The sequence below is a fragment of the Ranitomeya imitator genome, chromosome 2, assembly GCF_032444005.1.
Source record: "Ranitomeya imitator isolate aRanImi1 chromosome 2, aRanImi1.pri, whole genome shotgun sequence".
Taxonomy (NCBI): Eukaryota; Metazoa; Chordata; class Amphibia; order Anura; family Dendrobatidae; genus Ranitomeya; species Ranitomeya imitator.
In genome coordinates, this window is record NC_091283.1 from 324,825,638 (window position 1) to 324,969,816 (window position 144,179).

The window sequence follows — 144,179 nt, forward strand, 5'->3', positions numbered from 1 at the left end:
CCTGTCAAACCAATCTAATCAGTTTTTATGAAGAGGTAAGCTATAGACTGGACCACGGTGAGTCATTGGACGTGGTATATCTCGATTTTTCCAAAGCGTTTGATACCGTGCCGCACAAGAGGTTGGTACACAAAATGAGAATGCTTGGTCTGGGGGAAAATGTGTGTAAATGGGTTAGTAACTGGCTTAGTGATAGAAAGCAGAGGGTGGTTATAAATGGTATAGTCTCTAACTGGGTCGCTGTGACCAGTGGGGTACCGCAGGGGTCAGTATTGGGACCTGTTCTCTTCAACATATTCATTAATGATCTGGTAGAAGGTTTACACAGTAAAATATCGATATTTGCAGATGATACAAAACTATGTAAAGCAGTTAATACAAGAGAAGATAGTATTCTGCTACAGATGGATCTGGATAAGTTGGAAACTTGGGCTGAAAGGTGGCAAATGAGGTTTAACAATGATAAATGTAAGGTTATACACATGGGAAGAGGGAATCAATATCACCATTACACACTGAACGGGAAACCACTGGGTAAATCTGACAGGGAGAAGGACTTGGGGATCCTAGTTAATGATAAACTTACCTGGAGCAGCCAGTGCCAGGCAGCAGCTGCCAAGGCAAACAGGATCATGGGGTGCATTAAAAGAGGTCTGGATACACATGATGAGAGCATTATACTGCCTCTGTACAAATCCCTAGTTAGACCGCACATGGAGTACTGTGTCCAGTTTTGGGCACCGGTGCTCAGGAAGGATATAATGGAACTAGAGAGAGTACAAAGGAGGGCAACAAAATTAATAAAGGGGATGGGAGAACTACAATACCCAGATAGATTAGCGAAATTAGGATTATTTAGTCTAGAAAAAAGACGACTGAGGGGCGATCTAATAACCATGTATAAGTATATAAGGGGACAATACAAATATCTCGCTGAGGATCTGTTTATACCAAGGAAGGTGATGGGCACAAGGGGGCATTCTTTGCGTCTGGAGAAGAGAAGGTTTTTCCACCAACATAGAAGAGGATTCTTTACTGTTAGGGCAGTGAGAATCTGGAATTGCTTGCCTGAGGAGGTGGTGATGGCGAACTCAGTCGAGGGGTTCAAGAGAGGCCTGGATGTCTTCCTGGAGCAGAACAATATTGTATCATACAATTATTAGGTTCTGTAGAAGGACGTAGATCTGGGTATTTATTATGATGGAATATAGGCTGAACTGGATGGACAAATGTCTTTTTTCGGCCTTACTAACTATGTTACTATGTTACTATGTTACATGTTCTATCACCTGATATCTCAGTTGGGCCACTGTATGGTTATTCTGTATAAAATGAGCCGGAATTGGAAGTAGAGTTTTACAGCACCTAATAGTTGATTTGTGTTGTGAGATGCGGTCTCGGATATGTTGGGTAGTCTCACCAACATATCCGAGACAGCACGGACATTTAATTAAGTACACAACGAACGTAGTATTACATGTGAAATGACCTTTAATTGAAAATCTTTTCCCTGAGCGAGGATGTGTAAAGGAATCTCCTTTAATTATATTGGAACACTGGAGACAGCCCAAACAAGGAAAAGTTCCATTCCGGGGTGTGGAAAAAACTCTCTGTGTTAATTCTCTCTTGGAGGAACCCACATCTGCTCTAACCAATTTATCTCTTATACTAGGACACCTCTTGTTACTAATAATTGGTATGGAGTTAAACTCCTTAATATGTGGATAAGCCTTTTTGAGAATGTCCCAATGTCGAGTCACACATGTGTTGATGAGATTATTAAAGGGATGATAAGTATTCACAAAAGCTAACCGGGAAGTGTTCTGATCCCTCTGAGATCGTGTAGTGTTACGTTGTGTATACAGAATATGAGGTGGATAGCCCCTACTGAGAAACTTTAAATCCATTTCTTTATGTCTCATACGACTAATCTCTGGTTTGGATACTATTCTTTCGACACGATCATGTTGAGATTTAGGTAAAGATTTTTTAATATGTTGTGGTTGACAGCTGTCATACCTAAGCAAGCTATTACGGTCAGTGGGCTTGACATATAAATCTGTCTCTAAGAATCCCTCACTATTCACATTCCCCATGGTATCTAAGAAATTCATAGAAGATCTACTATGGGAGATAGAGAATGTAAGGCCTGGTAAACTGGAATTGAGATCCTGATGAAATGCGACAAGGGTTTCGATGTCACCCGTCCATATTAAAATGCCGTCATCTATGTATCTACGCCAATAACTCACTGATGACTGGAAGCTAGGGTGTGAATAAACATATGCCTTTTCAAAGCTGTCCATAAAAATGTTGGCATACGGGGGTGCCATATTGGACCCCATGGCAGTTCCCCTCTTTTGAATAAAAAACTGATCCTCAAAGATGAAAAAGTTTTTAGTTAGAATTAATGTAAGTATATCTCTACAAAAATCTCGTTGATGATGAGAAAAATTTGTATGTTCAGTAAGGAAGGACAAAACCGCTCTTATACCATCCTCGTGGTTGATACTCGTGTACAGGCTATTCACATCCATGGTCACCAATAGGCAACCTTCGGATATGGGTCCTAAGTCCCGGAGGGACTTCAGAAAGTCGGAAGTATCCTTCAAATATGATTTAATGAGGGGGACAAGGGGGGACAATATTTTCTCCAGTGTAATAGCAAGTGGAGACAATAGAGAATTAGTGGAGGCAACTATAGGTCGTCCTGGAGGACGCGAAGGATGTTTGTGAATCTTGGGGAGAGTATAAAAAACAGGTAGAACAGGATGTTGATTGAGTAAATAATTGCCCAATTTCTCATCAATTATTCCCAATGTCAAATAATGAGTTATGAATTCCTTTATCTCTCTCGCTATCTCAAAAGACGGATTACTGTTAACCAATTGGTAAGTATCTACATCACCAAGCTGTGTATATATCTCCTGTATGTAATAGTCCCGGTCTAATGCCACTATTGAGCCCCCCTTGTCCGCCGGTTTTATTATTAGTCGTTTATTATTTCTTAGGGAGATTAAGGCATTATGTTCATCCCCAGTTAAATTCAGTTTGATGTGAACTTGTCCCCGTTCTATGGATTCAAGAACCCGTTTGACATCTTTTTCCACAAAGTGAATATAAGTCTCTACTGGATGGTGTGTACGAGGAGGTTGGAAAGAACTCCGGACCCGTAGTCTCAAAGAGTCCAAGGAAAACCTAGATTCAGGAGAAGTAACTCTTGTTGAGGTATTGTCAGGGATATTGGAGAAATGGACCTTTAGTCTAACATTCCTAAAAAAAGATGCAGCTCCTGATCTAGTTGAAAAGTGTTAAATCTCGGAACAGGACAAATAGTAAGTCCTTTTTGTAGGACAGTCAATTCTGTGGGGGAAAGGCATTGCGAAGAGATGTTATACACTATATTGTTAGTGTCCTCAGTACCTGAGATCTGGTAGTCATGCGACGTTGTTCTGGTCCGTATCCGCTTCCCCCTCCGCGTTTTCCTCTGAATTGGCGGCTTTGACGTTGCTCTAAAAAAGATGTGCGTGTTGTTCCGAAATCACTGTCAGAACTTGTAGAAAAAGGACTATAATCCCGTCTTGTTGGTCTGCGATTTCTAGAATAATTTGAGAATTGCCACCGATAAACCTGATTACTCTTACAGTCCTCCGTATCACGTAGAAACTTATTCCTCTTTCTGTTTTGTAGATTATCCCGTAAATCGGAGATGGTCTTATCCATTTTTTCTTTCAATGATTTAAAGTCCTCTGGTGTGGAGGTACTTTTTAGTTGCTGCTCAGTCGAAGAAATCTTCACCTTTAGATCGGAAATTTCCTTCTGCAAAAAGTCAATTGTTAACACAATTAAGTCCATTGAACATTTATTGAGTATAGCCTCAAATTTACCACAAAATTCCGTGTTATCCTGAAAAAGGGTGGGTCTAAGTGGAACCCTAAGTCCCCTAGGAATACGTTGGACGCGATGATATTCCGCCAGAGTGATGCTGTGTAAATCCAATGCTGTGAAACGTTTTAAATCCTTCTCCAGATCTCTGGTCCGTAATTCCTCTGATGGAGTGTGTAAAAAAGTACCGGGTGTGGTAATTTGAGATACAATTGATGATGCTTCATCTTGGTTATAGGACAGGGTAGAAAAGGCCATCATGAGTATATTATGCCCTTAGTGACCAAACAGGTGCAACCCTCCAAAAAATAGCAATATTCGATATATGAATAAGAGGGTGCTCGACTGTACTGTAGAGGTGCCAGGAGAAAAAATCAAATATTATCTAAAAATAGAAACTCCGGCACACAATAAAAATGCGTATATTTAATTGTTCATCAATTTTATTCCAAAGGAAAAAAGGTTGGTGGGTTCCACATGCAAAAGAAACTTTAAACAGCTTATATGTAGTCTCAACGTTTCGGCATATAATTGTAAAGCCTTTTTCAAGAGATCGCTGTCTGTAACATACATAAACAAATATATAGTTGAAACACAACTTAAAATGGCATAACACCAACAACATAACAATGAAAAGATTTATGCATAAAATATGCATAGCTCCGTATATTTATGAGCGCAATCTGGAGCCACCAACATATACAAATTCATTTCGACTTAATAACATATTATTGTCTATAACATAGATTGGAAATGGTAAAACTAAAGGGAAAAGAAAAAAATAATAATAATAAGAACAATAAGTAGAATAAATTTCTCCCATGTAGCAAGTGAAAAACATCAAAAATTGCAAAGAAAAAAATGCAAAGAAAAAATTGCAAAGAAAAAATTGCGAAGAAAAAATTGCGAAGAAAAATTGAACCTGACGAAAATATCGAAGGAAAAATAGCCTCTAAGGAGCAGTATAAAAGGAAATAATCCCTTTATCTCTGGGAAAATAGTCAAAATAAAATAATGGAAAAAATAAGAAATAATTTAGAGTCATATGATGTGGAGTAATGTAAAGCGTCGGCACCCCATGGTAAACTGATATATGGACACGTATATACTCAAGGGGAAGTAATAAAAAGAAACTATATGTGTTACCAGCACCTCCTAATAAATCTATATGGACACCACTTGTGTGTTTTAGGTAAACGAAAAAGTTCTTACTTATAAGTATATAAAGCAAGGGTGGAACTCCCACTGTAAAGACATAAAAAGGAACTTAGAAAAAATAACATGATACATCCACTCCCACTGAGACAGTGAGGGAGCCTATACAGGGATATTACCTTAGCAGAAAGACGCCGCTTATGAGTCCGGTGTGGAGGTCCGGGAGGAGTCTGTGACCGCTCAATGTGGAGGTGAGAGTGTGAGGTATATTGCTGGTTTTTATAGACCCGGTAAAATAAAACAGGTGTGTGAGCTCAGTGCGTGACGCTAAGTGCGCCAAGGCTCTGAAAGAGCCGAAAGATACCGAAGGGAGCCGAGTGCCCGAAGAATCACGCATTCGCTGTGCGATAGCGTCCTGATCTTAGTTCCCGCCCGTGTGCTGAAAGAAAAAGAGAAAAAAATGTAAAATGCAGGTAATCTCGCTGCATAGATTAATGACACAACATGACATGAAAACACACGAACCATATGCCAAGAGAAAAAGAAAGAATACTATAAAATGGGGAAACAAAGAAAAAATGGAAAGACAATAGATCGTTATCACTATTATGGTGATGACATATGAAGAATTCTCATGTTTAAGGAAAAAATCCTATAAAAACTGGAAACATTCGCTAAAGCGTGAAAAAATGCACAATGCACTCGGCACAGACAATAATAATATTTGCGCTGTGGTTCATTCTGAAATCAGACCGAGCACCCATAGCATTATGGCCACCACCGCATATGCCACATCTGGGTTTAAAGGTTGCTATGGCAACTAAGCCGCAATGATATTCCCAGCGCAGTCGCCATGACTCTATGTGGGCGAGATGGCTGTTGACGCATGCGCAGTTCTTTGTGTGGCATCATTTTTGTGCACAGGGCCTTTTTTTATATATGCATTATTATGTTATGCAATAGAGTTCAGCATAGGTACCCCGACTTTATGTGGGCGTCACAACTGTCATTTGATTTGATTCCAGTAACCAGGGTGCACTTTTTTGTATTATGGACCCCAGCGCATGCGCAATGACCGAGTATATGCGTCAGCCACCATATGATAATCTTGCGGCAGATACTTTGCTGATGTATATCCGGCGATATGGTGGCAGACGCATGTGCAGTTTGTTGTGAGGCATAGCTCTATATATCCGGTGCATGAAATGGATTCTTCCGGCCTGATTGCTTCGCCGTTTCCCAGGTAAAGCAGCACAGCTGCAATTTATTTGATGACTTTATTATTTGGTATAGGAAGGATACTACACACAGGTAGCGATAACCCCTGACGAAGCCACCTGGAGTGGCGACACACGTAGGGTTCTTTCTGCCTACCAGATCACATGTGCGCTCTATCTGATTGCATCGCATCATAGCTGTCACTTGAATTTATCTATGGGCAGCTATCCTATTAATTATCATATACCCATATTATCTTCCCACACTTAAATTGATTGCCCTCCCAGCCCCCATCTCTTTACTCTGCTCCGAATTTGGGCTATAAGGACTATTTTGTATGGTGCTTATATTTGATAAGCCCCTTTTTGATGTATCTTTATTGAAATATGTTGGGTCTGTTGTAGGGAGGGCTCATTATGTGGATTATGTGGGGATGTTCTGGACGCCTATCTGGTGTGAGTGAATTTGAGTTTTTAACAATGCTGGTGCGCTGCCTATAGAGTTATTGTATATTATTGCACACATGTTATCTAACTTATGGTGGTTAGCTTTATTATGAGCTTCTTGTTATGTCTAGTTATGTCACATGTGTGACTATTTTTAATGTTTTTAATGTTGTTTGTGTGTTTTGTCTTACCGCTGTCTCTAACATCATGTCCTCCCTCTATTTGAAACTGAACCTGTCAAAAACTGAACTCCTCGTGTTCTCTCCCTCTACTAACCTACCTTTGCCTGACATTGCCATCTCCATGTGCGGTTCCACCATTACTCCAAAGCAACATGCCCGCTGCTTTGGGGTCATACTTGATTCCGAGCTTTCATTCACCCCCCACATCCGATCACTGGCTCGCTCTTCTTATCTGCATCTCAAAAATATTTCTAGAATTCGCCATTTTCTTACTTTCGACTCTGCAAAAACTCTCACGGTTTCACTTATTCATTCTCGTCTGGACTATTGTAACTCTCTACTAATCGGCCTCCCTCTCACCAAACTCTCCCCTCTCCAATTTGTCCTGAATGCTGCTGCCATGATCATATTCCTCACCAACCGTTACACCGATGCCTCTACCTTGTGCCAGTCATTACACTGGCTACCCATCCACTCCAGAATCCAGTACAAAACTATTACCCTCATCCACAAAGCGCTCCATGGCTCAGCACCACCCTACATCTCCTCTCTGGTCTCAGTTTACCACCCTACCCGTGCCCTCCGCTCCGCTAATGACCTCAGGTTAGCATCCTCAATAATCAGAACCTCCCACTCCCGTCTCCAAGATTTTACACGTGCTGCGCCGACTCTTTGGAATGCACTACCTAGGTTAATGCGATTAATCCCCAATCCCAACAGTTTTAAGCGCGCCCTAAAAACTCATTTGTTCAGATTGGCCTACTGCCTCAATGCATTAACCTAACTATCCCTGTGTGGCCCATTCAAAAAAAAAAAAAACATAATCAGGTTCCTTGGATCATGTTCTCATACACTTCATGCAGTTAATAGCATCTGTGTCTGTACTGCTACATACTTAGGCAGTTAACTGGTTCATTCAGCTTCACATGAAAACCCGAGCCTTACACTATGGCTGGTCCGAACAACGAAAGCAATTGTTACCATCCACCTCTCGTGTCTCCCCTTTTCCTCATAGTTTGTAAGCTTGCGAGCAGGGCCCTCATTCCTCTTGGTATCTATTTTGAACTGTGATTTCTGTTATGCTGTAATGTCTATTGTCTGTACAAGTCCCCTCTATAAATTGTAAAGCGCTGCGGAATGTGTTGGCGCTATATAAATAAAATTATTATTATTATTATTATTATTTTGTATCTTAATATAGGAATTTTTACATCCATGCATGTATGGTGATCCCCTCCTTATGGCCTATATCTTTTTTCTTGTGGTTTATGGCTGAACTGACATCTTAGCACAGAGTCATTCCAGGACACTTCCGTGGACCATCGACGGAACTCGAAGCAGTACCATTCGGCCGAGAGCTTACCCTGAAAAAGACTCGTGATTGTGTCCTCTGCTTTTCTGACCCGGTCAGACTGGTCAAAAGTCCTAAGGCCTCAAAGAACTTATCCACAGACACACGTTCAGGGGCAGAAGCAGGTAAAGAGAAAGCCCACGATTGAGGTCCCTCCTCAATCCAGCTCCAGAAGATCGAGGTCTAAGAGAAAACAATAGCTTACAACTCTCCTTGAACGGATGAAACCTATCCTTTTTCCTGGAGAAGGTATCCGGGAGCCTGAGTGTGTCAGGGTGCTTACAGATAGACTGGGAAGAATATCCCTGCAAAGATTTTACCATGTCAGAAAGCTCTCATTGCAGGTGTTTGAGACATGGGCAAGGCCCTATGTTCCACAGACAGATCCTGCATCATTTGTGTCAAACTAGCCATTTGATCCCCAAAGTACTGAGCAGATCCATAGAAAGCAGAGCAGAGAGCAAAAAAACTGTTTCTGGTCCGCTATAGTGCAATGCAGGTAGGTGCAGGCTCCATTAGATGGCAGTAGAGAGGAAGCAGGACGGCACCTAAACAGAGCTAACCTGCAGTGCAGCAGTGAGGCTAAAATGAGGGGCAGCAGAATAATAAAACACGCCGGGTCAGATCCTAGACTGTAGCGCAGTACCAAGGAATAAGCAAACTTTCAGTCAGAGACAAGCCAGGGGATCAGTAACTGTCAGTAGCAGATAAGCCAGAAGACAAAAGACAGAAGCAGGTCAGGATAAAAGCCAAGTCAAAACCAGGGAGTTTGCACACTAAAGGGAAACATTGAGTGAAGATGGGAATAGGGGAAAACAGAGACACGGGTTCAGATAGCAAACGCAGCAGGACAAATCAGAGCAATCGGAGTCAGCTGCAGCAGCCCTAGTAAAAACTATAACTGACAATGCCTGCAGGAAGCAGCTGCGATAAATAGCCAGCCTGTGCCCAGACTGAGGCTGGGAAAAGTTAAATCTTGACATGACCAGACCGGGAAAGAGGGAAAACTCAAATCCCGGTCTGGATTATGACAGTGTACAACAGTTCCATGTACCTTACTATCCACAGTCAGCTGGTATTGTGGAAAGGATGAATTGAACAATAAAATCCAAAATTGCCAAGATGTTATTGGACAAAGGCAATACTTGGGTTGATGCCGTACCTTTTGTACTGTTGAGTGTGAGAGGAACAAATGATTCCACAACTCAATTTACTCCTTTAGAACTTATAGGAAGAAAAATGCCATTGATTTTTCCACATGAGCCATTTTTGTCCACACCTCAAAAAGATGCTGTTGCAAGGTGCAAATGGTTACAATTGTTGCCGGAAAGCTTGAAAACAATTTTTCCACATGCTGCATCAAGAATGCAGAGAATGGAGCCACCATATGAATCCAAATTCAAGAAAGGGGCTCTAGTGATGATTAAAACTTTCAGGAAGAATTAACCTTGGAAAAGTAATTGGGAAGGTCCCTTTGAGATCATTGAAACCTGTTATGATTTTTGGACAAGGAACATCTAAAGTGGTTTAAAATACCCGCAGACAACAAAGAATGTGGGTACATGTTGATCAATGCAAATTGTATGTTGCAAAATAATGATATTGAAATCCATTTCTTCCTAAATGAAATGCAGTAACAGCTGGAATATGAAACACCGTGTCCTTGATGGAAGGAATACAACACTAATCCTTGATGTACAATAACAAATTGTATTGTGGTACCGTGTTAGCCAGAAAAATCTATGTGAATATTTTTCTGCCCAATGATGACAGAAGTATTCTAGGAGTGATACCTTTATTCGGTAACCAGAAAATAATGTTTCAAGCTTTCAGAGCACAGTGGCTCCTTCTTCAGGCAAGATTACAAATAGATTAATAAGAAACAAGCACATTTAAAGAATAGTACAGGAGGACATTTGTTAGGGGGTGGGAAGTGTGATGACTCCATAGATAAGCCAAGGTAATCAAATTAGGCATTTTCTTACAAATGGAGAGGCAGTGGGAATAATGTTCTTAAGGTACCTTCACACATAACGATATTGTTAACGATATCGTTGCTATTTGTGACGTAGCAACGATATCGTTAATTAAATCGTTATGTGTGACAGCGACCAACGATCAGGCCCCTGCTGGGAGATCGTTGGTCGCTGAATAAAGTCCAGAACTTTATTTCGTCGCTGGACTCCCTGCTGACATCGCTGGATCGGCGTGTGTGACACCGATCCAGCGATGTCTTCACTGGTAACCAGGGTAAACATCGGGTAACTAAGCGCAGGGCCGCGCTTAGTAACCCGATGTTTACCCTGGTTACCATGCTAAAAGTAAAAAAAAACAAACACTAGATACTTACCTACAGCTGTCTGTCCTCCAGCGCTGCGCTCTGCACTCCTCCTGTACTGGCTGTGAGCCGGAAAGCAGAGCGGTGACGTCACCGCTCTGCTTTCCGGCTCCCAGACAGTACAGGAGGAGAGCAGAGAAGCAGAGCGCAGCGCTGGAGGACAGACGGCTGTAGGTAAGTATGTAGTGTTTGTTCTTTTTTACTTTTAGCATGGTAACCAGGGTAAACATCGGGTTACTAAGCGCGGCCCTGCGCTTAGTTACCCGATGTTTACCCTGGTTACCGGCATCGTTGGTCGCTGGAGAGCGGTCTGTGTGACAGCTCTCCAGCGACCAAACAGCGACGCTGCAGCGATTCGGATCGTTGTCGGTATCGCTGCAGCGTCGCTAAATGTGAAGGGGCCTTTAGTTATCTGGAGTCCATCTGGTGGAGGTGTGAATTGTGTCCATGTAGTGACTCATAAATCCAGGTGTTAAATTGAGTCCTAGTGTCAACGAATTAAACATCTTCATTAGTTTGTATTCCCAAATTTTTCTTTCCCTGTGGTCCTTAAAATTACCTTTTAGTATTAAGACTTTTAAGTCTGTCATACTGTGTCCAGGTCCAGAGAAATGTTTTTCCACAGGTGTGTCCATTTCATTCCTGATTGTGTGTCTGTGTAGATTCATCCTAGTTAGTAGTTTTTGCATGGTTTCCCCAATATAGATACTTCCAGGGCACGTCGTACATTGTATCATGTACACCATGTTGGAGGATGTACAAGAAAAGGAACCCGTGACCTTATAGTCCTGATTTGTGTTTGGTACACGGACTATATCTGTTGGAAATATGTGGGTACACGTTTTGCATTTTTTATTGTTACAGGGGAATGTGCCAGTCACTGATAGTGATGAGAGGACAATTCTGACAAGGAGATTCCTTAAGTTAGGAGGCCATTTATAGTAGAGAAGTGGTAGTTCTGGGAATATGTCTTTCAATATGTGATTTCTATGGAATATGGGTTGGAGATCAGCACCAATTTTCCATAGGATGCTCATGTGGGGGTTGTATGTGACCACAAGAGGTACCCTGTTGTTATCATCTCGCAGTTTGTAATCCAAGAGGCTGTTTCTTGGGATCCATGTAGCCCTATGGATCTGCTCATCTATTACCAGTGGATGGTATCCTTGTTGTAGGAATGTATTCCTCAGTGATCGCAGCTGTAGTTCCCTGTCTTTGCTGTCTGAACAGATCCGAATATATCCCAGAGCTTGACTGTAGATGATGGATTTTTTTGTTTATCTTGGATGAAAGCTGTTCCATCTAAGATAAGCCGGACGTCCGGTGGGCTTGTGGTAAATGGATGTCTGTATGGCATTGTCCTTGATTTGTATGGTCATGTCCAGAAAGTGTATTTGGGTCTTTGAAACGTTGAGGGTGAGCTTGATGGTTGGGTGGAACTTGTTGAAGTTATCGTGGAAGGTGAGTAGATCATCTTTTGAGCCTGTCCAGATTATTAGCAGATCATCAATGTAGCGGAAGTATGCAAAAGGTTTAACAGAACAAGATGACAAAAATTCTTCCTCTAGTTTCGTCATAAATAAATTAGCATATTGTGGGGACATTTTGCTTCCCTTGGCGCTGCCCATACGCTGTTGGTATAAATTCTTCCCAAAAGAAAAATAGTTGTGATGGAGCACAAACCTGATAAATTGCAGTGTTGGTTCTGTGGCTAGATTGTTCTTTTGCAGGAAATATTTACATGCTGCGATTCCATCCTCATGAGGAATGTTGGAATAGAGAGACTCTACATCCATGGTGGCTAGTAGTGTGTTTTCTGGAAGTGGGCCCAGCACTGACAATTTGCAAAGAATATCCGTGGTGTCCTGGATATAGCTGGGTGTGCGCCTCACCAAGGGTTTCAGAATGTTCTCCACCCAACCTGAGATATTCTCAGTTAAAGTCCCAATACCAGAGGTGATAGGCCTCCCAGGATTACCTTCTTTATGTATTTTAGGCAACATGTAGAAGGTACCTGTTTGGGGATTGTCTGGTATTAGTTCCAGCAGTGAGGATGAAGTGGAATCAAATCCATTGTTGATATGTGTTAGTTCCTCTGTGTATTTTTTGGTCAGATGTCCCTGAAGTGGAGTGTAGTATTTTATATCCAAGAGTTATCTGTTTGCTTCCTGGATGTAATCTGTCGTGTTCATGATGACTACAGCTCCTCCTTTGTCAGCTGGTTTGATGAGGATATTGTTATTGTCTCTTAAGGCTTGTATGGCTTTTCTTTCCTCCAAAGACCCAAATACACTTTCTGGACATGACCATATATATCAAGGACAATGCCATACAGACATCCATTTACCACAAGCCCACCGGACGTCCGGCTTATCTTAGATGGAACAGCTTTCATCCAAGATACACAAAAAAAATCCATCATCTACAGTCAAGCTCTGAGATATATTCGGATCTGTTCAGACAGCAAAGACAGGGAACTACAGCTGCGATCACTGAGGAATACATTCCTACAACAAGGATACCATCCACTGGTAATAGATGAGCAGATCCATAGGGCTACAAGGATCCCAAGAAACAGCCTCCTGGATTACAAACTGCGAGAGGATAACAACAGGGTACCTCTTGTGGTCACATACAACCCCCACATGAGCATCCTAAGGAAAATTGGTGCTGATCTCCGACCCATATTCCACAGAGATTACAAATTGAAAGACATATTCCCAGAACTACCACTTCTCTCCTATAAACAGCCCCCTAACTTAAGGAATCTCCTTGTCAGAAGTGTGCTCTCATCACTATCAGTGACTGGCACACAGACTCACACAGACAGCTCTCCAGTGACCAGCGATCCCGAGGTCCCCGGGTAACCAGGGTAAACATCGGGTTACTAAGCGCAGGGCCGCGCTTAGTAACCCGATGTTTACCCTGGTTACCAGCGTAAAAGTAAAAAAAAAAACACTACATACTTACCTACAGCTGTCTGTCCCCGGCGCTCTGCTTCTCTGCACTCCTCCTGCACTGACTGAGCACAGCGGCCGGAAAGCAGAGCGGTGATGTCACCGCTCTGCTTTCCGGCTGACCGACGCTCACAGCCAGTGCAGGAGGAGTGCAGAGAAGCAGAGCGCCGGGGACAGACATCGATAGGTAAGTATGTAGTGTTTGTTTTTTTTTACTTTTACGCTGGTAACCAGGGTAAACATCGGGTTACTAAGCGCGGCCCTGCGCTTAGTAACCCGATGTTTACCCTGGTTACCAGTGAAGACATCGCTGGATCGGTGTCACACACGCCGATCCAGCGATGTCTGCAGGGAGTCCAGCGACGAAATAAAGTTCTGGACTTTCCTCAGCGACCAACGATCTCCCAGCAGGGGCCTGATCATTGGTCGCTGTCACACAGAACGATTTCCTTAACGATATCGTTGCTACGTCACAAAAAGCAATGATATCGTTAATGATATCGTTATGTGTGAAGGTACCTTAAGAACATGCCTAATTTGATTACCTTGGCTTATCTATGGAGTCATCACACTTCCCACCCCCTAACAAATGTCCTCCTGTACTATTCTTTAAATGTGCTTGTTTCTTATTAATCTATTTGTAATCTTGCCTGAAGAAGGAGCCACTGTGCTCTGAAAGCTTGCAAACATATTATTTTTTGGTTAGCCAATAAAGGTATCACTCCTAGGATACTTCTGTCATCATTGGGCAGAAAAATATTCACAACACTAATCCTACACATTTCTGCTACTGTGGTGAACTATGTGTGTGTGTATTTTTATATATATATATATATATATATATATATATATATATATACAATGCCTACAAGTAGTATTCAACCCCCTGCAGATTTAGCAGGTTTAATAAGATGCAAATAAGTTAGAGCCTTCAAACTTCAAACAAGAGCAGGATTTATTAACAGATGCATAAATCTTACAAACCAAAAAATTTTGTTGCTCAGTTAAATTTTTATAAATTTTAAACATAAAAGTGTGGGTCAATTATTATTCAACCCCTAGGTTTAATATTTTGTGGAATAACCGTTGTTTGCAATTACAGCTAATAATCGTCTTTTATAAGACCTGATCAGGCCGGCACAGGTCTCTGGAGTTATCTTGGCCCACTCCTCCATGCAGATCTTCTCCAAGTTATCTAGGTTCTTTGGGTGTCTCATGTGGACTTTAATCTTGAGCTCCTTCCACAAGTTTTCAATTGGGTTAAGGTCAGGAGACTGACTAGGCCACTGCAACACCTTGATTTTTTGCCTCTTGAACCAGGCCTTGGTTTTCTTGGCTGTGTGCTTTGGGTAGTTGTCTTGTTGGAAGATGAAATGACGACCCATGTTAAGATCCTTGATGGAGGAGCGGAGGTTCTTGGCCAAAAGTTCCAGGTAGGCCGTGCTATCCATCTTCCCATGGATGCGGACCAGATGGCCAGGCCCCTTGGCTGAGAAACAGCCCCACAGCATGATGCTGCCACCACCATGCTTGACTGTAGGGATGGTATTCTTGGGGTCGTATGCAGTGCCATCCAGTCTCCAAACGTCACGTGTGTGGTTGGCACCAAAGATCTCGATCTTGGTCTCATCAGACCAGAGAACCTTGAACCAGTCAGTATCAGAGTCCTCCAAGTGATCATGAGCAAACTGTAGACGAGCCTTGACATGACGCTTTGAAAGTAAAGGTACCTTACGGGCTCGTCTGGAACGGAGACCATTGCGGTGGAGTACATTACTTATGGTATTGACTGAAACCAATGTCCCCACTGCCATGAGATCTTCCCGGAGCTCCTTCCTTGTTGTCCTTGGGTTAGCCTTGACTCTTCGGACAAGCCTGGCCTCGGCACGGGAGGAAACTTTCAAAGGCTGTCCAGGCCGTGGAAGGCTAACAGTAGTTCCATAAGCCTTCCACTTCTGGATGATGCTCCCAACAGTGGAGACAGGTAGGCCCAACTCCTTGGAAAGGGTTTTGTACCCCTTGCCAGCCTTGTGACCCTCCACGATCTTGTCTCTGATGGCCTTGGAATGCTCCTTTGTCTTTCCCATGTTGACCATGTATGAGTGCTGTTCACAAGTTTGGGGAGGGTCTTAAATAGAAAAGGCTGGAAAAAGAGATAATTAATCCAAACATGTGAAGCTCATTGTTCTTTGTGCCTGAACTACTTCTTAATACTTTAGGGGAACCAAACAGAATTCTGGTGGGTTGAGGGGTTGAATAATAAATGACCCTCTGAAAAGACTTTTCACAATTTAAAAAAAAAAATAAACAAAGAAATAACATTCTTTTTTGCTGCAGTGCATTTCACACTTCCAGGCTGATCTACAGTCCAAATGTCACAATGCCAAGTTAATTCCAAATGTGTAAACCTGCTAAATCTGCAGGGGGTTGAATACTACTTGTAGGCACTGTAGATAGTGTGTAGGGACATATGTCTAGGGTTATATGTGTGACTAGTGATAATGAAACATTATTATTATTATTATTTATTTATATAGCACCATTGATTCCATGGTGCTGTACATGAGAGGCAAGTCGCACCTAGGTGTTAATAGGTACTTCCTTGGGAATAGTAGAAATTCTGTCTCCAGATCTCAGCAGGAGGTCTAGCTAGGGCCGAAAAGAAAAGCAGCATTTGGCACCTCTGAGGTCTTGGAGGGGAGATGCTAAATTGCTGCCTGAGGGAAGCTATCCCTGGGAACCATCTCACACGTGTCTCCAGAGGAAAATAATATATATTCATTAGTAGAGCGGCCGTGCCCAATCAAACAGACCGCAATTATGATATTAACCTGGGAGATCAGTCTAGAAACCTGACCTCAGACCAAAGTTATAAATTTAGGCTGCAGACAGAGAATTGTGTTCACATGATGGGGGCAGCCTGAGAAGCTGATGTGATCCAATCTACATTCTTCCTTCCCTCAGGGAGCAGAAAGCAACTATCAGTTAGATAATTTCTGTAAGTTTTCTCCTGTTTATTTTGACATTGTTTGCATAAGTTGTATGTCTTTTTATTATCATATTTTTATACCTTTTTCTTATTGTAAGCATTGAACTTTTTGCTATTAAAGTATAAAACTTTAACAAGTTGAACCTTGAATGTTCTAAAAGAATCCATAGCCAGAAGGTGTGTGAGCTTTATGAGTGATAGACATATTTTTATTAGTATTATTAGTTCCAGTACTCATCGTCTGTGTATTCGATGAGTGGTGGCAGCGCGTATGAGCGGGTGTGTGGCCTGGGTCGGTGTGTGATTTATGCTCTCATTACAGCATAGGACCAAGGTTGAATGCTGGGACTGAGAGTGGGGAGATAGATTAACCCTTGCAGGCACAACCCCAAGTCACGTGTGAGAGCAGGCACGTGACGAATAAGTGACACCACGGAGAAGGGATCCGAGACAGCTACTTTGAACTATTTAAACTGTGATCTACACAGAAGATATTTTACATCATGGAACAAATACTAGTGAAGTGAATGAACCTGTCAAAAGAACTCTACATTCACGGAAACCAAGAAGATCTAGTCTACAAAAGCTGATAGATGAAGACATACCGGACGATTCAGTAGATATTACCAGAAACATTTGCATGCGTTATGGTGTAAAATGCTGTACTGGACTACACTTCATACACAACACTGGCATATTACATTCTACTACTGGAAGTAAGACTGGGTTCACACAGTTACAAGGAGATTCTATACGTAATAATAAGACAGACACATGGGAATGTAATCCTACAGATGTGTGGAATATAGAGATACGAGGTGAAGAAAAAGCTGTGTGGTCAGGTGATATTACAAATGATATGATCACAAAAGGGAAAGTTGGAAAATCCAAAACAGATATTTGGTTAGCATGGAACTTCCAGATAACCAGTACAAGAAGAACCAGTACTGCACAGGTACAGTAACAAATACTATAGCTCCAGAAGTAAGGGTTACACCACAAGCAGTACATAATCAAGAAAATATATCTCCTTTATTATTAAAATGCAACACAAGGTTAGAGTTACATTCAGAATCTCCATTAACCCCTTAATCCCATATGACGTACTATCCTGTCGAGGTGGGGTGGGCCTTAATTCCAACCGACGGGATAGTACGTCATAGCGATCGGTCGCACTCCCCCCGTGAGCGCGGCCGATCGCTATGACGTACTATCCCGTCGGTTGGAATTAAGGCCCACCCCACCTCGACAGGATAGATCGCGGCCGGGTGTCAGCTGCCTATCGCAGCTGACATCCGGCACTATGTGCCAGGAGCGGTCACGGACCGCCCCGCCACATTAACCCCCGGCACAACCCCATTAACCCCCGGATCAAACATGATCGCGGTGTGCCGGCGGTATAGGGAAGCATCGCGCAGGGAGGGGGCTCCCTGCTGGATTCCCTGAGACCCCCGCAGCAACGCGATGTGATCGCGTTGCTGCGAGGGTCTCCCTACCTCCCTCCCTGCTCCAGTCCCGGATCCAACATGGCCGCGGCATCCGGGTCCTGCAGGGAGGGAGGTGGCTTCACAGCGCCTGCTTAGAGCAGGCACTGTGAAGCCTGCAGCGCTGTAAGTCAGATCGGTGATCTGACAGAGTGCTATGCAAACTGTCAGATCATCGATCTGTGATGTCCCCCCCGGTACAAAGTAAAAAAGTAAAAAAAAAATGTTCCAAATGTGTAAAAAAAAAAAAACAATTCCTAAATAATAAAAAAAACAAATATTATTCCCATAAATACATTTCTTTATCTAAATAAAAAAAAAACAATAAAAGTACACATATTTAGTATCGCCGCATCCGTAATGACCCCACCTATAAAACTGGCCCACTAGTTAACCCCTTCAGTAAACACCGTAAGAAAAAAAAAAAACGAGGCAAAAAACAACGCTTTATTATCATACCGCCGAACAAAAAGTTGAATAACACGCGATCAAAAAGACAGATATAAATAACCATGGTACCGCTGAAAACGTCATCTTGTCCCACAAAAAACGAGCCGCCATACAGCATCATCAGCAAAAAAATAAAAAAGTTATAGTCCTGAGAATAAAGCGATGCAAAAATAATTATTTTTTCTATAAAAGTTTTTATCGTATAAAAGCGCCAAAACATAAAAAAATATAAATGAGGTATCGCAGTAATCATGCTGACCTGAGGAATAAAACTGCTTTATCAATTTTACCAAAACGCAGAACGGTATAAACGCCTCCCCCAAAAGAAATTCATGAACAGCTGGTTTTTGGTCATTCTGCCTCACAAAAATCGGAATAAAAAGCGATCAAAAAATGTGACGTGCCCGATAATGTTACCAATAAAAACATCAACTCGTCCCGCAAAAAACAAGACCTCACATGACTCTGTGGACCAAAATATGGAAAAAATATAGCTCTCAAAATGTTGTAATGCAAAAAATATTTTTTGCAATAAAAAGCGTCTTTCAGTGTGTGACAGCTGCCAATCATAAAAATCCGCTAAAAAACCCGCTATAAAAGTAAATCAAACCTTCCTTCATCACCCTCTTAGGGAAAAATTAAAAAAATGTATTTATTTCCATTTTTCCATTAGGATTAGGGCTAGGGTTAGGGCTAGGGTTAGGGCTAGGGTTAGGGTTAGGGTTAGGGCTAGGGTTAGGGTTAGGGTTGTGGCTAGGGTTAAGGCTACAGTTAGGGTTGGGGCTAAAGTTAGGGTTAGGGTTTAGATTACATTTACGGTTGGGAATAGGGTTGGGATTAGGGTTAAGGGTGTGTCTGGGTTAGAGGTGTGGTTAGAGTTACTGTTGGGATTAGGGTTAGGGGTGTGTTTGGATTAGGGTTTCAGTTATAATTTGGGGGGTTTCCACTGTTTAGGCACATCAGGGGCTCTCCAAACGCGACGTGGCGTCCGATCTCAATTCCAGCCAATTCTGCGTTGAAAATGTAAAACAGTGCTCCTTCCCTTCAGAGCTCTCCCGTGTGCCCAAACAGGGGTTTACCCCAACATATGGGGTATCAGCGTACTCAGGACAAATAGGACAACAACTTTTGGGGTCCAATTTCTCCTGTTACCCTTGGGAAAATACAAAACTGGGGGCTAAAATATAATTTTTGTGGGAAAAAAAAGATTTTTTATTTTCACGGCTCTGCGTAATAAACTGAAGTGAAATACTTGGGGGTTCAAAGCTCTCACAACACATCTAGATGAGTTCCTTAGGGGGTCTAATTTCCAAAATGGTGTCACTTGTGGGGGGTTTCTACTGTTTAGGTACATTAGGGGCTCTGCAACCGCAATGTGACACCTGCAGACCATTCCATCTAAGTCTGCATTCCAAATGGCGCTCCTTCCCTTCTGAGCCCTCCCATGCGTCCAAACAGTGGTTCCCCCCACATATGGGGTATCAGCACACTTAGGACAAATTGGACCACAACTTTTGGGGTCCAATTTCTTCTGTTACCCTGGGGGGGGTAAAACTGGGGGCTAAAAAATAATTTATGTGGGAAAAAATTTTTGTTTTGTTTTTACGGCTCTGCATTATAAACTTCTGTGAAGCCCTTGGTGTGTCAAAGCGCTCACCACACATCTAGATAAGTTCCTTAGGGGGTCTACTTTCCAAAATGGTGTAACTTGTGGGGGGTTTCAATGTTTAGGCACATCAGTGGCTCTCTAAACGCAACATGGCGTCCCATCTCAATTCCTGTCAATTTTGCATTGAAAAGTCAAACGGCGCTCCTTCCCTTCCGAGCTCTCCCATGTGCCCAAACAGTGGTTTACCCCCACATATGGGGTATCAGCGTACTCAGGACAAATTGTAGAACAACTTTTGGGGTCCAATTTCTTCTCTTACTCTTGGGAAAATAAAAAATTGGGGGCGAAAAAATAATTTTTGTGAAAAAATATGATTTTTTATTTTTACGGTTCTGCATTATAAACTTCTGTAAAGCACTTGGTGGGTCAAAGTGCTCGCCACACATCTAGATAAGTTCCTTAGGGGGTCTACTTTCCAAAATGGTGTCACTTGTGGGGGGTTTCAATGTTTAGGCACATCAGGGGCTCTCCAAACGCAACATGGTGTCCCATCTCAATTCCAGTCAATTTTGCATTGAAAAGTCAAATGGCGCTCCTTCGCTTCCGAGCTCTGTCATGCGCTCAAACAGTGGTTTACCCCCACATATAGGGTATCGTTGTACTCAGAACAAATTGTACAATAACTTTTGGGGTCCATTTTCTCCTGTTACCCTTGGTCAAATAAAACAAATTGGAGCTGAATTAAAATTTTTGTGAAAAAAAGTTAAATGTCCATTTTTATTTAAACATTCCAAAAATTCCTTTGAAGCACAAGAAGGGTTAATAAACTTCTTGAATATGGTTTTGAGCACCTTGAGAGGTGCAGTTTTTAGAATGGTGTCACACTTGGGTATTTTCTATCATATAGACCCCTCAAAATGACTTCAAATGAAATGTGGTCCCTAAAAAAAAAATGGTGTTGTAAAAATGAGAAATTGCTGGTCAACTTTTAACCCTAATAACTCCCTAACAAAAAAAAATTTTGGTTCCAAAATTGTGCTGATGTAAAGTAGACATGTGGGAAATGTTATTAAGTATTTTGTGTGACATATCTCTGTGATTTAATTGCAAAAAAATTCAAAGTTGGAAAATTGCTAAATTTTCTAAATTTTAGCCAAATTTCCGTTTTTTTCACAAATAAATGCAGGTAATGTCAAAGAAATGTTACCACTATCATGAAGTACAATATGTGACGAGAAAACATTGTCAGAATCACTGGGATATGTTGAAGCGTTCCAGAGTTATATCCTCATAAAGGGACAGTGGTTAGAATTGTAAAAATTGGCCCGGTCATTAACGTGCAAACCACCCTTGGGGGTAAAGGGGTTAACATGGACCCTAAATAGATTATTTTGGGGAAGTTTTCAAATGACCCAACAAATGTTATACACAGAGGTCAATCCTGTAATGTGAGATGTTGAATAAGAATTTTATTTTTTCTGTAGATAATATCTCCTAAGGATTCTGGACTTTACCAATGTTGCGTTTAAACAAAAAATAATTACAAATAATGTAAAGATGTAAATGTATGGTCAGCAGTAGATAGTGTGTGCACTCAGACATGGTTTCAACCATCTACTCCTTTCTAAATCAACCAATTCCAATCTAAACCTCTATTACGAGATGAAGTGGACTTTTTTTGATATGGACTTTTAACCTGTCTACCTGTAATAATCTCTTCTTGATATCCCCAGTGTCAATCACATCTCATTAACATGGAAATGGGAATAGAACAATGGTTTGGGAAAAGAACTTCACCACAGGTGAGAAGAAAGAGGGCAGTGTTAGAAGGTATTTTGGAGGAATCAGGAACAGTGGGAAGTCTAATTACCACTATGGATATTCATATACTTAAATCAGATCTGGGAAATATTGGTTATATTGGAAGTAAAGGTGTAAAGATTCAAAAAAGTTTGGATCAAGTCCTTGAAAAGATGGTGTCGAACACTGCTGCTGTATTGGGCTCTTGTGTATCACATATGCAAGATGCTACTTTAGCTTTAATAGAATATTCCACCAATCTGAAAATGATTGCACAAGCATTACAAAGTGGAATTACACCTTTAGGATTAATGAGAAATTTGCCTACAGAATTTAATTTCCCATTAAATCCTACAGATTTGTGGGTAAATAAGTGGTTAGGATGTGAACAGAACATCTGTGTAGGAACCTACTGAACCTCCGCACGACCAGCTCTACCATCTCCTACTGTATCCTCACCCATCCCCTGTAGACTGTGAGCCCTCGCGGGCAGGGTCCTCTCTCCTTCTGTACCTGATAGTGCCTTGTTTTTGCTCATGTTTATTGTACTTGTCTATATTTGCCCCTTTTCACATGTAAACCGCCATGGCACTATAAAAATGTATAATAATAATAATGACATCACTGATGCCAGTGTCAGAAAGAGAAGAAATCCTTTTCCCTATAACTGTTCTGGGAATTCCTGTTAGTCATACACAATTGCTATATTATCAATTACAGGACACAGATTTTGCATTTGATGGTACAAACATTGAACAATTAGACATTCCTCATACTTAAATTTTGTTTCTAAGGTAATGTGTCTACCTGGACAGGATAAAGTCATTTATCATTCATGTTTCCATAATCTGTTGTGAATTCTGCTTATGGGCTCCCTCCGGTGGTTGTTAATGGTAATGCAGTTGTCCCTGGGCTGCAGTCTTGCACAGGTGTATCTGCTGATTGCAATTCTGACTGGGGTATTTAGGTTTGCTGGACTCTTTACTCCTGGCCAGTTATCAATGTTTCTTGGGAAGTGTTGGATCTCTCCTGGCCTCTCCTGCCTAGCTGCCAGTTCAGCAAAGATAAGTGTCTGTTTCTTTTCCTGTGGCACACTTGCTGTGTGCTTATTTTCAGTGGTGTTCGTTTGTTTTTCTATTGTCCAGCTTAGACTGTGTCAGTGTTTTCTCAGTCTGGTTGGATTCTCTGGAGTTGCAGATATACGCCACACACCTTTAGTTAGGTGGTGGAGTTTATTTTTGTATTTTCTGCTGTGGATATTTTGGAAGGATTTTAATGCTGACCGCTTAATGTCCTGTCCTATCCTTTCCTATTTAGCTAGAACTGGCCTCTTTTGCTAAATCCTGTTTTCTGCCTGAGTTTGTCTTTTCCTCTACTACTCACAGTCATTATTTGTGAGGGGCTGCCTATCCTTTGGGGTTCTGCTCTGAGGCAAGATAGTATTCCTATTTCCATCTTTAGGGATATTTAGTTCTCCGGCTGTGTCGAGGTGTCTAGGTTTCGTTAGGCACACCCCACGGCTACTTCTAGTTGCGGTGATAAGATCAGGGTTTGCGGTCAGTATAGTTACCACTTACTCCAGTGAAAGTTTTCATGCTGCTCCAAGGTCACCTGATCTTAACAATAATCATACCTCATGTCATGCCAGAGTGGAGAATGTACACACGATCTAGGACTTGGTGACACCAGTAAGCGCTAACAAGAATTGTTTCTAAGTTATGTCAGAAAAATAAGTTGTTTCTGCATTCTTTTCATCTTGTGTAAATGCTGAAAGTCTGACAATAGGTTTATATTGAGGGAAATGTGAAAACTCTCACAAAGAAGGAAGTATAAATATTACATCAACAGTCTCAAGAAATCTGAAAATCCTTCCGATACAGTTCAAATTGTCACAAATAAATAATTTTCCTTGGGATATGTGGACAAATCAGATAAAGAAAGACAAGGGTTGGTTAAATGTGTTAACAAAACAATTAAAAGAAACAAATTGTATTCAGACATGAGCAAGGGAATTTAAATGATGTTAAACATGAATGGATGAGTATGTCAGGCGCATCTTGGTGGAGAAATTTAGGAAAATCACTAACTAGTTGGTCACAATCTTCAATGGCAGCAGGAAATGTATTATCTAATCTGATTGTTAATATATTTATTATAGTTTTGCTGTGTATAATGTATCAAATAGTTATGTGTACAAGTAAGATAATTTATAAAAAGATAAAGACAAATGAAAAAGGAGGACGATATTTTAAGAGAGATGTTAAAACGGAAAAGTAGAACTCTCTGATATAATTTTTTTTTTACAATAGTTTTGAAAATTCAGATGATATTCAACACAGGTTTTGATACAAGGTTTTCCGAATAAAAAGTGAATATGATACGAATGGTGAGAGAATGAGTTTAGGGTTGATTATAATATTTCTCAAATCATAATCGGGGTGGACTGTAAAATATTAATATAACAATAACACAATATAGATTTCTTAACATGTAGAGTCTAACTAGCAAGCAGAGACTCTGGTTAGTGGGCGACTGAGTTATTCTGAGGACTTTGGTAGACACAGCTGTTCTCTGTCAGAACTATAGGGCTTTTGTCAGAACTGTCAATATGTGTCTATTTGGAGATAGTAAATGGTTCTCATAGGCTTAAGTATTTCAAAATGAGGTAATGTACAAATAACTAATAAGCATATTCCATAAGTTACTAGTGTTCTTCTAATATGGTAGAGACTATGAATATAGCGGCAGATCACCATATGTGGTTATGAGACAGGAAAAATAGAAACCAATGTAAGTCTATGGGTCAAAATAGTATATAAGCCGACCTAACTCCTGTTCAGACAGATCTCTCATACCTTGAGAATCTCCAACCCAGACCACAACAACCTCAAGACCATATGTAAGAACCAATGAATGCTTGTTTTCCCTTCTATAATCGAATACATATTTTTGTGTGCTATGAACTTACTTTTCTTCATTTTTGTAATCAATTTTTTGAATGAACATTAAACAAGATTTGTTTTATCCACACAATTCAATATTGCTTTCCTTTCTATCCTCACCGTGCTCTTACTTAAAAAAGTAAGAAAGTTATTTTTTTCTAACACTATAGATATATCTGTCTATCTATACATATATCTACCTATCTACACTATAGATAGATAGACAAAGACCGTGTTGTGAGGTCGAAACGTTGCACCACTTGGTGCTGGATTAAAGTCCACAATTTTTCTTGAACTGGAGTGCTACCTGATTTTTTTCTATATAGATATATCTATAGATAGATAATACCAAGCCTAATGTTTAGCAATAAACATAATAAAATGGTACATAAAGAGTTAGATAAGACACACATAAAATCTGCGTTAGGCCGGGGTCACACTTGCGAGAAACTCGCACGAGTCTTGCACCTCAATACTCGGCACAAGTTTCTCGCAAGTGTGACCCTAGTCTAAGATTTTGTGTGTGTGTCTTTATGAACCATTTTATTATGCTCATTACTAAACATCAGGCTTGGTATTATCTATCAATATATCTATCTACGATTATAGCTATAGATAGATAGCTATATCTATCTACAGTACATACCAAAAGTTTGGACAGACCTTCCCATTTAAATTTTTTTCTGTATTTTCATGAAGCTCTTCATGAGAATGCCAAGAGTGTGCAAAGCAGTTATCAAGGCAAAAGGTGGCTACTTTGAAGAACCTAGAATATAAGACATATTTTCAGACTGTTTAAGTATATACAGTAATTCCACATGTGTTAATTCATAGTTTTGATGCCTTCAGTGTGAATTTACAATTTTCATAGTCATGAAAATACCGAAAAATCTTTAAATGAAAAGGTGTGTCCAAACTTTTGGTCTGTACTGTATATATCTATCATATCAATAGATAGATACATCCATAGATAGATACATACATCGATAGATAGATACATCGATAGATAGGAAAATTTGGAACAGCAGCAGAAAAATACCTTAACAGTGTGCACGCATTCCCAACCAGCAATCAAGAAGGCTCCTTATGATAGTAACAAACAAAATCCAAAAAGTGACATCGTTTCGGATACACAATCCTTTCTCAAGCAATGAATACAATCAAAGTCCAGATATATATAGGTGCACATATCAACTCAGTGAATCAAGTAATCATAAAATATTTAAAATATCCAGTGTACATAGGAAAATTCATATGATACAAAAAGTGCTTAGTGCATAAGTAAATAACCATTCGCAAAATATCATTAATAAAACAGTACATATCAAATACTGTGCAAAATACAAGTGATATTTCATAAATAGATAAATGGCTTCAGGTGTTACAACCCAATAGGAACCGCACTCACATGTTCCAAATACCGCTGCACGCCATGTCTTCGGCATCCAAACATTCCCATTGCGCATGTCTTTGATGTCCCTGTAACCTTCCCATAGTGCCGTGCATCCATTTATGCGCACGGACCAACATGAGACCTACGATGCCATATTAGATGAGGCTAAACGCCGCAATGCATTTCCATATCTTCTAGATCGGCTGTTTGAAAAAAATGCACATATAAAATATACAGACGCATTAATCAATCAATAAAGGCTAGTGTGTCAAATGTCCATAACTACATAAAAAGTGCCTTTATATAATCAGTGTTTTATACTGACAAGGATATACAGAGGATAGAGTACAGGAAATATATGGACGGCATTAATAAAGGCTAATATATCAAATGTCCATAGCTGCATAAAAAATGCCTTTTATATAATTAATATCCATACAGACGAGGATATATAGTACATACAATACAACATAATATAGAACATATCATGCCAGGCAGGACATGAGTCTCGAAGTGTCACCTGGTATGAGAATATCCCAACAATTAAGTGGGGCATTACCCCTGTGTGGAAAGGAGGGGAGTGAGAATCCCCACCAGCCACCCCCACCTTAGTGACAGAATCAGGACCCAAACATCCTGTACAATATATTCATCCCCTCTACATATCAAACAACACACCTCAAGAAATAGGATCCGTGACATAAAGACACATGAGTTCAAAGATTATCATTAGATAAGGGAATATCCCCATATTTAAGTCGGACAAGATGGAATGGAAGGGAGTATCAATTCCCACCATCCACCCATCACAACAGCAACAGAAAAGGACCCAGATCTTTTAATGGCGTATCCTCTATATATAACAAGTAATGCAAATCTTATAGCCTAGAAAAATGCAAATGTCTTTATTACTATATGAATTCCCCCTCTTCCGTAGCATTTATCAGATATACTAATATAAAAAAATCACAGACAAGCACAATGAAAAAAATAAATTAAATAAAGAGAACACGTGAGTGTGTCAATCCCAAAGATGAAGAACCTAAGGTAAAAAATAAATACAAACAAAAATTATATTAATAACATATACATAACTGACAATTATAATGAGGCAATAAATCAGTATACATCACTAAGTGATCTGACCAAGTTTGAAATCAACATTAAGACCATATGGCTTCAAAGTATTCAGTCTCATTATCCATTCAAGTTCTTTTCTCTTTAACCTCTGAATACGGTCTACTCCTCTCCTCATGACCGCTACTGTGTCAATACAACGAAATCGCAACTGCTTCTCTGTATGGAATTTTTCAGTGAAATGCTTTGAAATTGGCAAATCCATCCTCTTCTTCCTTATGATATGGTCGGTGTTGATTAATTCTAGTTTTAAAATCACATAAGTCTCACCGACATACCACAAGGAACAAGGGCACTGTAATAAATACACGACGTAGTCAGAGTCACACCTCAAGAAATGTCTAATATTAAATTCCTCATTTGTAATAGGGTGTGAAAACTTGGAACCTTTAATCATCAGACAACAATTAACGCATGACAAACAGGGGAAACATCCCCTTCTGTCACTCCCAGTCAATGTAGTCTGATAAGGCCTCTTAAAAGATCCAATGTCAGATTTCACCAGACTTGAACCAATAGTACGGTTTCTTTTGTAAGAAAAGATAGGAGGTTTTATAAATTCTTCAATATGTGTCAAACATCTATTACGTAAATATCCCAATGTTTGTGGATCACTTTTGCAGTAATTTGACTCTTCTCACAATATGTTGTGACAAAGGGAATACGGCTAGGTTTTTTAATAGTTTTCTTTTTTTTAAATAAATCCTCTCTAGTCATTTCATCCACTCTATGCTATTGATGCTTTAAATTTTTTTTAGGGTAGCCCCTACCAGAAATTTTTAGAATCATATTTGTTATTGATCTCTCCTGTGAATTTTCATCACTCAATACGTTTAACTCTCATCAGCTGGCTAAAAGGACTTGCCTCTTTCATCTTTTCAGAATGTTGACTATTGAATCATAGTAAATTGCTCCAATCAGCAACCAGGGATTCAAGCTTGAGGAGGATAATTTGCATATTCCAGGTGCCTTCTGGGAAAAGCGAAGAGTCTCCCTCAGCAAAAAGATCGTTGGGTACAGCCGGGACCAGCTGCTTGGAAAGCATCACCAAACCAGGGATTCAAGCTTGAGGAGGATAATTTGCATATTCCAGGTGCCTTCTGGGAAAAGCGAAGAGTCTCCCTCAGCAAGAAGATCATTGGGTACAGCCGGGACCAGCTGCTTGGAAAGCATCACCAAACCAGGGATTCAAGATGAGGAGGATAATTTGCATATTCCAGGTGCCTTCTGGGAAAAGCAAAGAGTCTCCCTCAGCAAGAAGATCGTTGAGTACAGCCGGGACCAGCTGCTTGGAAAGCATCACTAAACCAGGGATTCAAGCTTGAGGAGGATAATTTGCATATTCCAGGTGCCTTCTGGGAAAAGCGAAGAGTCTCCCTCAGCAAGAAGATCGTTGGGTACAGCCGGGACCAGCTGCTTGGAAAGCATCACCAAACTAGTGATTCAAGCTTGAGGAGGATAATTTGCATATTCCAGGTGCCTTCTGGGAAAAGCGAAGAGTCTCCCTCAGCAAGAAGATCGTTGGGTACAGCCGGGACCAGCTGCTTGGAAAGCATCACCAAACCAGGGATTCAAGCTTGAGGAGGATAATTTGCATATTCCAGGTGCCTTCTGGGAAAAGCGAAGAGTCTCCCTCAGCAAGAAGATCGTTGGGTACAGCCGGGACCAGCTGCTTGGAAAGCATCACCAAACCGCGCGCCTTACGGCGCGCAAATTTTTGCCTGTAGGACATTATTGCAAGAAAGCTTGGCTGAGTAGATTACACAAGAAGGAAAACAAACAGCAAGTCAGCAGGATCCAGGAGCAACATGGCAGATGTGACAACCTACATGGTGAGCTGCAGCATGTGCTACATGTTCACAGATCGACCAGAAGAAGAATCCAATTTCACCTGTCAGAAGTGTAGACTAGTGGCCCTTTTAGAAGAAAAGGTGCAGTTTTTATGAAGAGGTAAGCTATAGGCTGGACCACGGTGAGTCATTGGACGTGGTATATCTCGATTTTTCCAAAGCGTTTGATACCGTGCCGCACAAGAGGTTGGTACACAAAATGAGAATGCTTGGTCTGGGGGAAAATGTGTGTAAATGGGTTAGTAACTGGCTTAGTGATAGAAAGCAGAGGGTGGTTATAAATGGTATAGTCTCTAACTGGGTCGCTGTGACCAGTGGGGTACCGCAGGGGTCGGTATTGGGACCTGTTCTCTTCAACATATTCATTAATGATCTGGTAGAAGGTTTACACAGTAAAATATCAATATTTGCAGATGATACAAAACTATGTAAAGCAGTTAATACAAGAGAAGATAGTATTCTGCTACAGATGGATCTGGATAAGTTGGAAACTTGGGCTGAAAGGTGGCAGATGAGGTTTAACAATGATAAATGTAAGGTTATACACATGGGAAGAAGGAATCAATATCACCATTAAACACTGAACGGGAAACCACTGGGTAAATCTGATAGGGAGAAGGACTTGGGGATCCTAGTTAATGATAAACTTACCTGGAGCAGCCAGTGCCAGGCAGCAGCTGCCAAGGCAAACAGGATCATGGGGTGCATTAAAAGAGGTCTGGATACACATGATGAGAGCATTATACTGCCTCTGTACAAATCCCTAGTTAGACCGCACATGGAGTACTGTGTCCAGTTTTGGGCACCGGTGCTCAGGAAGGATATAATGGAACTAGAGAGAGTACAAAGGAGGGCAACAAAATTAATAAAGGGGATGGGAGAACTACAATACCCAGATAGATTAGCGAAATTAGGATTATTTAGTCCAGAAAAAAGACGACTGAGGGGCGATCTAATAACCATGTATAAGTATATAAGGGGACAATACAAATATCTCTCTGAGGATCTGTTTATATACCAAGGAAGGTGACGGGCACAAGGGGGAATTCTTTGCGTCTGGAGGAGAGAAGGTTTTTCCACCAACATAGAAGAGGATTCTTTACTGTTAGGGCAGTGAGAATCTGAAATTGCTTGCCTGAGGAGGTGGTGATGGCGAACTCAGTCGAGGGGTTCAAGAGAGGCCTGGATGTCTTCCTGGAGCAGAACAATATTGTATCATACAATTATTAGGTTCTGTAGAAGGACATAGATCTGGGGATTTATTATGATGGAATATAGGCTGAACTGGATGGACAAATGTCTTTTTTCAGCCTTACTAACTATGTTACTATGTTAGTTGTTTTAGTATATAGCTGTGTGGCAAAACCATCACCCACAACTCTTACATCCACATGTAAACATTGTATATTGGTGTATGAGTGTACTAAGGTAAATTTAATTGTCTCATCAATGGTGTTCATGAATTCATGAAACTCCAGGAGCGTTGTTTCTGTTCCAGTCCAAATGAGGAAGATGTCGTCTATGTATCTCCACCACGCAGCAACATAACTGAAGTGGTGGGACACAGATGAAATCCTCCTCAAGAACACTCAAAACTAAATTAGCATACGTGGGCATCATGTTTGTGCCCATGGCAACTCCGTGTAGCTGAAGATACTAGTCATCTCCAAATAAAAAATAGTTTTTAGTCAAAACCAATTTTAGAAGCTGTAGAATAATTTTTTTTGCCTGTTCAGAAAATTCAGTAGTAATTAACTTTTTATCTACTGCATTTAGCCCTCGAGCATGGTTGATGGAAGTATATAATGACGTTACACCAAAAGGGGCTACAATTATCTCTCCTGATATACTAGTTTGATTAATTTTCTCCAAAAAAATCAATAGTGTCCCTGACGAAGAAATCAGTGCGACTGGCAACTGGATTAAGTCCTCTGTCCAAATAGATTCCAATATTAGACAAAATGGAACTACATCCTGAGACAATGGGTCTTGCTGGAGGATCTGCGAGAGACTTATGAATTTTTGGGAGAGTGTGTATAACAGGTGTAGTAGGATGTTCACTAGTCAAAAAATCAAATAGACATTTATCAATATGTTCATGTAAAGCTTCATCCAAAATGCTTTTAATCTCACTCCCCTCCTTTCCACACAGGGGTACGGGATGTCCCACTTAATTGTTGGGATATTCTTATACCAGGTGACACTTCGAGACTCATGTCCTGCCTGGAATGATATGCTCTATATTATGTTGCATTGTATGTATTATATATCCTGGTCTGTATGGATATTGATTATATAAAAGGCATTTTTTATGCAGCTATGGACATTTGATATATTAGCCTTTATTAATTAATGCCGTCTGTATATTTCCTGTATTCTATGCACTGTATATCCTTGTCTGCATAAAACACTGATTATATAAAGGCACTTTTTTGTAGTTATGGACATTTGACACATAAGCCTTTATTGATTAATTAATGCCATCTGTATATTTTATACTGCATGTGCTTTTTTCTCCAAAACCGCCGATCTAGAAGATATGGAAATGCTTTGCGGTGTTTAGCCTCATCCAATAGGTCTAATATTGGTCCGTGCGTATGCGCGGATGCACGGGACTATGGGAAGGTTATAGTGACATCAAAGACATGTGCAATGGGAATGTTTGGATGCCGAAGACATGGCGTGCAGCGGTACTTGAAACACGTTGTTAAGGACTGGCGGAACGCACCAAGTATAGATGATATGAAACTAGGTGCGTTCGCAGTCCGAGGTCCACCGTGCAGGTAAAAACCCTGCTGCTAGTAAGACGGACTATATGGCGGTACTAAAAGTATACACGCACGGGTTAACTTCACCCTGCGTGAAGGAAGCGATCCTGTTGAGTCACAGGACCGCGGTACCGCACATAGAGCGCGAGCAAGAAGTCAGCGAACACAAACCCAACACAGGATTGAAGTCCGATTAGACCACTTGCTGGCACAACACCGCAACTGGGTGTGTAAGGAAACTATTAAAATAGTATATAAAGGCACGAGAGTGCATGCAGTGCCACACTGACGAACGCCACTAACCACCCAGGCTTGGGTAAGGAAAGCGCAGAGGAAGCGCACGGCGCCGTACAGGCGGTCACAGCAACTAGACGCTGTTATGTGTGTAACATGCTGTTGGATAAGTCGGGCGCTAGATAGCAAACATACACCTTCCGCGAACAGTCATCCAATAGGGAGGGTATTTTAAAGAGCGACTTTCACACACAACACACACACATATTATCAAGACAATACTAGCGCATGGCCGTGCGGTCATGCGCAGTTTATATAGTTGCAGCACAGGAAGGAGCTCCAAAAGTTTTGCCCTTTCAGGACCTGCCGAGAGGACCAATGGGATGTGCTGCAGTACCTGAGCATGTGACCCTCGATCTCCAACGGGAGATCTTGCCCTGGGCATGCTCAGTGTGTACAAATAAGGACTTAGTCCCAGAGAAGCCCGCTCGCCGCAGATCAGTGCAGGGTACAACAGGAGAGCCAGAAAAGGCAGCAGTAACCCTTTGCACAGAATCAGTCCCAGTGAGACGCTGGGAGCGACGCCTCCGCTGAGCAGAGCCCACTGCGGCCGAAACAGAATGGGAGACCGCAGCAGACACGGATCGAGATTCCCCCTGTGCAGCAGAGGAAACTCGACTCCTAACACACGTGAGTGCGGTTCCCATTAGGATGTAACACCTGAAGCCATTTAACTATTTATAAAATATCACTTGTATTTTGCACAGTATTTGATATGTACTATTTTATTAATGATATTTTACGAATGGTTATTTACATATGAACTGAGCACTTTTTGTATCATATGAATTTTCCTATGTACACTGTATATTTTATGATTACTTGATTCACTGAGTTGATATGTGCACCTATATATACCTGCACTTTGATTGTATTCATTGCTTGAGAAAGGATTGTGCATCCGAAACGTCGTCACGCCGTTGGGCATTAAAGTTCATTTTTTGGATTTTTTTGTACTGTTTCCCCCTTTTTTTTATACGGAGACTTGATTGCACCCACATGGATTATATTTATCATCATTAGGCATTTAGGACAACATTGGATCATTCAGATATCCACAATGAACTTCTGGAGTTAGTTTGCTGCACTGAAAGTAAAGGGGATGAATAAGATTGCATGCCACACTTTACAGTTTTTGAATTTCATCGCTATCTTCTAGTACCTTCCCTTCTGCCTTCAAACATGCCACCATCACACCCATCCTCAAAAAAACTAACCTTGCCCCAACTGCTATGCCCGGCTATCACCCCATATCGCTGCTCCCGTTTGCTTCAAAACTCCTTGAGGAGCATGTCCATGCTCAACTTTCCTCCCACCTCTCATCTAACTCTCTACTTGACACCCACAAATCTGGCTTCTGCCCCCACCACTCCACCGAAACTGCCCTGACAAAAATTACCAATGACTTACAGGCAAAGCTAATAGACAGTTCTCCATCCTCCTTCTCAACCTGTCCTCTGCCTTCGACACAGTCGACCACTGCCTACTGCTACAGATTCTTTCTTTTCTTGGCATCAAAGACCTTGCACTGTCTTGGATTGCCTCATATCTTTCCGACCACACATTTAGCATTTCCCACTCCCACACTACCTCCTCATCCCACCCTCTCTCTGTTGGAGTTCCTCAAGGCTCTGTCCTAGGGCCCCTACTTTTTTCTATCTATACCCTTGGCCTAGGACAACTCAAAATCCCATGGCTTCCAGTACCACCTGTATGCGGACAACACTTAGATCTACCTCTCTGACCCAGATGTCACCTCTCTGCTGTCGAGAATCCCAGAGTGTCTATCAGCCATATCCTTCTTCTTCACCTCTCGCTTCCTAAAACTCAGTGTAGACAAACCCAAACTCATCTTTCCCCATCTCGCGTATCCCCCCTACCTGATCTGTCTTTTATGGTAAACGGCATCACGATCTCTCCAGCACCTGAAATCCGCTGCCTTGGGGTAACTCTTGACTCTGCCCTGTCCTTCAAACCGCACGTCCAAACTCTTGCCAATTCCTGTCGCCTCAAACTCAAAAATATTGCCAGAATCCATCCCTTCCTCACCCCACAATCTACTAAAACTCTTGTGCATGCCCTCATCATCTCCCACCTCGATTGCTGCAACACCTTCCTCTGTGGCCTCCTCTCTAACTCTCTTGCACCACTCCAGTCTGTCCTCAACTCGGCCCGGCTAATCCACCTCTCTCACTACTCCCCTGCTTCTCCCCTCTGCAAATCCCTCCACTGGCTCCCAATTCCCCAACGAATCCAGTTTAAACTACTAACACTGATCTACAAAGCCATCCACAACCTGTCCCCTCTCTATATCTCTGAACTAATCTCCCAATATCTTCCCTCACGTAATCTTCAATCCTCCCAAGACCTCCTACTTTCCTCCACACTTATTTGTGCCTCACACAACCGCCTCCAAGATTTCTCTCGAATATCCCCAATCCTCTGCAATTCCACGCCTCAACACGTCCGATTATCCACCACCCTCAGATCCTTCAGACGGAACCTGAAAACCCATCTCTTCAGGAAAGGTTACTTTCACACTAGCGTCGGACTCGGCCCGTCGCAGTGCATTGGGCCGAGGTTCCGATGCTAGCGGTGAATACGCCGCACAACGATGGCAGTGGATGCATTTTTCCTGCGCATCCGCTGCCCCATTGTAAGGTACGGGGAGGTGGGGCGGAGTTCCGGCCGCGCATGCGCGGTCGGAAAAAGCGGTCCATCGGCAGCAAAAAACGTTACATGTAATGTTTTTTGCTCCCGGCGGTCCGCCACAACACGGCGCAACCGTCGCACGATGGTTGCAACGTGTGTCAATGTGTCGCAATGCGTCGCTAATGTTAGTCTATGGGGCAAAAACGCATCCTGCAAACAACTTTGCAGGATGCGTTTTTTCCCCTAAACGACGCATTGCGACGTATTGAAAAAAACGCCAGTGTGAAAGTAGCCAAAGCCTACAGCCTGCCTTAACCATTTTGCCACCTCATCACCACCCGAGCTGCCGCCTCACCACCACCAGAGCGGCCACCTCACCACCACCAGAGCCGACGCACCCCTGACCTTCTGTCTCTTCCCCATTGTCCCATAGAATGTAAATCCGCAAGGGCAGAGTCCTCTCCCCTCTGTACCAGTCTGTCATCGTAAATTTGTTAACTGTAAACGATATCTATACCTCTGTATGCAACCCCTTTCTCATGTACAGCACCATGGAATTAATGGTGCTATCTAAATAATAATAATAATAAACCCAGTCTTAGGTCCTGTGGTAGCATGTAATATTATGCCAGTATCATGTATGAAGTGTAGCTCAATGCGGTATTTTACACCATAACCCATTCAAATGATTCCAGTAGTATCTACTGAATCGTTCAGTATGTCTTCATCTATTAGGCTTTGTAGACTAGATCCTCTTGGTTTCTGTTAACGTAGAGTTCTTTTGAAAGGTTCATTCACTTTACTTGTATTTGCTCCATGATGTAAAATATATTCTGCGTAGATCACAGTTGAAAATAGTACAAAGTAGCAGAAATGTAATTCCCATCAGATGGTAGCATTTCCTGGGAAATGTCTATTTCTCCTAAAGGATTGGTGTTGAATCCCTCGTATCAAGGACATGATGTTTCATATTCCATCTCTTATTGGAATCCATTTCTTCCTAAAAGAAATGCAGTATCATTAGTCAGCAACATACAATTTGCATTGATCGACATGTACCCACACTCTTTGTTGTCTGCGGGTATTTTTATATAATCGTATACAATCCCTAACAAAAAAACTATAAATCTTTATTAAGAACCCACATATTGGTTCACACCACAAAAATTGACCACAAAATAAACGAAAGACATACACTGTGCTCACACATAAACACTTAATAAAAATGGGTAAACTAGGTGTCCCTAATATATGCTATTCTCGCACCTTCCTACCTGTGGGGGTTGGCACCCTATAGGGGAAACGATATGGCGCCCCCACTCCACGGCGGCTATCCCTGGGGGCCCTGTAATACCCTATATCCCCTAAGGAAACCCACTACCCGCAGATTAGGGAAACCGCTTTAACTAGACAGAGGTGCTCCTATGCTAAAGGAACCCTAAATCCCCACAAATATAAAAACAAAATAAAGAACACAGTAGGCAAAAAATGTTGGCATTATTGGCGATAAAGGGGAGAGATATTTAGCAAGAATGCTTATGAGGCCATAATATCTATGATATGAGAATCAATTATAGTACCCCAATACAGCCACAGGTAGTCCAGATGTTATATATCTACTATATAAAGCTGAATGTGTGTGTGTGTGTGTGTGTGTGTGTGTGTGTGTGTATGTCCGGGATTGGCATCTGCACCGTCGCAGCTACAGCCACAAAATTTTGCACAGTCACACGTCTGGACCCCGAGAGCGTCATAGGCTATATTGTGAGGCGAAATTTTAACCCCGCGCGTTCCAATTCACCAAACAATTTTGCCCCTATCTACATAATGGGGAAAAAAGTGAAAGGAAAAGTGTTGGAAGCGTCGCAGCTACAGCAACAAAATTTTGCACAGTCACACGTCTGGACCCTGAGAGCGTCATAGGCTACATTGTGAGGTGAAATTTTAACCCCGCGCTTTCCAATTCACCAAACAATTTTGCCCCTATCTACATAATGGCAAAAAAGTGAAATGAAAAGTGTTGGAGGCGTCGCAGCTACAGCCACAAAATTTTGCACAGTCACACGTCTGGACCCTGAGAGCGTCATAGGCTATGTTGTGAGGTGAAATTTTAACTCCGCGCTTTCCAATTCACCAAACTATTTTTCCCCTATCTACATAATGGGGAAAAGTGAAAGGAAAAGTGTTGGAGGCAAATTGACAGCTGCCAGATGTGAACAAGGGGGACTTAAAGAATGAGAGCGATGGCGCCAAAGAGTATATACCGATCAGTTGCTAAGGTCGGACCCCGACATGGGATACTCACCACACACGGGGATATGAGCACACACACAAAATGCGCCACACACTACCACGTGCTTGAACACATATACCACCCTCAGCACACAATTCACCACACATACAACAACCTCGCCACATAAAAGTCGAAACACAAAAGTCGCCGCTCAAAACTCACCACGCGCAAAACTCGCCACATGCAAAAAATAGGCTCACGCAAAACTCGCCACAAGTGCAAAACTCACCTCATGGAAAACTCGCCACACGCAAAACTTGCACATGCGGAAAAATTGCCACATGCACAAAATTTGCAACACATCCAAAAGTTGCCTCACACAAAACTTGCACATACTCAAAAGGCACCAGACATAAAACTCACCACGCGCAAAAATCGCCATGCGCAAAACTTGCTGCACACAACTTGCTACACTAACCTGTCACATGCAACTCGACACACAAAAAGTTGCTACACGCATGTTGCCACACAAAACTCAACACACACAACTTGACAAACGAAACTCGCCCTAAAACACACACAAGTCTGGTATTAGCCTTCAAAAATAAAAATCTGATTAATAAGCAGACAAACTACAAGAGCAACAAATGTACCATATAGGAAATACGGCAGCTGTCAGTCACATGACCTGTCTATTATGTGTATGTGTGAGCTAATATATACTGCCAGGGGGAGGGCTTCCTGTTGGCTGGGGATTTATCAGGCTGCCAATTTATCTTACAAATACTGAGGTAAAAATACTGAGCAAATAACGTGTTAACGAGGTCTAATACAGGAGATCACACAGGTATATACTATATACAGGGGAGATGACACACAGATATATACTATATACAGGAGAGATGACACACAGGTATATACTATATAAAGGAGGAGATGACATACAGGTACATACTATATACAGGAGGAGATGACATACAGGTATGCAGATATACCCTCCATGTCTTTAGTCAGATGTGGTGTTTTGTATTTTCTGTGGTGGATATTTTCTAGTGTTTTGATACTGACCGCATAGTACTCTGTTCTATTCTTTCTTTTTAGCTAGTATGGCCTCCTATGCTAAATCCTGATTTCATTTCTGCGTATCTTATTTCCCTCTCCTCTCACAGTCAATATTTGTGGGGGGCTGTCTTTCCTTTGGGGATTTTCTCTGAGGCAACATAGGTTTCCTGTTTCTGTCTTTAGGGGTAGTTATTTCTTAGGCTGTATCGAGGGGTTTAGGGAGTGTTAGGAACCCCCCACAGCTTTTTCTAGTTGCGCTGTTAAGTTCAGGGTTTGCGGTCAGTACAGGTTCCACCTTCTCCAGAGTACGTCTCATGCTGCTCCAAGGCCACCAGATCATAACAGTACAACTGGCCTACAATGAGTTACATGCATCTCAGAAGAAGGGAGGAAAGGTTTTGAGCCATTTTTTTTTCCTTAGCCTGTTTTGTCTTTTCCTCCCTCTTAATCTCTGGGTGGCTATGGAACCTAGTAATAACATGAGTGTTCAGGAGTTAGTTTCTCGTGTGGATCAGCTTGCTGCTAGGGCACAGGGTATTTCAGATTATATTGTTCAGACTCCTGCCTTAGAACCTAGGATTCCCACTCCTGATTTATTCTTTGGTGACAGATCCAAATTTTTGAGTTTCAAAAATAACTGTAAACTGTTTTTTGCATTGAGACCCCGGTCTTCTGGTGATCCCATTCAGCAGGTTAAAATCATCATACCCCTGCTGCGTGGTGACCCACAGGATTGGGCATTTTCCTTGGAAACTGGCAATCCTGCTTTGCTTAATGTTGATTCTTTCTTTCAAGCTTTGGGGTTATTGTATGATGAGCCTAATTCTGTGGATCAAGCTGAGAAAATCTTGCTGGACCTGTGTCATGGTCAAGAAGCGGCAGAATCGTATTGCCAGAAATTTAGAAAATGGTCTGTACTGAATAAATGGAATGAGGATGCCTTGGTGGCAATTTTCAGAAAGGGTCTTTCTGAAACCGTTAAAGATGTTATGGTGGGGTTCCCCACGCCTGCTGGTCTGAGTGATTCTATGTCTCTGGCCATTCAGATTGATCGGCGCTTGCGCGAGCGCAGAGTTGTGCACACTGTGGTGTTGTCCTCTGAGCGGAGCCCTGAGCCTATGCAGTGTGATAGGATTTTGTCTAAAGCTGAACGTCAAAGATTCAGGCGTCAGAATAGGTTGTGTTTTTACTGCGGTGATTCTGCTCATATTATTTCTGATTGCCCTAAGCGTACAAAGAGAATCACTAGTTCTGTTACCATCAGTACTGTACAACCTAAATTTCTGTTATCTGTGACCTTGATCTGCTCATTATCATAATTTTCTGTTTTGGCATTTGTGGATTCAGGCGCCGCTCTGAACTTAATGGACTTAGAATTTGCCAGACGTTGTGGTTTCCCCATGCAGCCTTTGCAGAACCCTATTCCTTTAAGGGGCATTGATGCTACACCGTTAACTAAAAATAAACCTCAGTTTTGGACACAGCTGACCATGCGCATGGCGCCAGCCCATCAGGAAGATTGTCGTTTTCTGGTGTTGCATAATTTACATGATGATATTGTGCTGGGTTTTCCATGGTTACAGCTACATAATCCGGTGTTAGATTGGAGATCTATGTCTGTGACTAGTTGGGGTTGTCAGGGGGTTCATGGTCACGTTCCTTTGATGTCAATTTCCTCTTCCCCCTCTTCTGAAATTCCTGAGTTTTTGTCAGATTTCCAGGATGTATTTGATGAGCCCAAATCCAGTTCCCTTCTACCACATAGGGACTGTGATTGTGCTATTGACTTGATTCCAGGTTGTAAGTTCCCTAAGGGCTGACTTTTCAACCTGTCTATGCCAGAACATGCCGCCATGCGGAGCTATATTAAGGAGTCTTTGGAGAAGGGGCATATTCGGCCATCTTCTTCACCATTGGGAGCAGGTTTTTTTTTTGTTGCCAAGAAGGATGGCTCCTTGAGACCCTGTATTGATTATCGCCTCTTGAATAAGAGCACGGTCAAATTTCAATACCCGTTGCCTTTGCTTACTGATTTGTTTGCTAGGATTAAGGGGGCTAGCTGGTTTACTAAGATTGACCTTCGAGGGGCATATAATCTTATTCGTATTAAGCCGGGTGATGAATGGAAAAAGGCCATTTTGAATACCTTGTGATGCCATTTGGACTCTCTAATGCTCCATCTGTGTTCCAATCCTTCATGCATGATATCTTTCGGAGTTATCTTGATAAGTTCATGGTTTTATATTTGGATGATATTTTGATTTTTTCCGATGATTAGGAGTCTCATGAGAAACAGGTCAGGATGGTATTTCAGATCCTCCGTAATAATGCTTTATTTGTGAAGGGGTCAAAGTGCCTCTTTGGCGTGCAGAAGGTTTCTTTTTTGGGCTTCATTTTTTCTCCCGCATCTATAGAAATGGATCCGGTTAAGGTTCAGGCCATTCATGATTGGATTCAGCCCACATCTGTGAAGAGCCTTCAGAAATTCTTGGGCTTTGCTAATTTTTATCGTCGTTTCATTGCCAACTTCTCCAGTGTGGTTAAACCTCTGACCGATTTGACGAAGAAAGGCGCTGATGTGACGAATTGGTCCTCTGCGGCTGTTTCTGCCTTTCAGGAGCTTAAACGCTGATGTACTTCTGCCCCTGTGTTCCGTCAGCCAGATGTTTCTCTTCCACTTCAGGTTGAGGTTGACGCGTCTGAGATTGGGGCAGGGGCCGTTTTGTCTCAGAGGAATTCTGATGGTTTCTTGATGAAACCGTGTGCCTTCTTTTCTCGGAAGTTTTAGCCTGCAGAATGCAATTATGATGTCGGCAATCGGGAGTTGTTGGCTATGAAGTGGGCATTTGAGGAGTGGCGACATTGGCTTGAGGGGGCCAAGCACCGTATTGTGGTCCTGACCGATCATAAGAATCTGATTTACCTCGAGTCTGCCAAAGGGCTGAATCCTAGACAGGCTCGAAGGCGGATGCCCTCTCTAGGAGTTTTTTTCCTGATTCCCCTGGGGTTCTTGAGCCGGTCAGCATTCTGAAGGAAGGGGTGATTCTCTCTGCCATCTCCCCTGATTTATGACGGGTTCTTCAAGAGTTTCAGGCTGATAAACCTGACTGCTGTCCAGTGGGGAAACTGTTTGTTCCTGATAGATGGACTAGTAAAGTGATTTCTGAGGTTCATTGTTCTGTGTTGGCTGGCCATCCTGGGATTTTTGGTACCAGAGATTTGGTTGGTAGGTCCTTTTGGTGGCCTTCTTGTCGCGGGATGTGCGTTCTTTTGTGCAGTCCTGTGGGATTTGTGCGCGGGCAAAGCCTTGCTGTTCTCGCGCTAGGGGGTTGCTTTTGCCTTTGCCGGTCCCTGAGAGACCTTGGACGCATATTTCTATGGATTTTATTTCAGATCTTCCGTTTTCCCAGAGGATGTCGGTTATCTGGGTGGTTTGTGACCGGTTTTCTAAGATGGTTCATTTGGTACCTTTGCCTAAATTGCCTTCCTCTTCTGATTTGGTTCCGTTGTTTTTTCAGCATGTGGTTCGTTTGCATGGCATTCCGGAGAATATTGTGTCCGATAGAGGTTCCCAGTTTGTTTCTAGGTTTTGGCGGGCCTTTTGTGCTAGGCTGGGCATTGATTTGTCTTTTTCTTCCGCATTTCATCCTCAGACAAATGGCCAGACCGAGCGAACTAATCAGACTTTGGAAACTTATTTGAGATGCTTTGTGTCTGCTGATCAGGATGGTTGGGTGGCTTTCTTGCCATTGGCCGAGTTTGCCCTTAATAATCGGGCTAGTTTTGCTACCTTGGTTTCGCCTTTTTTGGTAATTTTGGTTTTCATCCTCGTTTTTCTTCAGGGCAGGTTGAGCCTTCTGATTGTCCTGGTGTGGATTCTGTGGTTGACAGGCTGCAGCAGATTTGGGCTCATGTGGTGGACAATTTGGTGTTGTCTCAGGAGGAGGCTCAACGTTTTGCTAACCGTCGTCGTTGTGTTGGTTCCCGGCTTCGGGTGGGGGATTTGGTCTGGTTGTCTTCCCGTCATGTTCCTATGAAGGTTTCTTCCCCTAAGTTCAAGCCTCGGTTTATTGGCCCTTATAGGATTTCTGAGATTATCAATCCAGTGTCTTTTCGTTTGGCCCTTCCAGCCTATTTTTTCCATCCATAATGTGTTCCATAGATCTTTGTTGCGGAAGTATGTAGTGCCCATTGTTCCCTCTGTTGATCCTCCGGCCCCGGTGTTGATTGATGGGGAGTTGGAGTATGTGGTTGAGAAGATTTTGGATTCTCGTTTTTCGAGGCGGAGGCTTCAGTATCTGGTCAAATGGAAGGGTTATGGCCAGGAGGATAATTCTTGGGTTGTTGCCTCCGATGTTCATGCTGATGATTTGGTTCATGCCTTTCATTTGGCTCATCCTGATCGGCCTGGGGGCTCTGGTGAGGGTTCGGTGACCCCTCCTCAAGGGGGGGTACTGTTGTGAATTCTGCTCTTGGGCTCCCTCCGGTGGTTATGAATGGTAGTGCTGCGGTAGTTGGATCGCAGCATTTATCAGGTGTATCTATTTTTTGAAATTTGGGCTGGGCTATATAGCCTTGCTTGATCCTTTAGTCAGTGCCAGTTGTCCATTGTTTTTGGAGGATTCACATCCCTTCTGGTCTCTCCTGTTTGCTGTGCTTTTCTTCAAAGATAAGTCCTGGCTTTGTTTTTGCTGTCCACCTGCTGTGGACCTTATAGTTCTGTGCATTTTCATGTTTTTGTCTTGTCCAGCTTAGTCTGTGAAGGATTTTTTGCAGCCTAGCTATTTCTCTGGAGATGCAGATATACCCTCCATGTCTTTAGTCAGATGTGGTGTTTTGTATTTTCTGTGGTGGATATTTTTTAGTGTTTTGATACTGACCGCATAGTACTCTGTTCTATTCTTTCTTTTTAGCTAGTATGGCCTCCTATGCTAAATCCTGATTTGATTTCTGCGTATGTTATTTCCCTCTCCTCTCACAGTCAATATTTGTGGGGGGCTGTCTTTCCTTTGGGGATTTTCTCTGAGGCAAGATAGGTTTCTTGTTTCTGTCTTTAGGGGTAGTTATTTCTTAGGCTGTGTCGAGGGGTCTAGGGAGTGTTAGGTACCCCCCACGGCTACTTCTAGTTGCGCTGTTAAGTTCAGGATTTGCGGTCAGTACAGGTTCCACCTTCTCCAGAGTACGTCTCATGCTGCTCCAAGGCCACCAGATCATAACAAGTAACCTGCAAAACAGATATTGCTCATCCAAGAAAGTAAATGCAAACTTGTACTGACAACTCTTTTCAAGAGGTATACTGAAAAAACATTACAGAGAAGTATTTTGCCTCTGTATTCAACCTTGCCATCATGTCATGAGTATCTGCAACAATTGGTGCTACATTGGGAGTGTTTGTTAAATATCCGCAAATCCAATATCATTTGATAAGAACCATCAGATTTTAAGACACACCACAAAGGATTGTTACTTACAGAATTAGCCTTTTGGATGACACCTTGCATATTAATGCTACAGAGACATATGTGAGGGGGGATGAGTGGTGTAAAGAGGAGATTCCCACATATGGCTACCCAGGTGAGTAGTAACCACTAAATGCAGAGAAGTCACAGATTCTTCTCAGTCACCGGCTGTGGCTGCTTTATCGATGATGTAGTCCGGCCGTATTACCATGATCCCCATTTTGCCTCTAGACCACAACATTCTCCTTCTATACATTGACCTGAGAGACTTCCTGATCATCACTGTGCATGACAGGAAGCCTCTCAGGTCTGGAGACCCTGATGTTGTTATGACGACATCCCGTCTCCATGGCAGCGTTCGGAACCACACTTCATGCCACGGGGTCTAGGATCCAAAGTCAGAGGGGCTGTCAGCCCCTGTAGTGAGGGATCAGCGACCTGTCATAAGCCAATACAGATGCATATATAATCAGAGCACCACATAAAGCCCCGCCCACAGCTCCGCCCCAGAGCACCACATAAAGCCCCGCCCCAGAGCACCACATAAAGCCCCGCCCACAGCCCCGCCCCAGAGCACGAGAATCTCATTAACTGAAAACTACAAATACAGATTAATCAACAACCACAAGATGGATTTCATCACCAGGTATCGGTGTAATCAGTATAACGGCACCGACCTGACAGTGTCTGTAGTTACTGAGCACAATCCTGCTGACAGGTTCCCTTTAAGACATCTCCGCTCTGCACTATTATACACAGTTCTCTTTAACCCCTTAGTGACGGCCAATTTGGTACTTAATGACCGGGCCAATTTTTACAATTCTGACTACTGTCCCTTTATGAGGTTATAACTCTTGAACGCTTTAACGGATCCCGCTGATTCTGAGAATGTTTTTTCGTGACATATTGTACTTCATGTTAGTGGTAACATTTCTTCGATATTACTTGCGATTATTTATGAAAAAAACGGAAATATGGCAAAAAAAAATTAAAATGTAGCAATTTTCAAACTTTTAATTTTTATGCCCTTAAATCAGAGAGATATGTCACACAAAATAGTTAATAAATAACATTTCCCACATGTCTACTTTACATCAGTACAATTTTGGAAACAAAATTTGTTTTTAGTTAGGAAGTTATAAGGGTTAAAAGTTGACCAGCGATTTCTCATTTTTACAACAAAATTTACAAAACCATTTTTTTTAGAGACCACATCATATTTAAAGTCACTTTGAGGGGTGTACATGACAGAAAATACCCAAATTTGACACCATTCTAAAAACTGCACCCCTCAAGATGCTCAAAACCACATTCAGGGTATGTGCACACGTTGCGGATTTGCTGCGGATCCGCAGCGTTTTTTGAGGTGCAGAAACGCTGCAGTTCCGCAATTGATTTACAGTACAATGTAAATCAATGAGAAAAAAAAATGCTGTGCACACTTTGCAGAAAATCCGCTGCAGAATCGCTGCGGATTAAAAGAAGAAGCATGTCACTTCTTTTTTGTGAATCCGCAGCGTTTTTGTACCCACTCCATTATAGAAAACCGTAGGGGTAAAAACCGCAGCAAATCCGCAAGAAAACCGCAGCAAAACGCACAAAAAACATTGCGAAACCGCACAAAAACCGCGACAAATCCGCAGGTGCGTTTTGTGCCAGGAGAGACAAAATCCGCACCAGAAATTCCTAAGCCTAATCCGCAATGTGTGCACATAGCCTCAAGAAGTTTATTAACCCTTTACGTGCTTTACAGGAACTGAAACAATTTTCAAGGAAAAAATTAACATTTAACTTTTTTTTTGCAAACATTTTACTTCAGAACCAATTTTTTTTATTTTCACGTGTAAAAAGAGAAAATGAACCACAAAATTTGTTATGCAATTTCTCCTGAATGCGCCGATACCCCACATGTGGGGGTAAACCACTGTTTGGGCGCACTGCAGAGCTTGGAAGAGAAGGAGCACAGTTTGATTTGACAATGCAGAATTGGCTGGAATTGAGATCGGACGCCATGTCGCGTTTGGAGAGCCCCTGATGTACCTAAACAGTAGAAACCCTCCACAAGTGATGCCATTTTTGAAACTAGACCCATTAAGGAACTTGTGTAGATGTTTAGTGAGCACTTTGAACCCCCAAGTGCTTCATAGAAATTTATAACGTAGAGCCGTGAAAATAAAAAATCCTTTTTTTCCCCTCAAAAATGATTTTTTAGCTCGCAATTTTTTATTTTATCAAGGGTAACACGAGAAATTGGACCCCAAAATTTGTTGTCCGGTTTGTCCTGGGTTCGCTGATACCCCATATGTGAGGGGGGGGCACTGTTTGAGCACGCGTCGGGGCTCGGAAGGGAAGTAGTGATGTTTTGGAATGCAGACTTTGATAGAATAGTCTGCGGGCGTTATGTTGCGTTTGCAGAGCCCCTGATATACCTAAACAGTAGAACCCCCCCACAAGTGACCCCATTTTGGAAACTAGACCCCCCAAGGAACTTATCTAGATGTGTGGTGAGAACTTTGAACCCCCAAGTGCTTCACAGAAGTTTATAATGCAGAGTCGTGAAAATAAAAAAAAAATATTTTTTTCCACAAAAATGATTTTTTTAGCCCCCAATTTTTTATTTTTCGAAGGGTAACAGGAGAAATTGGACCCCAAAAGTTGTTGTATAATTTCTCCTGAGTATGCTGATACTCCATATGTGGGAGGAGCCACTGTGTTGGCACACATCGGGGCACGGAAGGGAAGGAGCGCCGTTTGGAATGCAGACTTAGATTGATTGGTCTGCAGGCGTCACATTGCATTTGCAGAGCCCCTGATGTACCTAAACAGTAGAAACCCCCCACAAGTGACCCCATATTGGAAACTAGACTCCCCAAGGAACTGATCTAGATGTGTTGTGAGAACTTTGAACCCCCAAGTGTTTCACTACAGTTTATAACGTGGAGCCGTGAAAATAAACATTTTTTTTCCACAAAAATGATTTTTTTAGCCCCCAATTTTTTATTTTTCGAAGGGTAACAGGAGAAATTGGACCCCAAAAGTTGTTGTCCAAATAGTACTTAGTATGCTGATGTTCCATATGTGGGGGTAAACCACTGTTTGGGCGCACAACAGAGCTCAGAAGGGAGGGAGCATAATTTGACTTTTTGAGCGCAAAATTGGCTGTCTCATTTGGAGACCCCCTGATGTACCTAAACAGTTTAAACCCCCCAATTCTAACTCCAACCCTAACCCTACCACACCCCTAAAACCCGATCCATAATTCTAATCACAACCCTAACCCCCGAAACACCCCTAACCCTAATCCCAACCCTAACCATAACCCTAATCAAAACCCTAAACCCAACACAACCCTAATCCTAATCTCAACCCTAACCTCAAACCTAACCCTAATCCCAAAACACCCCTAACCCTAATCCTAACCTTAACCCTAATTCCAAACGTAACCCTAATGCCAACCCTAATCCAAACCCTAATCCCAACTCTAACCCTAACTTTAGCCCTAACCCTAACTTTAGCCTCAACCCTAAGCGCAACCCTAACCCTAGCCCTAGCTCTAACCCTAGCCCTAACCCTAATCCTAGCCCTAACCCTAGCCCTAACCCTAACCCTAATTGGAAAATAGAAATACATACATTTTTTTATTTTATTATTTTTTCCTAACTAAGGGGGTGATAAAGGGGGGGGGGGTTATTTACTATTTTTTTTATTTTGATCACTGTGATAGGATCTCACAGTGACCAAAATAAAACAACAGGAAGAATCTTCCTCTGCCGGCCGGCAGATCACGGCGGGCGCACTGCTCATACGCCCGCCATTTTCTTACCAGAGCAAGAAGCCGAAGGCCAGGAGAGGAAGCAGGAGGACCCAGGGACACCGGTAAGTATAACAGGGTCTCTATTGTGTGCGATCACATCAGAGGACAGAGAATGACAGATCACTTTTTTTTTTTTGCGGCCGCCGATAAATGGTTAATTACCGGCGATCGCAAAACAAGGGTTGGTGAAAAACGACCCCGATCATGTTTTTTGGGGTCTCTGCTACCCCCGGCAGCCGAGACCCCAAAGATCTGCCAGGTCCCGGGCAGCGGGCGCACTGTGCATGTGCCCGCCATTTTTTTCCCGGAACAAGATGGTGGCGCCCATCGGCAGCCACGAGGAGCACTGGGGGAGACAGGTGAGTATCGGGGGCGATCGGGGACCCCATTTCTCTGTCCTCTGATGTGCAATCACATCGGAGGACACAGAAATTAAATGGCAAATCGCTTTTTTTTTTCTTTGTTGCGACCGCCGGTAAACGTTAATTACCAGCGATTGCAACTCGGGGGTCGGTAAATCCTCCCCAAATCATGTTCTCTGGGGTCTCGGCTACCCTCAGCAACCGAGACCCCAGAGAAAATCCGACTCTGGGGAGCGCTATTCACTTTTTCCTCTTTTTCTGTTGTTAAGTACCCTTAACTGTCGCCGTTAAAAGGTGTATCGGCGGTCGTTAAGGGGTTAAATGTGTAATATTTCTTCCTGAAACTCATCTGACAGAAAATATTGGATCTTCCGATAGTTTAGATTGTGAAGTCACCGAGCCCCGTGCTCTAATTACCCCAGAGAGGTTTCACCACTAGCTGCTCATTTATTACTGATGGAGACTGTTCAGTTTGAGCATTTCAGTAGATGTTATTGTCTATAGTCAGGTTTTGATTGCAGTAGTGTCCAGAATCCTCTGATTTAACCTCTTCCAGTTTTGTGTTCTTAATCAGGCCCCATTTTTACAATCTGACGTGGTCACTTTATGTGGTGATAACTTTGGAATTATTCACAAAGGATAATAGAAAACAAATGGATCTTACAAATTATTTTCCAGCTTCTCACAATACCCTGCATATGATTGTACACTACTCTCTGGGCACATGGCAGTGTTCAGAAGGGAAGGAGCGCCATTTAGCTGTTTGAATGTAAAATATGTTGGAATAATTAGTGGTTGCCATGTCGCGCAGAGCCCCTGATGTGCCTAAACATTGAAACACCCCACAAGTGACACCATTTGGAAACTAGACCCCTTAGGGAACTTATCTGGATGTGTATTGAGCACCTTGAACCCACAGATGCTTCACAGAAGTTTATAATGTAGAGCCATGGAAATAAAATAAAAAATACATTTTTCACAAATAAATCTTTTTAGCTCCATATTTTGCATTATCGTAAGGGTAACAGGAGAAATTGCTCTATATAAGTTGTTGTGCAATTTCTCCTGAGCACGCCGATACCCCATATGTGGGGGAATACTACTGTTTGGGCACACGGCAGAGCTTGGAAGGGAAGGCGCGCCATATTGGAGAGCAGATTTTGCTTGAATTGTTTGTGGGTGACATGTCACATTGTCAGAGCCCCTGAGGTGTCTAAACAGTGGAAACACCCCAACAATTGACCCGATTTTGGAAACTAGACCCCCCAAGAAACTTATCTAGATGTGTGGTGGGCACTTTGAATCCCCAAGTACTTCATAGAAGTTAATTACGTAGAGCCGTGAAAATAAAAATCTTTTTGCCCTCAATTCTTTTCCAAAGGGTAACCGGAGAAATTGGATGCCAAAAGTTATTGTGAAATTTCTCTTGAGCATTAAATCACTGTTTGGGCGCATGGCAGAGCTCGCAAGGGAAGGAGCGCCATATTGGGGAGCAGATTTTGCTGGAATTGTTTGTGGGTGACATGTCACATTGTCGGAGCCCCTGAGGTGCCAGAACAGCATAAGCCCCCAAAAGTGACTGCATTTTATACAATACTTCCCTGAATGAATTCTTCTAGTGGTGCAGTGAGCATACTGACACCACAGCTGCTCCATAGAAAATTACACCATTGAGCAGTGAAGAAAAAATAATAACATTTTTACCACTAAAATGTTGTTTTAACCCCAGATTTTACATTGGAAAATAGGTAGATAGGTAAATGGTCACTACATCCATAGATGAATTCGCAGAGGGGTGTCATTTCCAAAATGGGGTCACTTCAGGGGGATTCTGCTGTTATGGCAATTTGGAGAGCTGCTAAGTGCCAGAACAACAGAATCCCCCCTGAAGTGACACCGTTTTGGAAATGACACCCCTCTGGGAATTCATCTATGGATATAGTGACCATTTTCACTACATGGATGATTTCCCGAAACACATAGTGGAAGTTTTAGAGCAAAAATTGCAAAATTGTCATTGTAGTGCCCAATATATTGTGCCCAGCTCGTGTCTCTGGAGACATCCCCCCACCTACCCCCGGAAATTGTTAAGTCAGCTCTACTCAGATGTGTCTGTCACTAAATAAACCAAATGCTTGAATGTCAAAACAGTCTAAAAACGTGGTTCTGTGTGGAAGATTATAAATCAGTCATGGAGACATAAGGCTGGCAATGATGGGCATTGTGAGCAATAATAGCGGGTATCATGCCTCATTCCTCTCTTGGAACATACACGACATCTTCTCTGGGGGTTCTTTCTTGTTTCAATTGCTGGAATGAGGGCAATAAAATGTCGCTCAGCGAGTCTTCTGACATCTTCAGATTCTAAAGGATTGGCAGGGACAACATTTTCAAAAACAGGAATACTGCAGGAATACAGATACTGCAGGTAACCATGTATATGACATATGTACTACTGCAAGTCATAATGTCATAACACTAGGTTATGACTAAGGGGCATATTTGGCCCTAAAACGTGTAAATTGGTGTCTGGGACCCCTACTATTTATGCCATTTTTCTGTTCTCGGTTGTCCATGCTTTTAATGAAGATTTTGCAATAAAGCATATTGAGTGCAACCTCTTGGTGCTGGATTTTTTACTACTTGTTGGATTTTCCTGGGATGGCAGCCATGCATAGATTGGACAGAGCTGTAAAGGACTTTTATTTACTTAAGAATTTCAATGACCTTTTCCTGATAATTAAAGAAAGTATCTGCATTTCCGGCTTTTTAGTATGACGCAAAAGAATTATATGTGGCCACCTGAAACAAATAAATAACTAACTTTTTATACCAGGTGTATGATTTTCTTGATACCTGGTATGGCTGTAGAACCTGATCTGCAAGGTCCACACCCCCCATATATTTGTTGTAGTCAATGACAGACACAGGTTTTGGAGTAGTGGATCCCTGTTGGTCTGCAGTAGCCCTTGTGGCCTCTGTGTGGATCGAGCGCAGGATAAAAATTTTTTTTTATCTTTATACTTAAGGGCAAGCAGCTCTCCATTGCGTAAAGCCCCTGACTGCCCCTTTCAGGACTTTTCGTTGACCAATGATTGTGGAAACCCCTGACGGTATTTGCGAATGGTCCCACAAGCCCCCATGTTATGTTCAACCAGACTTTTAACCCCTTTACCCCCAAGGGTGGTTTGCACGTTAATGACCGGGCCAATTTTTACAATTCTGACCACTGTCCTTTTATGAGGTTATAACTCTGGAACGCTTCAATGGATCCCGGTGATTCTGACATTGTTTTCTCATGACATATTGTACTTCATGATAGTGGTAAAATTTATTTGATATTACTTGAGTTTATTTGTGGAAAAAAAGGAAATTTGCCGAAAATGTTGAAAATTTCACAATTTTCCAACTTTCAATTTTTATGCCCTTAAATCACAGAGATATGTCACACAAAATACTTAATAAGTGACATTTCCCACATGTCTACTTTACATCAGCACAATTTTGGAACCAAAACTTTTTTTTGTTAGGGAGTTATAAGGGTTAAAAGTTGACCAGCAATTTCTCATTTTTACTTCACCATTTTTTTTAGGGACCACATCACATTTGAAGTCACTTTAAGGGGTCTATATGATAGAAAATACCCAAGTGTGACACCATTTTAAAAACTGCACCCCTCAAGGTGCTCAAAACCACATTCAAGAAGTTTATTAACCCTTCAGGTGTTTCACAGGAATTTTTGGAATGTTTAAAAAAAATGAACATTTAACTTTTTTCACAAAAAATTTACTTCAGATCCAATTTGTTTTATTTTACCAAGGGTAACAGGAGAAAATGGACCCCAAAGGTTGTTGAACAATTTGTCCTGAGTATGCTGATACCCCATATGTGGGAGAAAACTACTGTTTGGGTGCATGGCAGAGCTCAGAAGGGAAGGAGCGCTGTTTTACTTTTCAATGCAAAATTGACTGGAAGTGAGATGGGACGCCATGTCGCATTTGCAGAGTCCCTGATGTGCCTAAACATTGAAAAATTCCCAAATCTAACTCCAACCCTAACCCCAACACTCCCCTAATCCCAACCATAACCCAACCGTAAATGTAATCCAAACCCTAGCCCTAACCCTAACCCTAATGGGAAAATGGAAATAAATACATTCTTTTATTTTATTATTTTTCCGCTACTAAGGGGGTGATGAAGGGGGGTTTGATTTACTATTTATAGCAGATTTTTATGATTGGCAGCTGTCACACACTAAAAGACGCTTTTTATTGCAAAAAATATTTTTTGCGTTACCACATTTTGAGAGCTCTAATTTTTCCATATTTTGGTCCACAAAGTCATGTGAGGTCTTGTTTTTTGCGGGATGAGTTGACGTTTTTATTGGTAACATTTTCGGGCGCATGACGTTTTTTGATCGCTTTTTTTTTTATTTTTGTTAGGCAGAATGACCAAAAACCAGCTATTCATGAATTTCTTTTTTATACCATTCCGCGTTTGGTAAAATTGATAAAGCAGTTTTATTCTTCAGGTCAGTACGATTACAGCGATATCTCATTTATATCTTTTTTTTATGTTTTGGCGCTTTTATACAATAAAAACTACTTTTTGCATCACTTTATTCTGAGGACTATAACTTTTTTATTTTTTCGCTGATGATGCTGTATGGCGGCTCATTTTTTGCGTGACAATTTGATGTTTTCAGCGGTACTATGCTTATTTATATCTGTCTATTTAATCGTATGTTATTCCACTTTTTGTTCAGCGGTATGGTGATAAAGCGTTGTTTTTTGCCTTTTTTTTACGGTGTTCACTGAAGGGGTTAACTAGTGGGACACATTTATAGGTCGGATCGTTACGGATGCGGCGATACTAAATATGTGTACTTTTTTTTTATTTACATAAGTAAATGTATTTATTGGAACTAATATATACCGTATATACCCGAGTATAAGCCGACCCCCCATAATTTTGCAACAAAAAGATGGAGAAACGTATTGACTCGAGTATAACCCTAGGGTAGGAAATGCAGCATCTACTGGTAAATGTCAAAAGTAAAAATAGATACCAATAAAAGTAAAATTAATTGAGACATCAGAAGGTTAAGTGTTTTTGAATATCTAAATTGAATCAGGAGCCCCATATAATGCTCCATACAGTTCATTATGGCCCCATAGATGCTCCATAGAACAATGTGCCCCATATAATGCTCCATACAGTTCATTATTGCCGCATAGATGCTCCATATAACAATGTGCCACATATAATGCTCCATACAGTTCATTATGGCCCCATAGATGCTCCATATAACAATGTGCCCCATATAATGCTCCAAACAGATCATTATGGCCCTGTAGATGCTCCATATAACAATGTGCCCCATATAATGCTCCATACAGTTCATTATGGCCCCATGGATGCTCCATATAACAATGCGCTTCATATAATGCTCCATACAGTTCATTATGGCCCCATAGATGCTCCATATAACAATGTGCCACATATAATGTTCCATACAGGTCATTATGGCCCCGTAGATGCTCCATATAACAATGTGCCCCATATAATGCTCCATACAGTTCATTATGTCCCCATAGATGCTCCATATAACAATGTACCACATATAATGCTCCGTACAGTTCATTATGACTCCATAGATGGTCCATATAATAATGTGCCCCATATAATGCTCCATACAGTTCATTATGGCCCCATAGATGCTCCATATAAAAATGTGCCCCATATAATGCTCCATACGTTCATTATGGCCCCATAGATGCTCCATATAACAATGTGCCCCATATAATGCTCCATACAGTTCATTATGGCGTCATAGATGCTCCATATAACAATGTGCCACCTATAATGCTCCATACAGTTCATTATGTCCCCACAGATGCTCCATATAACAATGTGCCCCATATAATGCTCCACACAGTTCATTATGGCCCCATAGATGCTCCATATAACAATGTGCCCCATACAATGCTCCATACAGTTCATTATTGCCGCATAGATGCTTCATATAACAATGTACCCCATATAATGCTCCATGCAGTTCATTATGGCCCCATAGATGCTCCATATAATAATGTGCCACATATAATGCTCCATACAGTTCATTATGGCCCCATTGATGCTCCATATAACAATGTGCCACATATAATGCTCCATACAGTTCATTATGGCCCCATAGATGCTCCATATAACAATGTGCCCCATATAATGCTCCATACAGTTCATTATGGTGCCATAGATGCTCCATATAACAATGTGCCATATATAATGTACATACAGATCATTATGGCCCCATAGATGCTCCATATAACAATGTGCCACATATAATGCTCCATACAGGTCATTATGGCCCCGTAGATGCTCCATGTAACAATGTGCCCCATATAATGCTCCATACAGTTCATTATGGCCCCATAGATGCTCCATATAACAATGTACCACATATAATGCTCCGTACAGTTCATTATGGCTCCATAGATGGTCCATATAATAATGTGCCCTATATAATGCTCCATACAGTTCATTATGGCCCCATAGATGCTCCATATAAAAATGTGCCCCATATAATGCTCCATACGTTCATTATGGCCCCATAGATGCTCCATATAACAATGTGCCACATATAATGCTCCATACAGTTCATTATGGCGCCATAAATGCTCCATATAACAATTTGCCACCTATAATGCTCCATACAGTTCATTATATCCCCAAAGATGCTCCATATAACAATGTGCCCCATATAATGCTTCATACAGTTCATTATGGCGCCATAGATGCTCCATATAACAATGTGCCACCTATAATGCTCCATACAGTTCATTATGTCCCCACAGATGCTCCATATAACAATGTGCCCCATATAATGCTCCATACAGGTCATTATGGCCCCATAGATGCTCCATATAACAATGTGCCCCATATAATGCTCCATACAGTTCATTATGGCACCATAGATGCTCCATATAACAATGTGCCACCTATAATGCTCCATACAGTTCATTATGTCCCCACAGATGCTCCATATAACAATGTGCCCCATATAATGCTCCACACAGTTCATTATGGCCCCATAGATGCTCCATATAACAATGTGCCCCATATAATGCTCCATACAGTTCATTATTGCCGCATAGATGCTCCATATAACAATGTACCCCATATAATGCTCCATGCAGTTCATTATGGTGCCATAGATGCTCCATATAACAATGTGCCATATATAATGCTACATACAGATTATTATGGCCCCATAGATGCTCCATATAACAATGTGCCACATATAATGCTCCATACAGGTCATTATGGCCCCGTAGATGCTCCATGTAATAATGTGTCCCATATAATGCTCCATACAGTTCATTATGGCCCCATAGATGCTCCATATAACAATGTACCACATATAATGCTCCGTACAGTTCATTATGGCTCCATAGATGGTCCATATAATAATGTGCCCTATATAATGCTCCATACAGTTCATTATGGCCCCATAGATGCTCCATATAAAAATGTGCCCCATATAATGCTCCATACGTTCATTATGGCCCCATAGATGCTCCATATAACAATGTGCCACATATAATGCTCCATACAGTTCATTATGGCGCCATAGATGCTCCATATAACAATTTGCCACCTATAATGCTCCATACAGTTCATTATGTCCCCACAGATGCTCCATATAACAATGTGCCCCATATAATGCTCCATACAGGTCATTATGGCCCCATAGATGCTCCATATAACAATGTGCCCCATATAATGCTTCATACAGTTCATTATGGCGCCATAGATGCTCCATATAACAATTTGCCACCTATAATGCTCCATACAGTTCATTATATCCCCACAGATGCTCCATATTACAATGTGCCCCATATAATGCTCCATACAGGTCACTATGGCCCCATAGATGCTCCATATAACAATGTGCCCCATATAATGCTCCATACAGTTCATTATGGCACCATAGATGCTCCATATAACAATGTGCCACCTATAATGCTCCATACAGTTCATTATGTCCCCACAGATGCTCCATATAACAATGTGCCCCATATAATGCTCCATACAGTTCATTATGGCCCCATAGATGCTCCATATAACAATGTGCCCCATATAATGCTCCATACAGTTCATTATTGCCGCATAGATGCTCCATATAACAATGTACCCCATATAATGCTCCATGCAGTTCATTATGGCCCCATAGATGCTCCATATAATAATGTGCCACATATAATGCTCCGTACAGTTCATTATGGCCCCATTAATGCTCCATATAACAATGTGCCACATATAATGCTCCATACAGTTCATTATGGCCCCATAGATGCTCCATATAACAATGTGCCCCATATAATGCTCCATACAGTTCATTATGGTGCCATAGATGCTCCATATAACAATGTGCCACATATAATGCTCCATACAGTTCATTATGGCGCCATAGATGCTCCATATAACAATTTGCCACCTATAATGCTCCATACAGTTCATTATGTCCCCACAGATGCTCCATATAACAATGTGCCCCATATAATGCTCCATACAGGTCATTATGGCCCCATAGATGCTCCATATAACAATGTGCCCCATATAATGCTTCATACAGTTCATTATGGCGCCATAGATGCTCCATATAACAATTTGCCACCTATAATGCTCCATACAGTTCATTATGTCCCCACAGATGCTCCATATAACAATGTGCCCCATATAATGCTCCATACAGGTCACTATGGCCCCATAGATGCTCCATATAACAATGTGCCCCATATAATGCTCCATACAGTTCATTATGGCACCATAGATGCTCCATATAACAATGTGCCACCTATAATGCTCCATACAGTTCATTATGTCCCCACAGATGCTCCATATAACAATGTGCCCCATATAATGCTCCATACAGTTCATTATGGCCCCATAGATACTCCATATAACAATGTGCCCCATATAATGCTCCATACAGTTCATTATTGCCGCATAGATGCTCCATATAACAATGTACCCCATATAATGCTCCATGCAGTTCATTATGGCCCCATAGATGCTCCATATAATAATGTGCCACATATAATGCTCCGTACAGTTCATTATGGCCCCATTAATGCTCCATATAACAATGTGCCACATATAATGCTCCATACAGTTCATTATGGCCCCATAGATGCTCCATATAACAATGTGCCCCATATAATGCTCCATACAGTTCATTATGGTGCCATAGATGCTCCATATAACAATGTGCCACATATAATGCTCCATACAGTTCATTATGGCCCCACAGATGCTCCATATAACAATGTGCCACATATAATGCTCCATACAGTTCATTATGGCCCTACAGATGCTCCATATAACAATGTGCCCCATACAATGCTCCATACAGTTCATTATTGCCACATAGATGCTCCATATAACAATGTGCCCCATATAATGCTCCATACAGGTCATTATGGCCCCATAGATGCTCCATATAACAATGTGCCCCATATAATGCTCCATACAGTTCATTATGGCGCCATAGATGCTCCATATAACAATGTGCCACCTATAATGCTCCATACAGTTCATTATGTCCCCACAGATGCTCCATATAACAATGTGCCCCATATAATGCTCCATACAGTTCATTATGGCCCCATAGATGCTCCATATAACAATGTGCCCCATATAATGCTCCATACAGTTCATTATTGCCGCATAGATCCTCCATATAACAATGTACCCCATATAATGCTCCATGCAGTTCATTATGGCCCCATAGATGCTCCATATAACAATGTGCCACATATAAAGCTCCATACAGTTCATTATGGCCCCATAGATGCTCCATATAACAATGTGCCCCATATAATGCTCCATAGATTTCATTATGGCCCCATAGATGCTCCATATAACAATGTGCCCCATATAATGCTCCATACCGATCATAATGGCCCCATAGATGCTCCATATAACAATGTGCCCCATATAATGCTCCATACAGATCATTATGGCCCCATAGATGCTCCATATAATAATGTGCCCCATATAATGCTCCATACAGATCATTATGGCCCCATAGATGCTCCATATAACAATGTGCCAGATATAATGCTCCATACAGTTCATTATGGCCCCATAGATGCTCCATATAACAATGTGCCCCATATAATGCTCCATACAGATCATTATGGCCCCATAGATGCTCCATATAATAATGTGCCCCATATAATGCTCTATACAGATCATTATGGCCCCATAGATGCTCCATATAACAATGCGCCCCATATAGTGCTCCATACAGATCATTATGGCCCCATAGATGCTCCATATAACAATGCGCCCCATATAGTGCTCCATACAGTTCATTATGGCACCATAGATGCTCCATATAACAATGTGCCACCTATAATGCTCCATACAGTTCATTATGTCCCCACAGATGCTCCATATAACAATGTGCCCCATATAATGCTCCATACAGTTCATTATGGCCCCATAGATGCTCCATATAACAATGTGCCCCATATAATGCTCCATACAGTTCATTATTGCCGCATAGATGCTCCATATAACAATGTACCCCATATAATGCTCCATGCAGTTCATTATGGCCCCATAGATGCTCCATATAATAATGTGCCACATATAATGCTCTGTACAGTTCATTATGGCCCCATTAATGCTCCATATAACAATGTGCCACATATAATGCTCCATACAGTTCATTATGGCCCCATAGATGCTCCATATAACAATGTGCCCCATATAATGCTCCATACAGTTCATTATGGTGCCATAGATGCTCCATATAACAATGTGCCACATATAATGCTCCATACAGTTCATTATGGCGCCAGATGCTCCATATAACAATTTGCCACCTATAATGCTCCATACAGTTCATTATGTCCCCACAGATGCTCCATATAACAATGTGCCCCATATAATGCTCCATACAGGTCATTATGGCCCCATAGATGCTCCATATAACCATGTGCCCCATATAATGCTACATACAGTTCATTATGGCGCCATAGATGCTCCATATAACAATTTGCCACCTATAATGCTCCATACAGTTCATTATGTCCCCACAGATGCTCCATATAACAATGTGCCCCATATAATGCTCCATACAGGTCACTATGGCCCCATAGATGCTCCATATAACAATGTGCCCCATATAATGCTCCATACAGTTCATTATGGCACCATAGATGCTCCATATAACAATGTGCCACCTATAATGCTCCATACAGTTCATTATGTCCCCACAGATGCTCCATATAACAATGTGCCCCATATAATGCTCCATACAGTTCATTATGGCCCCATAGATACTCCATATAACAATGTGCCCCATATAATGCTCCATACAGTTCATTATTGCCGCATAGATGCTCCATATAACAATGTACCCCATATAATGCTCCATGCAGTTCATTATGGCCCCATAGATGCTCCATATAATAATGTGCCACATATAATGCTCCGTACAGTTCATTATGGCCGCATTAATGCTCCATATAACAATGTGCCACATATAATGCTCCATACAGTTCATTATGGCCCCATAGATGCTCCATATAACATTGTGCCCCATATAATGCTCCATACAGTTCATTATGGTGCCATAGATGCTCCATATAACAATGTGCCACATATAATGCTCCATACAGTTCATTATGGCCCCACAGATGCTCCATATAACAATGTGCCACATATAATGCTCCATACAGTTCATTATGGCCCTACAGATGCTCCATATAACAATGTGCCCCATACAATGCTCCATACAGTTCATTATTGCCACATAGATGCTCCATATAACAATGTGCCCCATATAATGCTCCATACAGGTCATTATGGCCCCATAGATGCTCCATATAACAATGTGCCCCATATAATGCTCCATACAGTTCACTATGGCGCCATAGATGCTCCATATAACAATGTGCCACCTATAATGCTCCATACAGTTCATTATGTCCCCACAGATGCTCCATATAACAATGTGCCCCATATAATGCTCCATACAGTTCATTATGGCCCCATAGATGCTCCATATAACAATGTGCCCCATATAATGCTCCATACAGTTCATTATTGCCGCATAGATCCTCCATATAACAATGTACCCCATATAATGCTCCATGCAGTTCATTATGGCCCCATAGATGCTCCATATAACAATGTGCCACATATAAAGCTCCATACAGTTCATTATGGCCCCATAGATGCTCCATATAACAATGTGCCCCATATAATGCTCCATAGATTTCATTATGGCCCCATAGATGCTCCATATAACAATGTGCCCCATATAATGCTCCATACCGATCATAATGGCCCCATAGATGCTCCATATAACAATGTGCCCCATATAATGCTCCATACAGATCATTATGGCCCCATAGATGCTCCATATAATAATGTGCCCCATATAATGCTCCATACAGATCATTATGGCCCCATAGATGCTCCATATAACAATGTGCCAGATATAATGCTCCATACAGTTCATTATGGCCCCATAGATGCTCCATATAACAATGTGCCCCATATAATGCTCCATACAGATCATTATGGCCCCATAGATGCTCCATATAATAATGTGCCCCATATAATGCTCTATACAGATCATTATGGCCCCATAGATGCTCCATATAACAATGCGCCCCATATAGTGCTCCATACAGATCATTATGGCCCCATAGATGCTCCATATAACAATGTGCCACATATAATGCTCCATACAGATACTTATGGCCCCATATAATGCTCCATATAATAATGTGCCACATATAATGCTCCGTACAGTTCATTATGGCCCCATAGATGCTCCATATAACAATGTGCCACATATAATGCTCCATACAGATCATTATGGCCCCATAGATGCTCCATATAACAATGTGCCCCATATAATGCTCCATACAGTTCATTATGGCCCCATAGATGCTCCATATAACAATGTGCCCCATATAATGCTCCATACAGTTCATTATTGCCGCATAGATCCTCCATATAACAATGTACCCCATATAATGCTCCATGCAGTTCATTATGGCCCCATAGATGCTCCATATAACAATGTGCCACATATAAAGCTCCATACAGTTCATTATGGCCCCATAGATGCTCCATATAACAATGTGCCCCATATAATGCTCCATAGATTTCATTATGGCCCCATAGATGCTCCATATAACAATGTGCCCCATATAATGCTCCATACCGATCATAATGGCCCCATAGATGCTCCATATAACAATGTGCCCCATATAATGCTCCATACAGATCATTATGGCCCCATAGATGCTCCATATAATAATGTGCCCCATATAATGCTCCATACAGATCATTATGGCCCCATAGATGCTCCATATAACAATGTGCCAGATATAATGCTCCATACAGTTCATTATGGCCCCATAGATGCTCCATATAACAATGTGCCCCATATAATGCTCCATACAGATCATTATGGCCCCATAGATGCTCCATATAATAATGTGCCCCATATAATGCTCTATACAGATCATTATGGCCCCATAGATGCTCCATATAACAATGCGCCCCATATAGTGCTCCATACAGATCATTATGGCCCCATAGATGCTCCATATAACAATGTGCCACATATAATGCTCCATACAGATACTTATGGCCCCATATAATGCTCCATATAATAATGTGCCACATATAATGCTCCGTACAGTTCATTATGGCCCCATAGATGCTCCATATAACAATGTGCCACATATAATGCTCCATACAGATCATTATGGCCCCATAGATGCTCCATATAACAATGTGCCCCATATAATGCTCCATACAGTTCATTATTGCCCCATAGATGCTCCATATAACAATGTGCCCCATATAATGTTCCATATAGTTTATTATGGCCCCATAGATACTCCATATAACAATGTGCCCCATATAATGCTCCATACCAATCATTATGGCCCCATAGATGCTCCATATAACAATGTGCCCCATATAATGCTCCATACAGATCATTATGGCCCCATAGATTCTCCATATAATAATGTGCCCCATATAATGCTCCATACAGATCATTATGGCCCCATAGATGCTCCATATAATAATGTGCCACATATAATGCTCCATACCGATCATAATGGCCCCATAGATGCTCCATATAACAATGTGCCCCATATAATGCTCCATACAGATCATTATGGCCCCATAGATGCTCCATATAATAATGTGCCCCATATAATGCTCCATACAGATCATTATGGCCCCATAGATGCTCCATATAACAATGTGCCCCATATAATGCTCCATACAGATCATTATGGCCCCATAGATGCTCCATATAATAATGTGCCCCATATAATGCTCCATACAGATCATTATGGCCCCATAGATGCTCCATATAACAATGTGCCAGATATAATGCTCCATACAGTTCATTATGGCCCCATAGATGCTCCATATAACAATGTGCCCCATATAATGCTCCATACAGATCATTATGGCCCCATAGATGCTCCATATAATAATGTGCCCCATATAATGCTCTATACAGATCATTATGGCCCCATAGATGCTCCATATAACAATGCGCCCCATATAGTGCTCCATACAGATCATTATGGCCCCATAGATGCTCCATATAACAATGTGCCACATATAATGCTCCATACAGATAATTATGGCCCCATATAATGCTCCATATAATAATGTGCCACATATAATGCTCCGTACAGTTCATTATGGCCCCATAGATGCTCCATATAACAATGTGCCACATATAATGCTCCATACAGATCATTATGGCCCCATAGATGCTCCATATAACAATGTGCCCCATATAATGCTCCATACAGTTCATTATTGCCCCATAGATGCTCCATATAACAATGTGCCCCATATAATGTTCCATACAGTTTATTATGGCCCCATAGATACTCCATATAACAATGTGCCCCATATAATGCTTCATACCAATCATTATGGCCCCATAGATGCTCCATATAACAATGTGCCCCATATAATGCTCCATACAGATCATTATGGCCCCACTGATGCTCCATATAACAATGTGCCACATATAAAGCTCCATACAGTTCATTATGGCCCCATAGATGCTCCATATAACAATGTGCCCCATATAATGCTCCATAGAGTTCATTATGGCCCCATAGATGCTCCATATAACAATGTGCCCCATATAATGCTCCATACCGATCATAATGGCCCCATAGATGCTCCATATAACAATGTGCCCCATATAATGCTCCATACAGATCATTATGGCCCCATAGATGCTCCATATAACAATGTGCCAGATATAATGCTCCATACAGTTCATTATGGCCCCATAGATGCTCCATATAACAATGTGCCCCATATGATGCTCCATACAGATCATTATGGCCCCATAGATGCTCGATATAATAATGTGCCCCATATAATGCTCTATACAGATCATTATGGCCCCATAGATGCTCCATATAACAATGCGCCCCATATAATGCTCCATACAGATCATTATGGCCCCACAGATGCTCCATATAACAATGTGCCACATATAATGCTCCATACAGATAATTATGGCCCCATATAATGCTCCATATAATAATGTGCCACATATAATGCTCCGTACAGTTCATTATGGCCCCATAGATGCTCCATATAACAATGTGCCACATATAATGCTCCATACAGATCATTATGGCCCCATAGATGCTCCATATAACAATGTGCCCCATATAATGCTCCATACAGTTCATTATTGCCCCATAGATGCTCCATATAACAATGTGCCCCATATAATGTTCCATACAGTTTATTATGGCCCCATAGATACTCCATATAACAATGTGCCCCATATAATGCTCCATACCAATCATTATGGCCCCATAGATGCTCCATATAACAATGTGCCCCATATAATGCTCCATACAGATCATTATGGCCACATAGATTCTCCATATAATAATGTGCCCCATATAATGCTCCATAGAGATCATTATGGCCCCATAGATGCTCCATATAACAATGTGCCACATATAATGCTCCATACAGTTCATTATGGCCCCATAGATGCTCCATATAACAATGTGCCCCATATAGTGCTCCATACAGATCATTATGGCCCCATAGATGCTCCATATAACAATGTGCCCCATATAATGCTCCATACATATCATTATGGTCCCATAGATGCTCCCTATAACAGTGTGCCACATATAATGCTCCATATAGTTCATTATGGCCCCATAGATGCTCCATATAATAATGTGCCACATATAATGCTCCGTACAGTTCATTATGGCCCCATTGATGCTCCATATAACAATGTGCCACATATAATGCTCCATACAGTTCATTATGGCCCCATAGATGCTCCATATAACAATGTGCCCCATATAATGCTCCATACAGTTCATTATGGTGCTATAGATGCTCCATATAACAATGTGCCACATATAATGCTCCATACAGTTCATTATGGCCCCACAGATGCTCCATATAACAATGTGCCCCATATAATGCTCCATACAGGTCATTATGGCCCCATAGATGCTCCATATAACAATGTGCCCCATATAATGCTCCACACAGTTCATTATGGCGCCATAGATGCTCCATATAACAATGTGCCCCATATAATGCTCCATACAGTTCATTATTGCCGCATAGATGCTCCATATAACAATGTACCCCAAATAATGCTCCATGCAGTTCATTATGGCCCCATAGATGCTCCATATAATAATGTGCCACATATAATGCTCCGTACAGTTCATTATGGCCCCACTGATGCTCCATATAACAATGTGCCACATATAAAGCTCCATACAGTTCATTATGGCCCCATAGATGCTCCATATAACAATGTGCCCCATATAATGCTCCATACAGTTCATTATGGCCCCATAGATGCTCCATATAACAATGTGCCCCATATAATGCTCCACACCGATCATAATGGCCCCATAGATGCTCCATATAACAATGTGCCCCATATAATGCTCCATACAGATCATTATGGCCCCATAGATGCTCCATATAATAATGTGCCCCATATAATGCTCCATACAGATCATTATGGCCCCATAGATGCTCCATATAACAATGTGCCAGATATAATGCTCCATACAGTTCATTATGGCCCCATAGATGCTCCATATAACAATGTGCCCCATATAATGCTCCATACAGATCATTATGGCCCCATAGATGCTCCATATAATAATGTGCCCCATATAATGCTCTATACAGATCATTATGGCCCCATAGATGCTCCATATAACAATGTGCCAGATATAATGCTCCATACAGATCATTATGGCCCCATAGATGCTCCATATAATAATGTGCCCCATATAATGCTCCATACAGATCATTATGGCCCCATAGATGCTCCATATAACAATGTGCCACATATAATGCTCTATACAGATCAATATGGCCCCATAGATGCTCCATATAACAATGCGCCCCATATAGTGCTCCATACAGATCATTATGGCCCCATAGATGCTCCATATAACAATGTGCCACATATAATGCTCCATACAGATAATTATGGCCCCATATAATGCTCCGTACAGTTCATTATGGCCCCATAGATGCTCCATATAACAATGTGCCACATTTAATGCTCCATACAGATCATTATGGCCCCATAGATGCTCCATATAACAATGTGCCCCATATAATGCTCCATACAGTTCATTATGGCCCCATAGATGCTCCATATAACAATGTGCCCCATATAATGTTCCATACAGTTCATTATGGCCCCATAGATGCTCCATATAACAGTGTGCCACATATAATGCTCCATATAGTTCATTATGGCCCCATAGATGCTCCATATAATAATGTGCCACATATAATGCTCTATACCAATCATTATGGCCCCATAGATGCTCCATATAACAATGTGCCCCATATAATGCTCCATACAGATCATTATGGCCCCATAGATTCTCCATATAATAATGTGCCCCATATAATGCTCCATACAGATCATTATGGCCCCATAGATGCTCCATATAACAATGTGCCAGATATAATGCTCCATACAGTTCATTATGGCCCCATAGATGCTCCATATAACAATGTGCCCCATATAGTGCTCCATACAGATCATTATGGCCCCATAGATGCTCCATATAACAATGTGCCCCATATAATGCTCCATAGATATCATTATAGTCCCATAGATGCTCCATATAACAGTGTGCCACATATAATGCTCCATATAATTCATTATGGCCCCATAGATGCTCCATATAATAATGTGCCACATATAATGCTCCATACAGATCATTATGGCCCCATAGATGCTCCATATAATAATGTGCCAAAGCACTCCATATAATAATGTGCACAAAGCACTCCATGGCTCAGCACCACCCTACATCTCTTCTCTGTTCTCAGTCTACCACCCTACCCGTGCCCTCCGCTCCGCTAATGACCTCAGATTAGCATCCTCAATAATCAGAACCTCCCACTCCCATCTCCAAGACTTTACACGTGCTGCGCCGATTCTTTGGAATGCACTACCTAGGTTAATACGATTAATCCCCAATCCCCACAGTTTTAAGCGTGCCCTAAAAACTCATTTGTTCAGACTGGCCTACCGCCTCAATGCATTAACCGAACAATCCCTGTGTGGCCTATTTAAAAAAAAAAAAATCAGGTTCCTCACATTATGTTCTCATTCACTTTATGCAGTTAATAGCCCTCTGTGTCTGTACTGCTACATACTTAGGCAGTTAACTGGTTCATGCAGCTTTACATGAACACCCGAGCCTTACACTATGGCTAGTCCGAATAACTATAGCAATTGTTACCATCCACCTCTCGTGTCTCCCCTTTTCCTCATAGTTTGTAAGCTTGCGAGCAGGGCCCTCATTCCTCCTGGTATCTGTTTTGAACTGTATTTCTGTTATGCTGTAATGTCTATTGTCTGTACAAGTTCCCTCTATAATTTGTAAAGCGCTGCGGAATATGTTGGCGCTATATAAATAAAAATTATTATTATTATGTGCCACATATAATGCTCCATACAGTTCATTATTGCCCCATAGATGCTCCATATAACAATGTGCCACATATAATGCTCCATACAGTTCATTATGGCCCAATAGATGCTCCATATAACAATGTGCCCCATATAATGCTCCATACAGTTCATTATGGCGCCATAGATGCTCCATATAACAATGTGCCACATATAATGCTCCATGCAGATCATTATGGCCCCATAGATGCTCCATATAACAATGTGCCCCATATAATGCTCCATACAGTTCATTATGGCCCCATAGATGCTCCATATAACAATGTGCCCCATACAATGCTCCATACAGTTCATTATTGCCGCATAGATGCTCCATATAACAATGTGCCACATATAATGCTCCATACAGTTCATTATGGCCCCATAGATGCTCCATATAACAATGTGCCACATATAATGCTCCATACAGATCATTATGGCCCCATAGATGCTCCATATAACAATGTGCCAGATATAATGCTCCGTACAGTTCATTATGGCCCCATAGATGCTCCATATAACAATGTGCCACATATAATGCTCCATACAGATCACTATGGCCCCATAGATGCTCCATATACAATGCGCCCCATATAATTCTCCATACAGATCATTATGGCCCCATAGATGCTCCATATAACAATGTGCCAGATATAATGCTCCATACAGATCATTATGGCCCCATAGATGCTCCATATAACAATGTGCCACATATAATGCTCCATACAGATCATTATGGCCTAATATAATGCTCCATATAACATTGTGCCACATGTAATGCGCCATACAGTTCATTATAGCCCCATAGATGCTCCATATAATAATGTGCCCCATATAATGCTCCATACAGCTCTTTATGGCCCCATAAGATGCTCCATATAACAATGTGCCCCATATAATGCTCCATACAGTTCATTATGGCCCCATAGATGCTCCATATAACAATGTGCCCCATATAATGTTCCATACAGTTTATTATGGCCCCATAGATACTCCATATAACAATGTGCCCCATATAATGCTCCATACCAATCATCATGGCCCCATAGATGCTCCATATAACAATGTGCCCCATATAATGCTCCATACAGATCATTATGGCCCCATAGATTCTCCATATAATAATGTGCCCCATATAATGCTCCATACAGATCTTTATGGCCCCATAGATGCTCCATATAACAATGTGCCAGATATAATGCTCCATACAGTTCATTATGGCCCCATAGATGCTCCATATAACAATGTGCCCCATATAGTGCTCCATACAGATCATTATGGCCCCATAGATGCTCCATATAACAATGTGCCCCATATAATGCTCCATACATATCATTATGGTCCCATAGATGCTCCATATAGCAGTGTGCCACATATAATGCTCCATATAGTTCATTATGGCCCCATAGATGCTCCATATAATAATGTGCCACATATAATGCTCCATACAGATCATTATGTCCCCATAGATGCTCCATATAATAATGTGCCAAAGCACTCCATATAATAATGTGCACAAAGCACTCCATGGCTCAGCACCACCCTACATCTCCTCTCTGGTCTCAGTCTACCACCCTACCCGTGCCCTCCGCTCCGCTAATGACCTCAGATTAGCATCCTCAATAATCAGAACCTCCCACTCCCGTCTCCAAGACTTTACACGTGCTGCGCCGATTCTTTGGAATGCACTACCTAGGTTAATACGATTAATCCCCACAGTTTTAAGCGTGCCCTAAAAACTCATTTGTTCAGACTGGCCTACCGCCTCAATGCATTAACCGAACAATCCCTGTGTTTCCTATTTAAAAAAAAAAAAATCAGGTTCCTCGCATTATGTTCTCATTCACTTTATGCAGTTAATAGCCCTCTGTGTCTGTACTGCTACATACTTAGGCAGTTAACTGGTTCATGCAGCTTTACATGAACACCCGAGCCTTACACTATGGCTGGTCCGAATAACTATAGCAATTGTTACCATCCACCTCTCGTGTCTCCCCTTTTCCTCATAGTTTGTAAGCTTGCGAGCAGGGCCCTCATTCCTCCTGGTATCTGTTTTGAACTGTATTTCTGTTATGCTGTAATGTCTATTGTCTGTACAAGTTCCCTCTATAATTTGTAAAGCGCTGCAGAATATGTTGGCGCTATATAAATAAAAATTATTATTATTATTATTATTATGTGCCACATATAATGCTCCATACAGTTCATTATTGCCCCATAGATGCTCCATATAACAATGTGCCACATATAATGCTCCATACAGTTCATTATGGCCCCATAGATGCTCCATATAACAATATGCCCCATATAATGCTCCATACAGTTCATTATGGCGCCATAGATGCTCCATATAACAATGTGCCACATATAATGCTCCATGCAGATAATTATGGCCCCATAGATGCTCCATATAACAATGTGCCCCATATAATGCTCCATACAGTTCATTATGGCCCCATAGATGCTCCATATAACAATGTGCCACCTATAACGCTCCATACAGTTCATTATGGCGCCATAGATGCTCCATATAACAATGTGCCCCATATAATGCTCCATACAGTTCATTATGGCCCCATAGATGCTCCATATAACAATGTGCCCCATACAATGCTCCATACATTTCATTATTGCCGCATAGATGCTCCATATAACAATGTGCCACATATAATGCTCCATACAGTTCATTATGGCCCCATAGATGCTCCATATAACAATGTGCCACATATAATGCTCCATACAGATCATTATGGCCCCATAGATGCTCCATATAACAATGTGCCAGATATAATGCTCCGTACAGTTCATTATGGCCCCATAGATGCTCCATATAACAATGTGCCACATATAATGCTCCATACAGATCACTATGGCCCCATAGATGCTCCATATAACAATGCGCCCCATATAATGCTCCATACAGATCATTATGGCCCCATAGATGCTCCATATAACAATGTGCCAGATATAATGCTCCATACAGTTCATTATGGCCCCATAGATGCTCCATATAACAATGTGCCTCATATAATGCTCCATACAGATCACTATGGCCCCATAGATGCTCCATATAACAATGCGCCCCATATAATGCTCCATACAGTTCATTATGGCCCCATAAATGCTCCATATAACAATGTGCCCCATATAATGCTCTATACAGTTCATTATGGCCCCATAGATGCTCCGTATGACAATGTGCCCCATATTATGCTCCATACAGTTCATTATGGCCCCATAGATGCTCCATATAATAATGTGCCACATATAATGCTCCATACAGTTCATTATGGCCCCATAGATGCTCCATATAATAATGTGCCACATATAATGCTGCTGCAATAAAAAAAATGACATACCTCTCGTCGCTGCCTGCTGCTCCTCAGCGTCCCGTCTCTCCGCAGTGACTGTTCAGGCACATTAATACGTCATCGTGCCCTCTGACTTGAACAGTCACAGCCAGAAGACGCGGAAGACTGAGCGGCGGTGGAACGATGGAAGGTGAATATAAAATACTCACCTGCTCCCTGCGCGGTCCCTGGCAGCTTCTCCCGGACAGATGGTCTCCAGCGCCGGCAGCTTCTTCCCCTGTTCAGCGGTCACTGGTACCACTCATTACAGTAATGAATATGCGGCTCCACCCCTATGAGAGTGGAGACAATATTTGTTACTTTAGTGAGTGGTACCACGTGACCGCTGAACAGGGGAAGAAGCTGCCGGCGCCGGAGAGCACAGGACATGTGTGGGCGGTGACTGTGTGCGTGTATGTGTTTGCGGGCGGGGTCTGCGGGCTGTCCATGGGTCTGCCAATGCGTCTGCGAGCTGTCCGGGGTTTTGCGGAGCTGTCTGGTTGTGTGTGGCGCTGTCCAGGAGTCTTTCGTGGTGGCTCTTTAGGGGGTTATGTGTGTGTGTGTGCAGGCATCGTCCGATGGGACTACAAGTTGCATCGGGCTTTGCCTGCTACAGTGACAGTTATTGACACATTAGCCAATGATGGGACAGTAGTAGTCCCATCATCCGGCTAATGTGTTGAATGTAAAAAACAAAACACATACATAGACATACAGTACATATGCAGCGCCCTAGAGTCCTGGTCGTTGCAGTAACGTCGCTCCTCCACCAGGGGGAGCGATGGTACGTCTGATTGCACTAAAGGAGTTCACCTTGCCAGGTATCACAGTCACACACTACACTTCACACTCCGGCCACCAGGGGGAGCAAAGGGTTCTATCTATTAGGCCACTCCTCACACACGGGTAAAACTGGTAGTCGGATAGGAAGTTAGGACAGAAGAGAGCAGACTGGGCTCTGCCCAAGTAACATTGAGTCAGAGCAGAAAGCTGACTGGGGAGACCCAGGGAGGACCTGTCAGGGGTGGGAGCCTGACAGCGTCCTAGCACGAGATAGATCGTTACGGAGCTGCGCCTGCACCTGATTGCGGCAGCTTCCTAAGAAAGGACAAGAAGCGAAGTATATTGTAGAGAGTGAGAACCAAAGTCACAGCACAAGGAGATAACACCAGAAGGAGTCCTGCCTTAAGATCACGGCAACATCCTTCTGAGGCGCATAGCCGGTGGCCAGAACACCGAGGGAGTACGGACTCTACGCATTACTCCAAACAATGGCAGGACAGTCAATTCCAAGTTGGCTGCCCAACCTAAATACCTATGAAGACAACGGAGGCAATTGTGGGAGAGGGGCGTCACTAGGGTCCCTATAAACTAACTCCAGGCCTACCCCGTCATACGGGTTTGTCCTATCCATACCATCTGGGGGACAGTGAGAGAAACATCTACAAAGGTTGTGAGGACTTTTCCGTGGTGCTCAGCAGGGAAGTTCTACAACACACAGGCGCTAGTAGGAAGGCTACTGATTTCTTCCTGGCTAAGGGAACTCTGGATGTGCCTTTGGACCGGCCGGACTCAGGCAGCCCTGTGAAGGGTACTCTGGATTGCGGATGCTGAAGTCTTCAGTAAAAGGTAAAGAGACTGCAACCTTTGTGTCCTCGTTATTCGCCGCGCCTTACATCGTCCACCATCTACACATTTGGGAAGCCCTGGGGACATACTTCACCTGTGGGGAGGTATACCATCTAGCTGCCATTCCATCACCCCAGTGGACCCCTAAGCAGCGTCGGTCATCCTGACTGAATACCACAGGTGGCGTCACGAACACTTGACAAACTATTCACCCCTTTAATTGGACGCCCCTCAGAAGGGCCACGGACCGGGTCGGGCAACTGTGACATCCCCAGAACCGAGACGGAGAGAGAGAGACCCGGTGCCGAGTACCCCATTGCCCTTAACGTGGGGGCGCTCCAACTTTTTGGCGTCACGAACAGGATCTACTTAAGCCTGAGAATCAGGTCATGTGTGCCTTGGAACTGTGTCTGAATTGTGCTTGAACCGTGATTTATTGCTAAGACTGTGTATTGCCATTTGCCGCCAAAAATTCCCGCCAAAACCGCCGCCATTACAGCGCCACGAGGAGCGCAGGAGAAGAAGAAGGGTGTGGAGTTGTGGGCGTGAACAAACTGAAGAGCACGAAAAATAATGGCCGCCCAGTCTAAATATTTCTGTGTCCTGAGGACGTGTCCGTCATCAGCCGAGATCCGCCTCCTAATTCTTTATGGAGGGTGGAGGCCAAGGAGACGGGGCCGCCCCCGAAAGAGAGCGCGGGAAAAAGATGAAGAAGAGAAAACCGACATTGCGACCCCCAGGCGTCCACGTGGGAACGCTCCGGCCCAGTGCAGGCCCCCGTCGGAGGAGGAGGCCTCCGGTTTACCCTCGTGGGGGGAGATGACCATTCCGGAGCACCTCGTGGGGAGGCCCGATGGGCAACCTCTGGACGATTGGTCAGATATGGCCGAGGCCCGGCTGTTGTGAATTCTGTGGCAGAGCTTCCTCCTGTGGTCACAAGTGGTACTTCGGCTGATTCTCTCTGTGAGCTTCCGTTGGTGGAGGAAAGTGGTACTGCGGCTTCTGAGTTTCCTTCCTCAGGTGATGTGGTGAAGTCGTTAGGTGCTGCTCTATTTAACTCCACCTAGTGCTTTGATCCTGGCCTCCAGTCAATGTTCTAGTATTGGACCTGTTTCCTCCTGGATCGTTCCTGTGGCCTGCTGCTCTGCATAGCTAAGTTCCGCTTTGCTATTTTGTTTGCTGTTTTTCCTGTCCAGTGTCATGATCCCAATGGCAGGGGATCACTAAAGGACAAGCACAGATACAAACAAGCTCTAGGGCGATGGAACCTGAGCTGACCGCGACCCTGAACCTAACACACAAATAAAAGTAGCCGGGGAACGTGCCTACGATGATCCTAGACGTCTCGCTCCAGCCGAAGATCTAACTTCCCCTATTAGGAGAAACACAGACCTCTCTTGCCTCCAGAGAAACACCCCACAGAAATAGCAGCCCCCCACATATAATGACGGTGAAATGAGTGGAAAGCACATACGCAGTATGAAAACAGTTTCAGCAAAATGAGGCCCGCTAAAGCTAGATAGCAGAGGATACAAAAGTGATCTGCGCGGTCAGCGAAAAACCCTTCAAAAAACCATCCTGAAATTACTTGAACTCATGTGCCAACTCATGGTACATGAGGAGCAATTTCAGCCCACTAGAGCAACCAGCAGCAAAGAAACAAAAATCTGCAGGCTGGACTAAAAACCAAATAAAGCAAAACACCAAAACAGGAAAATCCAAACTTAGCTTGACCAGAAGGTTCTAGGAGCAGGGAGCAGAGGTAACAAGACACACTGGATACATTGATAACCGGCGAGGAAATGCCAGCAAAGCCAGGTTAAATAGGAAACTCCCATATCCTGATGGAACAGGTGGAACCCAGAGACCCAGGAAAGACAAGTCACCTAGTACCATCAGTAACCACCAGAGGGAGCCCAAAAACAGAACTCACAACAGTACCCCCCCCCCTTGAGGAGGGGTCACCGAACCCTCACGAGAACCACCAGGGCGACCAGGATGAGCCCTATGAAAAGCGCGAACCAAATCATCAGCATGAACATCCGAGGCAACCACCCAAGAATTATCCTCCTGACCATAACCCTTCCACTTGACCAAATACTGGAGTTTCCGTCTGGAAACACGAGAATCCAAGATCTTCTCCACAACATACTCCAATTCTCCCTCCACCAGCACTGGAGCAGGAGGCTCAAGCGAAGGAACAACAGGTACCTCATACTTCCGCAACAACGACCGATGGAACACATTATGAATAGCAAACGATGCCGGGAGATCCAAACGAAACGACACAGGGTTAAGAATTTCCAAGATCCTATAGGGACCGATGAACCGAGGCTTGAACTTAGGAGAAGAGACCTTCATAGGAACAAAACGAGAAGACAACCACACCAAGTCCCCAACAAGAAGTCGAGGACCCACGCGGCGACGGCGATTAGCAAACTGCTGAGCCTTCTCCTGGGACAACTTCAAATTGTCCACCACATGACTCCAAATCCGATGCAACCTATCCACCACCATGTCCACTCCAGGACAACCAGAAGGTTCCACCTGACCAGAGGAAAAACGAGGATGAAACCCCGAATTACAAAAGAAAGGAGAAACCAAGGTAGCAGAACTAGCCCGATTATTAAGGGCAAACTCGGCCAGCGGCAGAAAGGTAACCCAGTCATCCTGATCAGCAGAAACAAAACACCTTAAATAAGTTTCCAAGGTCTGATTAGTTCGTTCCGTCTGGCCATTCGTCTGAGGATGGAATGCAGACGAAAAGGACAAATCAATGCCCATCTTAGCACAGAACGTCCGCCAAAATCTAGACACAAGCTGGGATCCCCTGTCAGAAACGATGTTCTCAGGAATCCCATGCAAACGAACCACATTCTGAAAAAACAGAGGGACCAACTCAGAGGAGGAAGGCAACTTAGGCAAGGGTACCAGATGAACCATTTTAGAAAAGCGATCACACACAACCCAGATGACGGACATTTTTTGAGAGACAGGGAGATCCGAAATAAAGTCCATGGAAATGTGCGTCCAAGGCCTCTTCGGGATAGGCAAAGGTGACAACAATCCACTGGCCCGAGAACAGCAAGGCTTAGCCCGAGCACAAACCTCACAAGACTGCACAAAAGAACGCACATCCCTCGACAAGGAAGGCCACCAAAAAGACCTGGCCACCAAGTCTCTAGTACCAAATATTCCAGGATGACCTGCCAACGCAGAAGAATGGACCTCGGAGATGACTCTACTGGTCCAATTATCCGGAACAAACAGTCTCTCAGGCGGACAACGATCAGGTTTACCCGCCTGAAACTCCTGCAAAGCACGTCGCAAGTCTGGGGAGACAGCAGACAAAATCACCCCATCCCTAAGGATACCAGAGGGCTCAGAATTTCCAAGAGAGTCAGGCACAAAACTCCTAGAAAGAGCATCCGCCTTCACATTCTTTGAACCTGGCAGGTATGAAACCACAAAATTGAAACGAGAGAAAAACAGTGACCAACGAGCCTGTCTAGGATTCAGACGCCTGGCAGACTCAAGGTAAATCAAATTCTTGTGATCAGTCAAGACCACCACACGATGTCTAGCACCCTCTAGCCAATGACGCCACTCCTCAAATGCCCACTTCATGGCCAAAAGTTCCCGATTACCAACATCATAATTCCGCTTAGCCGGCGAAAACTTTCTAGAAAAAAACGCGCATGGCTTCATCACTGAGCCATCGGAGCTTCTCTGTGACAAAACCGCCACCGCTCCAATCTCGGAAGCATCAACCTCAACCTGAAAAGGGAGCGAAACATCTGGCTGACGCAACACAGGAGCAGAAGAAAACCGGCGCTTAAGTTCCTGAAAGGCCTCCACAGCCGCAGGAGACCAATTAGCAACATCAGCACCCTTCTTAGTCAAATCCGTCAAAGGCTTAACAACACTAGAAAAATTAGTTATAAAACGACGATAGAAATTAGCAAAGCCCAAGAACTTCTGTAGACTCTTAAGAGATGTAGGCTGCGTCCAGTCACAAATAGCCTGAACCTTGACGGGATCCATCTCAATAGTAGAAGGGGAAAAAATATACCCCAAGAAAGAAATCTTCTGGACTCCAAAGAGACACTTTGAGCCTTTTACAAACAAGGAATTGGCCCGCAGGACCTGAAACACCTTCCTGACCTGCTGAACATGAGACTCCCAGTCATCAGAAAAAACCAAAATATCATCCAAATACACAATCATAAATTTATCCAGATATTCACGGAAAATATCGTGCATAAAGGACTGGAAGACTGAAGGAGCATTAGAAAGTCCAAAAGACATTACCAAATACTCAAAATGGCCCTCAGGCGTATTAAATGCGGTTTTCCACTCATCACCTTGCTTTATTCGTATAAGATTATACGCACCCCGAAGATCAATCTTAGTGAACCATTTAGCCCCCTTAATGCGAGCAAACAAATCAGTCAACAATGGCAAAGGATACTGATATTTTACGGTAATCTTATTCAAAAGACGATAATCTATACAAGGCCTCAAGGAACCATCTTTTTTGGCCACGAAAAAAAAACCTGCTCCCAAAGGGGACAAAGATGGACGGATATGTCCCTTTTCCAAGGACTCCTTAACATAATCCCGCATAGCAGTATGCTCAGGCACTGACAGATTGAACAAACGACCTTTAGGAAATTTACTGCCTGGAATTAAATTTATAGCACAATCGCAATCCCTATGAGGAGGAAGCGAACTGAGCTTAGGCTCCTCAAAAACATCCCGATAGTCAGACAAAAACACAGGAATCTCAGAAGGAGTAGATGAAGCGATAGAAATCGGAGGTGCATCATCATGAACCCCCTGAAAACCCCAGCTTAACACAGACATTGATTTCCAGTCAAGGACTGGATTATGAGTTTGTAACCATGGCAGACCAAGCACTAGGACATCATGCAAATTATACAGTACCAGGAAGCGAATCACCTCCTGATGAACAGGAGTCATACGCATGGTCACTTGTGTCCAGTACTGAGGTTTATTCATAGCCAAAGGTGTAGAGTCAATTCCCTTCAAAGGAATAGGGACTTCCAGAGGCTCCAGACTAAACCCACAGCGATTGGCAAATGACCAATCCATAAGACTCAGGGCAGCGCCTGAATCCACATAGGCATCGACGGAAATGGATGATAATGAACAAATCAGAGTCACAGACAGAATGAACTTAGACTGTAAAGTACTAATGGCAACAGACTTATCAACCTTTTTTGTGCGTTTAGAGCATGCTGATATAACATGAGCTGAATCACCACAATAAAAGCACAACCTTTTTTTTCGCCTATAATTTTGCCGTTCACTTCTGGACTGAATTCTATCACATTGCATTATCTCAGGTGACGGTTCAGGCGACACCGCCAAATGATGCACAGGTTTGCGCTCCCGTAAACGCCGATCAATCTGAATAGCCATAGTCATAGACTCATTCAGACCAGTAGGCGCAGGGAACCCCACCATAACATCTTTAATGGCCTCAGAAAGGCCATCTCTGAACTTTGCAGCCAGGGCGCACTCATTCCACTGAGTAAGCACCGACCACTTCCGAAATTTTTGACAATAAATTTCTGCTTCATCTTGCCCCTGAGAGAGGGCCAACAAAGCTTTTTCAGCCTGAATCTCTTGGTTAGGTTCCTCATAGAGCAAACCCAATGCCAGAAAAAACGCATCCGCATTAAGCAACGCAGGGTCCCCTGGTGCCAATGCAAATGCCCAATCCTGAGGGTCACCCCGCAGGAAAGATATAATTATCTTGACTTGCTGAGCAGGGTCTCCAGAGGAGCGAGATTTCAAAGAAAGAAACAACTTGCAATTGTTCCTAAAATTCAGAAAACGAGATCTATCTCCAGAAAAAAACTCTGGGACAGGAATTCTAGGTTCAGACATAGGAGCATGTACAACAAAATCCTGTATATTTTGAACCTTAGCGGCAAGGTTATTCAGGCTGGAAGCCAAACTCTGGACGTCCATGATAAACAGCTGGGATCAGAGCCATTCAAAGATTAAGAGGAGGAGGAAGTAGCCACGCTGCAATAAGGCTAGGCAGCAAACTCTGAGGGAAAGAGAAAAAAAAAAAAAAAACTTCCTCAGACTACTTATCCTCCTACTTCAGCCAATACAATTAACACTTTGTTGGCCGGTTATACTGTCATGATCCCAATGGCAGGGGATCACTAAAGGACAAGCACAGATACAAACAAGCTCTAGGGCGATGGAACCTGAGCTGACCGCGACCCTGAACCTAACACACAAATAAAAGTAGCCGGGGAACGTGCCTACGATGATCCTAGACGTCTCGCTCCAGCCGAAGATCTAACTTCCCCTATTAGAAGAAACACAGACCTCTCTTGCCTCCAGAGAAACACCCCACAGAAATAGCAGCGGGGAGGAAAAGCACATACGCAGTATGAAAACAGTTTCAGCAAAATGAGGCCCGCTAAAGCTAGATAGCAGAGGATACAAAAGTGATCTGCGCGGTCAGTGAAAAACCCTTCAAAAAACCATCCTGAAATTACTTGAACTCATGTGCCAACTCATGGTACATGAGGAGCAATTTCAGCCCACTAGAGCAACCAGCAGCAAAGAAACAAAAATCTGCAGGCTGGACTAAAAACCAAATAAAGCAAAACACCAAAACAGGAAAATCCAAACTTAGCTTGACCAGAAGGTTCTAGGAGCAGGGAGCAGAGGTAACAAGACACACTGGATACATTGATAACCGGCGAGGAAATGCCAGCAAAGCCAGGTTAAATAGGAAACTCCCATATCCTGATGGAACAGGTGGAACCCAGAGACCCAGGAAAGACAAGTCACCCAGTACCATCAGTAACCACCAGAGGGAGCCCAAAAACAGAACTCACAACAGTCCAGCTTGTCTATTTGTTTTTTCTTGCTTGCTGGAAGCTCTGGGACGCAGAGGGTGTACCTCCGTGCCGTTAGTTCGGTACGGAGGGTCTTTTTGCCCCCTTTGCGTGGTTTTTGTAGGGTTTTGTGTTGACCGCAAAGTTACCTTTCCTATCCTCGCTCTGTTCAGAAAGTCGGGCCTCACTTTGCTAAATCTATTTCATCTCTACGTTTGTCTTTTCATCTTAACTCACAGTCATTATATGTGGGGGCTGCCTTTTCCTTTGGGGTATTTCTCTGAGGCAAGGTAGGCTTATTTTCTATCTTCAGGCTAGCTAGTTTCTCAGGCTGTGCCGAGTTGCATAGGGAGCGTTAGGCGCAATCCACGGCTGCCTCTAGTGTGGTTGGAGAGGATTAGGGATTGCGGTCAGCAGAGTTCCCACGTCTCAGAGCTCGTTCTATGTTTTTGGGTTATTGTCAGGTCACTGTATGTGCTCTGACCTCTATGTCCATTGTGGTACTGAATTACCTTATCATAACAGTACTGGAGGCCAAAAGTACTAATGATTCTCAATAGAGGGAAAAAAGAAGTTCTGAGACCATTTTTTTTTCTCTGCACTGTGTTTTGCCTTTTTTTCCCCCTAGACATTTGGGTGGTTCAGGACACAGGTGTGGACATGGACATTCAGGGTCTGTGCTCTTCAATGGATAATCTTGTTATAAATGTACAAAAGATTCAAGATTTGGTGGTTCAGAAGCCTATGTTAGAACCAAGAATTCCTATTCCTGATTTGTTTTATGGTGATAGAGCCAAGTGTGTGAATTTCAAAAATAATTGCAAACTGTTTCTGGCCTTGAAACCTCGCTCCTCTGGTGACCCAGTTCAACAAGTGAGAATTATTATTTCTTTTTTGTGTGGCGACCCTCAAGACTGGGCATTTTCCCTTGCGCCAGGAGATCCTGCATTAAGTAATATTGATGCGTTTTTCCTGGCGCTCGGATTGCTGTACGATGAGCCTAATTCAGTGGATCAGGCAGAGAAAAATTTGCTGGCTCTGTGTCAGGGTCAGGATGAGATAGAGGTATATTGTCAGAAATTTAGAAAGTGGTCCGTACTCACTCAATGGAATGAAGGTGCGCTCGCAGCTATTTTCAGAAAAGGTCTCTCTGAAGCCCTTAAGGATGTCATGGTGGGATTTCCTATGCCTGCTGGTCTGAATGAGTCTATGTCTTTGGCCATTCAGAACGGTCGACGCTTGCGTGAGCGTAAATCTGTGCACCATTTGGCGGTATTACCTGAGCTTAATCCTGAGCCTATGCAGTGCGATAGGACTTTGACCAGAGTTGAACGGCAAGAACACAGACGTCTGAATGGGCTGTGTTTCTACTGTGGTGATTCCACTCATGCTATCTCTGATTGTCCTAAGCGCACTAAGCGGTTCACTAGGTCTGCCACCATTGGTACGGTACAGTCAAAATTTCTTCTGTCCGTTACCTTGATCTGCTCTTTGTCATCGTATTCTGTCATGGCATTTGTGGATTCAGGCGCTGCCCTGAATTTGATGGACTTCGAGTATGCTAGGCATTGTGGGTTTTTCTTGGAGCCCTTGCAGTGTCCTATTCCATTGACAGGAATTGATGCTACGCCTTTGGCCAAGAATAAGCCTCAGTACTGGACCCAGCTGACCATGTGCATGGCTCCTGCACATCAGGAGGTTATTCGCTTTCTGGTGTTGCATAATCTGCATGATGTGGTCGTGTTGGGGTTGCCATGGCTACAAGTCCATAATCCAGTATTAGATTGGAAATCCATGTCTGTGTCCAGCTGGGGTTGTCAGGGGGTACATGGTGATGTCCCATTTCTGACTATTTCGTCATCCACCCCTTCTGAGGTTCCAGAGTTCTTGTCTGATTACCGGGATGTATTTGATGAGCCCAAGTCCGATACCCTACCTCCGCATAGGGATTGTGATTGTGCTATCGATTTGATTCCTGGCAGTAAATTCCCAAAAGGTCGACTGTTTAATTTATCTGTGCCTGAGCACGCCGCTATGCGGAGTTATGTGAAGGAGTCCTTGGAGAAGGGGCATATTCGCCCGTCATCGTCGCCATTAGGAGCAGGGTTCTTTTTTGTAGCCAAGAAGGATGGTTCACTGAGACCTTGTATAGATTACCGCCTTCTAAATAAGATCACGGTTAAATTTCAGTACCCCTTGCCGTTGTTATCTGATTTGTTTGCTCGGATTAAGGGGGCTAGTTGGTTCACCAAGATAGATCTTCGTGGTGCTTATAATCTGGTGCGAATCAGGCGAGGAGATGAATGGAAAACTGCATTTAATACGCCCGAGGGCCATTTTGAGTATCTAGTAATGCCATTCGGACTTGCCAATGCTCCATCAGTGTTTCAGTCCTTTATGCATGACATCTTCCGAGAGTACCTGGATAAATTCCTGATTGTGTACTTGGATGACATTTTGATCTTCTCGGATGATTGGGAGTCTCATGTGAAGCAGGTCAGAACGGTGTTTCAGGTCCTGCGTGCTAATTCTTTGTTTGTGAAGGGATCAAAGTGTCTCTTTGGTGTTCAGAAGGTTTCATTTTTGAGGTTCATCTTTTCCCCTTCTACTATCGAGATGGACCCTGTTAAGGTCCAAGCCATCCATGATTGGACTCAGCCGACATCTCTGAAAAGTCTGCAAAAGTTCCTGGGCTTTGCTAATTTTTATCGTCGCTTCTTCTGCAATTTTTCTAGTATTGCTAAACCATTGACCGATTTGACCAAGAAGGGTGCTGATGTGGTCAATTGGTCTTCTGCTGCTGTGGAAGCTTTTCAAGAGTTGGAGCGTCGTTTTTCTTCTGCCCCTGTGTTGTGTCAACCAGATGTTTCGCTTCCGTTCCAGGTCGAGGTTGATGCTTCTGAGATTGGAGCAGGGGCTGTTTTGTCGCAGAGAAGTTCTGATTGCTCGGTGATGAAACCATGCGCCTTCTTTTCCAGGAAGTTTTCGCCTGCTGAGCGAAATTATGATGTGGGTAATCGAGAGTTGCTGGCCATGAAGTGGGCATTCGAGGAGTGGCGTCATTGGCTTGAAGGAGCTAAGCATCGCGTGGTGGTCTTGACTGATCATAAGAACTTGACTTATCTCGAGTCTGCCAAGCGGTTGAATCCTAGACAGGCTCGTTGGTCGCTGTTTTTTGACTTTGTGATTTCGTACCTTCCGGGCTCTAAAAATGTGAAGGTGGATGCTCTGTCTAGGAGTTTTGTCCCTGACTCTCCGGGTTTATCTGAGCCGGTGGGTATCCTCAAAGAGGGAGTAATTGTGTCTGCCATCTCCCCTGATTTGCGGCGGGTGCTGCAAAAATTTCAGGCTAATAAACCTGACCGTTGCCCAGCGGAGAAACTGTTTGTCCCTGATAGGTGGACGAATAAAGTTATCTCTGAGGTTCATTGTTCGGTGTTGGCTGGTCATCCCGGAATCTTTGGTACCAGAGAGTTAGTGGCTAGATCCTTTTGGTGGCCATCTCTGTCGCGGGATGTGCGTACTTTTGTGCAGTCCTGTGGGATTTGTGCTCGGGCTAAGCCCTGCTGTTCTCATGCCAGTGGGTTGCTTTTGCCCTTGCCGGTCCCGAAGAGGCCTTGGACACATATCTCTATGGATTTTATTTCAGATCTTCCCGTCTCTCAAAAGATGTCAGTCATTTGGGTGGTCTGTGATCGCTTCTCTAAGATGGTCCATTTGGTACCTTTGTCTAAATTACCTTCCTCCTCTGATTTGGTGCCATTGTTCTTCCAGCATGTGGTTCGTTTACATGGCATTCCAGAGAATATCGTTTCTGACAGAGGTTCCCAGTTTGTTTCGAGGTTTTGGCGAGCCTTTTGTGGTAGGATGGGCATTGACTTGTCTTTTTCCTCGGCTTTCCATCCTCAGACTAATGGCCAGACCGAACGAACCAATCAGACCTTGGAAACATATCTGAGATGCTTTGTTTCTGCTGATCAGGATGACTGGGTGTCCTTTTTGCCTTTGGCTGAGTTCGCCCTTAATAATCGGGCCAGCTCGGCTACCTTGGTTTCGCCGTTTTTCTGCAACTCTGGGTTCCATCCTCGTTTCTCTTCAGGGCAGGTTGAGTCTTCGGACTGTCCTGGTGTGGATTCTGTGGTGGACAGGTTGCAGCAGATTTGGACTCATGTAGTGGACAATTTGACCTTGTCCCAGGAGAAGGCTCAACGTTTCGCTAATCGCAGACGCTGTGTGGGTCCCCGACTTCGTGTTGGGGATTTGGTTTGGTTATCTTCTCGTCATATTCCTATGAAGGTTTCCTCTCCTAAGTTTAAACCTCGTTTCATTGGTCCGTATAGGATTTCTGAGGTTCTTAATCCTGTGTCTTTTCGTCTGACCCTTCCAGATTCTTTTTCCATACATAACGTATTCCATAGGTCATTGTTGCGGAGATACGTGGCACCTATGGTTCCATCTGTTGATCCTCCAGCCCCGGTTTTGGTGGAGGGGGAGTTGGAGTATATTGTGGAGAAGATTTTGGATTCTCGTGTTTCAAGACGGAAACTCCAGTATCTGGTTAAGTGGAAGGGTTATGCTCAGGAAGATAATTCCTGGGTCTTTGCCTCTGATGTCCATGCTCCCGATCTTGTTCGTGCCTTTCATATGGCTCATCCTGGTCGTCCTGGGGGCTCTGGTGAGGGTTCGGTGACCCCTCCTCAAGGGGGGGTACTGTTGTGAATTCTGTGGCAGAGCTTCCTCCTGTGGTCACAAGTGGTACTTCGGCTGATTTTCTCTGTGAGCTTCCGTTGGTGGAGGAAAGTGGTACTGCGGCTTCTGAGTTTCCTTCCTCAGGTGATGTGGTGAAGTCGTTAGGTGCTGCTCTATTTAACTCCACCTAGTGCTTTGATCCTGGCCTCCAGTCAATGTTCTAGTATTGGACCTGTTTCCTCCTGGATCGTTCCTGTGGCCTGCTGCTCTGCATAGCTAAGTTCCGCTTTGCTATTTTGTTTGCTGTTTTTTTCTTTCCAGCTTGTCTATTTGTTTTTTCTTGCTTGCTGGAAGCTCTGGGACGAAGAGGGTGTACCTCCGTGCCATTAGTTCGGTACGGAGGGTCTTTTTGCCCCCTTTGCGTGGTTTTTGTAGGGTTTTGTGTTGACAGCAAAGTTACCTTTCCTATCCTCGCTCTGTTCAGAAAGCCAGGCCTCACTTTGCTAAATCTATTTCATCTCTACGTTTGTCTTTTCATCTTAACTCACAGTCATTATATGTGGGGGCTGCCTTTTCCTTTGGGGTATTTCTCTGAGGCAAGGTAGGCTTATTTTCTATCTTCAGGCTAGCTAGTTTCTCAGGCTGTGCCGAGTTGCATAGGGAGCGTTAGGCGCAATCCACGGCTGCCTCTAGTGTGGTTGGAGAGGATTAAGGATTGCAGTCAGCAGAGTTCCCACGTCTCAGAGCTCGTTCTATGTTTTTGGGTTATTGTCAGGTCACTGTATGTGCTCTGACCTCTATGTCCATTGTGGTACTGAATTACCTTATCATAACACCCGGCGGCTGGTGTCCCGTTGGAGGAATGCTGAGAGAGAGACACAGTCCACGTCGCTGGTGGCCTCGTCATCTCCATCTGTATCGTGGATTGGCAGAGGTCGAGTTGGTTCCCATGCAGGTACCAGATCCGAACGGGCCCCCGGGATTCGCCTGTCCCCCATGTACGTTCCATCGCCTGCTGTAGCTGCCTGGGTCCCGGCTGCATTGCTCCCCCCTCGTGGGTCGAGAGGATCGGACCTTAGGGTCCTCTTGTGGACGGAGTATCGGCAGCACCGACTAGTAGAGTGGAAGGAGGAAGCTGAACCCGGGGCTCTGATCGATTTGCGGGACGATTCTCCACCGAAGATGCAGACTGCGACTTACGGCCCGGGGATGCTGTAACCTACACCCGATGGCAGAGAAGGACTGGTTGGTGGGCCCAGGATGTCCAACAGTGCGCAGCCCTCCTAGCTGCGACTAAGGCCCAGGAAACTGAACCCATCGCGGAAAAGATGGCTGCGACCTCCGCTGCAGACCACCAGGCAACTCAGACTCATCGAGTGACCTTGGGTCCCACCCGTTCTCGGCCAAGAGGGGTGGTGTGCGAGGTAAAGCCGCTACAGTCGCAAGAATAAACCTCGGAAACCTGAAACTGTATATAGTTCTTTAAAACTGTTCCTGTTCTTTTGCTGCTTTAAACCCGACCAGGGTTAATTCTCCAAGGGATCCCTTTGGTAACCCGGGATCCCTATTGTTTCAAGTTTTCTACTTTTGTTATCAAGAGACTACCAAATCATGGACGGTGAATGATTCACAAACTGCCGCTGTATATAGTTTGCACCTTCTTAAAGGTGCCCTCTACTGGTTTTACAAAAAGAAGAGCTTTTTGAAGAGACTATTCCGGATTACAGCGTGGAAGCTCTTGCTTTTCTCTGACTTGCAAATTGATGATTTGCACTACCTCAGAAGAGACTTGTTTTCCTCTTAAAGGGGATGTTATTTGTTGCACTTAGCTTAAAAAGATGATAATGTTTTACATAGGAATAGTATGTAGTTAGTTAGATAGTAATAAGAAATGTTTAATGATGTTCTTTGAGAATTGAGGACAAGGAAAAATTGAAAGCCGAATTTCATTAAAGTGAACCCGTAGGGGTTAGTGAGTCCTCTAGAGAGAAAGACTTTGCACTTAGAAAAATAAAGAAAATGTTGGTTTACACTTTTAGTTTTATAGTATACCTTTAGTGGGTACACGCCCTTAAAGGAAATGTTAAATTATTGTTGAAAGATAGCACTTAGTAGATAATAAGTAGAATACCTGTATGGGCAAATGGTTCCATAGATACATAGATACTGTTTGCAAAATTGCCTTTTTTTTTGCACAATGTAAATATGTTTTTGTTTGTAACGTTCAAGTGTCCTCACCTCCCATAAAGGGAAGCACTGTTATATTTAATTGTTTACAGCATTTAAAAATTTTGTATGTCTTTTGCTATCATGTATTGTTGTTCTTCTTTTCCCAGTCCGGGAGTACTGGATTTAATGGGGGGGGGGGGGAGTGCAGCAGTGCCCCAGAGTCCTGGTCGTTGCAGTAACGTCGCTCCTCCACCAGGGGGCGTGATGGTATGTCTGATTGCACTAAAGGAGTTCACCTTGCCAGGTATCACAGTCACACACTACACTTCACACTCCGGCCACCAGGGGGAACAAAGGGTTCTATCTATTAGGCCACTCCTCACACACGGGTAAAACTGGTAGTCGGATAGGAAGTTAGGACAGAAGAGAGCAGACTGGGCTCTGCCCAAGTAAAAGAGTCAGAGCAGAAAGCTGACTGGGGAGACCCAGGGAGGACCTGTCAGGGTTGGGAGCCTGACAGCGTCCTAGCACGAGATAGATCGTTACGGAGCTGCGCCTGCACCTGATTGCGGCAGCCTCCTAAGAAAGGACAAGAAGCGAGGTATATTGTGGAGAGTGAGAACCGAAGTCACAGCACAAGGAGATAACACCAGAAGGAGTCCTGCCTTAAGATCACGGCAACATCCTTTTGAGGCGCGTAGCCGGTGGCCGGAACACCGAGGGAGTACTGACTCTACGCATTACTCCAAACAACGGCAGGACAGTCAATTCCAAGTTGGCTGCCCAACCTAAATACCTATGAAGATAACGGAGGCAATTGTGGGAGAGGGGCGTCACTAGGGTCCCTATAAACTAACTCCAGGCCTACCCCGTCATACGGGATTGTCCTATCCATACCATCTGGGGGACAGTGAGAGAAACATCTACAAAGGTTGTGAGGACTTTTCCGTGGTGCTCAGCAGGGAAGTTCTACAACACACAGGCGCTAGTAGGAAGGCTACTGATTTCTTCCTGGCTAAGGGAACTCTGGATGTGCCTTCGGACCGGCCGGACTCAGGCAGCCCTGTGAACGGTACTCTGGATTGCGGACGCTGAAGTCTTCAGTAAAAGGTAAAGAGACTGCAACCTTTGTGTCCTCGTTATTCGCCGTGCCTTACATCGTCCACCATCACCATCTACACATCTGGGAAGCCCTAGGGACATACTTCACCTGTGGGAAGGTATACCATCTAAGCTGCCATTCCATCACCCCAGCGGACCCCTAAGCAGCGTCGGTCATCCTGACCGAATACCACAGGTGGCGTCACGAACACTTGACAAACTATTCACCCCTTTAATTGAACGCCCCTCAGAAGGGCCACGGACCGGGTCGGGCCACCGTGACATCCCCAGAACCGAGACGGAGAGAGAGAGAGACCCAGTGCCGAGTACCCCATTGCCCTAAACGTGGGGGCGCTCCACATACAATATATATAGTAACATACAACAGTACATACAACATATACAGGGGTTGGACTAAATAATGGAAACACCTGGAAACATCAACAAAAGTTAGTTTAATATGGTGTAGGTGCACCTTTTGCGGAGATTACAGCCTCAATTCTCCGAGGTATGGACTCATACAAGATGTGAATTGTTTCCATAGGAATTTTAGCCCATTCTGCAGTTAAAACACCCTCCAGTTCTTTGAGCGACGATGGTGGCGGAAATCGATGTCTATCTTGAATCTCTAAAATCGACCATAAATGCTCAATAATGTTGAGGTCTGGGGATCGTGGGGGCCAGATGAGATGCTCAACTTCATTAGAATGTTCCTCGTGCCATGCTTTAACGATTCTAGCTGTATGAATTGGTGCATTATCATCCTGAAAGATGGCGTTCCCCTCCGGGAACAGTGCTTGAACCATTGGATGGACTTGGTCACCCAAAATGCCTAAATAATCTCGGCTGTTAATTCTTCCATGAAGGGATATCATTGGCCCGGCAGATCTCCACGAAATAGCACCCCAGATTATCACAGAATCTCCGCCATGTTTTACGGTTGGGAGAAGGCAGTCTGGATGGAATGCTTCTTTCGGTTGTCTCCAAATGTACACTTGGCCGGAGGTCAGAAAAGAGGGTAAACGATGATTCGTCTGAGAATATCACATGTTTCCACTGCTCGAGGGACCAATTCTGGAGGTTTCTACACCACTCTAAACGCTTGGAAACATTTGTCTTTGAGAGCAGCGGTTTTCTAATTGCAGCTCTTCCATGGAATCCAGATTTTCTGCAGCTCCCAACGAACAGTTCTCATGGAAACTGGGTTCTGTAGGTGTTCATTGAGCTCAGCAGTGATTTTCAGAGCCGTGGTCTTGCGATCCTCTCTCACAATTCACTTTAGAGTCCAACGGTCTCTCTCGGTCAACTTTGACTTTCGGCCAGACCTGTGTTTTGCTGCGGACATTTTTCCTTCTCTTTCAAACGCAGTCATTACTTTGTAGACAGTACCTCTTGACACGCCAAGCATTCGGGCACTTTCTGTTACACTAGCGCCTGCCATACAAGCACCAGCAATTTGGCCTCTTTGAAAATCCGAGAGGTCTGCCATTGGTATCAGGTTCTCATCAATGTTCTTACAATTCTGCAAAACAAACAGTTAATTTACATACACATATCACATAACACAAATATTCAACTACAAAACATTACCATATGTAAAGGTTTGCATGTTTATAACATGTTCAAAGATTATGATGCCAAAAACGTTAGCTGTTTCCATTATTTGGTCCAACCCCTGTAACATACAACGTACAGTACATACAACATACAGTACATAAAACATATCACATACAACATACAACAGTACATACAACATACAGTACATACAACATATAACATACAACAGTACATACAACATACAGTACATACAACATACAACATACAGAACATGCAGTACATGCAACATGCAGTACAGGCTATATATAACATACAACATGCAACATGCAGTACATGCAACATAGAGTACATACTCGCCAATCACCTTGATCCCAAAGCCCTTGCTCACCAATAAAAAAAATATTAAAATAATAAACCAACAATATACTCCTTGATCCGCAGATATCCAATTAATACGAGTGTCCCACGACGATCTCCGGTGGAGAGCTGCCACATTAGCTGATGCGACCGCTTTCCAGGGGCTCCGGCGATACAATGGAGGAAGGTATCCCTCCACCGCTGTGAGAAATAGTTCCTACTCTCACTTGTGGCACTGTTGTGTGGGAAAAGTCCCACGCAGCTTTGCCATAAAGTGAGATTCTGAACTAAGGTAACCTCTTCAGTGATGCACTGCAGGAGCCATTGTCTCCTGTCAGTGTGTAGTGAGCTGGCCGGCTGTGACTGTTCTATTATCATTGACATAGAATCTGTGACAGACACTGCCCCCGTGTGGCCAGAAGTTATACCTATGCCGAATGTGATTACAGAGAAACAAACTGTATTGGCAGAACTTCCCCCTGTGATGTCATGTGAACAGGAAGGGGAGAGAAAAAGGGAGCCCGGGAAACTGGTGTGTGCAGAGAAAGGTCGGTGTGTGCTGGCGTCCTCCTGTAGAGGCGATATAGAAGATTGCCTGGATGACCGCTATCTCTTGGAAGCTGACATCCAGATTGTTCCCAGCTCCCACACTGCGGAGCACCCAACGGTGACATCTTCACAGACCCTGGAGCCCATGAACTGTAAGCGGGTCCTCTGTTGAGAGGCCGAACATTCCATCCTTACCTGTTGAACCCCAAGGACTACAGTCTGGACCTGAGGGACGGAGTTTTGTTTAATCCCTGTTGTTTTTCTCTTCGGCTGGAGCGTCCCCTTGCAGTGACAGACAGGCCTGCGACGTGGGAGGATAACCTCTTGGAACCAAGGAACTGGTAACGTGTGGATAGGGAAAGTGAGGGACAGTTTGTTATTACACGTTATCTCTGTGAATAGGCATATTTTGTACTGTCTATTATTGTGTTCCGCTGTGTTAAAGAAAATGTATAAAACACCCTCCAGTTCTTTGAGCGACGATGGTGGCGGAAATCGATGTCTATCTTGAATCTCTAAAATCGACCATAAATGCTCAATAATGTTGAGGTCTGGGGATCGTGGGGGCCAGATGAGATGCTCAACTTCATTAGAATGTTCCTCGTGCCATGCTTTAACGATTCTAGCTGTATGAATTGGTGCATTATCATCCTGAAAGATGGCGTTCCCCTCCGGGAACAGTGCTTGAACCATTGGATGGACTTGGTCACCCAAAATGCCTAAATAATCTCGGCTGTTAATTCTTCCATGAAGGGATATCATTGGCCCGGCAGATCTCCACGAAATAGCACCCCAGATTATCACAGAATCTCCGCCATGTTTTACGGTTGGGAGAAGGCAGTCTGGATGGAATGCTTCTTTCGGTTGTCTCCAAATGTACACTTGGCCGGAGGTCAGAAAAGAGGGTAAACGATGATTCGTCTGAGAATATCACATGTTTCCACTGCTCGAGGGACCAATTCTGGAGGTTTCTACACCACTCTAAACGCTTGGAAACATTTGTCTTTGAGAGCAGCGGTTTTCTAATTGCAGCTCTTCCATGGAATCCAGATTTTCTGCAGCTCCCAACGAACAGTTCTCATGGAAACTGGGTTCTGTAGGTGTTCATTGAGCTCAGCAGTGATTTTCAGAGCCGTGGTCTTGCGATCCTCTCTCACAATTCACTTTAGAGTCCAACGGTCTCTCTCGGTCAACTTTGACTTTCGGCCAGACCTGTGTTTTGCTGCGGACATTTTTCCTTCTCTTTCAAACGCAGTCATTACTTTGTAGACAGTACCTCTTGACACGCCAAGCATTCGGGCACTTTCTGTTACACTAGCGCCTGCCATACAAGCACCAGCAATTTGGCCTCTTTGAAAATCCGAGAGGTCTGCCATTGGTATCAGGTTCTCATCAATGTTCTTACAATTCTGCAAAACAAACAGTTAATTTACATACACATATCACATAACACAAATATTCAACTACAAAACATTACCATATGTAAAGGTTTGCATGTTTATAACATGTTCAAAGATTATGATGCCAAAAACGTTAGCTGTTTCCATTATTTGGTCCAACCCCTGTAACATACAACGTACAGTACATACAACATACAGTACATAAAACATATCACATACAACATACAACAGTACATACAACATACAGTACATACAACATATAACATACAACAGTACATACAACATACAGTACATACAACATACAACATACAGAACATGCAGTACATGCAACATGCAGTACAGGCTATATATAACATACAACATGCAACATGCAGTACATGCAACATAGAGTACATACTCGCCAATCACCTTGATCCCAAAGCCCTTGCTCACCAATAAAAAAAATATTAAAATAATAAACCAACAATATACTCCTTGATCCGCAGATATCCAATTAATACGAGTGTCCCACGACGATCTCCGGTGGAGAGCTGCCACATTAGCTGATGCGACCGCTTTCCAGGGGCTCCGGCGATACAATGGAGGAAGGTATCCCTCCACCGCTGTGAGAAATAGTTCCTACTCTCACTTGTGGCACTGTTGTGTGGGAAAAGTCCCACGCAGCTTTGCCATAAAGTGAGATTCTGAACTAAGGTAACCTCTTCAGTGATGCACTGCAGGAGCCATTGTCTCCTGTCAGTGTGTAGTGAGCTGGCCGGCTGTGACTGTTCTATTATCATTGACATAGAATCTGTGACAGACACTGCCCCCGTGTGGCCAGAAGTTATACCTATGCCGAATGTGATTACAGAGAAACAAACTGTATTGGCAGAACTTCCCCCTGTGATGTCATGTGAACAGGAAGGGGAGAGAAAAAGGGAGCCCGGGAAACTGGTGTGTGCAGAGAAAGGTCGGTGTGTGCTGGCGTCCTCCTGTAGAGGCGATATAGAAGATTGCCTGGATGACCGCTATCTCTTGGAAGCTGACATCCAGATTGTTCCCAGCTCCCACACTGCGGAGCACCCAACGGTGACATCTTCACAGACCCTGGAGCCCATGAACTGTAAGCGGGTCCTCTGTTGAGAGGCCGAACATTCCATCCTTACCTGTTGAACCCCAAGGACTACAGTCTGGACCTGAGGGACGGAGTTTTGTTTAATCCCTGTTGTTTTTCTCTTCGGCTGGAGCGTCCCCTTGCAGTGACAGACAGGCCTGCGACGTGGGAGGATAACCTCTTGGAACCAAGGAACTGGTAACGTGTGGATAGGGAAAGTGAGGGACAGTTTGTTATTACACGTTATCTCTGTGAATAGGCATATTTTGTACTGTCTATTATTGTGTTCCGCTGTGTTAAAGAAAATGTATAAAACACCCTCCAGTTCTTTGAGCGACGATGGTGGCGGAAATCGATGTCTATCTTGAATCTCTAAAATCGACCATAAATGCTCAATAATGTTGAGGTCTGGGGATCGTGGGGGCCAGATGAGATGCTCAACTTCATTAGAATGTTCCTCGTGCCATGCTTTAACGATTCTAGCTGTATGAATTGGTGCATTATCATCCTGAAAGATGGCGTTCCCCTCCGGGAACAGTGCTTGAACCATTGGATGGACTTGGTCACCCAAAATGCCTAAATAATCTCGGCTGTTAATTCTTCCATGAAGGGATATCATTGGCCCGGCAGATCTCCACGAAATAGCACCCCAGATTATCACAGAATCTCCGCCATGTTTTACGGTTGGGAGAAGGCAGTCTGGATGGAATGCTTCTTTCGGTTGTCTCCAAATGTACACTTGGCCGGAGGTCAGAAAAGAGGGTAAACGATGATTCGTCTGAGAATATCACATGTTTCCACTGCTCGAGGGACCAATTCTGGAGGTTTCTACACCACTCTAAACGCTTGGAAACATTTGTCTTTGAGAGCAGCGGTTTTCTAATTGCAGCTCTTCCATGGAATCCAGATTTTCTGCAGCTCCCAACGAACAGTTCTCATGGAAACTGGGTTCTGTAGGTGTTCATTGAGCTCAGCAGTGATTTTCAGAGCCGTGGTCTTGCGATCCTCTCTCACAATTCACTTTAGAGTCCAACGGTCTCTCTCGGTCAACTTTGACTTTCGGCCAGACCTGTGTTTTGCTGCGGACATTTTTCCTTCTCTTTCAAACGCAGTCATTACTTTGTAGACAGTACCTCTTGACACGCCAAGCATTCGGGCACTTTCTGTTACACTAGCGCCTGCCATACAAGCACCAGCAATTTGGCCTCTTTGAAAATCCGAGAGGTCTGCCATTGGTATCAGGTTCTCATCAATGTTCTTACAATTCTGCAAAACAAACAGTTAATTTACATACACATATCACATAACACAAATATTCAACTACAAAACATTACCATATGTAAAGGTTTGCATGTTTATAACATGTTCAAAGATTATGATGCCAAAAACGTTAGCTGTTTCCATTATTTGGTCCAACCCCTGTAACATACAACGTACAGTACATACAACATACAGTACATAAAACATATCACATACAACATACAACAGTACATACAACATACAGTACATACAACATACAACATACAGAACATGCAGTACATGCAACATGCAGTACAGGCTATATATAACATACAACATGCAACATGCAGTACATGCAACATAGAGTACATACTCGCCAATCACCTTGATCCCAAAGCCCTTGCTCACCAATAAAAAAAATATTAAAATAATAAACCAACAATATACTCCTTGATCCGCAGATATCCAATTAATACGAGTGTCCCACGACGATCTCCGGTGGAGAGCTGCCACATTAGCTGATGCGACCGCTTTCCAGGGGCTCCGGCGATACAATGGAGGAAGGTATCCCTCCACCGCTGTGAGAAATAGTTCCTACTCTCACTTGTGGCACTGTTGTGTGGGAAAAGTCCCACGCAGCTTTGCCATAAAGTGAGATTCTGAACTAAGGTAACCTCTTCAGTGATGCACTGCAGGAGCCATTGTCTCCTGTCAGTGTGTAGTGAGCTGGCCGGCTGTGACTGTTCTATTATCATTGACATAGAATCTGTGACAGACACTGCCCCCGTGTGGCCAGAAGTTATACCTATGCCGAATGTGATTACAGAGAAACAAACTGTATTGGCAGAACTTCCCCCTGTGATGTCATGTGAACAGGAAGGGGAGAGAAAAAGGGAGCCCGGGAAACTGGTGTGTGCAGAGAAAGGTCGGTGTGTGCTGGCATCCTCCTGTAGAGGCGATATAGAAGATTGCCTGGATGACCGCTATCTCTTGGAAGCTGACATCCAGATTGTTCCCAGCTCCCACACTGCGGAGCACCCAACGGTGACATCTTCACAGACCCTGGAGCCCATGAACTGTAAGCGGGTCCTCTGTTGAGAGGCCGAACATTCCATCCTTACCTGTTGAACCCCAAGGACTACAGTCTGGACCTGAGGGACGGAGTTTTGTTTAATCACTGTTGTTTTTCTCTTCGGCTGGAGCGTCCCCTTGCAGTGACAGACAGGCCTGCGACGTGGGAGGATAACCTCTTGGAACCAAGGAACTGGTAACGTGTGGATAGGGAAAGTGAGGGACAGTTTGTTATTACACGTTATCTCTGTGAATAGGCATATTTTGTACTGTCTATTATTGTGTTCCGCTGTGTTAAAGAAAATGTATAACAGTAAAGATACGGTTGTTAAAATAGAATCTGAGTGTGGAAGTTTTGCTGGGCCAGATCATGGATATACATGGGCGACCTTGCCCTCGGTCACTTCAAGTGTGTCACTGGAGGCCCTATAGAGCGGTGACATCACCCAATGTCACTGTCCCCTATAGAACAGTGACATCACTGGATGTCACTGTTCTATAGGGGAGATCGTCGTGGGACACTCGTTATTAATTGGACTACAGCAGAAAGAGAGTATACGATTGGTTTATTATTTGTAATTTTTTGCAGGCAATTGAAGGCTTCACAGGAATTAGGCGCATTTGTAAGTATGGTGAAATTAAGAATATTAAAATACTTTTTTCTGGCTGTCTTTTTTTTTTACTCTTTCAGTACTATAGGATTAGTAATGGATAGGCGTCTTATTGACGCCTCTCCATTACTAATCGGGCCTAATGTCACCTTGCAATACAAAGGTGACATTAACTCCTTATTACCCCATACTTAACCGCTTCACGGGAGTGGGAAGAGAGGAACTAAGTGCCGGAATTGGCACATCTTACAATGTGCCATTTCTGGGGCGGCTGGGGCTGGTATTTGTAGCCGGGGGGGGTAAATATCAATGGAAAAAGAAGAAAATGTTCTAGCTTCTAAGTAAAAGATACAAATTTTAATCCAACGTATTAAAATAAGGAGACAACTCCTGGGGCGGCATCATACACATAGTGGAGTAAGCGACGCGTTTCGACCAAGCGGTCTTTATCACAGCTGATCTGCTAAATGACATATCCGGTATAAAAAGAGTCCAGCACCAATCAAATGCTGAAAAAATGTCATGCGATACACAGGTCCTATACAATACAATATATATAAATATAAATGCACAGAAATGTTACAGGATATGCAAAAGAAATATATAAATACAAAACAATACATAAAAACAATTAGGGACATTGCTAATAATGAAACATCAATTCATTTCATTTGTTTAAACCATTTGGAAACCTCGTACCAGGATTGAAGATCCAGAACGCTTCTCTGGTAAGTAAAGCTCTGTGGATATCACCACCGCGCGGAGGTTTTTTAATTTTCTCAATGCCCATTACCCTCAAGGAATCAGTGTTTCCGGAGTGGAAATCAATAAAATGTTTGGCTACAGAGGAAATAGTGCGACTATTATTTGTGGTACATTTTATATCATAAAGATGTTCTGATATGCGGTTTTTTAGTTTGCGAATAGTGCAACTGATGTATACTTTATCACAAATTACACAGTCAATTTTATAAACTACAAAACGTGTATTGCAATTTATAAATGTTTGGATCTTATATTGATTTGTATTATCTCTGATGCCAAAAAATGTAGCGGTAATTAGATGTTTACACGTACTGCAGTTAGTTACGTTACATTTGTGACAACCTGTGCAGTGAAGCTAGGTATTGACCCGATGTTCAGAAGAAAAATGATTAGGAGATAGCATATTACCCAAAGTGGGCGCTCTTCTGGCCACTACATTACATCCATTGGACAAAATAAGAGCGAGAGTGGGATCTTCAAACAAAATTGGTATGGCTTTATTGATAATAGTTTTAATCCTATTGAATTGAGGACTAAATTGTAAACACACATATGGTTTATTGCCTATATTAATTTTGTTTCTGTTTTTATTTTTATTTTTGTTTTTATTTTTATTGATCGCACTATCCATTCCTGAAGATATGAGATTTGTTTGCTCTTTCTGATTGACTATGTGTACTGCTCTATCCAGCATCCAATGCGGATATCCTCGTTTTAAAAATTTATTCCGTGACTGGACTAGATCTTTGGGCAAATCATTGTTGTTGTTACAATTTCGTTTCAATCTATTAAATTCACCCACAGGAATGGCTTTAACCGTATGCCTGGGATGACTGCTTTTAGCATGAAGTATACCGTTGCCTGCCATTGGTTTTACAAAAGTCCGTGTGGAAATCAATTTATCAGGAACTCCTGTCAGCTCTAAATCCAAAAAAGAAATCTTGAACATAGTGTGAACATATGTAAATCTTAGATTGAAATCATTAACATTAATGTAATCCACAAAATCTTGTATGACAGATACATCGCCCTTCCAGATAATCAACGTATCGTCGATGTATCTGCCATACCAATGGATATACGAGGAAAACGGATTGGAAACCGCAAATAGATATGAATACTCCCAAAAGGACATGACCAAATTTGCTAGGGAAGGTGAACACTTAGCCCCCATGGCCACACCTGTGCGTTGTAAAAAATATTCAGAATCAAAAGAGAAGAAATTATGGGTTAATAAGAAAAAGGTTACCTGTAAAATAAAATTAATCAAGTCACTTGAATATGAACTATACTTGTTTAAATGAAATTGTAATGCTTGAATTGCAACATCATGGGGGATACAAGTGTGTAATGAAACTATGTCACAACTAAGCCAGGTGTATTCAGATTTCCATTTTTTGTTTGTTATAATACCCAATATGTCCTTAGTATCTTTAATGTAACCTGGAGTCCTGGAAACCAGTGGCTGCAATAAAGAGTCAAGCCACTGGCCAAGAAATTCATTCAAAGACCCTATGCTGGAGACTATGGGTCTCATGGGTGGAAAAGCAGCTTGTTTGTGAATTTTGGGAAGCCCATATAAAATGGGCATAACAGGGTGAGAGACCCGTAAAAATTCAGCCTGTTTAATGGTTAAAACCCCCAAAGAGACCCCCTCCTCAATGATTTTATCAATTATTAATTTATATGAGGAGGTGGGATCAGAGGTCAATTTCTTATAAACATTAGTGTCAGACAATGACTTCAAAATTTCATTCTTGTAATCCAGGGAATTCATGATGACAATTACCCCTCCTTTGTCACTAGTTTTTATAACTATGTCATTCATGTCCTTGATCTCTTGGATGGCTCGTCTTTGATTTTTAGATAAATTATTTTTAATTGGAACCCTTTGCTCCTGCAAGAGTTTAAGATCACGTTCCACTACTTCCTGAAATTTATTCATGCATTTAACCCGGGATTGTATGGGGTAAAAAAAGGGGTTTTTTGTTACCAAATTCACAGATTGATTAACAGGTCCATTGGACCCAATGTCGTGATCTTGTAAATCCTGCAAAATCAAAAGGGACATTTGTTCATGAAAATCTAGTGCATGAAAAACATTTGTTAACCCATTGTTATCATCAGATAAACATTCCTCTTGGTCAACTGAAAAAAAATGTTTTTTAATTGTAAGATTCCGAATAAATTTATTAACATCCAAAATAGTTGTAAAAAGATTAAAGTCTTGGTCTGGTACAAAATTCAAGCCATAAGTCAGCACCTGTAATTGATCCTGTGAAAAGGATCTAGCTGATAAATTTACAATATTGTTACTCATCTCATTGCGCCCTTTATGCGGCGGGTCTGCACACCATACAGGCTTTCTGTGCTTCCTCCCACCGCGCCTTTTGCGTTTTTTGGCTTACTTAATTGTCTAGTAGGACTAATGTCTGTAGGCTCATTGAGGGCACCATATTCTTGGCTATATAATTTTGGAGTGTAGTTAAATCCCACCAAGTTTTGGTTTCAAGCGTTACAATTTCATTTAAACAAGTATAGTTCATATTCAAGTGACTTGATTAATTTTATTTTACAGGTAACCTTTTTCTTATTAACCCATAATTTCTTCTCTTTTGATTCTGAATATTTTTTACAATGCACAGGTGTGGCCATGGGGGCTAAGTGTTCACCTTCCCTAGCAAATTTGGTCATGTCCTTTTGGGAGTATTCATATCTATTTGCGGTTTCCAATCAGTTTTCCTCGTATAGCCATTGGTATGGCAGATACATCGACGATACGTTTATTATCTGGAAGGGCGATGTATCTGCCATACAAGATTTTGTGGATTACATTAATGTTAATGATTTCAATCTAAGATTTACATATGTTCACACTATGTCCAAGATTTCTTTTTTGGATTTAGAGCTGACAGGTGTTCCTGATAAATTGATTTCCACACGGACTTTTGTAAAACCAATGGCAGGCAACGGTATACTTCATGCTAAAAGCAGTCATCCCAGGCATACGGTTAAAGCCATTCCTGTGGGTGAATTTACTAGATTGAAACGAAATTGTAACAACAACAATGATTTGCCCAAAGATCTAGTCCAGTCACGGAATAAATTTTTAAAACGAGGATATCCGCATTGGATGCTGGATAGAGCAGTACACATAGTCAATCAGAAAGAGCAAACAAATCTCATATCTTCAGGAATGGATAGTGCGATCAATAAAAATAAAAACAAAAATAAAAACAGAAACAAAATTAATATAGGCAATAAACCATATGTGTGTTTACAATTTAGTCCTCAATTCACTAGGATTAAAACTATTATCAATAAAGCCATACCAATTTTGTTTGAAGATCCCACTCTCGCTCTTATTTTGTCCAATGGATGTAATGTAGTGGCCAGAAGAGCGCCCACTTTGGGTAATATGCTATCTCCTAATCATTTTTCTTCTGAACATCGGGTCAATACCTAGCTTCACTGCACAGGTTGTCACAAATGTAACGTAACTAACTGCACTACGTGTAAACATCTAATTACCGCTAAATTTTTTGGCATCAGAGATAATACAAATCAATATAAGAACCAAACATTTATAAATTGCAATACACGTTTTGTAGTTTATAAAATTGACTGTGTAATTTGTGATAAAGCATACATCGGTTGCACTATTCGCAAACTAAAAAACCGCATATCAGAACATCTTTATGATATAAAATGTACCACAAATAATAGTCGCACTATTTCCTCTGTAGCCAAACATTTTATTGATTTCCACTCCGGAAACACTGATTCCTTGAGGGTAATGGGCATTGAGAAAATTAAAAAACCTCCGCGCGGTGGTGATATCCACAGAGCTTTACTTACCAGAGAAGCGTTCTGGATCTTCAATCTTGGTACGAGGTTTCCAAATGGTTTAAACAAACGAAATGAATTGATGTTTCATTATTAGCAATGTCCCTAATTGTTTTTATGTATTGTTTTGTATTTATATATTTCTTTTGCATATCCTGTAACATTTCTGTGCATTTATATTTATATATATTGTATTGTATAGGACCTGTGTATCGCATGACATTTTTTCAGCATTTGATTGGTGCTGGACTCTTTTTATACCAGATATGTCATTTAGCAGATCAGCTGTGATAAAGACCGCTTGGTCGAAACGCGTCGCTTACTCCACTATGTGTATGATGCCGCCCCAGGAGTTGTCTCCTTATTTTAATACGTTGGATTAAAATTTGTATATTTTACTTAGAAGCTGGAACATTTTCTTCTTTTTTCTTGGATACTCTTCACGTCACATCAGGACGGAGTTCCGGGCTTCTTACATTTCTTCGGTGAGCTGGCTCCTTGTTTTCTATGTTAAATATCAATGGCCCCTTCCCAGGCTATGAATATCAGCCCACAGCTGTCTGTGTAGCCTTTACTGGCTATTAAAATAGGGGGACCGCCTCCAAAAACAATGACATGGGGTCCCCCTATTTTAATAGCCAGTAAAGGCTACGCAGACAGCTGCAGGCTGATATTCATAGTCTGGGAAGGGGCCATGGATATTGCCCCCTTCCCATCCTACAAATATTGGCCCCTGCCATTTTTTTTCCCATTTTAATGTTTGTTTGTTTTTTAATTAAACATGTTGATTGATAAACATCGGCCTTGCTATTATATATCTATATATCTATATATGGATATCTATAGATATATCTATAGATATAACTATGGATATATGTATAGATATATTAATAGATAGATATATCTATAGATACATAGATATATCTATCCATATATCTATCTACATCTATCCATAGATATATCTATCTATACATATATATCTATCCATAGATATATCTATAGATGGATATATGAATAGATAGATCTATGTATCTATAGATCTATCTATATGTAGATCTATCTATATATCTATCTCATTCCTTCTATCTATGTATAGATAGATAGATAGATATGGGATAGATAGAAGGAATGAGATAGATATATCTATTCATATATCTCTCTATAGATCTATCTATGGATAGATGTAGATAGATATATGGATAGATACATAGATATATCTATCCATATATCTATCTACATCTATCCATAGATAGATCTATAGATATATATATGAATAGATATATCTATCTATCTCATTCCTTCTATCTATCCCATATCTATCCCATTCATTCTATCTATCTATAAATAGAAGGAATGAGATATATATATACGCTGTGCTGACTGCAGGTAGATATCATTACAATGTCTGGATGTATGTGTACTAGGATTTTTCCTGTATTATGAGCATGCTTAGGCAGCTAGAGGTACATCGGGCAGTAGGGAGTTATATAGTTACTACTTTGCATTTATCATTATTTAATGGTGGACAATATCCAGCTTTCCACCTTATGTTATGGTGCTAGAGCATTTATGCATTTCTTATAATTTTTTCCAATAAAAGCCTTAAATTCACTTTAATCTGGATCTCTTCGTTGTGGCTACCTTTAAGGTGTAACCAATTTTTTGCTTGTTATAATAAAAACAAGTTCAATAACGTTAAACGATACAAGTCATAACTGGTACAGGAGGAGAGAAGACCCTTCCCGTGAAGGCTCACAATCTACAAGGGATGGGTGAGAATACAGTAGGCAAGGGTAGAGCTGGTCATGCAGCGGTTTGGTCGATCAGTGGTTACTGCAGGTTGTAGGCTTGTCGGAAGAGGTGGGTCTTCAGGCTCTTTTTGAAGGTTTCGATGGTAGGCGAGAGACTGATATGTTGTGGTGGAGGGTTCCAGAGTAGGGGTGATACGCGAGAGAAATCTTGTATACGATTGTGGGAAGAGGAGATAAGAGGGGAGTAGAGAAGGAGAACTTGTGATGATCAGAGGTTGCGTGTAGGTAAGTAACGGGAGACGAGGTCACAGATGTATGGAGGCGACAGGTTGTGGATGGCTTTGTATGTCATGGTTAGGGATTTGTACTGGAGTCTCTGGGCAATGGGGAGTGTTGTGAATTCTGTTGTCGGGCTCCCTCCTGTGGTCGTGAATGGTACTTCAGTTGGTTCTGTCCATGGACTTCCTCTGGTGGCTGTGGGTGTTTCTGAGTTTCCTTCCACAGGTGACGAGGCTAAGTCGTTAGTGGGCTGCTCTATTTAACTCCACTTAGATCTTTGCCCCATGCCAGCTGTCAATGTTGTACTATTGGTCTAGTTCGCTCCTGGATCGTTCTGTTACCTGTTTACTCCAGCAGAAGCTAAGTTCCTCTTTGCTATTTTCCTGTTTGCTATTTTTTCTGTCCAGCTTGCTATTGTGAATATTGCCTTGCTTGCTGGAAGCTCTGGGACGCAGAGGGGCGCCTCCGCACCGTGAGTCGGTGCGGAAGGTTTTTTTCCCTGCACTCTCTGCGTGGCTTTTTGTAGGTTTTTGTGCTGACCGCAAAGTGACCTTTTCTATCCTCTGTCTGTCCAGTAAGTCGGGCCTCTATTTGCTAAATCTATTTCATCTCTATGTTTGTGATTTCATCTTAACTCACAGTCATTATATGTGGGGGGCTGCCTTTTCCTTTGGGGAATTTCTCTGAGGCAAGGTAGGCTTTATTTTCCTTTCTTAGGGCTAGCTAGTTCTGAGGCTGTGACGAGTTGCATAGGGAGCGTTAGGAGCAATCCACGGCTATTTCTAGTGTGTGTGTGATAGGATTAGGGATTGCGGTCAGCAGAGTTTCCACTTCCCAGAGCTTGTCCCGTGTTTTTGTAGCTATCAGATCTTTCCGGGTGCTCTTGATCATCAGGTCCATTATTGTCCTAACCACCAGGTCATAACAGGGGAGCCAGTGAAGGGATTGACAGAAGGGAGATGCCGGGGAATAGCAGGGGGACAGGTGGATTAGTCGGGCAGCGTAGTTTAGAACAGATTGGAGGGGTGCGAGAGTGTTCAAGAGGAGGCCACAGAGCAAGAGGTTGCAGTAGTCAAGGCGAGAGATAATGGGGGCATGGACTAGGGTTTTTGGTTTGGTTGAGGAATGTATGGATCCGTTAAATATTTTTGAGTTCAAGTCGGCAGGAAGTGGAAAGGACTTGGATATGTGGTTTGAAGGAGAGATCAGCGTCAAGGATTATCCCGAGGCAGCGAGCTTGTGGGACTGGGGACAGTGGGCAGCCGTTTACTGTAATGGATAGGTTCTTTGGGGAAGGGTCGCGTGAGATGGGGAAAGATGATGAATTCTGTTTTGTCCATGTGAAGTTTCAGAAATCTAGCGGAGAAGAAGGATAAAATAGTGGACAGACATTGAGGGATTCTGGTTAGTAGGGAGGTGATATCAGGTCCAGAGATGTAGATCTGTTTGTCATCAGCATAGAGGTGTTACTGAAAACCGTGAGATTCTATGAGCTGTCCCAGGCCAAATGTGTAAATGGAGAAGAGCAGGGGCTTGCGGGACTGAGGGTGAGGTGAGGATGTGTGTGAGTGGGAGACTCTGAATGTCCGATCTGTTAGGTATGACGAGATCCAGGATAGGACCAAGTCTGTGATGCCAAGGGATGATAGGGTCTGTAATAATAGGGAATGGTCTACTGTGTCAAAGGCAGTGGACAGGTCCAGGAGTAGGAGGAGGACAGAGTAGTGTCGCTTGCTCCTGGCGGTTAAGAGGTAATTGGTGACCTTAGTTAGGGCAGTTTCAGTGGAATGGTGTGACCAGAAGCCAGATTGTAAGCGATCGAAGAGGGAGCAAGAAGAGAGATGGGAGGACAGTTCAAGGTAGACGTGTTGTTCCAGTAGTTTGGAGGCATAGGGGAGAAGTGATATAGGGCGATAGCTAGATACAGAGCATGGGTCAAGAGAGGGCTTTTTGAGGATAGGTGTGATTGAGGCATGTTTAAAGCTTGAGGGGAAAACACCAGTTGTTAGTGATAGGTTGAAGAGATGGGTTAGGGTTGGGATGAAGACTGTGGTGAGGTTTGGGATGAAGTGGGATGGGATGGGGTCAAGTGCACAGGTGGTGAGATGCGATCTTGAGTGGAGAGTCGATCTTCTGTAATGGTGGAGAAGTTGGTTTTGGAGGTGGAGGGCTGGGTAGTTGGGAGGAAGGGCTCTGGGGGTTGTCTACTAAAACTGTCTCTGATGTTCTCAATCTTCTGCTTGAAAAATGAGGCAAAGTCTTCAGCTGAGATGAGTGGGGAGGGAGGATGTGTTGGGGGACGGAAGAGAGAATTGAAGGTGTTGAATAACTGTTTAGGGTTGAGAGACAGGGAGGATATGAGAGATGAGAAGTAGGTTTGTTTAGCTGTGGCGAGTGTGGTCTTGAAAGTAGTGAGGGACTGTTTGAATGTGATGAAGTGCTCGTTGGAGCAGGATCTTTTCCATCTCCGCTTAGCAGCCCTGGAAGCTCGCCTCAGTTCTTTGGTCAGGCTGGTGTGCAAGGGCTGTCTGTTGATTTTGCAAGCTTTGGTATGTGTAAGTGGGGCAGCAGATTCCAAAGCTACAGCTATTGTGGTGTTATATAGAGCGGCAGCGTCATCCGCATTGTGTAGGGAACTTATGTCTGTGAGAGGGAGGAGGGATTCAGAGAATGAGTGTAGGTCAAGGTGTTTAAAGGGAACCTGTCACCTGAATTTGGCGGGACCTGTTTTGGGTCATATGGGCGGGGTTTTTGAGTGTTTGATTCACCCTTTCCTTACCCGCTGGCTGCATGCTGGCCGCAATATTGGATTGAAGTTCATTCTCTGTCCTCCGGAGTACACGCCAGCACAAGGCAATATTGTTTGTGATAGAGCGTGGATAGGAGGTAGAAATGACTGTGGGGATGTGGTGAGGAGGGCCAGGATTTGGAGAGATATCACCAGCAGTGAGAAGGAGCAGAAAAAGTGATAGCAGGTGAGAGCAGGAGAGGGCATGAGGGGGCTGTCTGTGCTTGGAGACAGAGGATTGTATGTTGAGGAACAGTTCTGAGGAGGAGGTGAGATGGATGGGGGAGGATTGAGGAAGAGATGAACAGTTCCTTACTTGGTGTAGGGATTAGGGGAGTTTGCAGAAAGTGAAGGATTATAGGGGTGAGCGTGAAGACAAACTGAAATATTGTTTACAGTGACTGGGCAGTTATCTTTAGTTCCTTTCTGGTTCAATTCTGGTTTTAATTCTACTGTAATCTTCACACTTCTAGGACACACTTATAGGAATCACACTGCAGATTAAAGTCTATGCAATATATCTGCCACAAAGTGCATTCAGGTGTGAACCAGAGAGGAGTGGTCTCTGCTCATCTTGGTCAGAGAATTAAGAGTGGACCAGATGCATATAATCAAGCCAAAGTAAATAGCATGGGTGGAGGGGGTGTTTGGGTGAAGCTGGGGTTGGTTGAGAGACATACCAAGTGGAAGATAGGAGTAGAGGCAAGTCTGTGTGGAAAGATGGATGACACTACATGCACTTCATAGACAGCAGGAGAGCTGGGTGGATCAACATACCATGTGAATGCTAGGTGCAGGGGCGAGTCTGTGTGCAAAGCTGGGTGATTTAGTATATGCACTTCATAGACAGACAGAGCAGGAGCAGGAGAGCTGGGTGGATCAACATACCTGTAGGAAGAACATACAGTGGGGCAAAAAAGTATTTAGTCAGTCAGCAATAGTGCAAGTTCCACCACTTAAAAAGATGAGAGGCGTCTGTAATTTACATCATAGGTAGACCTCAACTATGGGAGACAAACTGAGAAAAAAAAATCTAGAAAATCACATTGTCTGTTTTTTTAACATTTTATTTGCATATTATGGTGGAAAATAAGTATTTGGTCAGAAACAAACAATCAAGATTTCTGGCTCTCACAGACCTGTAACTTCTTCTTTAAGAGTCTCCTCTTTCCTCCACTCATTACCTGTAGTAATGGCACCTGTTTAAACTTGTTATCAGTATAAAAAGACACCTGTGCACACCCTCAAACAGTCTGACTCCAAACTCCACTATGGTGAAGACCAAAGAGCTGTCAAAGGACACCAGAAACAAAATTGTAGCCCTGCACCAGGCTGGGAAGACTGAATCTGCAATAGCCAACCAGCTTGGAGTGAAGAAATCAACAGTGGGAGCAATAATTAGAAAATGGAAGACATACAAGACCACTGATAATCTCCCTCGATCTGGGGCTCCACGCAAAATCCCACCCCGTGGGGTCAGAATGATCACAAGAACGGTGAGCAAAAATCCCAGAACCACGCGGGGGGACCTAGTGAATGAACTGCAGAGAGCTGGGACCAATGTAACAAGGCCTACCATAAGTAACACACTACGCCACCATGGACTCAGATCCTGCAGTGCCAGACGTGTCCCACTGCTTAAGCCAGTACATGTCCGGGCCCGTCTGAAGTTTGCTAGAGAGCATTTGGATGATCCAGAGGAGTTTTGGGAGAATGTCCTATGGTCTGATGAAACCAAACTGGAACTGTTTGGTAGAAACACAACTTGTCGTGTTTAGAGGAAAAAGAATACTGAGTTGCATCCATCAAACACCATACCTACTGTAAAGCATGGTGGTGGAAACATCATGCTTTGGGGCTGTTTCTCTGCAAAGGGGCCAGGACGACTGATCCGGGTACATTAAAGAATGAATGGGGCCATGTATCGTGAGATTTTGAGTGCAAACCTCCTTCCATCAGCAAGGGCATTGAAGATGAAACGTGGCTGGGTCTTTCAACATGACAATGATCCAAAGCACACCACCAGGGCAACGAAGGAGTGGCTTCGTAAGAAGCATTTCAAGGTCCTGGAGTGGCCTAGCCAGTCTCCAGATCTCAACCCTATAGAAAACCTTTGGAGGGAGTTGAAAGTCCGTGTTGCCAAGCGAAAAGCCAAAAACATCACTGCTCTAGAGGAGATCTGCATGGAGGAATGGGCCAACATGCCAACAACAGTGTGTGGCAACCTTGTGAAGACTAACAGAAAACGTTTGACCTCTGTCATTGTCAACAAAGGATATATTACAATGTATTGAGATGAAATTTTGTTTCTGACCAAATACTTATTTTCCACCATAATATGCAAATAAAATGTTAAAAAAACAGACAATGTGATTTTCTGGATTTTTTTTTCTCAGTTTGTCTCCCATAGTTGAGGTCTACCTATGATGTAAATTACAGACGCCTCTCATCTTTTTAAATGGTGGAACTTGCACTATTGCTGACTGACTAAATACTTTTTTGCCCCACTGTACATGCTTGTTATCTATGTATAGATCTATCTATCTATCCATCTCATTCCTTCTATTATTTATCTATCTATATTTATGTCTATTATTTATCATCTATCTATCTACCTATTTATATGTGTGTATTATGGAGAGTGGGTTGGACAAATGTAAAAGAGGAGGTTGGACAAGAAATGACATAACAAATCTTTTTTTTTGTTCAATAATACATCTTTATTTAGCTTTCAAAAACGAATTAAAAACGTGCAAAAAACGCATCAAAAACGCACCTACGTTTTCTGCCAAGAGATGCAGATTCAGTGCAGAAAAATCTGCAGGCAAATCTGCAATGTGTGCACATACCCTAACGGTAACCCTAACTTTAGCCTAACAGTAACCCTAAGGCCTCTTTCACATTTCCGTCGGAATGTGAACGTTGCTATGCATCGTTCTGTGCAAAAAACGCATCCTGCAAAGACGCCTGCAGGATGCGTTTTTTGCACATAGACTTGTACTACTGACGCACCGCGACCTATGGACACACGTTCCATACGTCGTGCACTGGATGCGTCGGTATTTGGCGGACCGTCGTTGCGAAAAAACGTTCAAGGAAATGTTTTTTTGCACGTCGGGTCCTGCATTTCTGACCACGCATGTGCGGCCGGAACTCCACCCCCTCCTCCCTGGGACTTTACAGTGGGCAGCGGACGCGTTGAAACACTGTGTCCGCTGCCCACGTTGTGGCGAATTTGCACGTCGTCGGTACGTCGGGCCAACGCTTAGCGACGGCCCTGTACTGACGGAAGTGTGAAAGAGGCCTAACTTTAGCCCCAACACTAACCCTAACTATAGCACTAAGCCTAACCTGCCTTATCTGTTTTTTTTACTTTTTAACAAGATGGCTGACTGACACAGCTGTTGCCAGCAGCACTTGTAACACTGTTTCTCCTCTAATCTCTCACTGACAGGAGATCTGAGGATAAACAGCGTTTTTATGAGGCAGATCACCCGGGAAAGTTCATTGCTACAACACACTTTCATAGTGATTTGTCTCATTGGCTGGTGTGATGCTGATGTCATCAGGACCTGAACCAATCGGGTCTCGATAAGGTCGGGGGGTCACAGTAAGGATTGTGTGTCAGAATCCCGTCATTATAGCTAGCGCCGATGTTTATCTACCGTTGGTGGTCACGAAGTGGTTAAGTTAAGGGTACCATCATTTCTGTCCAGGCCTATTTCATGAGGTTATACCGCAACACCATGTCCAGACCACATATTACCACCACATAGTGACTGAAAACTACAATTCTGATCAGTAATTAAAAAAAAAGCACCATACTATCACCATAAGTGCCATTATACACAGGAGATCTGTACTTAGTGCAGCGCCCCAGAGACCTGGTCGTTGCAGTATGGCCCCAAGGCGAGTAGCAGTACGTCCGATGGCACTAAGGAGTTCTCCTGACCAGGTATCACCAGAACACATTACACTTCACACTCCGGCCACTAGGGGGAGGAAAAGGCTTCATGTATTGAGCCACTCCCCACACTGGTAAAACTAGGGGCTGGAGAGGAAGTTAGTTAGAAGCTGACTGGGTTGGAACCAGGCAACATCCCGTGGCAGGGGGTGTTGCAGGGAGAAGACACAGGGGGGTCCCTGTCAGGCGTGGGAACCTGGCAGGTGCCTAGCGAACAGAGCAGAACGTTATGGAACCGCGCCTGCACACCTTGCGACGGTATCCTAAGAAAGAGACAAGAGGGGAAGAATATTGTGGAACAGTGTATACGAGATCAGCACAAAGGAGAGCCAGTAAGAGTCATGCCGAGAGAGGAAGGCAACATCTTACTGAGGCACGTAGTCGGTGGCCGGATCACCGTAGGAGTAACTGACTTCAGGCCTTACTTCAAATTCCGCTGGACAGTTAATTATAGGTTGGCTGTCTACCTTCTACACCTATGAAGACATAGGGGGCAACATTGGGAGAGGGGCGTCTCTAGGGTCCCGAAAGACCTCCAAGCCTTCCCATCAAACGGGTGGCATCCTAGCCATACTTCATCTGGGGGACGTTAGAAACTAGCAACATCTGGAACCAAAGAGAGAGAGAGAGAGAGAGAAAGCTGTAGAGAACGAACGAACAAGAGCAGCAGTTGTGAGGACTATCTCGAATGCTCAGCAGGGTAGGACTACCACACACAGGCGCTATTGGTAGGCAACGATTTCCATCTGTGAAGGAAACTCTGGATGTGCCCATCGGACCGGCCGGTCTCTGATAGCCCGGTTGAACGTGCTCTGGACTGAGTGTACTGAAGCCTTCAGTAAAAGGTAAAGAGACTGCAATCCTGTGTCCTCGTTATTGCCTGCACCTCACACCATCATAATCTACCTTACTGGGAAGCCCTGGGGACATACTTCACCTGTGGGAAGGTATACCATCCGGCTGCTATTCCATCACCCCAGCAGACCCCACAGCAGCGTCGGTCACCCTGACCGAACACCACAGGTGGCGTCACAAACTCCTGACAGACTGTACTACCACTTCCATTGGACGCCCCTTAGCAGGGTCGCGGACTGGGTCTAGCCACCATGACAGCCTCAGAACCGAACCAGAGAGGCCCGGTACCGAAACGACGTGGCCCTGTGTCTGGGGGCGCTCCACTTAGTATGCAGTGTCTGTGTACAGATAATACAGTGATCACTAGTGAAATTATACACAGGAGCTCTGTATACAGTATACAGTGTATAGTGTCAGTGTATAGGTAACACACTGACTCACCAGTGACGTCTCTAGGTGAAGTCCTTCATCTTTCATTCAGCACAGACCGCCATCATTTCATCCAGCCAGGACTTCTCTCTGCAGGAAATAACACAGTTATCTCGAGCTCCGCTTGTAGAATACATTACTTAATTTTTCCCAACTTCTACATTACACCACATGAAGAAAAAGAGGCGACATAGTGTCACTCACAGTACACAGTAACAGGACTTCCCCCCCATTTAAAACAGCGTCCTTAAAAAATAAAATAAATACATCACTGCAGTAATAATATCCCTAGATTAGCCCATATGGTAATAATATTCCCCATCCTGGCCACCGTGTGTCTCATTCCTGGCGTCAGCCATATGTTCTCCCATCCTGCCCTCATGAGTATCCATTCTGCCCCATATGATCTCCCCATCCTGCCCCATATGATCGCCCCATGTGATCTCTCCGTCCTGCCCCATCTTTCTCCATCATATCCATCCTGCCCCATGATCCTGCATGATCTGTCTCCAATTCTGCCCCCAGTGTCTCCAATCATGCCCCATGTCTCCATTCTGCCCCCTATGTCTCCAACCATGCCCCCATGTATGAAATCCTGCCACTTGTCTCCAATCATGCCCCATGTCTCCATTCTGCCCTCTGTCTCCAACCATGCCCCCATGTCTGCAATCCTGCCACTTGTCTTCAATCATGCCCCCTGTGTCTCCAATCCTCCCCCTTCTGTCTCCAGTCATGCCCCCATGTCTTTCATCATGCCCCGTATCTCCATTCTGCCCCGTGTCTCGCATTCTGCCCCAATGTCCAGCATTCTGCCCCAATGTCCAGCATTCTGCCCCTGTCACTGTGTCCAGCATTCTGCCCCTGTCACTGTGTCCAGCATTCTGCCCCTGTCACTGTGTCCAGCATTCTGCCCCTGTCACTGTGTCCAGAATTCTGCCCCTGTCACTGTGTCCAGCATTCTGCCCCTGTCACTGTGTCCAGCATTCTGCCCCTGTCACTGTGTCCAGCATTCTGCCTGTCACTGTGTCCAGCATTCTGCCCCTGTCACTGTGTGTCCAGCATTCTGCCCCTGTCACGGTGTGTCCAGCATTCTGCCCCTGTCACTGTGTCCAGCATTCTGCCCGTCACTGTGTCCAGCATTCTGCCCCTGTCACTGTGTCCAGCATTTTGCCCCTGTCACTGTGTCCAGCATTCTGCCCCTGTCACTGTGTCCAGCATTCTGCCTCCGGTTCTCACAGTCTGCCCCTGTGTCCAGCATTCTGCCCCTGTCACTGTGTCCAGCATTCTGCCCCTGTCACTGTGTCCAGCATTCTGCCCCTGTCACTGTGTCCAGCATTCTGCCCCTGTCACTGTGTCCAGCATTCTGCCCGTCACTGTGTCCAGCATTCTGCCCGTCACTGTGTCCAGCATTCTGCCCCTGTCACTGTGTCCAGCATTCTGCCCCTGTCACTGTGTCCAGCATTCTGCCCCTGTGACTGTGTCCAGCATTCTGCCCCTGTCACTGTGTCCAGCATTCTGCCCCTGTCACTGTGTCCAGCATTCTGCCTGTCACTGTGTCCAGCATTCTGCCCCTGTCACTGTGTGTCCAGCATTCTGCCCCTGTCACTTTCTGTCCAGCATTCTGCCCCTGTCACTGTGTCCAGCATTCTGCCCGTCACTGTGTTCAGCATTCTGCCCCTGTCACAGTGTCCAGCATTCTGCCCCTGTCACTATGTCCAGCATTCTGCCCCTGTCACTGTGTCCAGCATTCTGCCCCTGTCACTGTGTCCAGCATTCTGCCCCTGTCACTGTGTCCAGCATTCTGCCCCTGTCACTGTGCCCAGCATTCTGCCCCTGTCACTGTGTCCAGCATTCTGCCCCTGTCACTGTGTCCAGCATTCTGCCCCTGTCACTGTGTCCAGCATTCTGCCCCTGTCACTGTGTCCAGCATTCTGCCCCTGTCACTGTGTGTCCAGAATTCTGCCTGTCACTGTGTCCAGCATTCTGCCCCTGTCACTGTGTCCAGCATTCTGCCCGTCACTGTGTCCAGCATTCTGCCGCTGTCACTGTGTCCAGCATTCTGCCCCTGTCACTGTGTCCAGCATTCTGCCCCCGGGTCTCACAGTCTGCCCCTGTGTCCAGCATTCTGCCCCTGTCACTGTGTCCAGCATTCTGCCCCTGTCACTGTGTCCAGCATTCTGCCCCTGTCACTGTGTCCAGCATTCTGCCCCTGTCACTGTGTCCAGCATTCTGCCCCTGTCACTGTGTCCAGCATTCTGCCCCCGGGTCTCACAGTCTGCCCCTGTGTCCAGCATTCTGCCCCTGTCACTGTGTCCAGCATTCTGCCCCTGTCACTGTGTCCAGCATTCTGCCCGTCACTGTGTCCAGCATTCTGCCCCTGTCACTGTGTCCAGCATTCTGCCCCAGTCACTGTGTGTCCAGCATTCTGCCCCTGTCACTGTGTCCAGCATTCTGCCCCTGTCACTGTGTGTCCAGCATTCTGCCCCTGTCACTGTGTGTCCAGCATTCTGCCCCTGTCACTGTGTCCAGCATTCTGCCCCTGTCACTGTGTCCAGCATTCTGCCCCTGTCACTGTGTCCAGCATTCTGCCCCTGTCACTGTGTCCAGCATCCTGCCCCCGGGTCTCACAGTCTGCACCTGTGTCCAGCATTCTGCCCCTGTCACTGTGTCCAGCATTCTGCCCCTGTCACTGTGTCCAGCATTCTGCCCCTGTCACTGTGTCCAGCATTCTGCCCCTGTCACTGTGTCCAGCATTCTGCCCCCGGGTCTCAGAGTCTGCCCCTGTGTCCAGCATTCTGCCCCTGTCACTGTGTCCAGCATTCTGCCCCTGTCACTGTGTCCAGCAATCTGTCCCTGTCACTGTGTCCAGCATTCTGCCCCTGTCACTGTGTCCAGCATTCTGCCCCAGTCACTGTGTGTCCAGCATTCTGCCCCTGTCACTGTGTCCAGCATTCTGCCCCTGTCACTGTGTCCAGCATTCTGCCCCTGTCACTGTGTCCAGCATTCTGCCCCTGTCACTGTGTCCAGCATTCTGCCCCAGTCACTGTGTGTCCAGCATTCTGCCCCTGTCACTGTGTGTCCAGCATTCTGCCCGTCACTGTGTCCAGCATTCTGCCTGTCACTGTGTCCAGCATTCTGCCCCTGTCACTGTGTCCAGCATTCTGCCCCTGTCACTGTGTCCAGCATTCTGCCCCTGTCACTGTGTCCAGCATTCTGCCCCCGGGTATCACAGTCTGCCCCCGTGTCCAGCATTCTGCCCTGTCACTGTGTCCAGCATTCTGTCCCTGTCACTGTGTCCAGCATTCTGCCCCTGTCACTGTGTCCAGCATTCTGCCTTTCACTGTGTCCAGCATTCTGTCCCTGTCACTGTGTCCAGCATTCTGCCCCTGTCACTGTGTCCAGCATTCTGCCCCTGTCACTGTGTCCAGCATTCTGCCCCCGGGTCTCACAGTCTGCCCCTGTGTCCAGCATTCTGCCCCTGTCACTGTGTCCAGCATTCTGCCTGTCACTGTGTCCAGCATTCTGCCCCTGTCACTGTGTCCAGCATTCTGCCTGTCACTGTGTCCAGCATTCTGCCCCTGTCATTGTGTCCAGCATTCTGCCCCTGTCACTGTGTCCAGCATTCTGCCCCTGTCACTGTGTCCAGCATTCTGCCCCTGTCACTGTGTCCAGCATTCTGCCTGTCACTGTGTCCAGCATTCTGCCCCTGTCACTGTGTGTCCAGCATTCTGCCCCTGTCACTGTGTGTCCAGCATTCTGCCCCTGTCACTGTGTCCAGCATTCTGCCCATCACTGTGTCCAGCATTCTGCCCCTGTCACTGTGTCCAGCATTCTGCCCCTGTCACTGTGTCCAGCATTCTGCCCCTGTCACTGTGTCCAGCATTCTGCCCCCGGGTCTCACAGTCTGCCCCTGTGTCCAGCATTCTGCCCCTGTCACTGTGTCCAGCATTCTGCCCCTGTCACTGTGTCCAGCATTCTGCCCCCGGGTCTCACAGTCTGCCCCTGTGTCCAGCATTCTGCCCCTGTCACTGTGTCCAGCATTCTGCCTGTCACTGTGTCCAGCATTCTGCCCCTGTCACTGTGTCCAGCATTCTGCCTGTCACTGTGTCCAGCATTCTGCCCCTGTCATTGTGTCCAGCATTCTGCCCCTGTCACTGTGTCCAGCATTCTGCCCCTGTCACTGTGTCCAGCATTCTGCCCCTGTCACTGTGTCCAGCATTCTGCCTGTCACTGTGTCCAGCATTCTGCCCCTGTCACTGTGTGTCCAGCATTCTGCCCCTGTCACTGTGTGTCCAGCATTCTGCCCCTGTCACTGTGTCCAGCATTCTGCCCATCACTGTGTCCAGCATTCTGCCCCTGTCACTGTGTCCAGCATTCTGCCCCTGTCACTGTGTCCAGCATTCTGCCCCTGTCACTGTGTCCAGCATTCTGCCCCCGGGTCTCACAGTCTGCCCCTGTGTCCAGCATTCTGCCCCTGTCACTGTGTCCAGCATTCTGCCTGTCACTGTGTCCAGCATTCTGCCTGTCACTGTGTCCAGCATTCTGCCCCTGTCACTGTGTCCAGCATTCTGCCCCTGTCACTGTGTCCAGCATTCTGCCCCTGTCACTGTGTCCAGCATTCTGCCCCTGTCACTGTGTCCAGCATTCTGCCCCTGTCATTGTGTCCAGCATTCTGCCCCTGTCACTGTGTCCAGCATTCTGCCCCTGTCACTGTGTCCAGCATTCTGCCCCTGTCACTGTGTCCAGCATTCTGCCCCTGTCACTGTGTGTCCAGCATTCTGCCCCTGTCACTGTGTCCAGCATTCTGCCCGTCACTGACACAGTGACGGGCAGAATGCTGGACACAGTGACAAGGGCAGAATGCTGGACACAGTGACAGGGGCAGAATGCTGGACACAGTGACAGGGGCAGAATGCTGGACACAGTGACAGGGGCAGAATGCTGGACACACAGTGACTGGGGCAGAATGCTGGACACAGTGACAGGGGCAGAATGCTGGACACAGTGACAGGGGCAGAATGCTGGACACAGTGACAGGGGCAGAATGCTGGACACACAGTGACAGGGGCAGAATGCTGGACACAGTGACAGGGGCAGAATGTTAGCCCCCCCGCGTGAACCCAGAAGAAATACAGCGGGGGTCTCATGGCCTCATAGACCCTATAGTTTTTAATATGACTATTTTTCTATGGGTCATTTAGAGGTCAGGTCAGTCAGATGAGGTGAGGAGAAACTGGTTTTATCCAGTTCCTTCTGGTCTGCCTGGCGACCAATTTTAACTGTTTTGATTGGTTATTGAATTGCTGGGCGCCCAGATATTTGTGTATGTTCTGCCTAGCGCCCAATTTTAACTGTTTTGATTGGTTATTGAAGTGCTGGGCGCCCAAATATTTGTGTATAAAAACCCTGGTTTCAGGGGATTTAGTCATTCTGCTGGTGAAGAAGAAAAGAAGAAGCCCGCACTCCCTCCCCCTTTTTTAATGTTTGTAATGCACTGTCGTGTAGTTTAATTGTGGGAAAATCACCCATGTATGGGTGGATTGGTTTATTGGAGTAATATGGAAATTGAGTTTTAATTGAAGTATTTATTTATTGGTATTTATTTATTTAACTTATTTAACCCTGAATAAACTACACGGCCATTTTTATCCAAAAAGAACTTAGTGTTTGTGTTTTCTTTGTATGAATGGGTTTTGTGAGGCCATGCTGGACACAGTGACAGGGGCAGAATGCTGGACACAGTGACAGGGGCAGAATGCTGGACACAGTGACAGGGGCAGAATGCTGGACACAGTGACAGGGGCAGAATGCTGGACACAGTGACGGGCAGAATGCTGGACACAGTGACAGGGGCAGAATGCTGGACACAGTGACAGGGGCAGAATGCTGGACACAGTGACAGGGGCAGAATGCTGGACACAGTGACAGCATTCTGCCCATCACTGTGTCCAGCATTCTGCCTGTCACTGTGTCCAGCATTCTGCCCCTGTCACTGTGTGTCCAGCATTCTGCCCCTGTCACTGTGTCCAGCATTCTGCCCCTGTCACTGTGTCCAGCATTCTGCCCCTGTCACTGTGTCCAGCATTCTGCCCCCGGGTATCAGAGTCTGCCCCCGTGTCCAGCATTCTGCCCTGTCACTGTGTCCAGCATTCTGTCCCTGTCACTGTGTCCAGCATTCTGCCCCTGTCACTGTGTCCAGCATTCTGCCTTTCACTGTGTCCAGCATTCTGTCCCTGTCACTGTGTCCAGCATTCTGCCCCTGTCACTGTGTCCAGCATTCTGCCCCTGTCACTGTGTCCAGCATTCTGCCCCTGTCACTGTGTCCAGCATTCTGCCCCTGTCACTGTGTCCAGCATGGCCTCACAAAACCCATTCATACAAAGAAAACACAAACACTAAGTTCTTTTTGGATAAAAATGGCCGTGTAGTTTATTCAGGGTTAAATAAGTTAAATAAATAAATACCAATAAATAAATACTTCAATTAAAACTCAATTTCCATATTACTCCAATAAACCAATCCACCCATACATGGGTGATTTTCCCACAATTAAACTACACGACAGTGCATTACAAACATTAAAAAAGGGGGAGGGAGTGCGGGCTTCTTCTTTTCTTCTTCACCAGCAGAATGACTAAATCCCCTGAAACCAGGGTTTTTATACACAAATATTTGGGCGCCCAGCACTTCAATAACCAATCAAAACAGTTAAAATTGGGCGCTAGGCAGAACATACACAAATATCTGGGCGCCCAGCAATTCAATAACCAATCAAAACAGTTAAAATTGGTCGCCAGGCAGACCAGAAGGAACTGGATAAAACCAGTTTCTCCTCACCTCATCTGACTGACCTGACCTCTAAATGACCCATAGAAAAATAGTCATATTAAAAACTATAGGGTCTATGAGGCCATGAGACCCCCGCTGTATTTCTTCTGGGTTCACGCGGGGGGGCTAACATTCTGCCCCTGTCACTGTGTCCAGCATTCTGCCCCTGTCACTGTGTGTCCAGCATTCTGCCCCTGTCACTGTGTCCAGCATTCTGCCCCTGTCACTGTGTCCAGCATTCTGCCCCTGTCACTGTGTCCAGCATTCTGCCCCAGTCACTGTGTGTCCAGCATTCTGCCCCTGTCACTGTGTCCAGCATTCTGCCCCTGTCACTGTGTCCAGCATTCTGCCCCTGTCACTGTGTCCAGCATTCTGCCCTTGTCACTGTGTCCAGCATTCTGCCCCTGTCACTGTGTCCAGCATTCTGCCCCTGTCACTGTGTCCAGCATTCTGCCCCTGTCACTGTGTCCAGCATTCTGCCCCTGTCACTGTGTCCAGCATTCTGCCCCTGTCACTGTGTCCAGCATTCTGCCCCCGGGTCTCACAGTCTGCCCCTGTCACTGTGTCCAGCATTCTGCCCCTGTCACTGTGTCCAGCATTCTGCCCTTGTCACTGTGTCCAGCATTCTGCCCTGTCACTGTGTCCAGCATTCTGTCCCTGTCACTGTGTCCAGCATTCTGCCCCTGTCACTGTGTCCAGCATTCTGCCCCTGTCACTGTGTCCAGCATTCTGCCCTTGTCACTGTGTCCAGCTTTCTGCTCCTGTGTGCAGCGTTCTGCCCCTGTGTGCAGCGTTCTGCCCCTGTGTGCAGCGTTCTGCCCCTGTGTCCAGTGTTTTGCCCCTGTGTCCAACGTTCTGCCCGTGTCCAGTGTTCTGCCCGTGTCAGCTTTCAGCCCCCCCCATGTCCAGCCTTCTGCCCCCCCCGTGTCTAGCTTTCTGCCCCCCCGTGTCCAGCTTTCTGCCCCCCCGTGTCCAGCTTTCTGCCCCCCCATGTCCAGCTTTCTGCCCCCCCCGTGTCCAGCTTTCTGCTCCACCCCCCATGTCCAACTTTCTGCCCCCCCCGTGTCCAGCTTTCTGCCAACCCTGTGTCCAGCTCTCTGCCCCCCCTGTGTGCAGCTCTCTGCCCCCCCTGTGTCCAGCTTTCTGCCCCCATGTGTCCAGCTTTCTGCCCAGCTTTCTGTCCCCCCTGTGTCCAGCTTTCTGCCCTCACTGTGTCCAGCTTTCTGCCCCCCCTGTGTCCAGCTTTCTGCCCCCCCCTGTGTTTAGCTTTCTGCCCCCGTGTCCAGCTTTCTGCCCTCCCTGTGTCCAGCTTTCTGCCCCCCCCCCTGTGTCCAGCATTCTGCCCCTGTCACTGTGTCCAGCATTCTGCCCCTGTCACTGTGTCCAGCATTCTGCCCCTGTCACTGTGTCCAGCATTCTGCCCCCGGGTCTCACAGTCTGCCCCTGTGTCCAGCATTCTGCCCTGTCACTGTGTCCAGCATTCTGCCCGTCACTGTGTCCAGCATTCTGCCCCTGTCACTGTGTCCAGCATTCTGCCCGTCACTGTGTCCAGCATTCTTCCCCTGTCACTGTGTCCAGCATTCTGCCCCTGTCACTGTGTCCAGCATTCTGCCCCCGGGTCTCTCAGTCTGCCCCTGTGTCCAGCATTCTGCCCCTGTCACTGTGTCCAGCATTCTGCCCCTGTCACTGTGTCCAGCATTCTGCCCCTGTCACTGTGTCCAGCATTCTGCCCCTGTCACTGTGTCCAGCATTCTGCCCCCGGGTCTCTCAGTCTGCCCCTGTGTCCAGCATTCTGCCCCTGTCACTGTGTCCAGCATTCTGCCCCTGTCACTGTGTCCAGCATTCTGCCCCTGTCACTGTGTCCAGCATTCTGCCCCTGTCACTGTGTGTCCAGCATTCTGCCCCTGTCACTGTGTGTCCAGCATTCTGCCCCTGTCACTGTGTCCAGCATTCGGCCCCTGTCACTGTGTGCCCAGCATTCTGCCCCTGTCACTGTGTCCAGCATTCTGCCCCTGTCACTGTGTCCAGCATTCTGCCCCAGTCACTGTGTGTCCAGCATTCTGCCCCTGTAACTGTGTCCAGCATTCTGCCCCTGTCACTGTGTCCAGCATTCTGCCCCTGTCACTGTGTCCAGCATTCTGCCCCAGTCACTGTGTGTCCAGCATTCTGCCCCTGTCACTGTGTCCAGCATTCTGCCCCTGTCACTGTGTCCAGCATTCTGCCCCTGTCACTGTGTCCAGCATTCTGCCCCTGTCACTGTGTCCAGCATTCTGCCCCTGTCACTGTGTCCAGCATTCTGCCCCTGTCACTGTGTGTCCAGCATTCTGCCCCTGTCACTGTGTGTCCAGCATTCTGCCCCTGTCACTGTGTGTCCAGCATTCTGCCCGTCAATGTGTCCAGCATTCTGCCCCTGTCACTGTGTCCAGCATTCTGCCCCTGTCACTGTGTCCAGCATTCTGCCTCTGTCACTGTGTCCAGCATTCTGCCCCTGTCACTGTGTGTCCAGCATTCTGCCCCTGTCACTGTGTCCAGCATTCTGCCCCTGTCACTGTGTCCAGCATTCTGCCCCTGTCACTGTGTCCAGCATTCTGCCCTTGTCACTGTGTCCAGCATTCTGCCCCTGTCACTGTGTCCAGCATTCTGCCCCTGTCACTGTGTCCAGCATTCTGCCCCTGTCACTGTGTCCAGCATTCTGCCCCTGTCACTGTGTCCAGCATTCTGCCCCTGTCACTGTGTCCAGCATTCTGCCCCTGTCACTGTGTCCAGCATTCTGCCCCTGTCACTGTGTCCAGCATTCTGCCTGTCACTGTGTCCAGCATTCTGCCCCTGTCACTGTGTGCCCAGCATTCTGCCTCTGTCACTGTGTCCAGCATTCTGCCCCTGTCACTGTGTCCAGCATTCTGCCCCTGTCACTGTGTCCAGCATTCTGCCCCTGTCACTGTGTCCAGCATTCTGCCCCCGGGTCTCACAGTGTGCCCCTGTGTCCAGCATTCTGCCCTGTCACTGTGTCCAGCATTCTGCCCCTGTCACTGTGTCCAGCATTCTGCCCTTGTCACTGTGTCCAGCATTCTGCCCCTGTCACTGTGTCCAGCATTCTGCCCCTGTCACTGTGTCCAGCATTCTGCCCCTGTCACTGTGTCCAGCATTCTGCCCCTGTCACTGTGTCCAGCATTCTGCCCCTGTCACTGTGTCCAGCATTCTGCCCCTGTCACTGTGTCCAGCATTCTGCCCCTGTCACTGTGTCCAGCATTCTGCCTGTCACTGTGTCCAGCATTCTGCCCCTGTCACTGTGTGCCCAGCATTCTGCCTCTGTCACTGTGTCCAGCATTCTGCCCCTGTCACTGTGTCCAGCATTCTGCCCCTGTCACTGTGTCCAGCATTCTGCCCCTGTCACTGTGTCCAGCATTCTGCCCCCGGGTCTCACAGTGTGCCCCTGTGTCCAGCATTCTGCCCTGTCACTGTGTCCAGCATTCTGTCCCTGTCACTGTGTCCAGCATTCTGCCCCTGTCACTGTGTCCAGCATTCTGCCCCAGTCACTGTGTGTCCAGCATTCTGCCCCTGTCACTGTGTCCAGCATTCTGCCCCTGTCACTGTGTCCAGCATTCTGCCCCTGTCACTGTGTCCAGCATTCTGCCCTTGTCACTGTGTCCAGCATTCTGCCCCTGTCACTGTGTCCAGCATTCTGCCCCTGTCACTGTGTCCAGCATTCTGCCCCTGTCACTGTGTCCAGCATTCTGCCCCTGTCACTGTGTCCAGCATTCTGCCCCTGTCACTGTGTCCAGCATTCTGCCCCCGGGTCTCACAGTCTGCCCCTGTCACTGTGTCCAGCATTCTGCCCCTGTCACTGTGTCCAGCATTCTGCCCTTGTCACTGTGTCCAGCATTCTGCCCTGTCACTGTGTCCAGCATTCTGTCCCTGTCACTGTGTCCAGCATTCTGCCCCTGTCACTGTGTCCAGCATTCTGCCCCTGTCACTGTGTCCAGCATTCTGCCCTTGTCACTGTGTCCAGCTTTCTGCTCCTGTGTGCAGCGTTCTGCCCCTGTGTGCAGCGTTCTGCCCCTGTGTGCAGCGTTCTGCCCCTGTGTCCAGTGTTTTGCCCCTGTGTCCAACGTTCTGCCCGTGTCCAGTGTTCTGCCCGTGTCAGCTTTCAGCCCCCCCCATGTCCAGCCTTCTGCCCCCCCCGTGTCTAGCTTTCTGCCCCCCCGTGTCCAGCTTTCTGCCCCCCCGTGTCCAGCTTTCTGCCCCCCCATGTCCAGCTTTCTGCCCCCCCCGTGTCCAGCTTTCTGCTCCACCCCCCATGTCCAACTTTCTGCCCCCCCCGTGTCCAGCTTTCTGCCCCCCCTGTGTCCAGCTCTCTGCCTCCCCTGTGTGCAGCTCTCTGCCCCCCCTGTGTCCAGCTTTCTGCCCCCATGTGTCCAGCTTTCTGCCCAGCTTTCTGTCCCCCCTGTGTCCAGCTTTCTGCCCTCACTGTGTCCAGCTTTCTGCCCCCCCTGTGTCCAGCTTTCTGCCCCCCCCTGTGTTTAGCTTTCTGCCCCCCTGTGTCCAGCTTTCTGCCCTCCCTGTGTCCAGCTTTCTGCCCCCCCCTTTGTCCAGCATTCTGCCCCTGTCACTGTGTCCAGCATTCTGCCCCTGTCACTGTGTCCAGCATTCTGCCCCTGTCACTGTGTCCAGCATTCTGCCCCCGGGTCTCACAGTCTGCCCCTGTGTCCAGCATTCTGCCCTGTCACTGTGTCCAGCATTCTGCCCGTCACTGTGTCCAGCATTCTGCCCCTGTCACTGTGTCCAGCATTCTGCCCGTCACTGTGTCCAGCATTCTTCCCCTGTCACTGTGTCCAGCATTCTGCCCCTGTCACTGTGTCCAGCATTCTGCCCCCGGGTCTCTCAGTCTGCCCCTGTGTCCAGCATTCTGCCCCTGTCACTGTGTCCAGCATTCTGCCCCTGTCACTGTGTCCAGCATTCTGCCCCTGTCACTGTGTCCAGCATTCTGCCCCTGTCACTGTGTCCAGCATTCTGCCCCCGGGTCTCTCAGTCTGCCCCTGTGTCCAGCATTCTGCCCCTGTCACTGTGTCCAGCATTCTGCCCCTGTCACTGTGTCCAGCATTCTGCCCCTGTCACTGTGTCCAGCATTCTGCCCCTGTCACTGTGTGTCCAGCATTCTGCCCCTGTCACTGTGTGTCCAGCATTCTGCCCCTGTCACTGTGTCCAGCATTCGGCCCCTGTCACTGTGTGCCCAGCATTCTGCCCCTGTCACTGTGTCCAGCATTCTGCCCCTGTCACTGTGTCCAGCATTCTGCCCCAGTCACTGTGTGTCCAGCATTCTGCCCCTGTAACTGTGTCCAGCATTCTGCCCCTGTCACTGTGTCCAGCATTCTGCCCCTGTCACTGTGTCCAGCATTCTGCCCCAGTCACTGTGTGTCCAGCATTCTGCCCCTGTCACTGTGTCCAGCATTCTGCCCCTGTCACTGTGTCCAGCATTCTGCCCCTGTCACTGTGTCCAGCATTCTGCCCCTGTCACTGTGTCCAGCATTCTGCCCCTGTCACTGTGTCCAGCATTCTGCCCCTGTCACTGTGTGTCCAGCATTCTGCCCCTGTCACTGTGTGTCCAGCATTCTGCCCCTGTCACTGTGTGTCCAGCATTCTGCCCGTCAATGTGTCCAGCATTCTGCCCCTGTCACTGTGTCCAGCATTCTGCCCCTGTCACTGTGTCCAGCATTCTGCCTCTGTCACTGTGTCCAGCATTCTGCCCCTGTCACTGTGTCCAGCATTCTGCCCCTGTCACTGTGTCCAGCATTCTGCCCCTGTCACTGTGTCCAGCATTCTGCCCCTGTCACTGTGTCCAGCATTCTGCCCCTGTCACTGTGTCCAGTATTCTGCCTGTCACTGTGTCCAGCATTCTGCCCCTGTCACTGTGTGCCCAGCATTCTGCCTCTGTCACTGTGTCCAGCATTCTGCCCCTGTCACTGTGTCCAGCATTCTGCCCCTGTCACTGTGTCCAGCATTCTGCCCCTGTCACTGTGTCCAGCATTCTGCCCCTGTCACTGTGTCCAGCATTCTGCCCCTGTCACTGTGTGTCCAGCATTCTGCCTTTGTCACTGTGTGTCCAGCATTCTGCCCCTGTCACTGTGTGTCCAGCATTCTGCCCGTCAATGTGTCCAGCATTCTGCCCCTGTCACTGTGTCCAGCATTCTGCCCCTGTCACTGTGTCCAGCATTCTGCCTCTGTCACTGTGTCCAGCATTCTGCCCCTGTCACTGTGTCCAGCATTCTGCCCCTGTCACTGTGTCCAGCATTCTGCCCCTGTCACTGTGTCCAGCATTCTGCCCCTGTCACTGTGTCCAGCATTCTGCCCCTGTCACTGTGTCCAGTATTCTGCCTGTCACTGTGTCCAGCATTCTGCCCCTGTCACTGTGTGCCCAGCATTCTGCCTCTGTCACTGTGTCCAGCATTCTGCCCCTGTCACTGTGTCCAGCATTCTGCCCCTGTCACTGTGTCCAGCATTCTGCCCCTGTCACTGTGTCCAGCATTCTGCCCCCGGGTCTCACAGTGTGCCCCTGTGTCCAGCATTCTGCCCTGTCACTGTGTCCAGCATTCTGTCCCTGTCACTGTGTCCAGCATTCTGCCCCTGTCACTGTGTCCAGCATTCTGTCCCTGTCACTGTGTCCAGCATTCTGCCCTTTTCACTGTGTCCAGCTTTCTGCCCTGTCACTGTGTCCAGCATTCTGCCTGTCACTGTGTCCAGCATTCTGTCCCTGTCACTGTGTCCAGCATTCTGCCCCTGTCACTGTGTCCAGCATTCTGCCCCTGTCACTGTGTCCAGCATTCTGCCCTTGTCACTGTGTCCAGCTTTCTGCTCCTGTGTGCAGCGTTCTGCCCCTGTGTGCAGCGTTCTGCCCCTGTGTCCAGTGTTTTGCCCCTGTGTCCAACGTTCTGCCCGTGTCCAGTGTTCTGCCCGTGTCAGCTTTCAGCCCCCCCCATGTCCAGCCTTCTGCCCCCCCCGTGTCTAGCTTTCTGCCCCCCCGTGACCAGCTTTCTGCCCCCCCGTGTCCAGCTTTCTGCCCCCCCATGTCCAGCTTTCTGCCCCCCCCGTGTCCAGCTTTCTGCTCCACCCCCCATGTCCAACTTTCTGCCCCCCCGTGTCCAGCTTTCTGCCCCCCCTGTGTCCAGCTCTCTGCCCCCCCTGTGTGCAGCTCTCTGCCCCCCCTGTGTCCAGCTTTCTGCCCCCATGTGTCCAGCTTTCTGCCCAGCTTTCTGTCCCCCCTGTGTCCAGCTTTCTGCCCTCACTGTGTCCAGCTTTCTGCCCCCCCTGTGTCCAGCTTTCTGCCCCCCCCTGTGTTTAGCTTTCTGCCCCCCTGTGTCCAGCTTTCTGCCCTCCCTGTGTCCAGCTTTCTGCCCCCCCCGTGTCCAGCATTCTGCCCCTGTCACTGTGTCCAGCATTCTTCCCCTGTCACTGTGTCCAGCATTCTGCCCCTGTCACTGTGTCCAGCATTCTGCCCCCGGGTCTCACAGTCTGCCCCTGTGTCCAGCATTCTGCCCTGTCACTGTGTCCAGCATTCTGCCCGTCACTGTGTCCAGCATTCTGCCCCTGTCACTGTGTCCAGCATTCTGCCCGTCACTGTGTCCAGCATTCTTCCCCTGTCACTGTGTCCAGCATTCTGCCCCTGTCACTGTGTCCAGCATTCTGCCCCCGGGTCTCTCAGTCTGCCCCTGTGTCCAGCATTCTGCCCCTGTCACTGTGTCCAGCATTCTGCCCCTGTCACTGTGTCCAGCATTCTGCCCCTGTCACTGTGTCCAGCATTCTGCCCCTGTCACTGTGTGTCCAGCATTCTGCCCCTGTCACTGTGTGTCCAGCATTCTGCCCCTGTCACTGTGTCCAGCATTCTGCCCCTGTCACTGTGTGCCCAGCATTCTGCCCCTGTCACTGTGTCCAGCATTCTGCCCCTGTCACTGTGTCCAGCATTCTGCCCCAGTCACTGTGTGTCCAGCATTCTGCCCCTGTCACTGTGTCCAGCATTCTGCCCCTGTCACTTTGTCCAGCATTCTGCCACTGTCACTGTGTCCAGCATTCTGCCCCAGTCACTGTGTGTCCAGCATTCTGCCCCTGTCACTGTGTCCAGCATTCTGCCCCTGTCACTGTGTCCAGCATTCTGCCCCTGTCACTGTGTCCAGCATTCTGCCCCTGTCACTGTGTCCAGCATTCTGCCCCTGTCACTGTGTCCAGCATTCTGCCCCTGTCACTGTGTGTCCAGCATTCTGCCCCTGTCACTGTGTGTCCAGCATTCTGCCCCTGTCACTGTGTGTCCAGCATTCTGCCCGTCACTGTGTCCAGCATTCTGCCCCTGTCACTGTGTCCAGCATTCTGCCCCTGTCACTGTGTCCAGCATTCTGCCTCTGTCACTGTGTCCAGCATTCTGCCCCTGTCACTGTGTGTCCAGCATTCTGCCCCTGTCACTGTGTCCAGCATTCTGCCCCTGTCACTGTGTCCAGCATTCTGCCCCTGTCACTGTGTCCAGCATTCTGCCCTTGTCAGTGTGTCCAGCATTCTGCCCCTGTCACTGTGTCCAGCATTCTGCCCCTGTCACTGTGGCCAGCATTCTGCCCCTGTCACTGTGTCCAGCATTCTGCCCCTGTCACTGTGTCCAGCATTCTGCCCCTGTCACTGTGTCCAGCATTCTGCCCCTGTCACTGTGTCCAGCATTCTGCCCCTGTCACTGTGTCCAGCATTCTGCCTGTCACTTTGTCCAGCATTCTGCCCCTGTCACTGTGTGCCCAGCATTCTGCCTCTGTCACTGTGTCCAGCATTCTGCCCCTGTCACTGTGTCCAGCATTCTGCCCCTGTCACTGTGTCCAGCATTCTGCCCCTGTCACTGTGTCCAGTATTCTGCCCCCGGGTCTCACAGTCTGCCCCTGTGTCCAGCATTCTGCCCTGTCACTGTGTCCAGCATTCTGTCCCTGTCACTGTGTCCAGCATTCTGCCCCTGTTACTGTGTCCAGCATTCTGCCCCTGTCACTGTGTCCAGCATTCTGCCCTTTTCACTGTGTCCAGCTTTCTGCCCTGTCACTGTGTCCAGCATTCTGCCCTGTCACTGTGTCCAGCATTCTGTCCCTGTCACTGTGTCCAGCATTCTGCCCCTGTCACTGTGTCCAGCATTCTGCCCCTGTCACTGTGTCCAGCATTCTGCCCTTGTCACTGTGTCCAGCATTCTGCCCTGTCACTGTGTCCAGCATTCTGTCCCTGTCACTGTGTCCAGCATTCTGCCCCTGTCACTGTGTCCAGCATTCTGCCCCTGTCACTGTGTCCAGCATTCTGCCCTTGTCACTGTGTCCAGCTTTCTGCTCCTGTGTGCAGCGTTCTGCCCCTGTGTGCAGCGTTCTGCCCCTGTGTCCAGTGTTTTGCCCCTGTGTCCAACGTTCTGCCCGTGTCCAGTGTTCTGCCCGTGTCAGCTTTCAGCCCCCCCCCATGTCCAGCCTTCTGCCCCCCCCCGTGTCCAGCTTTCTGCCCCCCCGTGTCCAGCTTTCTGCCCCCCCGTGTCCAGCTTTCTGCCCCCCCATGTCCAGCTTTCTGCCCCCCCGTGTCCAGCTTTCTGCCCCCCCCATGTCCAGCTTTCTGCCCCCCTGTGTCCAGCTTTCTGCTCCACCCCCATGTCCAACTTTCTTCCCCCCCGTGTCCAGATTTCTGCCCCCCCCTGTGTCCAGCTCTCTGCCCCCCCTGTGTGCAGCTCTCTGCCCCCCCTGTGTCAAGCTTTCTGCCCCCATGTGTCCAGCTTTCTGCCCAGCTTTCTGTCCCCCCTGTGTCCAGCTTTCTGCCCTCACTGTGTCCACCTTTCTGCCCCCCCTGTGTCCAGCTTTCTGCCCCCCCTGTGTTTAGCTTTCTGCCCCCCTGTGTCCAGCTTTCTGCCCTCCCTGTGTCCAGCTTTCTGCCCCCCCCCCCTGTGTCCAGCATTCTGCCCCTGTCACTGTGTCCAGCATTCTGCCCCTGTCACTGTGTCCAGCATTCTGCCCCTGTCACTGTGTCCAGCATTCTGCCCCCGGGTCTCACAGTCTGCCCCTGTGTCCAGCATTCTGCCCTGTCACTGTGTCCAGCATTCTGCCCCTGTCACTGTGTCCAGCATTCTGCCCCTGTCACTGTGTCCAGCATTCTGCCTGTCACTGTGTCCAGCATTCTGCCCCTGTCACTGTGTGTCCAGCATTCTGCCCCTGTCACTGTGTCCAGCATTCTGCCCCTGTCACTGTGTCCAGCATTCTGCCCCTGTCACTGTGTCCAGCATTCTGCCCCTGTCACTGTGTCCAGCATTCTGCCCCCGGGTCTCACAGTCTGCCCCTGTGTCCAGCATTCTGCCCTGTCACTGTGTCCAGCATTCTGTCCCTGTCACTGTGTCCAGCATTCTGCCCCTGTCACTGTGTCCAGCATTCTGCCTTTCACTGTGTCCAGCATTCTGCCCCTGTCACTGTGTCCAGCATTCTGCCCCCGGGTCTCACAGTCTGCCCATGTGTCCAGCATTCTGCCCGTCACTGTGTCCAGCATTCTGCCCCTGTCACTGTGTCCAGCATTCTGTCCTTGTCACTGTGTCCAGCTTTCTGCTCCTGTGTGCAGCGTTCTGCCCCTGTGTGCAGCGTTCTGCCCCTGTGTGCAGGGTTCTGCCCCTGTGTCCAGTGTTTTGCCCCTGTGTCCAACGTTCTGCCTATGTCCAGTGTTCTGCCCGTGTCAGCTTTCAGCCCCCCCCATGTCCAGCCTTCTGCCCCCCCGTGTCCAGCTTTCTGCCCCCCGTGTCCAGCTTTCTGCCCCCCCGTGTCCAGCTTTCTGCCCCCCCATGTCCAGCTTTCTGCCCCCCCGTGTCCAGCTTTCTGCCCCCCTGTGTCCAGCTTTCTGCTCCACCCCCCATGTCCAACTTTCTGCCCCCCCGTGTCCAGCTTTCTGCCCCCCCTGTGTCCAGCTCTCTGCCCCCCCCCGTGTGCAGCTCTCTGCCCCCCCTGTGTCCAGCTTTCTGCCCCCCTGTGTCCAGCTTTCTGCCCAGCTTTCTGTCCCCCCTGTGTCCAGCTTTCTGCCCTCACTGTGTCCAGCTTTCTGCCCCCCCCTGTGTCCAGCTTTCTGCCCCCCCTGTGTTTAGCTTTCTGCCCCCCTGTGTCCAGCTTTCTGCCCTCCCTGTGTCCAGCTTTCTGCCCCCCCCCCTGTGTCCAGCTTTCTGCCCCCCCAGTGTCCAGCTTTCTGCCCTCCCTGTGTCCAGCTTTACTGCCCTGGGCCCCCCCGGATCGCCGCTCTCAATAAATAACCTGCACGCTGCGCCTGACGTCAGTTGCCAGCCTCAGGCCCGCACGTCAATAGCGTTATGCGGCTCCCTCTGCTCACCGGGCCCCATACACCAGTCACGGCTGTAATGCCCTGATGGCGGCCCTGTTTGAGCCACTAGTGTGTGGGAACCTCTGTTTCTACATTGACAGATGATGGACCTGAGTGGGGACTTGGCTTTTTGTGAGATGAGAAAAGGTATTATTTTCGCATACATAACATTGATTGGTTTCTTTTTATTCGATAGCTGGGAGGCAGAATGAACAAACAGTTGAACACCACGCACTACTGGCTCATCCAACAAGGTTTTCAATTAGACTGTGAACTGTCATTGTCTTGATGAATAATTAAAGGAAACCTGTCACCCCTCAAAATGGAAGGTGAGCTAAGCCCTTTGTCATCAGGAGCTTATCTACAGCATTTTGTAATGCTGTAGATAAGCCCCCGATGTTACCTGAAAGATAATTAAAAGAGGTTAGATTATACTCACCCAGGGGCGGTCCCGCTGCGGTGGGCTTCACTGGTCCGGTCCGGCGCCTCCTATCTTCATTCCATGATGTCATCTTCCGGTCTTCACACCGCGGCTCTGGCGCAGGCATACTTTTATCTGCCCTGTTAAGCGCAGAGCAAAGTACTGCAGTGCGCAGGCGCCGGGAAAGGTCAGAGAGGCCTGGCACCTGCGCACTGCAGTACTTTGCAGACAAAGTACGCCTGCGCCGGAGCCACACCGTGAAGACCAGAAGAGGACATCATGGAATGAAGATAGGAGGCGCTGGACCAGACCAGCGACGACCTTCGGACCGGACCGCAGCGGGACCGCCCCTGGCTGAGTATAATCTAACCTCTTTTTATAATTTTTCAGGTAACATCGAGAGATTATCTACAGCATTACAGAATTCTGTGGATAAGCCCCGGATGACTGGGCTTGGCTCACCTTCCATTTTGGGGGTGACAGGTTCCCTTTAAAGTTTTTTACATAGCTTGCCATTTTTATGGACAGTTTTAGTAGAAATGTTCAAAAATATAAAACTCAAGGATATGTTATTAAAAAAAATATTTTTTGTCTTGGCAGATGACTGTACCAGGAGATCAGAAGGACAGCTGACATCTTCAATTTTTAAATCTGATAATCTTGAGATCCTACAAGATACAACTAAAGTGATTGCTGTTACTCCAGATATATCGACATCCATTCACAGCAAATATCTGTCATCCGATCCTATGAAACAGGTCCCATCTTCTGATTCATTACTGACTACTAAGGAAAATCAAAGTCACAAAAGAGGCATTAAAAAACAAACTGCTCCTAAAGCAAAGAAGTCATATTCATGTTCAGAATGTGGGAAATGTTTTAACCAGAAATCAGATTTGGTTAATCACCGTAGAATTCACACAGGGGAGAAGCCTTTTTCCTGTTCAGAATGTGGGAAATGTTTTAACCAGAAAGGGAATCTAGTACGTCACCAGAGAACTCATACAGGGGAGAAGCCCTTTTCCTGTTCAGAATGTGGGAAATGTTTTACCCACAAAGAGAAACTTGTTACACACCAAATAACTCACACAGGGGAGAAGCCTTTTTCCTGTTCAGATTGTGGGAAATGTTTTAACCATAAATCAGATTTGGTTAATCACCATAGAATTCACACAGGGGAGAAGCCTTTTTCCTGTTCAGAATGTGGGAAATGTTTTAGCCAGCAAAGGAATCTAGTAAGTCATCAGAGAACTCATACAGGGGAGAAGCCTTTTTCCTGTTTAGATTGTGGGAAATGTTTTAACAAGAAAGGGAGTCTAGTTAGTCACCAGAGAACTCATACAGGGGAGAAGCCCTTTTCCTGTTCAGAATGTGGGAAATGTTTTACCCACAAAGAGAAACTTGTTACACACCAAATAACTCACACAGGGGAGAAGCCTTTTTCCTGTTCAGATTGTGGAAAATGTTTTAACCATAAATCAGATTTGGTTAATCACCATAGAATTCACACAGGGGAGAAGCCTTTTTCCTGTTCAGAATGTGGGAAATGTTTTAGCCAGCAAAGGAATCTAGTAAGTCATCAGAGAACTCATACAGGGGAGAAGCCTTTTTCCTGTTTAGATTGTGGGAAATGTTTTAACAAGAAAGGGAGTCTAGTTAGTCACCAGAGAACTCATACAGGGGAGATGCCTTTTTCCTGTTCAGATTGTGGGAAATGTTTTAACCAGAAAGGGAATTTAGTTAGTCACCAGAGAACTCATAGAGGGGAGAAGCCTTTTTCCTGTTCAGATTGTGGGAAATGTTTTAACCTGAAAGGGAGTCTAGTTAGTCACCAGAGAACTCATACAGGGGAGATGCCTTTTTCCTGTTCAGAATGTGGGAAATGTTTTAACCATAAATCAGATTTGGTTAATCACCATAGAATTCACACAGGGGAGAAGCCTTTTTCCTGTTCAGAATGTGGGAAATGTTTTAGCCAGCAAAGGAATCTAGTAAGTCACCAGAGAACTCATACAGGGGAGAAGCCCTTTTCCTGTTCAGAATGTGGGAAACGTTTTACCCACAAAGAGAAACTTGATATACAACAAATAGCTCATACAGGGGAGAAGCCTTTTTCCTGTTCAGAATGTGGGAAATGTTTTAACAAGAAAGGGAGTCTAGTTAGTCACCAGAGAACTCATACAGGGGAGAAGCCTTTTTCCTGTTCAGATTGTGGGAAATGTTTTAACCTGAAAGGGAGTCTAGTTAGTCACCAGAGAACTCATAAAGGGGAGATGCCTTTTTCCTGTTCAGAATGTGGGAAATGTTTTAACCAGAAATCAGATTTGGTTAATCACCGTAGAATTCACACAGGGGAGAGGCCTTTTTCCTGTTCAGAATGTGGGAAATGTTTTAGCCAGAAAGGGAATCTAGTTAGCCACCAGAGAAATCACACAGGACAGAAGCCTTTTTCCTGTTCAGAATGTGGGAAATGTTTTAATCAGAAAGGGAGTCTAGTTAGTCACCAGAGAACTCATACAGGGGAGATGCCCTTTTCCTGTTCAGAATGTGGGAAATGTTTTAACCAGAAATCAGATTTGGTTAATCACCGTATAATTCACACAGGGGAGAAGCCTTTTTCCTGTTCAGAATGTGGGAAATGTTTTAACCAGAAAGGGAATCTAGTTAGCCACCAGAGAAATCACACAGGACAGAAGCCTTTTTCCTGTTTAGAATGTGGGAAATGTTTTAATCAGAAAGGGAGTCTAGTTAGTCACCAGAGAACTCATACAAGGGAGATGCCCTTTTCCTGTTCAGAATGTGGGAAATGTTTTAACCAGAAATCAGATTTGGTTAATCACCGTAGAATTCACACAGGGGAGAAGCCTTTTTCCTGTTCAGAATGTGGGAAATGTTTTAACCAGAAAGGGAATCTAGTTAGCCACCAGAGAGCTCACACAGGGGAGAAGCCTTTTTCCTGTTCAGAATGTGGGAAATGTTTTAGACAGAAAGGGAATCTAGTTAGTCACCAGAGAACTCACACAGGGGAGAAGCCTTTTTCCTGTTCATAATGTGGGAAATGTTTTAAATGGAAACAGCTTCTTGTTAGACATCAGTGCAGTCACACAGAGGAGAACCCTTTTTCGTTTTCTTAATGTGGGAAATATTTTACTTGGAAACCAACTGTTGATAAACATCAGAGACGTCACATAGGGGAGAAGCCTTTTTTATGTTCATAATGTTGGAATAGTTTTAACCAAAACTTAATCTTTTTAAAGGGGTTGTCTCTTGTCATTCCTCATGTTTGCTGACAAAAGGATAAAATTAAACTTTATTAATGCTAAATGTAAAACTATACCCATAATTCACCCCCTTAAGGTTAGTCAGTAGGTGACTAATAGAAAAAACATGTACCCCACAGTTCAGTATATAGGGTGAGGTGACGTATATACACTCACTCTCCAAGCCTCTCATTTCTATGGGTTTCATTGTCCTCACCAAAGGCGACTCATCAGGAGACTATTTAATATTGACCTATATTGAAGTGAGACAAGACGAAAAAAACCAAAATCATGTATCATGTTATCCGAAACAGTCAGAAAACCAGCCACATATTGGCAGATCCCAGAACTCAAACTATATACTTCGTAAGTTTATAAGCCACTCCAGTGTCAGGAATAGATAGTATGTGACAATACAGTATAATTCTTGTGTTTTCCTCGTGTAGGGACTGCCCTAGTTTGGTGTTGTAACAGCTGTTAATTAGTAGTACAGACAAATTGTCCTAGACTAAACTCAGTTTTCAGATGGCCCAATATGTACCACTCAGGGAAAACTTACCTGCTCCAAAAATCAATAGCAGCTTCTAACTAATGGCTATGCTGCGGTCTGTCAAGGAATGAGTGCAATATCGTTATAAATACTAGGGATGTGTGCAATCATAATGTCTGGGAGATCTGTGCCATTATTTAGTATGAATATGGAGATTATCTCTGAAATTTAAGTGTTCCCTGAGCAGTATATACTGTATTTTCATATACTATCTATTCCTGACACTGGAGTGGCTTATAAACTTACAAAGTATATAGTTTGAGGTCTGGGATCTGCAAATATGTGGCTGGTTTTCTGACTGTTTCCGATAACATGATACATGATTTTAGTTTTTTTTTTGTCTAGTCTCGCTTGAATATAGGTCAATATTAAATAGTCTCCTGATGAGTCGCCTTTGTGAGGACGATGAAACCCGTAGACATGAGAGGCTTGGAGAGTGAGTGTGTATACGTCACCTCATCCTATATATTGAACTGTGGGGTACATGTTTTTTCTATTAGTCACTTTCTGATTAACCTTCAGGGGGTGAATTATGGGTATAGTTTTACATTTGGAATTAATAAAGTTTAGTTTTATCCTTTTGCCACTGAATCTTCTAATCAAGGGATCATTTTATATATAATTATATCTTAGAATTTTTTTTCTCAGTGAACTCATTCCTCATGTTTGGCCTCATTAAAATAAAAACATTCATACTCCTCTGGCAGCCGGCTCCACTTCAGCGGTGACGAGACTCGCTGTCCCGGGGCTTATGTGAGGTTGTTACATCACATGAGCCCTGCACCCGATCAGCAGCAGCTTCACTGCTCCTTCCTTCGGACGTATTGAACATGAACAGGAAGCCAGGGCCGCGGCTGCTCTCTGCCTCATGATGGTTGATTTGTCTGAAGGTGGGGACAGTGACGTCAGCGCTGATTGGGCACAGGGCTCACATGATGTAAAAACCTCAGAAGAGCCTCAAGAACCCAAGCGCCAACACCAGTGAAATGGCGCCACTTTGGGAGGTTTCTATGATTTTTATTTTAACAGGCCCAAACATGAGGACTGAGAAGGGCTTGTCCAACTAGTTGTCACACAGGGAAAAGCCATTATTATACTTGGAGGGTGAGAAATGAATTACAGGAAAATCGTATTTTCCTCAGACTGGGAGAAACTATATATGTTATTGACAAACTGTACAAAAACATGATGCGTGCATTCAAGAATCGAATATTACCGTATATGGGAGTTTTATAGAATAAACAAAATACCAACAGAAAATAAATGACCCGAAACAAACATTTATCAGTAAAAATAACTCATCTTTATTAAGTATAAAAAAAATTGCGCCATTTTCTCATACCCGTCGCGTCTCCACTTTTCATGATCTCGGGTTGGGTGAAGGCTCATTTTTTGCTGAGCTGATTTTTTTAATAATACCATTCTGGGGGTAATTTTTTTTGTATTGATAGATCGGGCAATTCTGAACGCGGCGATACCAATTATGTATACGTTTGATTTTTTTTTAATTGTTTTATTTTGAATGGGGCGAAAGGGGTGATGTGAACTTTTATATATTTTTTATTTTTTTTATATTTTTTAAAACTTTTTTTTACTTTTGGCATTGTGAAGACATGCAGCATTGTATCTGTTAAGGGGAGAATGTATGGCATATGAAGATAAATTTAAATCAAACCTATATGGACGCTTTGCTTAACATTAGACTCGTGTAGCTTTAAGGTTTTCTGATTCACTGTCATAAGACCACATTCTGTTGATTACTCTGTACCAGGATGTACCAAGATCTGTGTAAATCCCTTAGTCTTATCGAGAGTAAATGTATCTGCACGAAGGTGAATTGATCCCCAATAAACCAAAGATAAGTAGAATGCGTGCATAGACAGATGTCAGCTTGACCCAAAGCAGCCATTAGGGCGATAACGGTACAGAAATAGACTAAAAGCAATAATCATTAGAATAATAGTCCAATGATAATAAAGATAATAACATAGAACATGTAAGATCAAAAGAGTTTTGTGATAAGTGTTAAGTTGGAAAAACCCATGATGTAATGTGCTGAGACAGGGAACCAATTTTTCCCATAAAAAGAGCGGTCCGACCAATAAAGATCAGAAATCTTTGAGAGACAATTGCTTGCATTTGTGTCCTGATTTCTCCAGTCATAATACCTCACATCCAATTTGGAAGCAGACAACTAAGATGAGAACACACGCATCCCGTGTGCCCTAACATATCTTAATTAAACAGACAACTATTTTTAACAAGCAAAGAATAATAGAATGTTATCTGTATGTTGGCTTTCAAATGTAAAGGTACCGTCACATTTAGCGATGCTGCAGCGATCTAGACAACGATCCCGATCGCTGCAGCGTCGTTGTTTGGTCGCTGGAGAGCTGTCACACAGACAGCTCTCCAGCGACCAACTAAGCGAAGTCCCCTGGTAACCAGGGTAAACATCGGGTTACTAAGCGCAGGGCCGCGCTTAGTAACCCGATGTTTATCCCGGTTACCAGCGTAAACGTAAAAAAAAAAAAAACACTACATACTTACATTCCGGTGTCTGTCCCCCGGCGCTGTGCTTCTCTGCACTGACAGTGAGCGCCAGCCGGAAAGCACAGCGGTGACGTCACTGCTGTGCTCTGCTTTCTGGCCGGCGCTTACACAGTGCAGAGAAGCACAGCGCCGGGGGACAGACACCGGAATGTAAATATGTAGTGTTTTTTTTTTTACGTTTACGCTGGTAACCAGGGTGAACATTGGGTTACTAAGTAACCCGATGTTTACCCTGGTTACCAGTGAAGACATCGCTGAATCGGCGTCACACACGCCGATTCAGCGATGTCTGCGGGAGTCCAGCGACGAAATAAAGTTCTGGACTTTCTGCGCCGACCAGCGCAGATCGCTGCTGCGTGTCAAACACAAGGATATCGCTAGCCAGGACACTGCAACGTCATGGATCGCTAGCGATATCGTTCAGTGTGAAGGTACCTTAAGTGTTGATTTCTGGTTGGTCAAGAAAACAGACTTTTGTTTGTGTAGGCCGGTAATATTGACTTTTATTGTGCGCTTATCCTTAATCACTACTGATGTTTGCTGATATGCTAATTATGCATTGTATTATGGATCCAGTTTGTTGACTTCTAAAGCAGAGAGGATAAAACTATGCAAATAGTTTAAATAATCAAGTAATGCTACTTGATCTCATCTTCATTCTTAAGGTACCTTCACACTCAGCGACGCTGCAGCGATACCGACAATGATGTCGATCGCTGCAGCGCCGCTGTTTGGTCGCTGGAGAGCAGGGCCGCGCTTAGTAACCCGATGTTTACCCTGGTTACCATCGTAAAAGTAAAAAAAACAAACACTACATACTTACATTCCGGTGTCTGTCCCCGGCGCTGTGCTTTCCTGCACTGACTGGCGCTCACAGCCAGTGCAGGAAGCAGAACGCCGGGGGACAGACAGCTGAAGGTAAGTATGTAGTGTTTGTTTTTTTTACTTTTACGATGGTAACCAGGGTAAACATCGGGCTACTAAGCGCGGCCCTGCGCTTAGTAACCCGATGTTTACCCTGGTTACCAGTGAAGACATCGCTGAATTGGCGTCACACACGCGGATTCAGCGATGTCTGCAGGGAGTCCAGCGACGAAATAAAGTCCTGGACTTTCTGCAGCGACCAACGATATCCCAGCAGGGGCCTGATCGTTGGTCGCTGTCACACTGAACGATATCGCTAGCCAGGACGCTGCAACGTCACGGATCGCTAGCGATATCGTTCAGTGTGAAGGTACCTTTACCTTTTATGTAAATAATGAATGAGGGACACTTGTTAAGTCTAAAAATAAGTTACATGCCTCTGTATAAAGAGACTGAGAGAGAAACAGCCAGAAAGATTCTGCCAAGACATCCATACATCTCAAAAGGACCAGAGACAGGACAGCAGCCATTTTATCTCATGGCTCCATTACGAGGGACACGGATCTAGCATTCTATAATGAACAACCTAGGGGTTTTCAACCTCGGTTGGAAGAATACAGATCTGCTCCATTGACCATCTCTGAACCACAGATATGTTTGGAGAAGCCAGTTTGTGATCCTCAGATCAACTGGCCTTGTACCTTGTATGGACTCAATAGACTGTCATCTTCCTACACTCATTATCTTCTCTCTGTGCGCGTGTCACTGGTAGAGTAACCGACCCTGGAAGATTAAGCCAGTTTGTGATCCTCGGATCAACTGGCTTTGTATGGACTGAATGGATTGACATTTCCCTATGCTAGCCGTTGCCTCCTCTCTGTGTGTGCCACAGGTGGGTTAGCGACCATGGAAGATCTGAAGTCACAGCTACTATTATCCCGGAAGAGCGAGACTCTGTAATGTGCCCCATTTTGGGTACTGTGCTGGGACTGTTCTATGTGTTACCTGCCTGTTTTGCGGTTCAATAAAGCTTTGCCACACTGCTTTACCCTCATCCTGGTGTTGTCTGAGTAGCGTTTTGCCCATGTTAAAAGGAGAGCGGGAGTTCGGCAGGACGATCCCTTGTCCATGCTGTTTCGGCTAGCAGGCAGTGCTCCTAGCAATCTGGCAGTGACCACCATAGAGGTCTGCTGGAGATATAGTTAAGAGAAGAAAATAAAATTTGTATAAACCATGTGTAGCTATAAAAATTCAGGCAAATGTCAAATGTTATAGCTCCATCTAATGGCTATGTGCAAAAATGCCATCATAGAGTAAAATGTATCCTAACAGAGCATCACTATCAAGGATGAAATGAGATTGAGTGCACCGTATAAGATAAATACATACAGGGGTGAACCTAGCCCCTCTGCTGCCTGAGATGAACTGCGAAACGGCGCCCCCCCACCCAGGGGTGAACCTAGCCTCTCTGCTGCCTCAGATGAACTGCGAAACGCCCCCCCTCCCCGTAGTAAAATCAGTACCAATAAATCTGGCTTACTTTTTACTAGCCTATCCTGATGCACATGTAGAATAGGAATATACTGTAAACATCGATCTTTACACTTGTAGAAAATAAAGGATGTTTATTACGAGCCCTCTTGGTAACTACTCCTGGCTTTTCCCTCATAATATATATCTATAGCTCAGAAATCTGTATAAAGATCGTTTACAATCAGAATGATTAATACAAGCTCCTCCAACCTTTCCCATCCTGTCCAGAGGGGGCTGGCCTGGGCCCGTTATTGTCCATGGCTTGAATTACAGCCTATCGGCAACTTACGACTGCTGAATCTCTATCAGATGATTTCTAACTTGTACTAGAAAATTGACATCATGCCCGTTGCAACGACATCACTGCGGAAATGACTAAGTGAACCCTATCCAGCAGGTAGAGACTCGTCACAGCGCAGCTTTCATTTTACTACAGCTGGTTACAACAATTAAAGCTGTGCTGTGATTGGTTGCCATGGGCAACAAAGACTTTTTCTCTTAGACATTTTTAATAAACGGGGCCCATGATGTGGCAAGCTACCGCACAATTTACAATATAGTGCTACACAATCAGGATGTCTTCAGCCATTTTTTTTTAACCCCTTACTGGCATCTGGCGTAATATTCCATCCATGTGACCTGGGCCTATCTGCCCTGGTACGTAATATTACGTCATCACAATTGGCCATGCACACTGGGTGTGTGCGTGCGATCGCCACAGGTGTCATCTGATTCTGACTGCTGACACCCGGTTCTAGGTGGCAGGAGCAGTCACAACGGCTCCCGGCACTTTAACCCTTGAAATACTGCAATCGAATATGAGCACAGCATTTCGGAAGCCGGCACAGGGGATGACAGCCCCTCTGCCTTTGGGTCGGAGACCCCGCGGTGTAGCGCGGCTCCAGATCGTTGCCATGGTGACTCACTGTCATCATGACGACATCGGGTCACCACAGCTAGGGAACTTGGTGATCATGCGCAGTGCATGTCAGGACGTCTCCCTGTCAGTGCAGCGCTGACAGCTTCTATGGCATGGGGATGCAGCTTCATCTGCCGGCTATAGAAGTGATCAGCCTGCAAAACATGATTGTCCCATAGTGGGACAAAGGCAAAAGTTAGAATTTTTTTTTTAAATAATTGTAAAAATATATTTTTTTATTCTAAAATAATAATTAAAAATCAATATATATTCTATCTCTAAATAAATATTTGAATGAAAAAAAATCTAAACACTAAAAATACACATATTTGGTAACGCCCCGACCTATAAAACTATCCCACCAGTTGTTCTGTCACCCTCAACTTTGTGCTTAAGAAAAGCGACTTGACAGACAGCTAAACTCCTAAACCATCCAATTCAAAATGAACAGCGCTCCACCCAGGTGTAGAAATCTTCAAACAACGCTTTATTAAGCCATGGCACAGCAGCAACGTTTCGACCACAACTTGGTCTTTGTCAAGCATACACTACAGCATAGAGGGCTGTCTTAAGTAGAGTGGATGCCACACAGTGCACCAATCACCAAGTCCTGCCCAAATAACACAATTTACAAATATTACGTATAAAATAGACATCAGATATAGACATACACTTTTCCCATTAATGTCCACCCATATAACCAATAAAAAGTCCTATTATTCACTATACGTCAGAAGATCTTCACATGTTTATTCATGACCGGCGAATCACCACTCCCTGTATCTTCGTCTCCATGGGGATAATCAGCCAACCGGCAACTCCGTAGTCACAGCGTCATTGATTTAAACATGTGAAGATCTTCTGACCTATAGTGAATAATAGGACTTTTTATTGACAAAGACCAAGTTGTGGTCGAAACGTTGCTGCTGTGCCATGGCTTTAAAAAGCGTTGTTTGAAGATTTCTACACCTGGGTGGAGTGCTGTTCATTTTGTATTGGATGGTTTTGGAGTATCCAGGAAGGTTCCCTGGATGTTGAACGGGCGTCCCAGAGAAGTGAGTGCTGTCAGCCTCTGTTTATTTCTGTAGACAGCTAAACTCCTGTCTATGCATTGAGGTAGACACAGGGGGTCCGTTACAACTTTTATTAATAGGATCAGTGTAAAACTATAAGAAAAAATGAAAGTACTCAGTACAAGGCATACAACATATCTAAATACACAGCATTAAGTATGGTACAAAACATTCACAGTGTAAGTGCACAACATGGCGGTAGTGTAAACATCTGTAATATCAAAAGGCTACTTTGATATAAAACATATATACAACAGAGTAGCTATATAATACAACATGGTGAGCTCTAACAAGGGGAAAACAATAACTCACCGACTGTGCTATGTGGAGGTAAACAACCAGATGGGCTGAAAATCAGGGAGACATAATCAGCATGTCCGCATCCATGAGGCCAAAATGGCTGCTGGAGAAGAAGGGGCAAGACTAATGCAGGCTGATGGGAAACTACGGAGGCCTCGATGAGCCTTGATTGAATTGCACAGTAAGTAATGAAACAGAAAATAAACTACAATGAGAACACTGTTGGATAAGTTAGCACAATACACCACACTTCAATAATACAAAGCATTGTAAACTGATTATATGCATTTGTATAAAGGCTTGACACTCCCCGTCTGGTGTCCAGTGGAAACAGTTTTCCGTTTTGCTTGGGGATCTTGATCTCCACCTTCCGGACCTGTCCATCTTGACTTGGGAAGAGTTTGGTTACCAATCCTAGAGGCCACTTGTTCCTTTTAGACTGAGTGTTTCCAGGTTCCATATTGGGCTTACTAGCTTGCCATTTGTCTCTTGTCGTAGAAACTGCCCTCATCAAAGTGACCAATGACCTTCTGACAGCAAAATCTAACAGTGACCACTCTCTGCTCATTCTTCTCGACCTTTCTGCAGCTTTCGACACTGTTGACCACCCTCTCCTACTCTCTAGGCTCCAGTCACTGGGCATTAAGGACACTGCTCTCTCCTGGTTCTCCTCCTATCTTTCTGACCGCTCCTTCAGTGCTCTGTTCGCTGGCTCCACTTCATCTCCTCTTCCTCTCACTGTCAGGGTACCTCAAGGCTCAGTCCTTGGCCCCCTTTTCTTCTCCCTCTACACTGCCCCAATGGGACAGACCATCAGCAGATTTGGCTTTCAGTACCACCTTTATGCTGATGACACACAACTATACAACCTCTGGCAAAAATTATGGAATCACCGGCCTTGGAGGATGTTCCTCAGAATTGAGTGATTCCATAATTTTCCGCCTATGCTTGGTTAAAAAAAAGTAAGAAGGAACATAGACCAGCTCACCCGTGATTCAGCAACCAAACCTCGGGAGCACGGACCCGCTGTGTCCAGGCGTACAAGATCCAAAAAAAGATTGTCATGATTGGGGGGCCTGGTCTCCAGAGGCGCGTTGAGATTCTTACCCATATGGTTGTGCTGAAGTCTGTATCCTCCATGTTTAAAGTTTGTTAATAAAGAAAACGCTTTTTTACGGACTCGGTGAAGCTGGACATTTCTTTCTTTTTTTTAAAAAAAGTAACCATTACTGACTACCACATTTTTTGTTCGTGATTTCTTTTAGTGTTTCTTAAAGCCAGAAAGTTGTCGTTTGAAATGACTTTAGTTTTGTGTCATGTCTGTGATCTGCTTTTTTTCTACAAAATTAAACAACTGATTGCACATCCTCCAAGGCCGGGGATTCCATAATTTTTGTCAGGGGTTGTACATGTCATCCCTGACCTTACCTCTGCTGTACTGCAGAATGCCAGTGACTGTCTGCAGTCTCCAACATCATATCCGCTCTCTATCTGAAACTCAACCTCTCCAAAACTGAACTTCTTCTGCTCCCGCCATCTACTAACCTCCCTAAATCTGACGTTTCTCTCTCCGTGGGTGGCACCATAATAACACCCCGGCAGCAGGCACGCTGTCTGGGTGTTATGTTTGACTCCAATCTCTCCTTCACATCTCATGTACAATCTCTTGCCCTCTTGTGCCGCTTTCACCTAAAGAACATCTCTAGAATCCGCCCTTTTCTCACCATGGTAACAACAAAAACCCTCACTGTCGCCCTGATCTACTCCCGCCTGGACTACTGCAATGCTCTATTAATTGGCCTCCCCCTTACTCAACTTTCCCCTCTCCGGCTATGATCCCAGGCAGGATCTTTCAAGCAACTTTTCTCTGAAATAATGGCGGATTTCAGAGCAATATATTCCTGACTCTGATTCATGTTTCCCACGATTTGCTCAGCATGAATCAGATGACAGGTTCCCTGTAAGGCAAACGTAGCAGAATAAGGCTTCATGCACATTTGTGTTCTGACATTCTGTTTATCTATTACCTTTTTTGGACCAGATAAAAGAAATTAATGTCCAAAATGGATTTGTGGCCTAACTAATGTATGCGTGAAAGTAGCCTTAGGGAAAGGTAGTGACAAAACTCTCTCTCCTCTGAAGCCGCTCACCATACTGTAGTAGTGTAACCAGGATGGAAACCGTGCCTGGCCACTGTGTGCAGGTACAGCTGGCAACAGGCACGTATGCACACATGCCAGTCGCATTCATACAGTGCTCGCTCTGGGAAGCGTGCTGATCAGTCAGAAGCATGGAAGTCGCCTAATATGCCAAAGAGGTGGCCTTACAGCTCAGAGAATTCTTGGCTACACCAGTGTTGTGAATTCCGCTCTTGGGCTCCCTCCGGTGGTTGTAAGTGGCACTTTTGTGAGTTCTGCTCTTGAGCTCCCTCTTGTGGTTTCTAGTGGTATGGCTGCTCCTTGGAGTTAGCTGTCTTCAGCTGCTTCCACTGATCATCTGTTCTGCTCGGCTATTTATGCCTGGCTTTGTCCTTCAGCTAGTGCCACTTGTAAATGGTTCCTGGTTGGATTCACATCTCTTTGGAGTTCCCTGTTATCCTGACCAGTTCTGCAAAGCTAAGTTTTTGCTTGCTCTTTTCTGTTCACAGTTTATGGACTTATCCGTTCTGTGCTTCTGTGTTTGACCAGCGTTATCAGTATGAATTAATTCTGTCTTGCTGGAAGCTCTGGGAAGCAGATTTACCCTCCACACCTTTAGTCAGGTGTGGAGATTTTTAGTAAACTCTGCGTGGATTTTTGTAGTGTTTTATACTGACCGCACAGTATTCCATCCTGTCCTATCTATCAAGTTAGACTGGCCTCCTGTGCTCATCCTGGTTTCATTCTATGTATGTCTTTTCCCTCTCCACTCACAGTCATTATTTGTGGGGGGCTAATCTATCCTTTGGGGATTTTCTCTGAGGCAAGATAGTTTTCCTGCTTCTATCTTTAGGGGTAGTTAGCTCTTAGGCGGTGACGAGGTGCCTAGGGAGAGTTAGGAGCACCCCACGGCTACTTCCAGTGTTGTATTGAGCTTAGGGACTGCGGTCAGTACAGTTACCACTTCCTTTAGAGCTCGTTCCATGTTGCTCCTAAACCACCGCATCATAACAGTACAAGTGGCCAAAAATGAATTAAATGCATCTCAAAAAAGGAAAAGAAAGTTCTGAACCATTTTTTTTTCTGTGTTCTGGTTTGTCTTTTTTCTCCTCTTGATATCTGGGTGGTTCAGGATATATGCTCTGGCATGGATGTTCAGGGTTTGTTTTCTCGTGTGGATCAACTTGCTGCAAGAGTACAGAGTATCCAGGACTACGTTGTCCAGACTCCGGCTTTAGAGCCTAGAATTCCTACTCCTGATTTGTTTTTTGGGGACAGATCCAAGTTTTTGAACTTTAAAAATAACTGCAAATTGTTTTTTGCTTTGAAACCCCGTTCTTCAGGTGATCCCATTCAGCAAGTAAAAATCATCATATCCTTGCTGCGTGGTGACCCTCAAGACTGGGCCTTTTCTCTTGAAACAGGGGATCTGGCATTATTGAATGTAGATGCATTTTTTCAAGCGCTCGGATTATTGTATGACGAACCTAATTCTGTGGATCATGCAGAAAAAACCCTGTTGGCCTTGTGTCAAGGTCAGGAAGCGGCAGAATTATACTGCCAAAAATTTAGAAAATGGTCTGTGCTCACTAAATGGAATGAGGAGGCTCTGGCTGCTATTTTCAGAAAAGGTCTTTCTGAAGCCCTTAAAGATGTTATGGTGGGCTTTCCTACGCCTGCCGGTTTGAGCGAATCTATGTCTCTAGCTATTCAGATTGATCGGCATCTGCGCGAGCGCAAAGCTGTGCACCATATGGCAGTGTCCTTGGAGCAGAGTCCTGAACCTACGCAATGTGATAGGATTTTGACTAGAACAGAACAGCAGGAATTCAGATGTCAGAATAGGCTGTGTTTTTACTGTGGTGATTCTACTCATATTATCTCTGATTGCCCTAAGCGTACTAAGAGAGTCGCTAGGTCTGTTACCATTAGTACTATACAGCCTAAATTTCTCTTATATGTGACCCTGATTTGCTCATTGTCGTCCTTTTCTGTCATGGCATTTGTGGATTCAGGCGCTGCCCTGAACTTAATGGACTTAGAATTCGTCAGGCGCTGTGGTTTTTCCTTGCAGCCTTTGCAGAGCCCTATTCCTTTGAGGGGTATTGATGCTACACCCTTGGCCAAGGATAAACCTCAGTACTGGATGCAGATGACTATGTACACGGCCCCAGCACATCAGGAAGATTGCCGTTTTCTGGTGTTGTATAACCTGCATGATGTTGTTGTACTGGGTTTTCCATGGTTACAGGAACATAATCCGGTGCTGGATTGGAAAACTATGTCTGTGACTAGTTGGGGTTGTCGAGGAGTACATAGTGACGTTCCTTTGATGTCAATTTCCTCTTCCCCGTCTTCTGAGGTCCCTGAGTTTTTGTCGGATTTCCAGGATGTATTTGATGAGCCCAAGTCCAGTTCCCTTCCACCACACAGGGACTGTGATTGTGCTATTAACTTGATTCCTGGTTGCAAGTTCCCTAAGGGCCGACTTTTCAATCTGTCTGTGCCAGAGCATGCCGCCATGCGGAGTTATGTTAAGGAATCTTTGGAGAAAGGGCATATTCGGCCCTCTTCGTCACCATTGGGAGCGGGTTTTTTTTTTGTTGCTAAGAAGGATGGCTCCTTGAGACCCTGTATTGATTATCGTCTTCTTAATAAGATCACGGTTAAATTCCAATACCCCTTGCCTCTGCTTACTGATTTGTTTGCTCAGATTAAGGGGGCTAGTTGGTTCACTAAGATTGACCTCCGAGGGGCATATAATCTTGTTCGTATTAAACAGGGTGACGAATGGAAAACTGCATTTAATACGCCTGAAGGCCATTTTGAATACCTTGTGATGCCATTTGGGCTCTCTAATGCTCCATCTGTGTTCCAGTCTTTCATGCATGATATTTTCCGCAATTATCTTGATAAATTCATGGTCGTATATTTGGATGATATTTTGATTTTTTCCGATGATTGGGAGTCTCATGTGAAGCAGGTCAGGATGGTGTTCCAGATCCTTCGTGAGAATGCTTTGTTTGTGAAGGGGTCTAAGTGCCTATTCGGAGTTCAGAAGGTCTCTTTTTGGGTTTTATTTTTTCTCCCTCGTCTATAGAAATGGATCCTGTTAAGGTTCAAGT